Consider the following 144179-nt stretch of genomic DNA (forward strand, 5'->3'; position numbering starts at 1 on the left):
TAAACCATATACGGTGATACAATTGTTTATGACTTTCTCCCTGCTTTGCATTTCCTTTTCGAGAAAAGCTGATGTTAGAAGGCTTCTCATGTTTATGGGGAGAGAACCTACTGCTTTCTAGTGGTTCAGCAGCTGCTAGCAATGTGCAGTAAGCTCTTTTAATTGCAAATGTACCATTTTGTTGGATCAGAGGTGTTGAAAGAGATTAAAGGCCTGTCATGCAACTTTCTGTTGCCTTAAAATGTTTGCCCAATAGCTTCTGAAGAGTTGGGAAAGGAGGCCCATCTTTACTTGCCGTTTATAGCACTAAACTATGCATTTCTTTACTTGCTGTTTACAGCACAAAACTATGCATTTCTATTCAGAAGTATGTTCCATTACATTCACTGGGGCTTACACCCAGGGAAGTGTGCCCAGGATTGCAAGTCCTATTGCCCAGTCCTAACCAATTGTCCAGCACTGATGCAACTGCACTGCAGCCCCAAGAAAAGAAACAAGCATCTGTTTACTTTGAGGAGGCCTCTGTGACTAACCTGTTCCACCACAGGATGCAGCGTACACCTCGTTGGCATGGCTGCATCAGTGCTGGAAAGTTAGTGGAAAGCTAGTTAGGACTGGGCTGTTAATCACTTGTTTTGGTCTACATGTTCTTGGGAGTACACGTTACCTTGGGATGAAAGTGGGTTCTTGCCTTTGGTTTCCTTGGATCATTCGCTCAATGAGGCTGAGTAGTTGAAGGCATAAGTGAGCCTTTGCTTTCAAGTGGAGCTTTGCTTTAGTGAGGCTTTACTTCTAATGATAGTGAAATCACTAGATTTCAGCTAGTGAAATTTTTCATTTGCCTGACCTTTATCTTAATCCATCAATTGTATGTAAATACATTTATATAGTATTTAGCAAAACCATTCTTAGGGAAAAGAACATTTTGTTTTCTTCAGGTATTACATAGCAAAAGACAAATTCATGGAGAACAGTACTATCAACTGTTAGTACTGTGTATCAACTGTTATTAACTGTGGTGGCTAACTGCCACCTCCAGGTTCAGAGGCAATAGTTGCTGGGGCAATAATGGGAGAGGCCTATTGCTTTCAAGCTCTACATGTGAGCTCTCTGTAGGCATCTGGTTGGCCACTGTGATAAAAAGATACTGGACCAGATGGAGCTTTGGTGGGAGGGTTTTTCTTACGTTCTTGCTCATTGTTAGAAGGAAATACTTTTCATAATTTAGTTTCCATCCAGTTTGGAATGGTAGAATATAGAATATTCCCTGTAATTGTCATAGCAAAAAAAAAAAATCATTAAAAAAACCAAACAAGTTCAAGACCTATCAGTACAGCTGGAGATTCTGATTTATTGACTGACGTTAACTTGGCACTTTCAGTTCTTACTGGGCCTCTTAGTAGAAGGGAAACCTAAAGGTAAAGTATCTATATAACTTGGATACAGAGTGGAAGAAGAAGTCATGTGCGATGCCTTTTAAAGTGAAATTTGGTACTTGGGAAAAAGGGAGTTAGGTGTACTTTTGCCCTTCATGAGCCTCAGTTATTTGCTTGTTCTCAACCCCACGGATTAATTGGGGGAGATGTTTATTCTGTGGTTACTGCTTTAGTTGATAAATGCAGCTTACACAAAATGTAATTTACAAAATGAAAATCGGTTCCCCCTTGGTTTTATATCATGTTCATATGTTTAATGGACTCGCAATCAGATTGTGTGTACACTTTAAAAATATTTGCATTATCTTCAGTGCTCACCTTGTTAACTTGGTTTCTCTATCATTCCTACCTTCATACCACTGATAAAGGTGGCTGTTTTTTTCCTGAAACTTGCAATTGTGTTATATAGTACTACAAGGTGGAAAGAAGGGAGGATACTGATATAATACCGGTGAATGTCTGCAGCTGGAACTGCAGTTGCTGAATGTATTTATTACACTTACCTTCCACACATTCTTCAGAGTTCACAGCAACTTCGTTATGGGTCTAAGGCAGTGGTTCTCAAACTTTTAGCACCGGGACCCACTTTTTAGAATGAGAATCTGTTGGGACCCACAGGAAGTGATGTCATGACTGGAAGTGATATCATCAAGCAGGGAAATTTTTAACAATCCTAGGCTACAATCCTACCCACACTTACCCATGAGTAAGTCCCATTGACTATCATTGTTAAAAGCATATACAGAGTAGCTTGTGAAAAGCACAGATCTGTAACAATGCAGTCACATACCTTGGGAGCATTAAGTCTAACATACTAAAAATAAAATTTACAATGAAATGAATGGGGACCCACCTGAAATTGGTTTGCAACCCACCTAGTGGATCCCAACCCACGGTTTGAGAAACACTGGTCTAAGGCAGTGTCCCATTCAGAAGGTTTACAGACCTGTTCTGCTTAGTTTCAGCCACAGAAAATTTTCTGGCCATAAGCAAATTATTTCTGCACTTTCTTTCCCATAACAGCTCTCACATGTGAGACAGTGCTTGCCCTCTAGAACGTATGTTGACCTTTCTTTTGCCACCCTGAAAATATTTATTTTTTCATATTCCTCCACTGAATTGCAGGTTGAACTTGATGCGGCAGGTTCTCTGAAAAATCTGCTGAAGCTGTGCAAGCAATGGGGGGCAGAGATGTGAGAGACCATCTATGTTTGCTCCCCTTTTGGGCCTCCTTGGGAACGCAGAGCCTGCTTTCATGAGCCAGTAGCAGGAGAACTTGAGGTCTGGCTAGAAAAACCCATTAGACACGGCTGATGTTAAGAAGGTGGCTGCAGAAACATGATAGAATTCTTTTTCTTCCTCTAAGTTTCACCTAGTATAATCTTGAAGCCTTGCTGTAGGAATAGATCATGCCAACATTTTGCCAGATGGGCCGGACATTTGAAGACACCTTGATCTTTATTATGTGTAACAAGAAACGGTTTGCCCACCCAAATGGCAATCATCTCAGGCAGCAGATTGGTGGGGACCATCCATCATATTTGCCTCCACTGCTCCGCCTTCTCCTTCCACTCCCTGAATTAGAAAACGAAGAGGGGGTCAGAGAGGAAGTGTGGAAGGGAGGAGAGTGCTGAGCTAGAACATTGGAGAGAGTGAGAAGCAGAAGCTGGAACATCATTGGGTAAGAGGTGAGCAGCATTTGGTGTGCAGTCTCAGATGTTAGGAGATCTTGGTCTAACCTTGGCACCATCCCTCATTTTTAACCCCCAAATCATGCCTACTTAAGACAGTGTCAGATGCTTCATGAAAGCAGGGGGTCAAATGTAGAGTTACAGTATAAGGTTATAGCCCAGTCATAGCATCAGGTAATAATAGCTCCCGTCCCAGCTCTAGGAAAACATGGATCTTTGCCTGGTTAGAAAAATGCAGGGAGTGCTACTGTCATGGTGCACCACATTTAAACACCCAGCACCGACCATTTATATACAAAAGTTGTGATTATAGAGAGCAAAGGGATACTTTAGACACCTGTAAATAGCAGAGCAGTAGGCCAGTCATTCCAGTGGATTCTGAATGGACCCCATGATCTGTCCAATGTGGTCAGAGGGAACTCTCCATTCTAATATCTCCCCCAGCTTAGTGCAGTTTATCCTGCTTGGATAACACAGGCCTACAAAATTGAGGGTCAGAAAAGTTTTTCCCAAACTTTATGGTGGTTTGATATGAATTTGGGGTGCTGATTCCAAAAATGTCATCTGTTTTGCCCTATCACGTCTAGTTTTGGAGACATACTTATAGCTTCATTAGTGAATGGTTCAAGCAGCTTCCTCATGAGGAAGCCATGGCGTAGTCTTCCTCATGAGGAAGGTGCTTGAACCATTCACTAAAGAGGCTATACCATGTCTCCAAAACTAGATGTGATAGGGCAAAACGGATGCCATTTTTGGAATCGGCACCCCAAATATACCCAGGAATTGGTGTAATGTTTAAGGAAGCAAAATGTGTGTTAGCCTGTGTAATTAGACTTTCACTGGAGAATCATACTTCCAAACTAAAGGCAGGATCTTCCATTTTTTCTACTGCTGTCAACTGCAAGCTAGAAATGTATTCCATTCATACAGAATCCTTAAGATTCTCAACTTGGGTCATAAATCCATGGTTTTCATCTGGTTGCAGCATCCTATGATGACTCACCTGTGGTGTGAATGGGCTGTAACACTACAGATAGAGGTTTCAGAGGGAATATATTGCCCTGGTCCTAAAATAATTACACAGGGTATGTCAGTTTCTGGGGGTGCATATCAGTGTTCTGTTTTTGACTTTATAGTTCTAAATGATCTGTATCTGAAGGAATGCCTTCACCCAAAAGAGTGAAGGGTGCGTGTGTGCGCTCATCCCTGCCTATCTCTCCTCTGTCATCAGCATTTAGGAGATCTTGTAAGAGACTAGAGTTACAGACAACAGAAATGCCTGGACACAGTGTTAAAGCAAGACTATTCCTTTCCAAGTAGGCAAAACCCATGTAGCTTATCACTGACATTTAGAGTAAGGATTCTTCAGCTGTGTTGTGTTGATTATCACGATCTTGGTTTGTTCTCTGTGGACCTCTGTATTGTATTTTCTAACCTTGTGGCTATCACACAGAAAGATGCTTGAAAGGCTTCCAATTTTGCAAATTAAAATTCACAACAGCTACATTACTCCTCTCTTGTAGCCATGAGTGCACTCTTCTTTGCTACTTCCACAGCAGCTGCTTGCTGTGCTTGGTGAGACAAGGAATTTTCAGTTTAAATTTTAGAATTTAAACTGAAGCAGTTTGCCTCTTTATCAATCTCAATGAGTTATCATTAAGTAGTATGTGACACCATCAATAAATACAGTCAGCCCACATCTTAAAATAGTACAAAGTGATTCTGCGCACCATTTGACTTACGTACTCTGTTTATGTCCCAGAACAAACCTGAAATGAGGGAATGAAGCTGTGGTTCTCTCAGTCATCTCAGTTCCTTCATGTCTCTTATACTATGATTTCAGTTCTTAAAGGGACAGCATGTACTTGTTGGATTTAAGGGAGTTTCAACTATATATATATATTTTTTAGCATTACACGCTCACCTTGGAATGTAACCCTTGTGTAAAATGCAGGCTGACTATATGGCACTATAGAGCAGTGATTTTCAACCTTTTTCATCTCACGGCACACCGACAAGGCACTAAAATGGTCAAGGGACACCACCAGGTTTTTGACAATTGACAAGGCACACCATGCTGCCATTGGGGGCTCACATCTCCCATTGGCCCTATTAATAAATGACCTTCCCCCAAATTCCTGTGGCACACCTGTGGACCACTCGCAGCACACCAGTGTGCCACGGCACAGTGGTTGAAAATGGCTGCTATAGAGTAACTATCCAATCCTAACTGGACATGACACCAATGTTGTACAGATGCTCGCATGGCATCCCTCATATCCAAAGCCAATTCTGGCAATGCCACACTGACAGCGCACTAGCACAACAAGAGCCAAATGTTCAGTCTGTCCTGGCAATGCTGGTGCAGCCCTTCACAGTAAACCCTTAACACTGCCAGCCTGCATGGAAACACCAGCACAGCCTGTTATCCATAGAGCAGTACATCATCACTATGGGCATATCAACACCATGACATCAGCATGTCATTGGTGTGACATCCATGTGTCATTGCTCTGACACTGGCGCATCATATGTGAGACACTAGTGTGACACTGGTGTGATGTCTAAGGAGCCAGTCACTGCATCTAATCAGCCCAGGACTGGCAGCCAGAGAAGTACCACCAAGATGAACTGAGCTGGGGGCAGGGCAGAGACAATGAGTAGCCAATGCTAGGGGGCACCAGTAGGTATGGCAGTGGCAGGGAGAGGGCAAAACTGGGCAGGAAGAGTGAAATTGGGCAGGGAGGTGAAGGAGCAGGGTGAGGGAGGCTGCAGGTGGGGGTAGATTTGGCAGCAATGGATCCTACCCCTCAAAAGCCTCCAGCTCCCTTTTTTTCCTCCTAAGCCAAAGAGTTGGTGCTCAGCCAAAGAGACCCATTGCAGAGGAGAAAGCTTACAGAGGAGTAAGGGGATTTAAATCCCCTTTTCCTTCTAAAGTCTCCTGATTAGCCCCTTGCCATTGGATACAGCATGCTCATTTTCAGGGTGGCTGCACCAGTGGGTGGGGAGGGGAGCATAGGCTTGGAGTTGTCTAACATCACAATCCCATGCATTCAGAAGTATGCCCCACTGAACACCTTACTCCCAGGAAAATGTATATAGGATTATGTAGTCAGGGAGTAGCAGACTCTGTGTTGGTTAGGGATAGTCAGCTGGAAAAATGAATGTCATGGGCAGAGATAGAATGGAAAATAAATACGTAGAAAGTTAGAGAAGCACGTGTTTGTAGAGCACTTTAAAGATAAGGGCAACATTTATGCTGCAAGTGAATTAAGTCTCTACTCTTGATGCTCTTTCAAGTGGCCTCAGGGCAACAGTTTATGACACACTGCCTCTTAGAGCAGTGGTTCCCAAACCTTTTAGCACCGGGACCCACTTTTTAAAATGACACTCTGTCAGGACCCACTTAGCTTTATGAGCCTTTAAAAAAAGTGTTTCATTTTACCAACTGCTCAAGCCTCTGTTTTTATCCTTTTTACTATTGGAGGTGGGAACTGCCTTCTGGAGCAGCCCTACAAGCTGCTGCAGCCATTAGACTGCTGTTTGATTTATAAATGCCAAGGGGTGTGGCCATAATGGTGATTGGGCAGCAATGTCTGTGTCCCCGTCCCCCCCAGTAGACCCATAAATTGGGTCATTACTCACTGGTGGGTCCCAACACACCATTTGGGAAGCACTGTCCTAGAGGGTAGGCAAGTTTTCTACAGGTCTGGAGATGTCTGCAGACTTGGGTCAACATCCTTTCAGTCCAATGTGGCAAACACAAATTCATTTACCAAAACTTGTTAATAAGGAAAAGAAAAACTACAGGTGTTGCATTGCATTGCATGTCAGATTTGGCACAGTTGGTCAACCAACTTAATAGACTTTTCCAAATGGGTATTTTAAATGTAAACAAATATTACCTGTGACTTAGCCCAGGTGGCTTTGTAGTCTAGATGGCCCTGCCATTTCCTCACAAGTTGAGATATGCAAAAATTGCATATCTGAGATTAGATATGTAAAAAATATGGAGAGAAGGCATAGCTCAGCTCACTGGTGGAGCACACAGTGTGCATGCAGAAGATACCATCTGTAGTTATGAGGACTGTGAGTAGCAAAATTGGCCCTCTGCCTAAGAATGAACTGCAAGTTATCTCAGCAAACGCATGTTCCTAAATCCACATTTGCTGAGCTAAGATGAATCACGGGGAAAAACAGGGAATAGATGGGTGGTAAGAGGGACACTTATGGTGTTCTCCTGGGTTAATTTCCCTTCTGAAAAATTACTGGTAAGAAATTAGCTGGGTTTCTGGTTTCAGAACTTGGGGGGGGGGGAATGTGCAACACACACACACACTGCTGATATTTCCCTGCAAATGCCACATTATACTATGAGGGAAATGTGGGTTTAGGACCCCTGTGTTTTCTGCATAGTATGCAAGTCCTGCCACAAGATGCGAAAGAACCACTGTCAGTCAGAGCAGGTGCTACTAAGCTACATGGATCAAAAGTCTTGACTCAGCAGTATAAGGCAGCTTCCTATATTACACAAATCTTCATTAGACAATGATTTCCAATAAAAATGTCTGATGGGATGTCCCAATCTTCAGCAAATGCTACATCTGAACAAAGATGAACAGAGTAGGACAATGACTTCTTACATTCTACTACATGGATCTTCTGTATTGCAGCTTGATGTCTCTTTCTCTTTCTTTTCTTCTTATGCAAGAGCTTCACACTGCTGGCTTGTGTTCAAGTTGCGGTTAACAGAGACTCAGTGCTACTGCCTAGCCAAGTATCTCCCATTTTGTAGTTAGACATTTGATTTGACTTTGCAAAACTTCATCATGATGCATGCATCCTAATTGCTCATCAAAATCATTTTGAATTTTGACTCAGTCTTTCTGAATGCTTCCAGTCTCTTGCAATTTTGTGTTGACTTCCCACTTCAAAAATACTGAACAGCACTAGAGCTGAGCTGGCAGATATCTGCGGAATCCTCATGAGACTTCATGTGCTGTATGGGCTAAAAGTTTCAGTTGTGGACTGACGGGTCCTTGTCAATTCTGCCTCACTCCTGAAGCCACTAGGTAGCCTTAGACATACCACTGTGAACCTCAGCCCCAACTTGCAGTGGAGTGTGTGGGCTTTGAACACTCCCCAATTTTGAACACTCCAAAGTGCCATACTATTTTCAATATTATACGTCGCATCATTCTCATCAGATGGAAAAAAATGACAGTTAATGATTTTTCAAGTATGACTTTTAACTCATTTATGTGAGTACCCATTGAATAGCAGATCCATCTAGTCACAGCAGGAGCTGAGCAGAGGAACATACATACACTGGATGCACATCTGTTCACCTTCCAAACCTTCATGTGGATTCAGCCCACGAGGTCTTAAGGTTGAGCTACGCCAGTGCCAGAGTCCTTGAATTCTCAGGATAAACCACAAGTATCAAAAGCTGTTTATTAGGAAACAGAAGACTACAGACACACAAACTAGCATACAGAAAAATAAACCCAAAAATATTTATTCACTTCTACTGGAGCTGTTAACTGATTTAAAGGGAAAAAAGTAGTTAATCACATGCATTTTCATAAGTTACAATTTTATTTAGCAGCCCAGCCCTATGAATGTCTATTCAGAAATAAGTCTCACTGAATTCAGTGGGACTTACACCCAGAAAAATGTGTATAGCAGTGTTTCTCAAACTGTGGGTCAGGACTCACTAGGTGGGTCATGAGTCAATTTCAGGTGGGTCCCCATTCATTTCAAAATTTTATTTTTAATATATTAGGCTTAATGCTACCAAGGTATGTGTCTGCATTTGGAGAAATGTTACAGATCTGTACTTTTAATAGGCTACTATGTATATGCTTTTAACAATGATAGTAAGTGGAACTTACTCCTGAATAAGTGTGGGTAGGATTGCAGCCTAGGATTGTTAAACCTCTTCCTGTTGACGATGTCACTTCTGGTGGCTCCTGACAGATTCTCATTCTAAAAAGTGAGTCCCGGTGCTAAAAGCTTGAGAAGCACTGGTGTACAGGATTGCACCCTAGAATTGCTGTGAGTAAATATGTTTTTATTCTGATCTTCCTCCATGAAGCTCAGGATATCGTACCTAGTTTTCTGTGCCCACCCTCCCTTTTATTCTCACAGCAACCCTGGGAGGCAGGCTACAGTGAGAGTGATTGGCCTAAAATGACCCAGTGAACTCCCTGGCTGGGTGAGAATTTCAGCTCCTGTCTCCCAGCCCTAGTCTCACATTCTAACCCAGGGGTGTTAAACATAAGGCCCCGGGGGCTGGGAGCTTTTCATCCAGCCCGCAGGCTCTCAGCTGCTGAGCCATGCTGAGGAGTTACTGCTGAAAGGGCAGCCCACTTGAAAATTGAGCTCTCCCATATCTTGAATATGATCAAGATATGTATATTTTTTCTCTTCTGTCATTTGCAGCTAATGAGTTCCCAAGTGAGAAAAAGTGCTTATTTTTGGTCATGACCTGCTTAATGACATCACTTCCTGCTTAATGACATCACTTTCGGCCCTCAGCAGGCATCATGAATGCTTTTCGGTCCTCTGTATGAAATGAGTTTGACACCCCTGTTCTAACCACTACATCAGACTGGCATCAGTTGGATGAAATTTACTGCTTACTGAAATGTCATCAATCAGATTAAATTTATTGCCTTTATGTAAATTGCTAAAAGTGTGAAGAGCAAAATATAAGGCTCTTTGAAACAGTTACATTGCCAACTGAATCACCACCAAAACTGCTGGTCTCTAAGGACCACAGCTGCACTTAGACTCTCTCAAGAAATCAAAAAGGCAGCATCTCATCCATCCCAATTTGAACGGTGCACATAACATGTATGTACATGACTGTGTTGTGTAGGCGATTGCAAATTCTTGTGCCTAGAAGCATGTGCTTCTGTGCCTAGAAGCATGTGTGTAAACTGGGTCCTGGGTCCACAGAAGCATGTGCATGAGCATGGTTTGCCAGATTATTCATGTGCAGGATTATTCATGTGGTTTTATTTGGGGGGGGGGGGTTGTGCGCGCGTGTGAGACTGCAGAACCAGGTGTTTACTGCGGTGTGCGCCAGAGTTTACAGCGGGCTGCTGCAGTTGCACCGATGGCCCGCGTGTTTGCCTGTACAGTCCCGCAGCCGCGTGTGCCCGGAACGGAACGCGTGGCGGGTGTTTCGCAAAAGGTGTCCCTTGGCGCCTCCATGAGCTGCATGTTCGAGGCTGGGTGGAGCCGAACGTTTCTTAGCATGACCGGGCTGAGCTTGTGCCTCTTGGGAAAGGCATAGGAATGCTTGGGTCCTGTGCACACGTGTCCCCGGCGGTAAACAAATGTTGCCCCAGCACGTGCGTGCAGAGATCCAGAGTGGTGGGGGAGCGGGCGGGCGTGCATGGGGCTCCCTAGGAGTCTGGGGCGCGCGATCGGCTTGCCTCCTGGGTGTGTGCGAGTGTGCATGTCTCTGGGTGTGCGGTTGGCACACGCTCCCCGGCCCGTCCTCTCCCCGCCCGCCCTCCCGCCCGAGGGCTCTTGCACGGGCGTGTCAGGACTCGGGCTTGGGGCGCTGGCTCAGCGGTTGCTCGCTGCGCATGGAGAGCGCTTGCACCGCTCCCGTCCGGCCCCGGCGAGCAGCAGCCTGCGCAGCCAGCGTGCGCTCTCCTCGCCGCCACCCGAGCGCCAGCTGCCCCCGCGCGGTGGGGCGCCCGCGATGCACGGTGGGCCGGGCTGCGGGGGCCGCACGTGCCTGCGGGCCGCCGCCTGACCCCACCCTCGCCCCCTGGAGGAGGGCTGCGAAGCCCAGCCCAGCCCAGCCCAGCCCCGAGCTGCTGCTGCTGCAACTTCAGCCGGGTTGCTCGCAGGGGGCGGGGGGCGTCCAAAGTTGCGAGGGCAGGAGGGTGTGTGCGAAGGGAGGGGGATCCTTGCCTGCCAGACTCCCTCCCTCCTTCCCTCCCTCCCTCCGCCCCGCGCTCTCAAATGGGGGGCGAAGGACCTGTCCTCATGGCGTGCCGAGGAGATCCGGGGAGCCCAGAGCTGCCGCCGCCGCCGCACTCTCGACGCCTCTTTGCAAACCAGCTGCTCTGCTGCTGAAGGGAGCAGCGAGGGTGGGGAGGACAGAGGGCAGGCCCGAGGTGCTCGCCGCAGTTGGCGCTTGCAGATCTGGGGAGGCAGCTGTCAAAGAGCCCGGGACGCCACCAGCCCTCTCCAAGCCCAGGCGATCGATCCATGAGGTCCTCCAGGTGAGAGAAGCAGGCAGCAAAGCAGCCCCCTGCAGTCAAGGAGAGGCAACCCGCCCCGTCCAAGGATCACTCCAGCCACAGGAAAGCAAGAACCAACTGGAGGAGGCTCAGCCAAGATGGGGCCAAGTCTGCTTCTTTGCCTCTGCCCCCTGTTTCTGCTCAGTCTCTGGGCCCAAAGGTAAGACCTTTTCCTTCCCCCCCCCAGCTCCCCACAAACCCTCTCTTCCCCTCCTTGACTGGCTCTGGTTGGTGAGGCCTTTACTGCACAGCATCCATTGACCACCCTCCCCTCTCCATAGCTCAGCAGATGCACCACACTAAGGGGAGATTAATTACACACACCCCCTCTCATGCAGCCCCTCAAAACCCCCAAGGGCTTGGAAGGGATGTCACTTGGGAGCCGTTTCTATAATTACCACTCTCCCAGGAATGCAGTGTCGGAGCAGATTCGTCTCTCCTTTACCAGTGAGTGGTGGTTCCAAGTCATCAGGATTATTTCTCTTCCCCCCCCCCCGCCATGGTTCCCCCCAGCACATAATAATCCGGGTTGTCATCTCCCTCTACAGACCTATTCTCGCCCCATCCTTATAATGAAATTCTTGCCCAGGGGTATTTGCTTTGACATGAAAGCACTTGGGAAAGAGCTGTCGCTTTTTGAGTTAAGTGATGAATACCCGGAGTTAGGGATCTGGTTCTCTTTTCCTGGAAATGGGGTCTTATAAACTAGGTTTACAGCCCGCCCACCCCCCACGACTTTGCTCTGAGTGCTTAGACATAGTTCCCTTCTCAGAGCTGGGGACAGAACCTTTGCATCTCTGCTTCCAGACCCACAGTCACATTCCTGTGTGTACCACCTTCCAGATCCATTGATGAGTCTTGTCGTTTGCTTGGAATTTCGATATTCCCCTGAAATATTAACTTTGGCCTTATCCTACATAACCTTCTCTGCTGTGACTCATTTAGGAATGTCCTGCTTGGGTTCAACCCAGATTGTTTTCTATTACATGTTAAGAACCCTGCTCCTTTTGATTAGGTAATCCATTCTGGTGTGGAGAATCTTTCTTCAGCCCCAGGAGTCTGCATTCAAACTGGATCGAGCATTCGGTTTCATGCCAACCATCCAGTTTAACAAAGCTGTGTGAGACGGGCCTGCAGAGCCAAGTCCCCTTATCTGATTGTAATTTATGACACATATTTAGAGTGCTGGGAATGCATTGGAGACCTGCGTTCAAAGCCTCTTCTGCCATGAAGCTCACAGGGTGGCTTTGGGTCACTGTCCCAAATTGTTTTCGCTTTCAGTATAACTTTCCTTATAGTCTTGTAGTGATAACAAAATGAGAGAAGTTATTTTAATTTGCTTTGAGCCTTTGGGATTGGGAGCTCTCTCTCTCTGTGATAAATAAAACAAGACCCAACACTTGTGGCATTCGAACTAAAAGGGGGAACCCCAAATGGGTTTGGTGAAGTTATCTGCAGACAATATCAATCACAGAAAAGGAGGAACCTTTGATTTTGGAGCCCAATCCCATGCATGTCTGCTCAGAAGTAAGTCTCATTATAGTCACTGGGGCTGACTGCCAGTAAGTGTGGATAGGACTGCAGCCTTAGGGCACAATCCTAACCAGGTCTACTCAGAAGTAAGTCCTATTTTGTTCAATAGGGCTTACTCTCAGGAAAGTGTGCTTAGGATTGCATCCTTAGGACCCAGTCCTATCCAATTTGCCAGCCTTGGTGCAGCCACAATGCAGCCCCAGGGAACAGATGTTCCCAGACCTTAAGGAGGCCTCTGTGACTGCTGCCCCACCAGAAGATGCAGTTGAATGCCCCATTGCCACAGCTGCACCAGCACTGGAAAACTGGATAGGATTGGGCCCTTAGTCATTCATTTTTAGGACAAAAGGTAATACTCAGAGCACAGGGCTGACTATCTTCCCTGTTTATAGGAAGTCAGAGATATTGTGGGGGTCTTGAGGAGAAAGGGATTCTTGTCTTCTCTTTTGTATCTTTCTGACATTTGCAGCCCCTTCCTCCCATGACTTGTTATCTTTCATACAGGGGAAATTGTCTACCTTATATTGCTCAAGGAGTCGGTGGATTGGAAACATTTTGGGTTTGTTTGCTTTTTTGGCCAATAAAATGGGGGTAGAGGATAAATTTGTTAATGAATCAATGAAAGTGAATCAATCAGCATCCAGTTTGGGAAAGGCTTGGGGATGCTTGGATGAAAGGCATGTGCCGCGGCATGCAGAGGACTCTCATTAGGAAGAAACGCTGCGCTGTTCTGAGCCGCCTTGTTATGAAAGACGCACAATGTCTTAATCGTTTTCTTTAGAGGGCAGGTCCCTTCCTTGAGGGTTAGAACTCAGGCAGTGCCAAAGAGCAGGCGTGCCTCCCTTTGGAGAGGGGCCTGGTTGCTTTGGGGTTCAGAGTGAGCCTGAGGTTTGACGTGGACTCTGGCACTGGCTTCTGAGAGCCCTTGGGTCCCGTCCGCGCCTTTTGGGTAAATATGCAAAATGACTGTATCACCGTCTCCTGTATGTGGGTGCAAGGGATTAGTAATATCTTGGAATGGGTTTAGGGGGAAGTGAGAGTTTCCTAACCCCCTAAGCCATACATACCTCTGCAAAGAGTAGGAACTCTGCTGCCTCCAGAGAGTAAGGCAGTGGATCCCATATTTCCAGAAAGCTGGTGACTGTGTCAGATTTGAGATCTTGCTAGGAAAAACCAGTGCAAACACCTCACCCAGAGACTATGGTTAAGGCCACAGACTTGAGTAAGAAATGGGACATAATTTAATAGTGCAAGCCACTGTTTTTATAACTTATTCTGAAACTTTCATCTCCAAGCCCAGATGATGTGGATAGAAACCTTTATGATACAACAAGTTTCATCTTGGGGAGGGAGAATTGATACATGAGGCCCCCCTTCTTAACTACCTGATGCACACCCCACATTGGGTGAGTGGGAAGCACTTCAGCAGTATTATCAAATATGTCAGGGATAATGGATGGCCCAAAATATGCCTGACCTGAGCCCCTGATGTGATGCCCGGGAATTCCATACAATCAGTCTACCCTGTCTGGTTCATGAGAGAACATTCGTTTAGTTTTACCATTCATTTACCAAATGTCTGACTCAAGGCATTGGAGATTGAGCCACTTGTACAGCTCTTAGTATTACCAACTTTTTCTGGTAGTCCTCCTTCACCTTTACAGCTATGTGGAGACAAGCAGAAATTCAGCAAGGGAATTTTTTGCCTAACGTGGAGGTACCTTATAGGAAAGTATGCTGAATTTCTGCTTGCCACAGGGCCTCAGTTTTAAAGACAGAGAAAGTAGTATGACTATCCCTGCCAGTCATTACAGTCTATGGTCAATGACAATGATAAGGCTTGGAATTAAGAGTGTAGCAAGTCCACCTGCATTTCTAAAGACTGGGGCAAGTGTGGGGGAGAAGATGTTTCTTAAAGTGTTTGAGACTTTCTGAAAGGCACTAAAGCTTGTGTGCTAGGTAGTTGGATAAGATGCTCTCAAAGAAAGTTCTGATTTTGTTTTCGAATGATGCAGTATGTTTCTGTTCATTCTGAATCTGGAGGAAACTCACTATTTGGGAAATAGGTTGGATAAAGGCCACCTGACAGAATGGGAAATTCTTCTTTTGTATCTTGTCATTGTGGGCCACCATAATTCTTCTTATTAAATCTTTCCCTACAGCAAAACTTGTATGCTGAGTCCAGGGAAGGGTTAATAATATCGTTAACTCACCCCTTTTACTCAGTTTTGTTTTTAATAGTTCTGTTTCTGGGTTGGTTCCTTCTCTACCACCCTGCCCCCCCCCCCCCATAATTTATTACTGTAGAAGCTTGTATTAATTAAAGCAGCAACAACCACAGCCTGTGACCTGCGGGCCTTTCACCGTGAAATCGTGTTTCAACTCATTTAGTGCAATGGAGAGGAGAGGTGGAGGGTGCATCACAGGACAATCAGATCTGAAGACCAGAGGTGGTAAGCAACCCTCCTTGACCCTTCGTCAGTTCCCTCTTCGGCTCTTTTTGCTGGGACCCCTATTCCTTGTGCTTTTAGGTTAAGAGTGTGTGTGTGTGTGTGTGTGTGTGTGGTAGGGGGTGGGGATGGGATTAAGGAAGTCTTGCTTTTGTCAGTCAGAGGTTGATCTCCTTAGAGCAGTGATTTTCAACCTTTTTTGTCTCATGGCACGCTGACAAGGTACTAAAATTGTCAAGGCACACCATAAGTATTTTTGACAATTGACAAGGCACACTGTGCTGTTGGTGGGGTGTTCACATCCCCCAATGGCCCTACTAACAAATGACCCTCCCCCAAACTCCCATGGCACAGCTGCAGACCATTCATGGCACACCAGTGTGCCACAGCACAGTGGTTGAAAATGACTGCCCTAGAGGAATGGTAGGGATGTTATTGTATGTGGGTTATTTGGATGGCAGGATGTGGGTGGGGGAGGATATTCCTAGGCAATTCTACTTCAACTGGGATGGCACAGGAGACCTGCTTGCAAAATGAGACACTGTGAAAAAGCCTAGAATTATATCCACAGGCTGACAGATACTGTGTTTGCTTGTCACCACTGAAAGAGGAATGTTTAAGGCAGGGCAGACTAGAGGACTCCGTCTCAGAACTCATCCCAACCCTCACTTTATCACCATCACTTGTCACAGTTTACTAGAATAGATTGTGTTCAATAGACAAAACTGGAACAGTCTTCCTATTAATCTCATGTTTCAGCTGGGAAGGAGAGAAGAAGTCCTGGTGCATGTAAGCTGTGATGAATTTTCAGGTATCCATATGAAAGTGTGGTGAAATGTACTTGGGGTATCATCAGAAATATATAGAATAATATTAAGTCTCACTACCATGGTCTGTGAAGTTTTATGAGTAGAGCAGTCAGTGTGATGGAAATGTGTGGAAAGCAAGTATTTATGTATTCATGTGTGAGCATGAGGAGAGTGTGTGTGCCTGTATGCAAGCAGTCTTTGGCTGTGTTGCATGGGTGTGAATCACAAGAGTGGTGGGTAATGTGTTCTAAATCTATTATCATATAATTTTGCAAATGTAAAATTACTTTATGATCTCTGTTGTGTTTGGTCTTTCAGTAGCTACTATTATTACCGTACAGACAGGTTAGGGATCAGAGAGTTTAGTGATGCCCAAGGCCATTCCCTGGACTGTTGGCCAATACATGAACTCAGGTCTCCAGATTTCAATCCACTGGACTCACTGTGGGGCATTTTCCCACAGGAACTGCATTCATAGAGCAAAATAGTTCATTTTATGGAGTGATCCCTTCTGGGCTGTATTCTGCCCTGGTTTTTTCATAGTCTTATAGGATGGGTGACTTTTGAATCAGCTCCTGGAGCTTTCCCTTTAACAGCAACTTGATCTAGGAACATTTGCTGATAAAAACTTCACCAGCTGATTTCTGCAGCTCAAGCTGCTATTAAAGATACAAGAGTGGGCCATGGTCTTCCACTTTTGTGCTGATTGGTTAGTAATCTTGCAGTCAGATTAAAGTTATAGAACATATATTCAGGTCTGTAGGCAGTCGATGTGTTGTGTTTGTAATTCTATTGTCCATTCAGTGTGGTCAATAATGGAGATAATCTCCTTAATGTGATTTGGTGGGAGCTGATGAAGAACTATGGGGAGCTACAAGCAACCAGGTACAGTGACTTGAAGAGGTGTAATCTTCCTCCCTGTACTTTAGTGAGAGGTTATATGGCTGCACCTACTTGAGAAAAGCACTTACCTACATTGGGTCTAAGGATGTTTACATGTGTAAGGTCTGTTGATTTTAGGAAACCCTGCAGGTATGCTTGCAATTGCAGCCATAATGTGGATTGTTTACCATTTAACACCTATTAATAATCACCCTATCAGATTTTACAATCTGTATAATAAGAGGGTAGGGTTTTCTTCCCCTTAAATCCATGCTGCTGAGTGAAGTAGGGATTCTGATTTGCATTAGTGATTGCATTGAGCACAGAACCAGGGGATACTAGCTTTTCCCAATTAGTTAAACAAGGGTGTGATCTTGTATACATGGCGTCTGATGCCTGGTAATCAATTTCAACACTTTATCTGGGTGTGTTGGGGTGGCACAATGCAGTCTGCATTTCACTTTTTACAAGCCAGGAGGATGGAGCTTATTTTATGTGTGGTCCCTGGAGAAAAGCATGAAACCAGTCATTTACATTGGGAGGAGGGGTAACATGGCCTCAGGTCTCTTTCAGATGCAGTGGCTTGATTTATGTTGAGTCCTGATTGTATACCAACAGACTAGAAGAAAAATCTCCTAGGGGTCATAAACGTACATAACTGTTAAGCACCTAGAACTTACTCACCAAAAGGCATCACTTTTTTCTGAGCTGTGGGACCAATGTTGATATGATACCAAATAGACTAGCAGGCTTGAGGATACTTCACCAAGATCCTCAACATAATGATGGAAAATCAATTCAGGTTTGCAGAAGGAAGGCAATGGTGCAAACTTGTGCCCATTTTCTTTACCTAAGTTCAATTGCACTTAACGAACAAAGGGCGCAGTTCTAAAATGGGCATGGGCTGGTGCAAGTCCCTTATGCTGGTCCACCGATGTTGCAAATGTGCGTGAAGCACTTTTGCGCCACTGGGAGAAGAGAGGGGCTGACCCAAGTCCCACTGAGTTGGCACAGAAGGTGAGTCTGTGCCAGCTGAGCTAGGCTGGTCTGGGGGGTGTGGGAAGGTCCGGAGGAAGGTGTTTTGGGGCGGGTGGTGGGCAGGGCCAGGATCCAGCACTTATAACAGATCCTATCTCCATTTCTGGGCAGCTCTGGGTTGCTCAGATCTGCGCCATCTCCTGAGGTGGTGCAAATTCGAGTAGCCGATTGGGGCTGTTGCTGCTTTATCTGGAGTATGGGGAAGCGATTGCCCTTGCTCTGGCTGAGCCGGTTTTAACTGTAACCCTACCTTGGATGTGAGGCAGGCCCGTCAGCCTGCCTGTTCCAGGGCAGGTTAGGATTGGGCTGAAATAAGCATGGAAGGGATCCCCCCTTGTATAATGCCACTGTGATGAATGGAAAATTCTAATAAATAACCCCTTCCTAGAGAGAGTGCATAGATGCATTACAGGAAGACAAAACGTTTACTTGTTGACTTACAGCCAAGTAGTTCACAGTTAAAAAAAAATTGTTAGTAGTTTATTACATATGTGCTAATTAACTACTATGACAGAGAGCTTGATGGGGTGGAGTAGAGAGACATCATGCATGTCAGCCCCACGCACATTTTGAAACTACAGGTAGCTCTAAAATAGTTTTAACTCTCATAGGTGTCCTTGAGCAACCCTGGGCATTGAGGGGTACAGGGACAGGGCATTGTTTAGTACCCTTTTGTCTTACTTGGCCTCCAAAAAGTTCAGGGTGGAGTACGTGATTTACACAAATGCTTTTTATTTTCACAGCAGCCCAGTGAGGTAGGTCAGCCAGTGAACTTCATGACTGAGGGCAGATTTTCACCTGAGTCCTTCTACACTAGCCCTTTTCTCTGGAATTGACATCCTTTTTCACTCATGTATGGAACATCTACATAATGTCGTTTCCAAACAGCTGACTTCCAGCATTTTCTGCATTTCTTTCCCATGTTTTTCAGAACTTATTTAATGCTGTTAAGGTTTTTCATGGCTTTCTTTGCCTTTAAATTGAATATGTCTGCTGCAGCCCCTTTTTACCTCCAGTGATTTGGTGGTGGCTGCAGTTCCCTTGAATTGCCTCTCTGTGAATTGCCCATGTCAATTTCTGTTTCCCCCCAAAATGGTGAGTCTTTACTGATTTCCTCTCATTATTTTTCCTTTGCTTTTAAAATAATTAAAGAGCCATTTAGAGTTGTCAACTTATTACTGACCCTTGTTCTTTTGGGTTTAACAGCTAATCTGTAAACTTGGCATATGATGTTTGTCTCTGTACCATTTATATTTTGATTCCTGCAGATCAGGCTGCTATTAAAAGCCCAAAAAGAAGAAATTTTGTGGTCAGTTAGCAATCCTAAGGTATTTTCGTATGAATACAGTACCACTGATTTTCCAGTAAATGCAATATAAGGCCATTCCTTGTAAGGCTTTTGTGATTTTAATTTGGTGGGAGCTATTTTGTGAACCCAGTTTCTCATGGTATTGTGCTGAAGTGATGGAAGAAGCTGTATCTACTGAACCTCTATGGCCATTCACCTATTGAAGGAATTCTTTGGGAACCAGATGTTAGTATTTGCCAACTTCAGTAGAAGGCAAAGTCTTGTGTAGAAAGAGGATATGTATTTAGTGCAGCCCTTCCTACCACTGTAGTGCTACCTAAGGAGAAAGTCCACTCCCTCCCGTACAGCCATTAAATGAACAGAAGCCCTGTCCTTTGTTGAAACTGGCAGCTCTACCTTCAGCACTAATAGAATGATGGCAGGGTGTGGGAAAACTCTTCACAGGAATCTGGGATTATCACTCATGCTTATGCAACCCACACTCCCCATCTTGCTGTGTAACTGCCTCATGGTTAGAAATATATCACAGAATTTCCCAGGAAGCTGCCACATCTTCTATGCAGAACCTCCCTCCCTCCCTCCCTCCCTCCCTCTGTGTATGAGAGAGAGATTGAGAGAGGTTGTAGTCACACTACAGTATTCTTTAAATCTCCTTGTGACCTACCAAACTGAAGGAAAATCCACTATAGCTATGTATTGTGGCCTGCTCTGTGCTTAACAGTCAGTCTCCTATCTTCCTTACTTGCTATCTGGGGCAAGCAGCAAAAGCCGCAACTGGTTCACTTTTATCTTGGTGGGACACAAATTGTGTAGGCCTGCCCCAAAAGATGCTCTATAGTCAAATACAGAGTGGTGGGTATTACCTGATCAAGAGGAAATTTCTTGGTTTGGGGACAAGACCCGCTTACTGTCAGTGGATGGAGAACCTGTGATCTGACTGGAGAAGAGGACCCAGTACCTCATGCCTCCACCTTTGATTAAGAACTGTCACTAGTGAGTTACAACCATCTTCACATCTCCCCTCAAATTGAGTTATTAGAGGCACAAGAGTCCCAGTTTTCAAAACCGCCAAAGGGAGCACTTTGCTGTGTAATTAAAGCCTTCATGTCTATTAACCTGCATCTCTCTCTCTCTCTCTCCCTGGACTGGTTTCTTGCCGGGTTCTTTATGGACAAGGGAGGTTGTGGGAGTGCTGCAGATATTTTGACCCACGCTGAGCCGCTTCCTTTTACAGATAATAAAAGAAAGGATCAGAATCAAACAACAAAGCTGATTGCAGCACAGTGGATTGATTTATTTTATTTTTATTTATTTTAGAGATTTATATCCTGCCTTTCTATCCAATGAAGGACACTCAAGGTGGCTCACAATTAAAAACATAAAATATACATATATAAAAGACATTAAAAACAATAAAACACAATAAAAACCTGGATCCCAAATTAAAATCTGTTTAAAAAGCACCATGCCCCCTGGTGTCAGCATAAAAGGCCTCCCTAAATAAAAAGGTCTTAAGCCTCCACCGAAAGAACTCTAAAGAGGGAGCTGTTCTCAATTCCAGGGGGAGGGAGTTCCACAAATGGGGAGCCACCACCAAGAAGGCCCTCTTTCTTGCTGCCGTCCCCCTCACCTCTGCTAGTGGCGGCACAGTCAGAAAGGCCCCCTCTGATGACCTGTGAGGACATGTTGGGTTATATGGAAGGAGGCGATCCCTCAAATACCCTGGACCTGAGCTGTATAGGGCTTTAAAATTCAAAACTAGCACTTTGAATTCAGCCCGGAAACGAACTGGCAGCCAGTTGGAAGATGCCAGTTGATGGAAGAGTGAGGAGAATTATTTATAATAAAAAAACAAATATAGGCACATGTGTAAATGTATATGTCATGGTTAGAAGTGTGCTTTTTTGGTGACAAGAAAGTAAAAACACACCACACTGCTTTCTACACTTTCCTACTTGGGGGGGGGGAATGAAATATACAAAAAAATTAAAAATGTTTATGAACATCTCTAGTCATCATGGTAAATATCCAAGCTGCAGAAAATGTAGTTGTAGAGGTTGTGATGCAGCTGGCCTAGTTGCCTTTAAAAGACAATGGGATGGATTTATAGAGGAAATGGCAATCATAGGTTAGAAACCATGACAGCTATATGAAACCTCCGTATTTTAGATCTAAGACTATCTCTGGATGCTAGATGCAAGGGAATGGCAACAAGGTATAGGTTTCATGTTGTTTTGAGTGCTCCTTGAGTCTTCTGGTGGGCCACCATGAGATTCAGGAAGCTTGAACTAGATGGGCCCTCAGCCTGATCCAGCAGGGCTCTTGTATTCTTAGGTTGAGGAGACCATGAGGGAAAGCTGACATCGCACATATTGTGAATGCCCAAGACCGTGGGCATTTGGTGAATGTCTAAAAATTCAAAGATAGACTGTAGACCAGGGTCAGCTATTTAATGTTCATTGTGCAAATAGTATTCATTCTTAGTGAATGTTGGCAATGACCTTTAGGAGATTATCCGTGTTCACTTTCGATCCCTGATTCTTCCTACTTAACCAATGACAGAAGGGGATTTTCAACAGTCTCTAGGTTTTGGATGTTTGCTTTGCTGTCCAAGTATGATACATGAAAATTGAGAAAAGAACAGTTCTATCATTTTGGAGTAACCTCTCTCTGAAGCAGTCAGCAGAGCATATTTGTAAAGAGATCTGTGTAAGGTTTGGAATGGCAGGTTTTAGTGAGGTGCTTCAGTAGTGGCCTGCTGGGGTCAGGCAAAGTTTGTCTTTCCCCTAGGGCCAAACTAGATGTGGCTTTAAATATGTTGCTTGCCACTCTGACTTCTGTTAATTTTTATAGATATTGCCCTCCCCCAACCTGGATGGGGCCTGTTAACTCTTCCCCCTTGTGCAGATGTAAATTCCCCCCAGCTACTATCTGTTTAGGGGAGGAAGTATTCATTGGTGCCAGCACAGGCTGGGGGATTTTTGTTGGGGCTAAGATGTGAGGGGAAAGGGTTTAAACTCTCTTCCTTCACCCTTTGGCCCTGATCTGGATCATGTATGTACACATATGCCCACCACTGTAAAAAAAAGACCAAAGGGCCAGCAGTGTGTCAAAGGCAGCCACACACTTTCCTTGGAATAAGCCATATTGTATGCAGTGGAACTCATTTCTGAGTCGACATGCATAGGATTGCACTATAAATTATGTCATATACATTATGTCATAAGTTTTCTTGTGTCCTCGTCTAATGTGAAGCACAGCAACAGTTACAGACAGAAAAGGTCGGGTGGGGTAGACATGCACCAGAGGGATTAAAAAGTTTCCTTTCAGGGAGGTTGAGCAAATGGGTTTTTTCCTTCATGCTCAAGGCAATTGCCACATTTGAGACTGGGAAGGAATTTTCCTCTGGGTGAGACTGGCATTCTGTGCTATCTTCCATAGTAGTTTAGTGAGTACTGTTACTATGTAGCTCTCTGATGAGAGACTTTGAGCCCAAACCACATTTTTTATGAGGATGACACAAATGGTGTATCACAGTTAGACTGCTGGCCCATTTTCATAGGGAAAAACCTTTTCTTGAGAGAGCAATCTAATGTGGAAGTCATGAGGTGCAGAATCTTTTCCTGCCTGCTGATTCCCTATCTTGAAATTCCCGTTCCCTGAAAAGCCTCCCCCTGGTGCCTTTTCCCCTTATGGACTTCAAAATGTTGGGAAAAGTCACTGGCGTCGCTAGGAGAGTGCGGGAGGTGCGGACCGCACCAGGTGATGCACTGGGGGGGGTGACGCACCCTGGGGGAGCATGCACCAACATCACGGGTTAGGAGCTACCATGTCATGCCATACACCGTTGGATGCGGAAAGGCCAGCAGAGTGCAGTGCAAAAACAGAATTGAAATAGCTCCTTTCGTTCAAAAGTTATGGCCAAAAAACCTGAAGGAAAAATGCATGGAGCCCTATGGAAAGTGAAAGTGAGCTGTATCGCACGTTTACACGTGAGTAGGCACACTTGCCATAGTCCGTCGGAAAGGGCAGGCTGAGAGAAATCCAACGACACCAGAATGGTTCTGATCCAGTGAATGCAGCACCCCAAAAAAAGCCTGAGAAACTCCCCCCTCCCAGCTGTGTCTGAGTTCGAAATGAAGTGGCCATGTTTACTCATGAGTAGGCGGACTTGCCTTAGTGGAGGCAGGCTGAGAGGCTCTAAGGATGTCAGAATGGTCTTCATCCAATGAGTCCAGCACCCAAAAACACAGGAGAAGGCTGTTCCTCCCTCCCATCTGCCTCCCTCCCAATCTATGCAGCCCTATGGAAAGCAAAGCACCTGAATGGTCCTGATCTGATGGAGCTGCTCCAGAAGGCAGCCTCCCCCCCTAAAACGAACAAAAAAGAGGCTTGAATGGTAAGGGGAAAGTTTTCTATTTTGCACTTGCAAAGCCAGGAGGGTCTTTGTATTGATATGCCTGAAATAGAAGAACTTTAAATTGGGCACTGGGAGGGCTGGAAATCTCACTGATTCTTTTTGGGGGGGTGTTACTGCAGGCAGACTACAGAGTAAGCTCCATTGACCACTATGGGACTTACTTCAGAGTAGACATGCATAGGCTTGGGCTCACAGGCTGCAATCCTACCCACACTTTCCTGAGAGTAAGCCCCATTGGCCACTATGGGACTTACTTCAGAGTAGATTCACTTGGTGGAACAGGACTGGCTCCCCCTTATTTAATTATTTTATTTTAATTTAAGTATAATTATTTATTTTAATTTGCTTGATGATGTCACTTCTGGCGATGACATCACTTCCAATGGGTCCTTGACAGATTGTCGTTCTAAAAAGTGGGTCCCAATGCTAAAAGTTTGAGAACTGCTGCAATAAGTTGTTAGTAAGTTGACACAGGGTGCATTTGTGTGAGACTCTACAAGTTTTCAAAATCACTAAAATCAGAATTTGGAGGAATAATACCATCATGTTATATATCAATCAATGCATAATTTCATGCAGAATGCAATGAAACAAACCACATTGAAATATCTGTGTTATAACAAAAGGTACAGCCCAAAAACCGGTGGGGGCGGGGCAGTGGTACATCACCACGCCCACCTGGGGCATTGACCCGCCCACTACATGGGGTGACGCACAGGCCTCCCACATCTGGTGACGTGAATCCTAGTGACGCCACTGGGGAAAGTTGTGTTGAAAACCCTCTCCAGGGTGCAGTTTGCTATAGACAGTAAATGAACCAATGACCTGACTCAGCAACTTCATATAGGGGAGTCAAACAAGGTCCACAGGCCAGATCCAACCCATGGAAGCTCTTCATCTGGCCTATGGAAACTCTTCAGGATGTAGCTGCTGAGCTCTGCATGACCAAAGCTTGGAGGCCTCCAGTGCAGTTCCAATGTTTAGTGATACTTTGGAACCCATGATCTTGAGGAATCTTTCAAGATCTTGGGAGACCAAAGATGGTGGCCATCAGATTGTAGCAGAAGAAGAAAGACTGGGAGTCATAAAAGGAAGGAAGAGAGAGGTGGAGGCAGGAGGAGGGGAAGAAATGGAGAACAAGTGGGGAGATCCTGAGAGATCCTGAGGAAAATGGAAGAGAGAAATCACTTCCTGCTTCCAGGCACCATGAATGCTCTTTGGCCCTCTTTATGAAATAAGTTTGACATCTGATGTAGACAGTTATGTACATACATGAAGTGGAGGCGGGGAGGCTGTACCCTCTTAGGGGTTTCCAGATGAGGACCACATAGTGTATTTTACACATTTTAGCAAGCTGAAAAAAATCAATTTCATATAGGGCAGAGGCAAGTGATGCATGGCATACTGTCTGCCTGATCCATTGTGGAAACCTGGTTTGTTATGATTTGTTTATGCAGGTACAAAAACCACAATCATTTTATGGCACTGAAAAGTCAGTATGAGGAAACCTGATTTATTTTATTAGCATGGGTGAGGTTAACATTGAATAATTATGGTTTCAGGGTCTTAAAGCGTATGGCCCAGATGACTGAAAATGTGGGTTAGCGAGGCTGACACCACTCTGGCTATATTGAAAGGAGTGTAGTGAACAGAACTATGCTATGTTAAATGACCACATGGTTGGGGGAAAAAATATTTTAAGTAGCTGCAGACCAGATAAAATCTTATGGTGGGCCAAGATGTGGCCTCCAGGCCATAATTTGGAGACCCCTGCTCTACTTAGTCAAATGTATCCTACTGTGCTCTGTAGTTCTGCTTGTGGCATACTGTAACTTAGATGCTAGAATAGTCTGGGTGCTCAAAGTATTTTGAGTTTGATGCTGGAGATTGAACTCTCTGGCCTTTCTATCCCTTTCAGCCTTTGAAAAGGACCTGCCTTTTGAATCTTTAGAATAATGAATCAGCTTCAATCTGGTGTTGCAGACAGCATGGGCGATCTGTCAGTAGAAGTAGATTTTTGCACAAAGCTTGCTCTTCTCAGTCTTTGCCAGAGTATGCAGAAGGGTGCTGTAGAGGTATGTGGTATGTTTTCACTGCATGTGTACTTGTGAACCAGAGATTAGTGCTGTCAGCTTTGATTTTGCCAATTACAGTCTTGGGATGAAAGTAGGGACACCACAGTCTCCTATAGCAACTCTTTAGTGTATAGAATTTGGAACTAGGTGCTCCAGTGCAAGAATTATGGGTTTAGGTGACTCAACAGCCAGTATTTTGGTGCCTCTTAAAAAAAAAAAGTCACATTTTGGGATGTATTACCAGAAGCACTATATGTTGTAAGACACAACAATTGCTGTCTTGTCTCCATTGATCAGGTATTAGCAGAAAGATTCAGTTTAGGATTATTTCATTCTAAGAACTATGCACAGATGAGAGTAGTAGTGATAATGATCGAACCCAGCAGGATATATTCAAAGCACTATGGATACCTTTCTAGATCAAAAAAGAGATGAAGGAATATATGAATGGCTTTAAAGGAGAACATTTTTGTTATAAAGAGGAAAGCAGATGTATGCTTCATGGAGGACCACAAGGAAGTCAAAGAACGAAATTGAGTTCTGTTATAAGCAGGTGAACCTAAGTGACATTTTAAAATAACCAGATTTTTGATACAATCAGTTTTTCCTTTTAAAAAAAAAGGAGCTCAAAAAAGGTTCAGAGTATGGGACAATGTTTGCTAAAGAATCAGTAAGCTGTAAGACCCTTTCCAGAGGTGATGGTGCCAGTCTGTCTTCTATAGATGAAGTAGTAAAGGAAGGTAAAGGATGGTAACTTTAGAAAACAACAGATCCTATAAGTGAAAATTACAGTAACTACAGAGATCTAAAGGTATAGCCCAAATAGGACTACCTGAAAGTGATGTAAAGTCTATGCATCCCTTTTTGTTTTAACTTGGGGAGGGGGGTCTTCTGAACTTTGTCCTTCTAAATGTTACTGTTTCAAAAGTATAGGAACATGTATGGGTTTTGAGCATTGCCTCAAGATAAAAATATCCTTAGGCAAGAGAAAGGTTTGTTCAAAGAAAATAAATAGATAAGAAGAATGCTCCATTTGGCATTTTCTAATTTCTTAACCTAAAGAAATGTAGTAAACGGTATAGAAACTTCATCGCCAATATGGTATCATTTTAGCTCATGAAATACAATCAACTATTTATCTATATCTTCACCACTATCTGGAAAAATATTCCAACTCTTTGAACAATCAAGAAATGGAAGCAGTTATCAAGGGAGTTGACAGAGTTTCTTCGGCTGAAATCTCTTCCTTTTGCTATGCAGGTTTCATATTTAGCTTGAAAAGTAGTCATTGCAGTAGATATTGTCCATCACCTAGATTTTGGCATTTTCCTCAAAGTCTGTTGACTTTTTTTCTTCTTCTTTCTTTTGGAATGTGAGACTTGTTTAGAATTTCTGGTAGAATAAAATTCTAATTTACCAGAATTAATCTGGTAAAAATTAAAACAAATTTTTAATATGTTTTTATCTGTTTGTGAAATTATGTTTTAATCTGTTTTATATGTTGTTAGCCACCCTGGGTCCCTTTTTGGGAGAAGGGCGGGATAAAAATAAAGTTTTATTATTATTATTATTATTATTATTGTTATTATTATTATTATTATTATTAGCCTTGGGGACATGACAATGGCCTTACTGATCACCTGTCTCCTTCTCAGCTCTTTCTCCAATGAGATCCTTGGCCTGAAGCTGCCACTGGAACCTGTGCTCAATGCCAACACAGTTTGCTTGACCTTGCCCGGTCTGACCCGGCGACAACTGGAGGTTTGCGTGCGGAATCCTGACGTGACGGCATCTGCTATTCAAGGCATCCAGATTGCTATCCATGAGTGCCAGCACCAGTTCCGTGATCAGCGCTGGAACTGTTCTAGCTTGGAGACTAAGAACAAGATTCCCTATGAAAGCATCATCTTCAGCAGAGGTGAGAGACCCTCTTCTCTTCCTACTGAAGGCTCTATGAAGTCTCTGAGGAAGCAAACTTACAGCATTTAATGAGGCGCCAAACTTGCTAAAAATAATTTAAAGAAATTGCAACATTGGAATTTGATGAATATGAGCCCATTTCTTAAAGCTTTGAGGCAAGCTGATAGGAGATTAGAGATGCTGGCAAATTTTGTCAGGTTTGGATTTGGAAAAGACTTTCAGAGGTTTGTAAAGCTCACTTTAAAGGAAGGGTGAGCTTCTTAACCCTCCAGAATTCTTCTGCACTCAGAGAAATTGGCTGGATCTCTTCCTCTTTTCTTGTGTTTATTGGTCTGAGACAGTGATGGAATGATCAGCAATGGGATGGGGGAGGAGGAGTTTTTTCTCTTTCTCTTCTTCCCTCATTTCCATTGAGATGTCCCAAAGGAACATTGTGCATTTCTTCTTTAGAACCAACATATTTAGTAGCAGCATGCTGGAATGAACAAGAAGGGAGAGAGGAAGAAAATTTCTTCTCAGCCCTATATCACTGCTATAGGTTTTCAAAGGAAATGGGGGGGGGGGTAGAATCTAATACTGCTGCCCTAGATTGGTAAAGAAAGGGACTGTGTTGTTTTGGGGTTAGGAGCTGAGTGGGCATTTACCAAATCTCAAATTGAATAGGAAATTATTCAGTTTTTTTCTTGATTTTTTTTTTGGGGGGTGGGGGAGGATCTTCATCCAATTTAGAGATGAATCTGAAAAACTTCCTACCTGAGATACAGAGGCTTTAGCAGGTGCTTTATTGTGAAATTGAGGTGCTCGTCCTCTCTAGATTGAGTAGCATCCAGAGCTTTTGTGCGGTGATCTATCACTGGACGCTTCCTTCTTAGGAAGGAATGTTTCATGCACTCAAGAATCCCAGTGGTCCATATAGAACACACTGCTGGGTTTAAATTTAAAACTGCTAACAAAGCAAAAAGTGAATATTCAGGAATTCTTAACAGTTAAGGTAAAACTAATGTGTGAGTGATCCCACCTGTACTCTTCTCCTTAAGAACATAAGAAGTAGTATGTTGGATTTGGACAAGGTCTACCTAGTCCAGGATCCTTACAAGAATCACTACTTGCAGCAGTGCTTAGTAATACACTGGAAACCAGCTAGTGAGTCTCTACTTGTGCCAGTTTTAAGGAGCAGTGATTCTATCTATATCCAGTTAGCAAGTAGTCCTACATGGGGGAGGCAGATCACAAGAGTTTAAAGGTGTATAATATATTGCTTGTCTCATGGATTCTCTGGCATCAAAACATATCATAGGCTCTTTCCCAGCAACAAAGCAATCCAAGAGTTGCGTTGGGGAATGTTGCTTAGCAGAGGATAGTTATACGCAGACAAGGAAATGATGGTTATCAGTCTGAAAACCCTAAGGAAATCTTTCACAACTAATTGAATTAGACAATTTCCATACAAAGGCTTTCATTAACTAGTGGAACTTACTGCCACAGGATATGGTCCAGTACTCACAAACTTAAAATTAAAAGAGATGGGGTGTCTCTGTGAATGATAAAATATAAAGAGTGTTTGAGTCCTCTTGCATGTTTTTTTTCCAGCACTGCTGTTTTCTCTATACTTTTCCATGCATTTTTGGTATTAGAAGTATTTGCTAAACCTACTGCAAACAACTTTTCTTCATTACAAATTATTGCTTAGAGGTAACAGAAAATAAAACTGAAGTCTTGAACCTCCCATTTTGTAGCAAAGTGCTCAAGTGGGTGATGGTGACTCAACTCCAGAAGATTTTGGATGAAACTGATTATCTGAACCTTTTCAGTCTGGCTTCTGGCTGGGGTTTAGAAGGGAAACAGCTTTGGTCACCTTGCTATATGACCTTTACTGGAAATGGGACAGAAGGAGTGCATTCCTGTTGGTTTTGTTGGATGTCTCCATGACTTCCAGTACAATTGACCATAGTGTTCTCCAGGAATGCATGACCAGAATGGGACTTGAGGGCACAGCTTGGTCCTTCCTGGAGAGCAGATTCCAAAATGTGGTATTGGGGGATTCCTGCTTGATGCAATGGACTTTGGCTTATGAGGCCTGAAAGGGATCTGTTTTGTCCTTGTCTTACATGAAACTACTAGGGGAGGTAATTGGGGGGCAGATAACATAACTTTATGTCACCATTCTACCTTGTACTGAGGAAGATGGGAAGTCCTGAACCACTGCAGGCTGGACAGGCTGATGAGGATAAACAAGTTGCAATTAAATCTGGAGAAGATGGAAGTACTGTTAGTCATGAGACCTGCAACCTAGGGAATGGATTATTAATCTGTTCTAGATGGGGTTGCACTCCCCCTGAAGGATCAGGCTTGCAGTCTGGGGGTGTTCTTGGACTTGGCATTGTTTCTGGAGATCTAGGTGCTGGTTGTGGCCCATAATGCTTTTGTTCAGCTTAGACTGGTGCCAGCTATGCCCTGTCTAGGATCAGTAAGTCCTGGCTACACTTACCCATGCACTTTACAGTATTCCAGTATCAATGTGACATGTGGGACTGACTGTGAAGGCCATCTAGAAATTTCGGTTTGGCCAGAAAGTTTCTGTTTGAGTACTGACTGGTGCCAGAAAGTTTGAACGGGTCACTGTCTCTGGTTATATTGGCTACAATGGTTGACGTTCTGTTCTTGGGTCGAATTCAAGGTGCTAGTTACTAAAGTTCTAAATGGCTTAAGACCAAGGTACCAGAAGGACTGTGAACCAAATCCTATCCAACTTTCCAGCCATAGTGTAGCTGTGCCCATGGGATGTGTGCTGCATCCTGTGGAGGGAGGGTAGTCATGGAGGCCTCCATAAGGTAAGGGAATGTTTGTTTCCTTGACTCAGGGCTGCATTGCAGCTGCACCAGTGCTGGAAAGTTTGCTAGGATTGGGCTCTGTGTCTCCTGAGGATTGAGGAGACTTGTCCCTGAGATCAACAGGGCGGGACCTTCTTATAGATACTGCTATCATCTGAAGCTTGACTGGTGACAATACAGGAAACTGCCTTCTCCATGGTAGCATTCTGCATGTGGAACTCTCTGCCACTTGAGCTGAAATCGGCTTCCTCTCTGTTTGTATTCAGCAGCAACAGCTGAAGACCCGATTTAGACTGCAGTCCTATGCACACTGTTCTGGGAGTAAGTCCATTGAATTCAACACAACTTACTTCTGAGTCAACATGCTTAGCCTTGTGCTGTTAGTTTCTAGTGCATTTGGGGAATTAACTTAATTTTTGCTGCATTGTTTTTTGTTTAGTTTGGTTCTTTATTTATGTATTTAAAAGATTTATACCCTGCTTTTCCTAAAAAATAAGAAAAGTGGCTTAAAGTATTAAGTATTAAGTGGCTTAAAGTATTAAGTAAAATACATCGGAACAAAAACGTATAAAAATTTACATACTATTCATAAATTAAGACTGGAGAGTAAGAACAGACAAAAAGAAGCACAAGTCCTCGCTTAAAGTTATCGATAGGTTCTTGAAAATTGCAACTTTAAGCATAATTACTTCTACTGAAACAAATTTATCAAGCGTTACAAGAATTATGTTCCTACCATATATTTCTGGTCACAAAAACATCACCAACCTTCTGAATAAGACCTAAAAGACTTTTAATACTGAACATTGAAATAAATGTAAGTTTTCCAGGCCAAAGAAAACCCACACAGACATGGGGAAAATGTGCAAACTCCACACAGAAAGTGGCCCCAACTAGGAATCAATTTTTTTCCTTCATTTATTTTATAATGAAACAACTTTAAGTGAGAACTTGCTGTATTCATTCACATAGCATATAATTAATCTATGAAATTCCCTGCCACAAAATGTGGGGATGGCCACTAACTTAGATGTCTTTAAAGGAAAATTAGACCTCTTGGAGGATAAGTCTTATCAATAGCCACTAATCATGATGGCCATGTGCTGTCTTCCAGATTCAAAGGCAGTTTGCCTTTCAGGACAAGTGGCAGGGGAGCAACAATGGGAAAAGGGTATGGCCCTATTGCTTGGTTGTAAACGTCTCTGAGGTGTCTGACTGGCCACTGTGAAAAACAGGATGCTGGACTAGATGGGCCTTTGGCCTGATCCAGCAAGGCTTTCCTCATGTTCTCAACTCAGTGGGGAGTTGGTCTTCAGTTATTGTCTTCAGAAGCCTTTTCCCAGAAAGGCTGGGATTATCTTTTTGCTGTGTGTGCATGCTCAAGCGTGTGTGCACATGGGGAGAAGAGGATTACTGTTGTTGTAGCAAACCCCTTGTACTGTAGCTGTCAGCTGCCAATCCTGGGGAAAAGATACATTTCTGATACAGATTGATTCATCAACTCTCAAGGCATAAGGTTTATGGTTGCCAGTTTCAAACACATCTTTGCACACTGAACTAGATGAGATTATGGAGATCTATGATTGCATCTCCTGACTGTAATTGTAGGCAATTTTTTAAAATTACAATTTGCCCCTTTAGGATAAATTTACATGTCTATAAAATAGTCTATACAAATACTACCCCCTTTAATAGAGCAAATACCAGCTTTTGCTAGGAGGGGGGATTTTTATTGGAAAAGCAGTGTATAGGAAGGGTCTAAAACCCTACTGCCAAGGTTGTGATCAGACTCTGCCCTTCCCCTATGGTTGCAATATTTAAAGAGAGAAGATATCTAAATATGGCTGTCCATGTCATTCTGACATCTCATTTCGTTTGGCTCTTAGTTTTTTCTCTTAGCACAGGTCTATGCCATTCTAGTATTTGCATATTAGATGGTTTTGAAATGCAACTGAAGTTACTTTAAAGGAAAAAAAAAAAAACACTACATCTTCATTGATTGACCTGTTATTTTCTGTTAGGTTTCTTGTGCTTATCTACATTTTCATAATGATAGTCAAAAGGCCATCTGGGAAACAGTCCAGTGCTTAGTGTGTTTCATTCCACAATCCCAACCCTACGAAGAAAAAAACAAAAAAACAAAAACAAAAAGAGGAGACATCATGAGGGACTTCTATGCTTTTCTCACAACTGCTCTGTTTTGGGAGGAGGTCATCTCATCAAATCTGGCATGTGGTCTTCCTTCTTCGCACTAAGGGTGCTGTTCAAACACATCTGTAGTTATTGAGCCAAAGTGAATTTTCATATGTCCACATGGAATGAAGATGTGGGTCTTTCTAGACCAGGGGTGTTAAACATAAGGTCCGGGGGCCGGATGTGGCCTGGAGAAACTTTTTATCTGGCCCTCGGGCTCTCAGCTGCTGAGCAATGCTGAGGTCTCACTGTTGAAAGGTGGCCTGCATGATGATTGGGTTCCCCCATATCTTGAAATACGATCAAGACTTGTGCATCTTCTCTTCTTTCATTTGAAGCTAATGAGTTCCTATACAAGAACAGAGTGCTTATTTCTGCTTTTGACCTGTTTAATGACATCTCTTCCTGCCAAATGACATCATCACTTCCAGCCCTCAGAAGGCATCATGAATGATATTTGGCCCACTGTATGAAATGAGTTTGACACCTCTGGTCTAGACTGGGGTCTCCAAACTTTTTGGCCAGAGGGCCACATCAAATATCTGGCGTGGTGTTGAGGGCCGAAAAAAAATTTAAATATAAAATTTAAATAAATAGATGGAATTTAGAGGAGTGAATAAATGAATGAATGGGCTCATTCATTCAATCTCTCTGGCCCTCAGAACACCCTCCAGACACAATCAGAGCACAGTTCTGGTCATGTTCAGCTGAGTGGGCCACAGGCTTTCAGGCAGGAAAGAGGCTCGCTATGGGTCACATCTGGCCCCTGGGCCGGGGTTTGGAAACCCCTGGTCTAGACAGTAGAAAACTGTTAATTTTGAACTCCATGATACGGCCAGCGATACCTGCCAAGGTCTAAAGTTTCAAAAAAAAGCAAACTGAAATAAGATAACTGAGGGTCCAATCCTATGGATCTTACTGTCAGCAGTACATACTGGGTGTTACAAATGTGCTGTAAAGCATGTTCTTGTCACCTGGGGAGCAAGGAGCGCAGGTGCTAGACCATCACCAGTTGGCGCTGAGCGTCAGCTCAGGATGATGGCACGGAGCAGCCAGTGCTAAGTATTACCACCAGCCAGCGGAGCAGTTTTTCAGGGCAGGAGGAGGGCAGGGGAAGGTGGAACTTGGTGGGGAGAGGAAGATTGTGCCCAGGAGGGGGGGCGGAGATCGCGGAATCTGGGATAATCTTTCCTCTGCTGCCATATCCTGTACTCCCTCCGTTACTGGAAAGCCCAACATAGGCCTCTTGATTCTGCACCTGCTCAATAGTGTGTGCAGATCCAAGGTGACTCATTGTCACTGGCTGTGTTCTACCTGGGATAAGGAAGCAGATACTCCCTTACCCCAAGGAGACTCCAGCAGCTGCCTCGGTACCCACAGGATACTGTGGCAACCATTTCGGTGCTGCTTTTCCTCTTACTCTGGAGCAGATAGGATTGGGCTTCCTGATAGTTTATATTGACTCCAATTCTGGTTTAACTGTCACAGCTTCCCCCAAATTATTTTGGCGAACATCTGTTGATGAAGAGGTAGCCCTCTCTCACAACAGCCTTGCCCCCCCTCAATGCCCAGGTTTCCCTGCAGAATAGCATTGATCATTAGACCAGTTCAGGCCTACAGTCTGTCGTGTTTGTGACTCACTCTGTTATTACAACAGAGAACATCATACATTCTGCTTCTCCCACAGCACCTGGCACCACAGCCCCCTTGAACAATTCAGAGGCCGTTCTTGTCAGGGATCATGACTCTGCCTAGCTATGAAGCTTCTGCAGTGCATGTGTTCCCCTGAATAATGGAACAAGAATGGCAGCACCTCTTTATACCTATTAGAAAAACAAACAGCCCTATCTTCCATACTAGAGCTTGGACTTTGACAAGGGTGTGCGGAAAGGATGGCAAGGACATTCATGAGTCCCTTTTCACTTGCATTATTGCTGTTTCTGGGGAGGGGGGATGAACTATATCTTGCTTAGTCTCACTGGGGAATTCATTGTGCTTACAAGGATGGTTCTTAGTAACTTGAAGTGACAGATCCCTTGAATCTTTTATGCCGCTTCCCACTTCTGCCACCATCAGTTCAGCCGTGCGTGATTCTCATTTTAAATAATTTGTGGATCGCGCTTTTGAGGCGAAAACAGTTTCTTAAGTCTGAAACCTTCTCCTCTGATCCTGGCTCAGCTAGGCAGGATGAGTGAATTGGATGGACCCCAAAGTTCTGTGCCTAAGATCTAATTCAACAGAAGACCTGAAGAAGGTAGATGTGAAGCAACTTTATAGCATTGGAATAAAGAGGCAATCTGTGGTTTCATAGGAACCAAAAATTTGTGTCTTTTTGGGCCCAAGAAAATAAGGATGTATCTATATTAGTGTTTCTCAACCAGTGGTACAAGTAACACCAGTGGTGGTGTATGGTGGTACTTGTGAGACTCCTGGACACCTGCTACCCATTCGTGAGACCAGGAACATGACACAACAGACAGTGGTAGGAGGTTCCAAAGCATGCTTTTCCACACTCAAAGAAAGCCCTCCTGTTCACCCTGAGCCTCTTACTGGTGTTTGTCATGTTGCATCTGACTTCTCAGCCCAGAAGTAACTAGTAATGATGTCATGGTAATGATGTAACTGGTAATGATGGTAATGATGTCATTACCAGTTGCTTCCAGTGGTACTTCGTAAAGGTGAATCATGTGAAGTGGTACGGCGGAGGACAAACATTGAGAAACACTGATCTAGCTGTTTTTTTTGTGTGTTTTTTTTTTTACCAATCTTCTATGGAAAATCATACTGGAAGTTGGTGTGCTGTGCTTGGGATGTTGTGGAAGGATTGGGTGGTTTCCGACGCTCCTTCTGTTTTGCTACTGGGGTTTTCAGACCTACTAGTGCAACATGCAGAAGTGTGTCTTTTAAAGTCTCACGCTATCCCACTTCATTGCCTTTTTCTCCATCCCTTCTGGCTTGTTATGAAAGCTGTTTCCTTTTTTCCATTTGAAATCCTCTGTTGGGCTGGGGAGTTGTTTTGTGACTTTGCGTATGTGATTTGAAGTGGAGAAACGGTAGGTGGAGAAAGGTTTCAATGCTCCTTACCCGGTCACTTCTTCATTTTAAACTTTCTTTTTCTTTCCTTAAAATGGCACTGGGGACTGTTACATGCATTCACATGTGCCATTTGTTGGTTTTCTCTTTAAAGTGGGGAAAAGTGCAATGCCTATTGGAACTTTGATCCTGGATGCTATAATCAGCAAGGAGCCCATGTGGCATAACAGAGAAGTGACTGAATTCCCCCAGCCAGGACTATGGCAGCCTGGAGGGCTCTAGCAGCTCTAGAGACATACTAATGCTCAGTTCTAGCTCTTTCAACACAAGCCTCTTGGCAACTTGTTCTGTAACATGATGCTAAGGCTTCTTAACAGGACAGGAGAGTGACAGGGGCTTAGCTGGAACAGTGAAAGAATGTATTCTCAAGAAAGTAGGCACAGAGGTTGAGAAGATCAGCTGAAGTTATTCAGTCTACTCTCCTTTCCCCACCTACAGTTGCAGTTTATCTGCAGTTATTCAGCTGTGTGTGTAATGTACATTAAACATCACTTAAGGTATTGAGGTAGTAGATGATCCACCTTTTTCTTTCTTCCTTTTCCTCAACCAAAAGCGTTTATCTGAGTGGCAAATTCTTCTTCCTTTCAAATGCTTGTCCTTTTCTCATAACAAACTAACCCTTTTCAGCTCCTAGCTTTTGGTACTTGTTATGCATCAAAATGTCTTAATACTTATGACTGATCAAGGTGCTCAGCCAAGGTGCCTTCGAATTCTAAGGGAAGAACGCATTCAATATTTAGCTGATTCTTTGGGCTCTTGCCAGGGCCAATCAAACTTTGATAGTTATTACTCTACAGCAGTGGTTCTCAAACTCCAAGGGAGTTCGAGCCTTGCAGTAAGTCCTTGTGGGGGCGGGAGGGGAGGAAGCAACGCGATCCCCAGGATCGTGTTGCTAAGGGAGCTGCAGGGGCTTAGCTGGACTTACCAGTCCCTGCTGCAGCCTTCTGGGGGTGTGGGGAGCTCTGCGCAAGCATCTTCAAGACTCTCCATGTCTTCAAAAGTGCAGCGATTGCGCGCCACCTCTGCAAAACAGGAATCGCTGTGCTTTCGTTTTTGAAGACATGGGGAGCCCTGCAGATACTCATGCAGAGCTTCCCGCACCCTTGGGAGGCTGCAGGAGGCTCTGGTCAGCCAAGCCCCTGCAGCCCCCTTAGCGACGTGATCCTGGGGATTGTGTGGCTGCCTCCCCTCTGCCCCCTCACTGCCCCTTAAGGGGGCAGAGGCCAGGGCCTTCAGGCTGGGGCGACACCTCAGTTTGAAAAGCCCTGCTCTACAGAGTAGGATACTAGTTACTGTATCTGTGATGGAATTAGTTGTGAATTTCCTCTCTGAGAGCTAGTTTGCTGCCCACATCCCATAAATAGTGTTTTGTTTTTTTAATGACAAAAACAAAACCACAAAATACCACATTTTGGTGTTTAAGGTATTTTCCAGAAATTAAAATAGATTAAATTTCCAGTTAGAAATAATACAGTGGCTGCATCTGCTGACACTATATCACCTACCTGGTACACTTTTAAAGCATATTATAAAATTAATTTTAAAAAAAGAGATTTTAAAATAAAAACAGGTAACACCGCTTTCTGCCTTTTTCATTTTTTTTAGATCACAAAATTTGCAGAAAAATAAATAAAATCATATATATATACAGAGAGGGAGAGAGAGAGAGAGAGAGAGAGAGAGAGAGAGAGAGAGAGATTTTAACCGAAATAAAAGGGTAAGCATATTGGAGATGAGCTGCCTTTTTATATCACATAAAATTCCAAGGATGGGGAAAAGTGGTGATGAAGGCTGCAATCCTATCCACACTCACCTGGGAGTAAGTTCCATTGACTATAGTGGGACTTACTTCTAAGTAGACATGTAAAGGATTGGGCTGGAAGAATTTGTGAGATGCTGTACATGTATGTGCCATGTATCTGCCTTTCTCATGTGACATCTTTGTCAATGCAGTCAGGTGTGAGAGGGTGCTCTTTTAGGCTGCGATGTGAGGCTCCAGAATATGATTCTTTAGAAAGACGATCATTTAGTCAAGACTTGGTTTTCAGGCTCTTTAGGTCCTTTTGCAGACCTAGGAGGTTCCAGCGTCTGCTCAGCCTTGGATTCATGATGTAACAAGTTGCTATTACTTGGCCTCAGTTCCTCATCTGTAAAATGGGACTGTGGTGACCTGTGTCTCAGAATTGCTGAAAAACAACACAAAATTGCATGTTAGTGTTAAGTAAAAATGAGGAGTGTATGGTTAATGTCCTCTGGGAAATCCTGCTCAGAGGAGACTGTCTCATGTCTCCACAGTGCAGCCCCCTGCAGCTAGAATGAGCAAGGTCTCAGGGGCTGCTTTGGAAGACGGAGGCAGGCAAGTCACGATCTGCAGTAAAGAGCTGAAAGTCTGGCACACTGCCAGTCCCTGGCGGGTTCACCTGTAGTTTAATTAGGGAAAGAGGGAGGAGGGGCAGAAGAGAGGGAATGGGAGACATGTAGCAACTAGCTGGGTGCATCGCCTTCAGAGGAGTTGGGAAGGGGAAGCAGTAGGCAGCAACATGTGGGGCAAATCAGGCTCTCCCTGTGCCCCAGGAGAGAACTTTTCCTCTCTTTTGGACCTTGCTAAATGTCACATTGGTCACCTCTCTGCTAAGACACACCTTGACTAGGTTGGAGATTTGGAGAATCTCAGATCAGAGAGATGTCAAAAAATGGGTATTAACAATTGGTCTGGAAGACTAGAAAGTACAGCTCTTACCTGCATGCTTAAAATGTTGTTGCTGTATAATCACATGTAGGGGTAGGGGTTTGGGGAGGGTGTTTGTGTGTGTGCAAGATTTCTGCCAATGTAGCTCTGTATTCTTCTGTCTGTTTTGCTGTGAGTCTGGACCCTCCAGTAGAATCAGATTCGTCAGCATTTGGCAGAGAAAAGCAGGTGCTTTTGTTTCCCTTTAAATCAACAAGGGATTCAAAGTACTTCTTTTGCCTTCATGGTTTTCCTCAGAAAACAGACTTACAGGGCCCTCTACTGCCCACCATCCCCCAAAAGGCAGCTCTAGTCCATATTGCTGCTTAGCTGTTTGGTCAACTTACCTGTGCAGTGGGGATCTATGAGAACTGGGATGGTGGCAGTTACAATTCCAGTGTGACTGTAGAATAGTGCTTCCCGGGTAGCGAAAGGCTCGCTGCTAAATCCATTGGTAGAATATGATGTTGCAGCTACGTATTGGATTCATACTGGTGTAGTGTTTGTGTTGTACTGGCACCGATGACCAGAAAAGTGGACACCGTGCTTTGCTGACAAGGCACGATCTGTGCCAGGAACCAAAATGAATGAAGATGGCATGGAAGAATAGAACTTGGATAGAATCTTGTGCTCACTTACGGATCAGCGAGCAGCGCGCCTTCTCCCAATGATGGTGTCACATTATTCCAGCAAAAGAGGTGGCATCAGTGAATCACCCCCACTGAAGTAAAGGCAGAGGCCAAGATGACCAGCACTGATGTCCTACCCCTCCACACTGCAGGATAGAATTCTGACTGACTTGGGAGTTAGTCAAGCACACTTTCAGGAGTATATAAACCCCAGAAAGGGAACAGAGCTCGTACATCAAGATGTGTGGCTTGGAGCTATGTCATTGTCTCTCCATGTCTAGAAAATTATGGGCACACAGATGAGAATGTTTCTTCGAGGTGGGCTGTTTGCCTTGGACGTGACACAGATCCCTAGGACAGTGGTGGCAGGAAAAATAAAGAACTGGGGAAAGGCTTTCACATTATTTCCTTACAGCATCACTCTGTAGGTGTTGTTCCACCTACACGACTTTGTATTGAGTTGTGTAATCTGTTGTAAGCTCCTTTGAGAATCTCTTCGATCGAAAGGTGGGATATAATTTTTAAAAATAAATTCTGGTGATAGGAGATTTGGTGAAACCAAGCAGCCAAAGCTGCTAACAAAGAAAGAAGTTGAATTCTTTTTTTCTAAGAATCCTTCCAGGCTGACTGCTGCCGGAATCCAGGAACAGACATTCAGCATGGACTGCAAAGCCACAACTGCAACTGAGGCTTCAAAAACAAAGCACTCTACACAGGTAAGCAAAGGGGAAGATTCTTCAGGGAGGGGCAATTATGTCACACACAGTATGACCCCTGAATATCCTCTAGTATGGGCTAGTCCTCTCTGACACCCATGGCCACTGAATGTCTCCTTCTTTTGCAATATGGAGAAACTGCACGTTGGCTGCACAACTCTGCCTCCCTCAAAGAGTTTTATCAGTGTCTCTTCTACAGGGGAGTCAGGGCAAAGTAGACATTGTGTGCAGAGGAGCTTGCTTGGCCACCAACCCTTCAGTGTCGATAAGTTCCCACCATGCATTGGAGAAGGCCATGGGCGGTGAACACTGAACATTCTACTTATTAATGTGGCTAGCTGAATGTTCATTAACTCATTCTTGCAGGACAAGATCGAGGGAGTGGAACAAACAGTAACTGGAGAGAGACTTCCACTGCATCTCCCTAGATCAGGTAGGTGAGTATTGTCTCAATGACTATATTATCTTTTCCAACAGCTGAATCTCCAAATAGGACATCCAGGGGAAAGGTTTCAGCCCCCTTTCTTTTAACATGCATTTCCCAGACCCACATCAGAACGCAGTCATTGGACCTGTCTGTTGCAACTGCTACTCATTTTTAATGAGAGCTAGGATGGCGTGGTGGTTCTGGAGTTGAACTTAGACCTGGAAGATCCAGGTTCAAATCAGAGTTCTGCCATGAAGCTTCCTGGGTGACCTTGGACCAGTCACGATCTCTCAGTCTCACCTACCCCACACAGTTGTAATGAGGACAAAAGTGGGTGGGAGGAACTATGTACACCACCCTGGGCTCCTTGTAGGGAGTGTGTTATAAAAGTGAGAACAATAAATAAATTACTGACTTTGTTTTTTTCTTTTTACAGGGTGCTATCCAACACGTATGAAGGCAGGGAAGCCCCCTTCTCACCAGAGCCATTCAGATCACAAGCAGAGCTGGAGTAGTGACCATGGGAAACAGCTTGCCCTTATGTGGGGCTGTCACCTGTATTTTTCTCCCCAGGCTCCTGTGTCTCTCAGAAGTATACAGTGTTCCCTCTAAGCTGTGCAGTTGTGCAGCTTGAATCTGAGTTCCATGCAGCTCAGAGCTTGGCTTTCCTGGAAGTCCAGCAATGATGTATTCTCAGAGATGCTACCACACAGCCATGGAATGGGTCTGCACAATGGCACACACCCCTTAGAGGGAACACTGGAAGTGTATGACAGACAGGAATGTAACACAGGGCATAGCAATTTAGTGAAGGGGTAGGCTGCACCTGTTAATTTGCTGTCTGTCCTTTTACTTTCAGAGGCGTAGGAGCCCTGCACAAATAAAAAGGTTGACCAAGCCATATCTCTGTGATGCTGTCAGAACTTCACCAATAGTAAAATAAAAACAGTAACTGTTTTTCAGCCTTGTCTCTGTTCTGATGGTTCGCAGATCAGGAAGTACCCGCCACAACTGCTATAAACTTCAGATGTCCTCAGCTGCACAGTGGGAGGAGGGCAGTGCATTCTCCACCACAGCTTTACACCAGAGGTCTCTAGATTTTGTCCATGTCTCTCAACCACAAACAATGGTGGGATGGGATGGGGTCCTAACAGCTTAATGTCCTCCTGATTCTCTCTCCTGGCTACTGCTGTTGTGATAATAAGCCAAGCAGTATTGCTGCCATGTAATGGAGGGGGTGATTAATAACAAGGTGTGCTGGGGAAATAGCCAGCAGACACTGGCAATCAACCAAATTAACATGGGAGAGGCACATGGCTGGGTGGGATGAAGGAAACTGTGCAAACTGCAACACATCCTGGGGCATGAACGCATCATAAAGTTGCAGAAATGAAGCTACTGGTCCATATTCCAGCCACTCTGTTTGGTTCTCTTGCAAGCAGGTGTGACTTTTCCCAGGCTTTTCTTCTGCTACATGCAAGAAGAAACGAATGTGCTTCACTTGTGCTGTACTACTGAGTTACAGCTCCACATAGGGCCCCTTCAGTATTGGGATATATAGTGGGGATGTTTGGGTGTTGTTCATAGCTTGGCCCCATGAGTAGGGCATTGCTTTCTAAAGGAGTTGGGAGCTCTAGTGGGGTTGGGAACTCTAGTCCCATTTCCTGTACCTTTTCTGACTGACCTCTTTGTTGCTAGTAGGTTGCCCAAAAGATGGTTTTGGCTTGTGGAGGCCACAATTACATTTCCCAGGAATGGCGGATTTAGACTGTTATATAGTGGGTCCATGCGAATAAAGGAAGGCATAGAGATAACAGCTCAATACATTTATTCCATCTTCAGAACAGGACCTGGCAATGAATCTGACACAAGGCAAACACCCCTGGCTTTTATACCCTTTAGCTCCGCCCAGACTTCCCATGATTGGTGCAGTTGAAACATTAAACAGAGGGCCAATCGGATGGTAGGATTTCGATCCCTCACCCGATTGGCCAGCAATAAGTCTGAGCCAATCAGTTATGCAGGATTTTGATCCTGCATAACTTGCATACATAACACAGACCTATCTCTGCTGTTTCCTGTTGCAGTACTGCTTCCTACTGAGTTACCAGGAAGCTGATGGCATTGTCTGCAAGGTGCTTGCTCTTGTGATTGTTGTTTGACTATATGCCTTTCATCCCTGCACTCCCTTGCAAAATGCTTACGTCCTTCACACAGAAACCAATGCAAACACTGCATGCCATTATGTGCAGATGGTTTGTAGAATTATTGCAGTGGAACTTGACTGCTTCTCTTAAGGGGTTTGTCATTTTGGGGTACTATGTACTAGCCTCCTATTCATTGGGTTAGGAACTGACACTCCTTATTCATACCCATGGCTGAGAACACAACGGGCGCTGTGGGATGATTTGACAGCTTGCTTATGCATTGTGTGGGGGTAAGGAATGGTTTCTGTGTTGTCATCACGGCATCCTTATTATCAGCTCATATTAATTTGTGCCTCCCATGGATATTGTAGAGGCTTCGTCACTGTGCAGTATCGAGATGGATGGTGATGGCAAAGTTGCCAGGGGCGCTGTGGAAGTGGCTTGCCACATGGTTGCCTTCTATTTTGTTTCTATAGTATAGTTTTGCTTTTTGTTTTGCTGATGGGAGTGCACAGTTGTGATCCTGTGTTGTATCAGTGTGATGCTGACTGATGTAGCTGGGTCATACTGGCTAGCAGCATAGCAGGACCAGCCTGTTAATCTGTGTAATAATAGTCATAATTAGGCACGTTTAATTTTCTGCCTTCCCCAAAAGCTCCGAGCACATGAGGCCATATCATCAAAACTAGTAGGACTATGAAGTGTAACAAAACAATTCTAGTTACCAAATGCCAGTCCAGATAAAAAAAATATCTAGACAGTTTCAGAAGATGCTGTGTCTTGGCCCTTCAAGGAATCAACCTCCAGGGGACAAGAATTCCACTTCTGTGAATGTGGAACATACACCAAGGACACTCTTATACATGTTCTTTGTATTCAGTGTTGGTGTTTGGATGATATTATTGTCACTGGAATGCTCTTGATCACCCTTAGGACTCCCAGAATGACACCGGGAAGGAGGCAGTCTCTGTGTCAAATATCTTTGAAACTGTATCTGAAAAGGCTTATCTTTTAGGAAGATTGTTTAGAAGGTGTAGTCTCAGAGTCATTGAGTTGTATGACCAATAGTTGCAGAAAATAACACACAAATCGTGGAAGGAGAAAGAATGGAGGGCTTCTTTGCCAGGCTGAGAAGCTGCAGACCAGACTTGAGCCATCAGGAGATCTGTGATAACATCTCTTACTTTCTGTCCATAACCCCCACTCCGCTCTGTATATTTCCCTGTGGAGCCAACAGCAGCTTTGGATAGAAGGGGAGAGGGATTTAGGTTCAGAAAACTGCACGAGGAAAAGAGTTAAATTCTCCATTGTGGCAATCCTAAGTGAATCCCAACAACGTGCCCCCAATGGAAAACACCACTACTTCTGATAAATCTCTCAATATTGACCCTGAATTGCTTAGCAGAATATATTAGATGCAGTATCAATGTTGTGTAGCAGAATGTGCATCTTGTTTTACATGCGCACACACAAACAGAATGCCTCTCAATAAATATTTCCCATGAAGCTAATAAAGATCAACACCCTTCAGTTAAGTTTCCCAAAGTTTCAACATAAGTTATTTTCACCTCACCTTCCCTGAGCCAATGCAGAACCTCCTCCTGTACCTCCTTTGATATTCCTTTGTGGTTTTGGTAGGGTTTTTCTTTGTTTGTTTTAGTAACATCCCCTTTGATCATCTTTTGTACAGTACTGTCTGTAGCAGTTTCTAGTCTGAATAACTTGCTTGCTGAACACCTACCATCCTTCTGCAACTTGCTCTCTGCAGCTTCTTTCTGTGATACCCATTAGAATGACAAACCTGGTGAAATAGTAGAACGATGACATCATTCCTTGGGCCTCTGAGACTGAGAAGTCCCAGGCAGCTAAATATGTATTTATTTTCACCCTGCTGTCCCTGTGAGTGGTGATGCTTTGCATAGCTATCAGGCTTGCATTTAGAGGGTTGTCTCTTATTCTAGTTGACTAGAACACAATGTCCCTGATTTCAAAATTTGGCAGCTCAGTAGACTCAACAGGACAGACAGATACAGCTGCAGTGTGCCCTTTCTTTTGATCTAAATATTAGAGGGCCTAATTAGATCTTGTTCTGCATGTACAGCCCAGGTGCAGGTGGTAAACCTGCATCTGGGCTGTACATGCTACTGGAGGTTCACAGGTTTATCTAAGCCAGGGGTGTCAAACTCATTTCATACAGTGGGCCAAATATCATTCATGATGCCTTCTGAGGGCTGGAAGTGATGGTGTCACTTGGCAGGAAGTGATGTCATTAAACAGGTCAAAAGCAGAAATAAGCACTCTGTTCTTGTGTAGGAACTCATTAGCTTCAAATGAAAGAAGAGAAGATGCACAAATCTTGATCATATTTCAAGAAATGGGGGAGCCAATCATCATGCAGGCCACCTTTCAGCAGTGAGACCTCAGCATTGCTCAGCAGCTGAGAGCCCAAGGGCCAGATAATGTTTGACACCCCTGGTCTAAGTGAATTGATGTGTTACTCTTGCCCACCAGCTCCACAATTCTAACACAACCATCTCGGTGGCAGTAGCAATAATGTCTAAGGACTGGGGAGTGGGCATCTGACATCTGTTACTGGGTTTGTATTTCAGACATGCATTAATATACATGCATGGGGGAAATCTATTATGTGACTGAGGGTGCAATCCTAACCTCTTATGTCAGTGCTTTCCAGAGGTATGTTTTGGGGAGTCATGAATTACAGAGTGTAGAATAGCAATTGATATCAACCTGACTTAATGTTATGTAGAACTACAGGAAACCAAGAGGAAATGAACTTGATCTGGACTGTGGTGCAGGGGGAGGAGGGTCTTCTCCTTCTTTCCTGAAATAACTCTTCCTGAGGTGTTGTTTGCTATATTAGGGAAAACTTACATAAGAAGGAACGAAAGAAAGAAAAAGAACATGGAAGAATATGGATCTCCAATATCTCATCTAGTTGAATTTAATCACTATGGCCTAAAAGTACACTTGAGAGCTGTAAACCTATGATTTAAAACATGAGTCTGCCTCTTATATATGTAAGGTAAAGATGCAATTTGAAAGACCTAGGGGTATGATGGAAGGAGGTGCTGAATCATCTGCCCATTTTGCCCACTTGTCTCCTCAGAAGCTTTTCTTCCACATGTACTCTGATACTGGAAGTGGTCCTCTTTCATCAAAAAGCAACTGGGGGAAGGTGTTGCAGGAAGCAACTGGGGGAAGGTGTTGACACGGTCCCTCACCAAAGGCTACTGAAAAAACTCCACAGTCAGGGAATTAGAGGACAGGTTCTCTCGTGGATTGAGAACTGGTTGGAGGCCAGGAAGCAGAGAGTGGGTGTCAATGGGCAATTTTCACAATGGAGAGAGGTGAAAAGCGGTGTGCCCCAAGGATCTGTCCTGGGACCGGTGCTTTTCAACCTCTTCATAAATGACCTGGAGACAGGGTTGAGCAGTGAAGTGGCTAAGTTTGCAGACGACACCAAACTTTTCCGAGTGGTAAAGACCAGAAGTGATTGTGAGGAGCTCCAGAAGGATCTCTCCAGACTGGCAGAATGGGTAGCAAAATGGCAGATGCGCTTCAATGTCAGTAAGTGTAAAGTCATGCACATTGGGGCAAAAATCAAAACTTCACATATAGGCTGATGGGTTCTGAGCTGTCTGTGACAGATCAGGAGAGAGATCTTGGGGTGGTGGTGGACAGGTCGATGAAAGTGTCGACCCAATGTGCGGCGGCAGTGAAGAAGGCCAATTCTATGCTTGGGATCATTAGGAAGGGTATTGAGAACAAAACGGTTAGTATTATAATGCCGTTGTACAAATCGATGGTAAGGCCACACCTGGAGTATTGTGTCCAGTTCTGGTCGCCGCATCTCAAAAAAGACATAGTGGAAATGGAAAAGGTGCAAAAGAGAGCGACTAAGATGATTACGGGGCTGGGGCACCTTCCTTATGAGGAAAGGCTACGGCGTTTGGGCCTCTTCAGCCTAGAAAAGAGACGCTTGAGGGGGGACATGATTGAGACATACAAAATTATGCAGGGGATGGACAGAGTGGATAGGGAGATGCTCTTTACACTCTCACATAATACCAGAACCAGGGGACATCCACTAAAATTGAGTGTTGGGCGGGTTAGGACAGACAAAAGAAAATATTTCTTTACTCAGCGCGTGGTCGGTCTGTGGAACTCCTTGTCACAGGATGTGGTGCTGGCGTCTAGCCTAGACGCCTTTAAAAGGGGATTGGACGAGTTTCTGGAGGAAAAATCCATTATGGGGTACAAGCCATGATGTGTATGCGCAACCTCCTGATTTTAGGAATGGGTTAAGTCAGAATGCCAGATGTAGGGGAGAGCACCAGGATGAGGTCTCTTGTTATCTGGTGTGCTCCCTGGGGCATTTGGTGGGCCGCTGTGAGATACAGGAAGCTGGACTAGATGGGCCTATGGCCTGATCCAGTGGGGCTGTTCTTATGTTCTTATGTTCTAGGAAGAAAAGTCCCTTGGATGTTTTCATCTTATTTCACCCACCCCGTTTTATATGTGGATGGGACAACTTGCTGTTCCATGTAGTGTGGGCCTGTGTTGTTGGATGGGAGCAGAGCTGCCTATCTTTTCCCACTGAACAATTTTAGAAACATTGCTTTAAAAACTGGCATTTGATTTCTTCAAAACATCATTGAAATTGATGTCTTTAGGACAGAAAGAATAAATTAACGAGAATATCAGTTGATAATTATCAGTTGATAATTATGAAGGATAAGAAAGTGAGTTATGAATCCCTTTCCCAGGAGACAATATTAAGAGATGAATGGATTTGGATATGGGACAATATAGCTAGAAATATTATCACAGTTCCTTTAAGGGAGAGTTTCTTGAAATTGCAATATTGTTGGTATCTCACTTTTTTTTGCATTTGGGACATGTTCAGGGAGGAACCTTGCAACAAAATGTTGCAATATACACTTTAATTAATACAGTATTTATTAACAATAACAGCAATCTTCCTTGGACTCCATGGTAGTTCATGCTCTTCATGCTCCATGCGCTTCACCCCCATCCAGAGCAGCCCAGGCCAGTAGTTTAGGTGGCACAGATCTGAGTAGCCCCATTGAGGTGGCTGGGGAATTACTCAGGGTAAGGGGATAAATATCCCCTTACTCTGAGTTGCACTCCAGCCACCTCTTAAGCTGTACTGGATATGATGCAGGCCAGTTCACCTGTCTATTCCAGCACAAGTTAGGATTGGGCTTTTCGCTTCATTGGACTTTTATATTTAAGTAAGTCTGCTTTGGTTGTATTGTGTTAGATACGTATTGTATCATTATCTTCTTTTTTGTTCTGTTTTAAAAAAGAAAATTGGCATTTTTATAGGATTAGTACCTTCCTTGAAGATAGGGTGATGGGATGGTTATTGTTCCCTGGCATATGTGAACTGATTTAAGTGTATGGAAGGTAAGATTCCCAATCTTCTGTTGTTTCTTAGCTAAACTAAAACAATTGCTGTGTCCTAAGGTCAGTCAGACTTACCAGGTCAGATAACTTTCTTCTTGGTTGACTACTGTAATTCCAGTGTTATAAAGAAAAGCCACAGGGCCTGCATGCATAAACACACCCTTCTAATCTTATCCTATCTATCTGAGGAATACTTATACACTTCATAAACATATACACATAACGTTTCTTGTCATGGTATATCGTTGTCTTACACCTGTAATGTGACACTTTTCTTGGCAGCAGAAGTCTAAGAAGGGTTTGTCTTCTATCATTGATAAACTATGTTCTGGAAATTCCCCTCTGTGTGGTGAAACAATGCTGGGCTATGGTGACTGCAGCCTGCAGCTTCTTCTGTTGCCAGGGCTCGCGTGACTCCAGCGTATCTTGCACAGTATAAACAAAGCCCCAAACAGAAATGTGCACTAATTATAAGCTGGCAAGCTTTGCGATGGGTGAGACTTTAAAGTGCCTAAGAGTTCCCTTCCCACTCTCAACTCCCCTTTCAGATTGCTCGTAACTGTAGGGCCTGAAGGGATCTCAGAGGTCACTTCATGAAATCCTTCTGCCCTAAGCAAGTATCACCATGTCTGAATTGTTACTGAAGACTGGCTCCTGGAACCAGCCTGAGATCAAAACTGACAGTGTAATGTCAGAGCACCTTTCAATATTTTTCTTTCAGTCTTGTGCCGCACCTCACAATAAATGAGGTGTAGAAGCACGCATTCAGCTATGGTTGAGTTTAACCAGCATGTATGAAAGTAACTGTATTAGATGTGAGATGCCAAGTTCTGCTAAGCTTATTCACTGGTAGAGAATGGGAGTTAAGTGTTATCTCTTCAGAAGGCAAATATCCAGTGTTGATAGTACTATAGTATTACTGTGTTCAAGAAGAATTAATTCAACTTTGGAACAATTAAAAAAATAGAAACAAAGATAAGCCACCAGGGCTGTGAATTGCATATTTGCAAGAAGCACTGCTTCTCCCCATAAATCTTATTTGTTTGTGTGCATGCAAATGAATGTGAAATACAGTACATAGATGTATGCTTCCTTAGCCAGTGACATGAATCACTGAAAAGACACCTTCATGTACAGTTATAAACAGCTATGCACCCTGATCTAGGAGCTGTTCACTGAAATCTTGTGAGCAAATCCCAACTGTATTGGTCCTGCTAACATAGATGTGTCCTGGTAAGAGTGTGTCTTCTTCCGGTTTCCATGGTCACTCTCAAGCGGCTCTTTCACACACTTATCGAAGAAAACCCATCACAAGGCTTGGATAGCATAGGTTCTTGCAGTGAGGATTAAAGCATATGTCTGTGAGCTCAGCAGAGAGCATTAGAAGAACAGGCATTTTTGCTGCATGCTGCAGTCTTTTGTGCTTTACTAGTTATTGAAATCTTATGTGCTCTGATCACAAACATGATGCTCTGTACTTCAATGACAACTGCAGGGTACCCTGCAGAAAGATTTCTGCAGAAGGATTTCGCACACAGTGTGCTGCACAAGTGCAAGAAAGGCTTATATACTGTATCAGTGATGGTAGTGAGCTTTTCAGTGGTGACTGAGTGACATGGTTCATATCTTCTCTCTTGCAGGTTTCCGGGAAAGTGCTTTTGCTTATGCCATTGCAGCTGCAGGGGTGGTGCATGCTGTCTCCAATGCATGCTCCCTGGGCAAGCTGCAGGCCTGTGGCTGTGACCAGAAGCGCCGAGGGGATGAGGAAGCCTTTCGCTTCAAGCTGAATCGTCTTCAGTTGGAGGCCATGAATCGAGGCAAGGGAATGATGCATGGAGTGCATATGGAACATATGCCAGCTGAAGCCCCAGGCTTGCAAGACTCCTGGGAGTGGGGGGGCTGCAGCCCTGATGTGGACTATGGAGAGAAATTTTCCAAGGACTTCTTAGATTCCCGGGAGACCTACCGAGATATCCACTCCCGCATGAGGCTGCACAACAACCGTGTTGGTCGGCAGGTGAGTTGAAAGGGCAGGCAAGGGGCTGGATAAGAGGCAGGGCTTCTGATTGGTAAAATCCTCTAAATGTAGATGTCTGACCTGTGCAACTCATACAGTAGTCTCCTCTGACCCTACACAGTCCTGGTTGTAACTGCATTGTGAAACAGGGCCTGTATAATCACAGCCTGTGTTGCCACAGTCAGATTCAGTTGCCTGCACTTAAAACCTTATTCCTACAAATGCAGAAACTCAAACATTTTGTGTTATCCTCACAAAAAAATAACTCAAGATCAACCTTTATGGATCCACTTTCACATCTCTTAAGATTTCACGGTGTTGTGCATCACGCATCAAAGAACTGCAGGCATGATCTATTCTGAAGTCATTATGCTTGCTTTTCATGAAGTGGCTTCCAAATGCTGATGCCGCAATATGTATTCAGTCTTTAAAGGGCCACAATACTTTTTGTTATCTATGCAATACTTTTTTTTTTAATGTGGTATGAGAAGTAGGATTAGTCTCTCCAGTGCCACTCTTTTTTGAAGAAGAGCTCAATGAGGCCTGGGGAAAAAAGGAGTACAGTAGTTCTGGTTCATTCAGCCACATCATTCTATTGACATGCTTGTCTGCTAAAATATTGGACATTTGGAATGGCTGTCCAGAGTGTGCATTGGTTCAGGCCTCTGTACTCCTTCACAATTAATAGTTCTACAGGAAAGTCCTGTGAGAGTTACAATGACTAATTTATCATCACTTGCAACTAGAGAGTGGTTTTGTAATAACCACTGATGGATGAGAGGGACAAAAAATGACTATGAACATTTTTAGTGAAAGTGCAACTGGCACAAATTGCTCAGTCAGCCATGCTTGCAGATGAGTGTATGTCTCTGATGCACACATTTTTGGTAACATGTGAATAATGAACATTGTGTATTCATCCAAGTTGACATGAACACTTCACGCAGAATGTTCACTTTCTGTCTTGCCTCTCAATCTGGTTCCTAAAAAGAAACACTTTTAATAGATGTGTGTATCTAAATTTTGTAATCTGTAACACTGAAGAATCTAAAAGACCACCTGCAGTGACCTTGCGTGTGCCATAACGACTGCAGTCTTGTGCTGGCCAGTGTATTTTATTCATTGTGTTTGAAGTGCCTAGTTACCTGACTTGGCCAAAATATTTGTACAATTAATTGAACTTCCTTTCGAATTGTTATACTTAATGCTTAATGCAAAGTCAACATCAGTGAACACCAGTATTTACTGTATACATCCCCAGTGGCATAGTATGAACTGGGTCAAGAATATCTACTGTCCTGCTGTTCTTTAAGTAACTTCAGAGTGAAAGGATCTGCAAATGTGACTTATGGCACATTTGCGACAGTGCATGCAGGCAGTGAGCTGGCACACACTGCGTAGGATTGCACCCTTAGGGTCCAATCCTATCCAGGGCCGATATAACTGTAATGCAGGCCAGAGGTAAGGAACACATATTCCCTTACTTTGAGAAGGCTTCCACCACTGACCCCAGACTGCAGGATGCAGCAGACGCCCCATTGGCATGGTTGTACTACTGTTGGAAGGTTGGATAGGATTGGGCTCTTATACTTCTAACAGATTTACAGGGAGCTTTTTGCAGGCAGAGGAGACAACTATATTTTTACATTTATTTAAAGAATTTATACCCTGCCTTTCCCTTGCCAAAGCAAGTGTCCAAGGCAACTTACTAAATGTTCCCTTACTTGGAAAAGACCTGCAGTGCTGCCCCCCCCCCATGCAGTATGCAGTGTGCACTTCGGTGGTGTGGCTGCAACAGCAGGGTGGTTTAGATAGGATTATGTCATGTTGGCAACCGTCAGTCTCAAAAGACTATGGTATCGCGCTCTGAAAGGTGGTTCTAGAACAGCGTCTAGTGTGGCTGAAAAGACCAATTCGGGAGTGACAATCCTTTCCACACTGGGAGCAAGTGCAGTCTGTCCCTGGTCTGTCTCCCTGGCTATGGGCCTTCCTTCTTTGCCTCTTTGCCTCAGACTGTTGGCCAAGTGTCTCTTCAAACTGGGAAAGGCCATGCTGCACAGCCTGCCTCCAAGCGGGCCACTCAGAGGCCAGGGTTTCCCACTTGTTGAGGTCCATCCCTAAGGCCTTCAGATCCCTCTTGCAGATGTCCTTGTATCGCAGCTGTGGTCTACCTGTAGGGCGCTTTCCTTGCACGAGTTCTCCATTGAGGAGATCCTTTGGGATCCGGCCATCATCCATTCTCACGACTTGACCTAGGATTAGGCTGTGAATGTATTAAGATACATAGTGTCCTAATTACAAATAGCTTAGCAAGACCTATCAAACAGTTATAAATGGAGCTGTTTACAAACAGTGTTGATGATCAGGAAGCTAACAGCAACCAGTGGATGGGCTAAAGAGGAAACTACTCTTTAAAATGCTGCTGCTACTTTAGTAACCACACTGTGTCAGGTACTGTTAAGAAGATAGAAGTGATATGATTCCTGCCCTCAGGGAGCTTGCAACTATATAAGACAGATAAGACAACGATACAAGGAGAGGCCAGTGATTGGCAGTGACTGGCGGAAGAGTGGCCTGAAGCAACTATTGACAGAATATTGACAAGCAATAGTGACAGAATCAATTTGAACACTAGCTGCAGCAAGTTAAAAAACACTCAATTCAAATCGTGATTACCTGTTGATGTAATCATTTTAGACTTTGGTAGCCTTGGATTGGTTAGAGTAGGCTCCAGTATTTCAAAGCTTGAAGAGGAACATGAGTGTGGAAAGTGGACTATGAAATACAGGCCTGCACTGTATCAGTGATGGTGTGTCTTGCTTGATTTTTCATCTTTCGTGCTGTATGATGAAATGCTTCATGACAGCACTGCTGTATTCAGTTTTACAACACTTGGATTAATATGCACCTATGTACACCACTTTCAGGCAGTAGTCAAGTGTTGCATCATCATCTCAAGGACATTAGGAGTGAGCTAGGCTCAATTCAAACCAAGTCAATTTTGTTGTTGTTGTAAGTTGCATCATAGCAGCCTACATTCTTTCCCTGGCTCTTCTAAAGAGTTTTGCAATAAATAAATAAATAGTTTCTAATTGAGTGTTACAGACGGTTTCCGCTGTCCCCACAACACTATAAATGGTGGTGGCCCCCCTATTCTCCCTGGTGAACTCTGAGAGGGGATCGAACAGCTTGTTGCAGTCTTGAGGTCTAAGTGTGCCTCAGGGCAAATGTCCAACCCCTTGATTGAACAGCCCTCTCAAGTGTGTTCACAGGGGTTGTACTTTATGGGGCTGTAATGGCGGCACTTACCTTTGCTAGATCAGAGGGATGCGAAGATGAAAGGGGACCCAGAACCACCCATTAGCTGCACAACAAAGGGCCTCCGTTGAGTGAGGGCAACAATAAAGCATTCTGGGTGCATGAATGACTTAAAGGAAAACACTTAGCAGCTAGCTCTGGGTGCTGGACTCAGATTCCAGTTACTGTTTAGGTGCATTTACTTTTTGACTAGAAGGGGTAAATAAATTTAGTTTAGTCCAGGTCTTACAAAATTATGGATGCTTAAATTCCTTTCCATTCTCACATCCATTAACTGATTCACAGTTACAATAGCTGTTCAAGAACTCCCTCCTCCACTTCATTCATAAAGGAGGAAATTGTAAAATTAGCATGTAAAAGGCCCTTGCAGTGTTGATGTAGAGATCTAATCCAGGTTAATAACTGCTAATACAGGTTAAGCCTTCCCCCTGTAGACAAGCCTGTCCTAAGCCTGACCTAAACCTGACCTTCGTGTTCCTTGACAAGGAGAAAGCAGCCCTTAACTGTCTGCCTAATCCATCAGGGTCAGACCATTTTCACACTGCTCTGTATCTGTGCAATGGCCATTAAGGGGAACCATCGTTCCATGTAATCCATCGAGGGTAGTTCAAGAAGCAGTGCTTTTGAAATTTAGTGAGACAGAGCTATGCTAAATATTAGAAATGGTTGAACAAGCTGCTCAGGAGGATCATAGAATCTCCTGTTTACAAAAGAAAAAAATGAAGAAATTTTACAGCCATCTATGGGGATTTTTTTCCATACAGGATGTCCTTCCTCTGGAAGAGGTTGATAATCCACTGGGTTTTGAGACGTCCACAAATACGATTGCCAGTGAAGACCAGAAATTTAATTCTGAAAGGTGGTGGGGAAATACTCCAGCATACCGGCCACAGAGTGACAGTTTTTCCAAAAGCTACCAGCCACAAAAGCAGAGTGTCCTTCTTTCAAAATGGTGCTAGGCTGCAGTTAGACTGGGGCTGGCAAGGCAAGAAGGAAGGCAGTTAGATGGCTGTGAAAGCCCCACCAACTATTCGTTTTTGGTTATCATGTATTATCCGTAGTAGATATGGATATGGATCGGTAGTTGAAAACATAGATTTGAAATGACAGCAACTATATTAATTACAAACACTTTGCTAATATGAGGGGTACAATTTAGAGAAATGGGCTGCCAAGGGGTATGCAGGTCTCTTGTTGTCTTGTGTGCTCCCTGAGGCATTCGGTAGGCCACTGTGAGATACAGGAAGCTGGACTAGATGGGCCTTTGGCCTGATCCAGCGGGGCTCTTCTTATGTTCTTATGAAAAAAGGTTGGGAATCACTGCTCTAGAACATGTTGCTCAACCCTGCTCTCTGTCAATGACACATGCACTGACTAGCCCCTCTCTCTGCATTCAGAGTCTGAGCAGGTCAAGAATTATAGCCTAGGGAGTGACAAATTGCTATTGGTCGCAGAGAAATTCTGCTTAGGCACTGATTGGGAGAGTGGTTCTCACTTCATAACCACGTTCATCCTAAGCTCTTTCTTAGAGGAATGTCAGCGTGTACAACCTCTCCCTCCCAGAACAATTTTTTTCTTCAAGGAGTCTATGGGACCTCAAGGCAGGGATCTCAGGACTAGCCCTTTGGGACCTCGGGGCAGATCCAGCCATCAAGCAAGTTGAAAACTTTGCCTCAGGCAGTGGGTTGGGGGAGATGGCAAATTAGCAGTGGTGGGTGTCCCATACCCTGTTTCCTGCCTAGCAGGGTATGGGGCATCCACTCGGCCCCATCTTCCAGCCCCTTCTTCTTATCTCATACTAGAATGCAAAGAAGGATGGAAAGGTCTTATCCTACCTAATGAGTCCATCTCAGCTACTTTTTCTCTAATGGCTAGAGGTGTGTTTTTTTTTTTTTTTGGTGATTATGAAATAAAGACACAGAACACTGTTTTTTCACTTCTCATTTTTGTAAATAAAACAAATAAAAATCTTGCAAAAAAACAACTGGGAAATCTGTGAAAAGAAAAAAAAATAATGGGCTAGACTGGGGTGTGTGTGCATGGGTTATGACTGTGGCTGTATCTTCTGGCACTATATCACCTACATCATCTACCTCATACCCTTTTAAATGATTATAATTTATCATTATAATTTATTTAAAAAGTGCCCTTGGAATAAAAGCACATAACACAGTGGCAGGCCTCTCCAGCCCCACACCCCAGGGCAAAGGCCTGTGATGGCGCCCCCCCCACGGGATGTCGCTATTCCTCCACATGTAAATCCGCCCCCCACTTGTCTAGAGTGCACAGAGCCTTGCGTGACTCCAGGAAGCCTCCTGAAGCTTCCCCGAGGCTTTAAACTGTGCTTCAGGCAAACTGGAAGCACAGTTTCTGACTGGGTCGGGAGCCTCAGTGACACTTTCGCATGGTCCTAGAGGTGCGCGAGGCTTAGTGCCTGAGGCATTTGCCCCTTTAATTCAGTGGCAGGTCTGCCACTGACATAACACTGCCTTTGTACTTTTCCTCCTTGTGAAAAGAAACAAAATCTGCGAAAATGCTAAAAACGTTTAAGAACATCTCCACTAATGGCTGGCAGAGGGAATGCTTGGCACTGACCAGAGGAAGCAGCAGAGGCAGCAGCACTGGACTTGTTGGAAGGAGATAGGGGTTGGGGCAACTTCCCTCTCTCCTCTGACAAGTCCAGCATTGCCTGTTCTGGTGTCTGGTGAAGGCCACTAGTGGCGCCGCTGGGCTTGTTGAAGGAGGTAGCTCTCCTAATGCTCTCTCTGAGGGGGTCACCAGGGGGTACATGAGAGCTTGGGGGATGTATGCACAATATGGGGGTGGACAGTGAAATGGGGTGTGGTGGAAAGTTGACGGAAATTCAAGTGGTGGTTCAACACAGTCCATCTCTGTCTAAAGCGTTGGCTTTAGGGAGTGAAGAAACGAAGCTCTGGGGTATACAGCTCTACTCAAGGAGTCTGGAGTCTGTTGTGATACCTTTTCCCACGTTGTGGGTGTAGCACACCTTTGCAAAAATTGTGTCTTGCCGACAGAATTGTTATAGATTCCTTTGCAGAAAAAAGTCACTCCACCTTTTTTATTCACCACAGCTGCAACTCTATATATATACACTTACTTCTAAGTAAATTTCATTGAACTCTGTGGGATTTTCTTCTTCCATGTAAACGTGCGTGTGATTGTACTGCACAGCTGTTCTCTGAGATTAGTGTCCTTTGAACAATTATATTTAAAAGCACAGTGTAATGGACTGAAGGGAGGGAGAGGGGGTGAGGCAGAGGGCATGTCTTGCTTAGTTGCTATGCATGACCTTGGTTTTCCCTCCACAGTACACCGTAACAGTTTATGTTCAGCGTTCCAGCCCTGTCATATAGTCTGACCTAGGAAAGCGGCCTCTGGAACACTTCTCTCCAACCTTCTGCCTATTCTTAGGGGAGCTCCTGTCTGGGAAGCTCTGCTTTTGGCAGGATTAGACCCCTGTCTTCCAGCGCCCCTTCCAAGCAGGCAGCCCCCTTGGAGCACACAGGAAATGATTTGAAAACCACTAGGTGGGCTGCAAAGGGGATAATGGCTCCAGCCTATTAGTGCTCTGTAATTTGGTGCTAATTTCCTTTATTACAGTGTTCCCGCACTGCAGGGGATGGTGGTGCTTGCTTGCAGCATGTGTGGGGTGTGTGTGGCTGAACTTGCCATTGAATCTGTGGAAACAGCAGGGCTAGCTCTGGGTGAAAAAGTGGCATTGGCTAGTTCTGCAAGCCAGCAGTCTATGTCTGGCCCCTTTGCCTCTATGAGATGCACAAAGGAGCTTGGCTAATGCAGTTTTTTCTGCCACTGTGTCAGGTCAGGGTTGCGTCTCTGGCAGCTGGCGTGGGGAAGGCATTGGGGAAATGTGCAGCTGACAGGGCAGGAGCAACACCATTGAGAACATATTTGCCGCACTGGATCAGACCAAAGGACTGCCACTTGAATTTCCCCCCCAAAGTCTGCCACCTCCCCCATTCCAGTCCATCCCCACAAGCGCACTATTGTGCACTCAGGGCCCAATCCTGTCCAACTTTCCAGCATCAGTGCAGCTGCTATGCAGCCCCTAGGTGAGAGAACAAATGTTCCCTTACCTTGTGGAGGCCTCCATAACTACCCTCCCACCACAGGATGCAGTGCAAACCCCATTGGCATGGCTACACCAGGGAGGGAAAGTTGGATAGGATTGAACCCTCATTCTCCTGACAACAGTCCCCCCACAAGTGTTCTAACCTAATGACCCCATCATCAAGTCCAGTGCGCTCTCTCTCTCTCTCTCTCTCTCTCTACTATCCTTTGTGGATTTGTTTCATCAGTTTTTTAAAGCACTGATTTCCCAGGTTGTTGGGTATAAGGTGAAGGTCCCATACCCCTAAGATACATATATTGAAATAGCATTTTTTCCTGAGCTCTTGGTTCAGTACTATACATTGCTACTCAAAGCACAAGTGTTGTGTACAGAAAATATTCAAATATCTCTCTTGGATGCCCCATCCCATCACCCACACAATAATGCTAGGCAGCTTGGACAGCCGCTTATAAGTTGTATAGTTGTCACCAGGAGACTAGAAGCTATGTGTGATTGTTCCCTAATATGCATGTGATAGGATGAATCTGAATTAGCCACAGCAGGTAAACAAAAATGAGTAAACAAAACCATGACAATTATGCAGCTCACAGTGTGATAGAACAAATTATTAACAGTGTGGTGATGGACACCATCATGGCATTGACATGCAGAGAAGAACAATGAGAAATTATGAGATTTCCCAGGCTGGAGGCATTCACCTCTACCTTGGTTGGAATATGCCTGCCTGACGGTTGGGCAGTACAGCATGCTCCATGCTGTTCCATTACTGCTCCAGGGCCAGTACAGGTAAGAGGCAGGAGGAAAAAGCATTCTGCCTCCAGATAATAAAGGGACATGGGCTGGTCTGGGGGAGTGACATTAAAGCAATGAGTGGGCTGCTTGCCCTGCCGTTGAAGGTCTTTTGGTGGTGTGTGTAAACCAGTTGGTGTGCCATGTATTATGTGTTCAGGTGACTTGAAGAAGTCCTTTCTCTTCCCTTGATCTCCACATCAGCTTTTTCCTGCAAAAAATGTAGGAGAATTGTATTGGCAACCTTCAGTCTCGAAAGACTATGGTATCGCGCTCTGAAAGGTGGTTCTGGCACAGCGTCTAGTGTGGCTGAAAAGGCCAATCCGGGAGTGACAATCCCTTCCACACCGGGAGCAAGTGCAGTCTGTCCCTGGTCTGTCTCCCTGGCTATGGGCCTTCCTTCTTTGCCTCTTAGCCTCAGACTGTTGGCAAAGTGTCTCTTCAAACTGGGAAAGGCCATGCTGCACAGCCTGCCTCCAAGCGGGCCGCTCAGAGGCCAGGGTTTCCCACTTGTTGAGGTCCATCCCTAAGGCCTTCAGATCCCTCTTGAAGATGTCCTTGTATCGCAGCTGTGGTCTACCTGTAGGGCACTTTCCTTGCACGAGTTCTCCATAGAGGAGATCCTTTGGGATCCGGCCATCATCCATTCTCACGACATGACCAAGCCAACGCAGGCGTCTCTGTTTCAGCAGTGAATACATGCTAGGGATTCCAGCACGTTCCAGGACTGTGTTGTTTGGAACTTTGTCCTGCCAGGTGATGCCGAGGATGCGTCGGAGGCAGCGCATGTGGAAAGCGCTCAGTTTCCTCTCCTGTTGTGAGCGAAGAGTCCATGACTCGCTGCAGTACAGAAGTGTACTCAGGACGCAAGCTCTGTAGACCTGGATCTTGGTATGTTCCGTCAGCTTCTTGTTGGACCAGACTCTCTTTGTGAGTCTGGAAAACGTGGTAGCTGCTTTACCGATGCGCTTGTTTAGCTCGGTATCGAGAGAATGAGTGTCGGAGATCGTTGAGCCAAGGTACACAAAGTCATGGACAACCTCCAGTTCATGCTCAGAGATTGTAATGCAGGGAGGTGAGTCCACATCCTGAACCATGACCTGTGTTTTCTTCAGGCTGATTGTCAGTCCAAAATCTTGGCAGGCCTTGCTAAAACGATCCATGAGCTGCTGGAGATCTTTGGCAGAGTGGGTAGTGACAGCTGCATCGTCGGCAAAGAGGAAGTCACGCAGACATTTCAGCTGGACTTTGGATTTTGCTCTCAGTCTGGAGAGGTTGAAGAGCTTTCCGTCTGATCTGGTCCGGAGATAGATGCCTTCTGTTGCAGTTCCAAAGGCCTGCTTCAGCAGGACAGCGAAGAAAATCCCAAACAAGGTTGGTGCAAGAACACAGCCCTGCTTCACTCTGCTTCGGATGTCAAAAGGGTCTGATGTGGAGCCATCGAAGACAACAGTGCCCTTCATGTCCTTGTGGAAAGATCTGATGATGCTGAGGAGCCTGGGTGGACATCCAATCTTGGGGAGAATCTTGAAGAGGCCGTCTCTGCTGACCAGGTCGAAAGCCTTTGTGAGATCTATGAAGGCTATAAAGAGTGGCTGTCGTTGTTCCCTGCATTTCTCCTGCAGTTGTCTAAGGGAGAATACCATATCAGTGGTGGACCTGTTGGCTCGGAATCCACACTGCGATTCTGGATAGACGCTCTCTGCAAGTACCTGGAGCCTCTTTAGTACAACTCGGGCAAACAGCTTTCCTACAACGCTAAGGAGAGAGATGCCGCGGTAGTTGTTGCAGTCACCCCTGTCACCTTTGTTCTTGTACAGCGTGATGATGTTTGCATCCCTCATGTCTTGAGGTACTCCACCTTCTCCACTCCATATTGTAGGAGAATATCTATTCAGGAAACCCTCAAAGAATCCCTTAACATGCCATTTGATTCACACATTCTGAGCCAGCATTAATTTAATTCTGCCCAGTCCACAGGTGTATGTATTTGATCCCTTTTGCATATATGCAACATTTGGCAGAAATGGCTTAACCTAAAGCATGCTAGGTAGAGGCTTATTCCACTTATCTGAAAACACCCAATGCAAGAATTCACACCTTGCATTCCATAGTCCACCATTATGGTTGATGAACCCATGCTAGCTTGATTTGAACCCGTGTTAGCTTGGGCTCTTGCATATCAAAAATATTGTCAGCCCTGCCCCCAAGGAAAACTTTTGTCCTCTCCTCTCAATACACCTAGACCTTTTAAGGACACACACACACACACACACACACACACACACACACACACACACATATGTTGTTATTTCAAATGGAAGCCCCTCTGCTGCTGCACAAGGCAGCAAATCCTCTGCCATCTATTTAGCCCAGGGGCCTCCAAACCCCAGCCCGAGGGCTAGACATGGCTTGCTCAAGTTATCCAGCCTACAGCAAGTCTCTGGTCTCCTGCAAGCCTCTGGCCCTCTCAACCGAATGTGACCAGAGCTGTGCTCCAGTAAGATCTGGAGGTTGTTCTGAGGGCTGGGGAGACCATGTGCCTCCCCTCAGAATGCCTTCTAAAGCCCTAAAAACATCATGGCTTTCCTGAAAAACCAGAAGTGACTTTTTGGGCCATCTGAAGGCCTTGGCTTTCTGAGGCTTTCTAATGTATTTATTTAAATTTTATATTTAAAATTTAACTATTTTTCCGGCCCTCGACATCATGCCAGATATTTGATGTGGCCCTCTGGCCTAAAAGTTTAGAGACCCCTGATCTAGCCTGATGTCAAACTAGATGATACCTCATCTTGACCCGCCCGTGATCATCTATGAGATGGTCTAGACCAGGGGTGTCAAACTTGGTTCATACAAGGACCAAACAGCATTCATGGTGCCTGCTGCGGGCCAGAAGTGATGTCGTTAGGCAGGAAGTGATGTCATTAAACAACTCATAACCAAAAATAAGCACTTTTTCTCACTTAGGAACTCAGTAGCTGCAAATAACAGAAAAAAAAATACACAAATCTTGATCATATTTCAAGATGTGGAAGAGCCCAATTTTCATGTGGGCTGCCCTTACAGCAATAATACTTCAGCACTGCTCAACAGTTGAGAGCCTGAGGGCCGAATAAAAAGCTTCCACAGACCGGCCCCCGGGCCTTACATTTGACACCCCTGCTCTAGACTCACAGGCCAACAATATGACCAGATCTCTATCTAGTGATTTTTCTGGTCAGTCTTAATGTTTTACATCTTTTTCTAAACCTGAAATGAGAAATTGAACACATATGAACACTCAATACAGGCAATGGCCTGGTGGGCACAAACAGATCTTAAAGGGAGGGTGCATGAGCTGGGCTAATTCTGGGGGAACTACATTCAAGCAAGGTGCTGGCTGCTCTCTCCAGCATAGAAGGTAGATACTTTCTGCTTATCTCTTTGCTCAGCTATATGACTTTTTCAGAGTGTTCTTTTCACTGTCCTCCCTCTCTTCTCAACTTTCCTTTAACCCTATTTACTCCATTCACTTGCATAGTCCTACTTCTCCACACCTATCCTGCCTCTTCTCTCTATAGGCTGCTCCTGAGACCCTCCACAGATACTATCTTTCCCCTGTAACCCAAGATTACCCTCTCCAGTTCCCACCCTCTGTTTTTACATTCATTAAGGTGCTTCCTTAAGCCATGTCAGTTCACATGGGTTTTTCCCGACTGACCCTTAATGTTTCCTTGCCTTTAGACTGTAAGGCTGTAATCCTAACCAACTTTCCAGCTCTGACATAAAGGGCAATGCAGCTCCGAGGTAAGGGAATAAACATTGCCTTATCTGGAGGAAGCCTCCATGACTGCCCCCCAACTGCTGGATGCAGCACATGCCCCACTGGCACAGATATGCCAGTGCTGAGGAGTTGGTTAAGATTGCTCCCTAAGCCTGCAGGCAGGCCTGTATTAATAACAGCAATAATAATTTTTGGTCCAGACATATTTTAGCTGCTTCAGATCAGGTGAAGCGTAGACCACAGATGTGATGAAAGTTAGGGTTTGTGGACCACAAAATCAAAAGCTGCACTGCTTCTTATCGAACCAGAAATTTGAATCCCCAAATAAAAAAAGGAAACAAAATGCTGTGCTGTGGCCTTTGCTGATACAGTTGCCAAATCAGTACTGAATTCAAAAGTACAAAAATTACATTTGAGTGGTGATGGGGATTTTGCAGCATTATGCTATGTTGCAGCTTCAATGTTTGTTTTTTAAACATGGTGTCTTTTAGCTCTAGTTTTTTCCTGCAGAAAGCGTGAACATCTCAATCAGCTTTCACAGTTCTCTTTGCCTTTGTTGCAAACCTGATTACAGCAGACTCCAAAACAAAGAGATGTATGAGGGGAGAAGTGAAAATGTTTAAAGGCCAGCTTTAAAAAAAATAAATCTCAAGATGTTAATATTTTAGCGACATCTGAGGTGCTGACTCATGTTTTTGGAACAATAACTTTGTTCTTCATGCTTACTCTGCAAACAATAACCAAAGCTGCTTGCAGTTACATAATCCCTGTCCACACGTTGCTGCATGTAGCCATGTTCAACAGCTGCGCAAGTACAGCACTGCACAAACTTTCTGCCACACTCCCCTTACCATAAACACCGTAGCAATTGGGAACAGTTTGAATCTATTTGTGTTGGATCTTGGGAAGGGCAACTCACACTTATAACCCATGTGCATGAAGACCCTTCCCATTACAGGTGAGGGTGATTAACTTATTGAAATCCAGGGGTACATTAACAGAGTGACATTATCTTCCTTTGCCCATACCATTTTACATGCTGTTCTAGTTCTGAACTCAGGGATTATACTCACTGCAGGTTTGGAACCCACAGTGGAAGGCTCTACCTGACCTCCCAGATGTGACCAGAAGGGCCTTCCAATTACATCCAAGAGGCTGCCTGAGGTCCAGGAAGGCCTCTCTGGCTCTCAGAAAGCCTCTGGGATGAGACCAGAAGATGCTTCCAGTCATGTCTAGGAGGTCAGGTGAGGGTCCTGACCTGTGGATTCAGTTATCTGCAGGTTGGTGTTTGGCATTCACAGGGGTTCAAGGAACAGAACCCCCACAGGTGCTAAGGGCCGACTGTAGGTATTTGGAGTCAGACTCTGCTGCCTAAACAGCTGGGGAAGGGTTTGCAGTTCGATGGTCGAGCAGATGCTTTGCATACAGGAAGTCCCAGGTTCAATCACTTGGGTCTCCCAGTTGAATAGGCTGGGGAAACATCCCTTTAGGAAATCCTGGAGGGCTGCCACTGACCAGTGTAGGTTGCACTGAGTGAGAAGGAATCAGCACAAGGAAACTTCCTGCATGGCTGTCTCATGCCCAGCAATACAAGCAGGTCACTGGAGAGAACACCTCTGTGTTGCTGAACCAGTTGGCTCAGCTGGGTTAACCTGCATGTAGAGCAGCCTGCACAAGCAATATGAGTGCTGCCAGAGGATGACAAAATTAGCGTGTTCACTGGGAGCAAATTGCAAACCCAGTTAAAGAGTTCTGCTGTTGCCTGCCATGTTTCTGTGGCAGCAGTACAAGGTAAAGGGTGCTAATCATTGTCTGCTTGTGTCTCTGACAGGTGGTGATGGAGAACATGCGCAGGAAATGCAAGTGTCATGGCACCTCAGGGAGCTGCCAGCTGAAGACATGCTGGCAGGTGACACCTGAATTCCGGCTGGTCGGCTCTCTGCTTAAGGAGCGATTCTCTGGGGCCATGCTTATTCGACCCCATAACAGGAACACAGGGCAGATGGAGCTGGGTCATGCTCGCCAGCGGCGTCGGGCTGGCGTTGGCGACCTGGTATACTTTGAGAAATCACCCGACTTCTGTGAGAGGGAACCGGCCCTGGACTCCATGGGCACACAGGGGCGCCTATGCAACAAGACCAGTCCAGGCATGGACAACTGTGAAAGCCTATGCTGTGGGCGGGGACACAATATCTTGCGGCAGACACGGAGTGAGCGTTGCAACTGCAAGTTCCACTGGTGCTGCTTCGTCGCGTGCGAGGAGTGCCGGCTCACCGAGTGGGTCAGTGTCTGCAAGTGACTGTGGCCTTGCAGGACATGCTAGCGACTCTGCCATTATGACTTGGCAGCACTGCAGGATGGAGCACCATAGGGGGCATGGTTTGAACAACCTGGGACACGAGTGTTTCATGTCTCCTTGGCACTTCCACTCCTCCTTTCTGACGTGTGCATGAGCATTCGACTCCACAGGGTCTAGTTGTACAGGCAGTCATGTGTGGACTTGCACCTCAGAAACACAAAGAGCCTCACACCAGTGGGCTGACTGGAGCCTCCAACATTAGCTCTAGTCCCTTCTGATCTCTGACAGCTGTGGTTCAAAGGCCCGCGAGCCACTTGTTTACGTTCCTCCAGCAGAAGCTATTGCTGCCCCGCCTTCGGTAAAATATCATGATCTTCAGATCACACTCTGAGATCGTTCAGGTGACAGACAATTCTACCAAAATACTTGCTTTTTCTTCCTAACCTGGGTTTGACGCTGCCCCATTCCCATGTTAGATGAACTCAGGACCTTTGGGGCTTCTGTGAATACATTTGTTGTTCAGGGGAAAAAAGAAAAAACAATTAAAATGCAGTTTGTTTAAAGCAATTTTCTAACAAGGGATTGAAAGGTGTGAGTGTGGAGGTTCTCTGCCGATAGTGTCCCATAAAGGTGCCATAGACACGCAGGGCAGTCACTGTGGTTGGTAAGTTATTTTGTTATTGCGAGAATAAAATCGAATTGAAGATGCTGGTATGTGTCTGAGGTTGTAGTGCTGGAGATGTGAGATTTGTTGACTGAAATGTGGGATGTCTCCTTGTTTAGTACAGCATCCCATAGGAGCTCATGTGGGCACATTGGTTTATACAGAAGCTACAGCACAAGTCATAGGGAACAGTCTTGTTATGAAGCCTCTGGAGGGAAAGATACAAGCCTCCATCTACAGCTCAGCAGAGTCGAGCTCCTTCACAAGAGCTGGGAGACTATGCTCTGTTTGGGTGCTCTGTATGCAGGGTTGTGTGTTCAGGCGTCACAATGTGGAAGTTATATTCGTGATTCCAACAGACATGGATGCCGAGCTGATGTGGGCTGAGAGTTTGTTGTGACACTTATAAAAATTCTGAAGATTACTATTGCAGCTAGAAGATGTTTAGGATATTCATTAAATCAAGGCCACAGTGGTATTTCTGTAGTCCTGTCCCCAGATCTGCTTTATTTGGGATGGGGTGCAAGGGTGGCAAAGGAAGAATACCAGGAATCCCCTCTTAGGAAAAACCTGAGGGGAGCAATGCCACAGTGCAAAGGAAGGGTTGAGATTCTCATGTGTAAATGAGGCAGGAGAGAGAGCCTGGAATGGTCCACAATTACCCATTTCCAAGGCAGTCATAACTCAAGACTGACTCCATGCCCAATCTCGTCTGATCTTGGAAGCTAAGCAGGGTCAGACCTGGTTAGTACTTGGATGGGAGACCGCCTGGGAATACCGGGTGCTGTAGGCTTATACCAGAGTCTTTCGAGACTGAAGGTTGCCAACCACAGCCCTCCTGCCTGCTGATTAAGAATAAGACTCATCGGGAGTCCCTTTAAATGGGGAGGCTGGGGTCTCAAAACATGGACAGTGTGTGCATGGGATTTGGGCCTTGTGTGTAGTGGTAGTAAGAGTTAGCAAGTAGCTGCATCTGAAGCTGCACTAGCTGTGCCCTGCATGGACTGGGTGGTGATGAATCATCCTATTGGTATCTTGCGCTGTCTGATAAAACCCCACCCTGCCTATAATTTTGGCCTGGAGGCTGTGCAAAAGGAACACCAGACAGGAAGGAAAAAGAGGGCAGGGTGCGAAGGCCTCACCAGGGAGGAGTTCTCTGCAACCCTGTTTCATAAGGCTCCAGGGTGCTGCAGGTGGGTGGTGGGTGGTATCTTGGTGTCATCAGTGTCATCTGGAGCTGTCAGTTCCTTTTGGATTTGCAGTTTGCCAAACTCCGGGGGAGATGCCATCACATAAGAACATAAGAACAGCCCCACTGGATCAGGCCATAGGCCCATCTAGTCCAGCTTCCTGTATCTCACAGCAGCCCACCAAATGCCCCAGGGAGCACACCGTATATAACAAGAGACCTGCATCCTGGTGCCCTCCCTTGCATCTGGCATTCTGACATAACCCATTTCTAAAATCAGGAGGTTGCACATACACATCATGGCTTGTAACCCGTAATGGATTTTTCCTCCAGAAACTTGTCCAATCCCTTTTTAAAGGCATCCGGGCCAGATGCCATCACCACATCCTGCGGCAAGGAGTTCCACAGACGAACCACAAGCTGAGTAAAGAAATATTTTCTTTTGTCTGTCCTAACTCTCCCAATACTCAATTTTAGTAGATGTCCCCTGGTTCTGGTATTATGTGAGAGTGTAAAGAGCATCTCTCTATCCACTTTGTCCTTCTCATGCATAATTTCACCCAGAAGGCCTTTCTGTCTGCAGGAGGGCACATGGTGAGTTTCTCTACAACCTTTAGAAAGATGGGAGGGAAAACCCCTCCCACTCATTCCAGCACTGAAAGGATAACAAAACCCATGAGAAAGTGAGCTCAAGAGCAGAAATGACTATTGAAATGGGGTTTCCTAAGCAGTGACCTGGGAAATCCAGCCCTACTGTACTCAGCCTGCAGAAGAAATAGCACCAATGCAACAGGTATTCTTTTTTCTTTCTCTTGACAGAAGATCTGTGCATTTGAGAAGCTGTAATTCTACAGGTAAAACTCCACTGCATCTATGTGCTGAGGAAAGCTGTCCCTGTTGAATTTCTACCTGCCATGCAGGTATGACACTAAGGGCACAATCCTAACCCCTGATGTCAGTGCTTTCCAGCATTGATGTAAGGGCAATGCAGCTCTGCGGTAAGGGAACAAACTGAGGAGGACTCCATGAGTGATACCCAACTGCAGGATGTAGCACACGTCCCCATTGGCACTGCTATGCCAGTGCTGGAAAGCACTGACATAAGGGGTTAGGATTGTGCCCAGAGCCTCTGTCAAGAAGTAAAAAAGACCAACCTCAGCAATGGATTTTGCTTTCACCTTTGGGGACTCATTGCAATATTGCCAAGAAAGAGCACCTGCTTGTCCATCCTGCACCAGCCACAAGCTAGTGATGTTTCAAATGTTTCATGTTCTCTGTTTTAGAGGTTCCATAAAACATTTAGTGCAGCTGTTGCTTGACCTTTGTGACTAGGCATTCAGAAGCCCCCAGGCACAGAGCTCCTTGGGTTCCTTCTGCTCTCTGTTTTTGGATCAGTTGGAGCTATGTGAACGTATTTGTTGCAGATTTGGCCATAAAAGGATGCAGGGGCCTATAACTTCAGGACCCTTTTAGATCTGATAATATGAGGCCTGGTACTGTGAGGTCACCCCTGAGCATGGTGAGGTGATGGCAAGGGGAGAATCCTTGCAGAAGATACTGACCACTGTGAAACTTTTGGTCTTTGTTGTGTGTTTGATACGGAGTGAAACTCATGTCAGGTTCCCTTCTGGGGCTCTCTCTGATTTGGTCAAAGGAGTAAACCTATCCTGTTCAGGAACAACATGAAGCATTTTTGAGCCTGAGGTATCTCTCACCTGCAAGGATCTACATCCTCCAAAGTATCAACCCTTCTACATGTTGTTTGCCGTTTCCAAGCCACTGAAATGTGAGTATCAAGGAAGTCTTAGGAGATGAAATCTCTTTCATCCACTGCTGAAGCAAATGTACTGACTGCCGTACAAAAGGGCTGACCTGGCCCTGCTGCATTGGGTAGGATTGGGTAGTGGTGAGGCCTAATCTCTCCACCCTAACATACTTCATTCTGCCTGCTTCAGTTCTCATTGTTCTCTCGAAACCCTCCTTTTGCCTCCGTGCCCACAGCCACCTTGGATCCCGCAGTTCCATCAGCGTTCTCTGCACTCAGCCATTCTTCACAGGATGCAAGAAGGGGAAGTGTGTGTGTGTTTATGTGTGGAGGGGGAGAAGAAAGAATTATCCTTGCACATCAATCACACCTCAGCCCTTTGAACTTGATGTCTGTTCGCAAGCTCAAAGCAAGGGGGTTTGGCTGGGAGCCTATGATCTCCCTAGGCCACCGCAGAGACTAATGCACATTCCCAAAGCAACCCTGCCCCTGCTGTAGCTATTAATCCCGCTGCACTTATCCCTGCAACAGCTGCACAGGGCTCACCTGTCCAGCAAGGAACACACACCAAACTGCTTGATTTAATTGTGAGGAAGGGCAGTGTAGAGATCACATTAACCCCCCCCCCACATGGCTCTTGTGGTGTTCTCTCTGTCTCTCACACAACACACTCCAATGTTTTGCTATTTTTCTCAGCTTGACACACAATCAGTAACTCCACTTTTAAATAAATGAAAGCAAAAAATCAGAGATATAAAACTAAATCAGACTGCCTGCTTGTTCCTGCAGATATAAGCGAATTGTCTGCTTCATGGAAGTTCTATAACCTCTTTTGATCTGCAAGAAACAAAATATGCTGAGCTGGCGAAGATCTGAATTAGTAACTGAAATCCTCTTAGCAAGGAGAGTGCTCCCTATCTCCAGATTGTGCCAGGATCGCCTACGGGTTTGTGTATTCTAGGATGGCATCTGTTGGCAACCGTCAGTCTCGAAAGACTATGGTATCGCGCTCTGAAAGGTGGTTCTGGCACAGCGTCTAGTGTGGCTGAAAAGGCCAATTCGGGAGTAACAATCCCTTCCACACTGGGAGCAAGTGCAGTCTGTCCCTGGTCTGTCTCCCTGACTATGGGCCTTCCTTCTTTGCCTCTTAGCCTCAGACTGTTGGCCAAGTGTGTCTTCAAACTGGGAAAGGCCATGCTGCACAGCCTGCCTCCAAGCGGGCCGCTCAGAGGCCAGGGTTTCCCACCTATTGAGGTCTACTCCTAAGGCCTTCAGATCCCTCTTGCAGATGTCCTTGTATCGCAGCTGTGGTCTACCTGTAGGGCGCTTTCCTTGCACGAGTTCTCCATAGAGGAGATCCTTTGGGATCCGGCCATCATCCATTCTCACGACATGACCGAGCCAACGCAGGCGTCTCTGTTTCAGCAGTGAATACATGCTAGGGATTCCAGCTCGTTCCAGGACTGTGTTGTTTGGAACTTTGTCCTGCCAGGTGATGCCGAGAATGCGTCGGAGGCAGCGCATGTGGAAAGCGTTCAGTTTCCTCTCCTGTTGTGAGCGGAGAGTCCATGACTCGCTGCAGTACAGAAGTGTACTCAGGGCGCAAGCTCTGTAGACCTGGATCTTGGTATGTTCCGTCAGCTTCTTGTTGGACCAGACACTCTTTGTGAGTCTGGAAAACGTGGTAGCTGCTTTACCGATGCGCTTGTTTAGCTCGTTTAGTTTAGGATGGCATAATCTATTGGAAAGTGATCCATATGCTCTCTCCCTCCTTCCTAGGATCAAGCAAAAGATGGATTGAGAGCAATCAAAGCCTATCCTGGAGAGGGAACTACTGAGCTAGCCCACCCAAACTGTGGCAGTAGCGGAACCCAGCCACAGGGGTTTTCTAGACCTCCTAATCTCAGAAACATCATTAGGGTCATCTCCTTCAATGCCACCCCATCCTTCACAGGATTTTTTTGAATGGAACCATCCCTGGCAGAGTCTGATCCAATGTTGTCTTTAAATATCTCCAAAGATGTCGTTTCTGCCATTTCATTTACAGAATTACTTTCCCAAATATCTAACCAGTTATGCTGCAATCAGTGGGAGAAGCTGCACTTGTGGAAATTCTCCTCTCTACAGAATGATTAAATGTGGGATCTTGCCACTCTAGGGGGCAACTACAACATCTTGCTGCAAGGGATGTTTTGCACATGTCCAGTAACCACACCACCACTATTGCTAACCATTTGCCTGACGCAAGCTTCTGTGCTTTAGCATGTCACATAGAAATGAAACAAGTGCAGCTTTGCGTAGTCCTCGACTGTCAGAATTTTCTCTCTGTGCCCTTCCATTCTGTAGTTTCAAGCATGGTTGGAAAGCATATTTGGAACAGACTGCTCTGTTTTCTTCTAATAGGATTGTCTGCTCTGTAGTAGGCAGGCATTCAACAGGTGTATCATTCCTAACATGAAAATGCAATAGTGGAGAAAGTGTTGCCTACTGCAGTCTTGCCCATCACACAAAGCCTCACAAGTGCTTAATTTATCCAAAAGAGGTGATGAGTGAAAAGCCAGACTTCAGCCGGAGCTGCCTGACCTGAAAATCTTTGCTCCTTAATTCTAAATTGGTAGAAACAAGCTGCAATTACGTAGTGAAGGGAAGAGAACTCTGCATGTGCTCAGAAGCACTTTTGCTTTTATTCCTTCATCTGATTCAGGGCTGAGGCCTGACAGAAATTAAATGGGCAGCCCAATCCTAACCTGGGCTGGTGCAACCAGGTTGCACAGCCTACACCAGGGGTGCCCAAACCTCGGCCCTGGGGCCACTTGTGGCCCTTGAGGACTCCCAATCTGGCCCGCAGGGAGCCCCCAGCCTCCAATGAGTCTCTGGCCCTCCAGAGACTTGCTGGAACCCACGCTGGCCTCACACAACTACTCTCAGCGGGATGGCCAACAGTTCAACGAGGCTCCTCCTTGTTTCATGCTTACTGTTTCATGTCTGTGATACAGTAGTGGCAGCAAAAGGAAAGGCTGGCCTTGCTTTGTGCCAGGCCTTTTATAGGCCTTGAGCTATTGAAAGACATTTGTTCATTTGTATAAGTCCCATCTGTAATATATTCATTTATGCAAATTTATTCAAATTTTGAAATGTAAATTAATTCCCCCCCCCCCCCAGCCCCTGACTTAGTGTCAGAGAGATGATGTGGCCTTCCTGCCAAAAACTTTGGACACCCCTGGCCTTCACCATATCCAGGGCAGGAAAGGAGCGGGCTGAAGGTCTCCTCAGGGTATTTTCCCCCTTATCCAGGGTAATGCTCCTGCCTGCCTAATGGAACTACTTGGATCTGCGCCAGGTAAATTGCTGGTACAAGTCTGAGCAGCTCCATGTAGGGCATTCAGGCCTGGGTGGATAGGCTATGGCAAAGGTCTCCTCCAATGATCCCACCCCCCTTTTGGACCAGATCCCCCCTTACGCCTTCCCCCACCCCAAAATCCCCCACCCCTCCCCACCTCAATTCCGTGACCTCTGCTAGTAGCCAGCAATCTGGAAACTACATGTTTTACAGCAAGTCTGTGTGTTGCGGCCGGTGCAGTCACTTGGTCAGGCAGAGCCAGTGCTTAGGATTGCACTGTGTGAGTTGTTCCCCTTTCCCAAATGATGGCTGCCCTAAGCATCAGCAGAAGAGCCACCCCAGAAGGACAGGTGCTGGTGGTGTATCTGGTGAATCTATTTAAAGGCTTGGAAAATGAAACAATGACAAGACTAAGTTATCACTCTGAACTTTCCCTTGATCTACTTCAAACGTCCCATAATGCACTGGTGAATGTCACCTAGGAATGCACGCATACTCTCTTCTGACCTTGCACGTTGCAAACAAGACACTAAAGTCACGTCGACGCCAATAGTCTTGCGGCGCACGTGCCCATGTGTTTAATTTCATAATTTGTAAAGGGAATCAGTTAATCGTTGTCACATTATCTCCTTTTTAAGACATTGTGTTGGCTTGCCAAGGTTGAAAGTCCAAGTCTTGTTCACCCAGTTTTCCTGAACTCCAAATTCCTTTCCATTTCTGGAAAGTTCCAGCACAGATCAGCAAATATTTAGCCACGCTGGGATTTTCCCTTGGTGGATATCACTGTAGCTGCTGGAGGGAGGTAGTGAGCTGTGTGTGTGTGTGTGTGTGTGTGTGTGTGTGTGTGTGTGTGTGTGAGAGAGAGAGAGAGAGAGAGAGAGAGAGAGAGAGAGAGAGAGAATGAGTAAGGCTTTCGGTATTTCTTCCTTGCTCAGAACACCCATCAGAGCAGAGGCATTCCCCCAGGGGCACTGGCGATACACCGGGAACGCCCAGTCGCAGACAGATTCCGTTCTCGCTCGGAAGGAAACTTAAGCAAGGTGGGCCCGCAAGGGAAGAATCACGGCAGCATCCCAACCACCTCTTGCCAGAGTTAACAGACAGAACTGGCACGAAGGAAGGCTTCACTTCTCCCCTACACAACGTGGGAGGCACATGTTCTCCACAATGCCAGTGTTGCCAAATCAGCCTTTCCAAAAGCAGGGACATTTCCAAGCTTATAGAAAGGGCTCCCACTATTGTTCCACAAGACTTTGGTATTCTAGAATCTTCCCAGCTTGTGACTCCCTGTAGCTGCTTTGTATTATCCATCTATTTAAAAGATTTCTGTACCACGTCTCTGGTGTGGTTTACAACATAAAACAGAATAAAATACAGTAATAAAACATTTAAATAAAAGCTCTAAAAACAATTAAAATCATACAGGTGCAATTAAGAGCGTAAAAACGGCAACAAAAGACCATGTTAGATCCTGTTTAAAAAGTTCTAAGAGTTCTCTCTGTCCTCAAATGCCAAGTGGAATAGGTTTATAAACTGTGCTCCGGCATTTGGTTCTAAAGATGTGGTACCCCAACAGAATTATCCCCATCCTGCCTAGCTCAAATGTGTTTTGTGGTTCCGACTCAGCATTCTATGACTCTATAGCAGTGTGCATAGCTGGCCCATCTATGAGGCCAACTGAAATGGTCACCTCATGCAGATTGGTGGGGGGCCCCCACCTCTGTCTTCTCACTTACTTCCACTGCACCTCCTCCTCTTCCTACTTCCTGAATTGGAAAAAGAAGAGAGGGACAGAGAGAAAGAGGAAATGTGAAGGAAGGGGAGGAGAACGCTAAGCTAAGACAATGGAGAGTGGAAGGAGCAGAGGCTGGCACATCATTGGGTAAGGCAGCAGTGTTTGGAATGCCACCTCAGGCATCAGGAGGCTCTGGGCTGGCCCTGGCAGTGTAGAGAAATGGTAGCTGAGCATACAAGGAAGTGAGGCTTGCCACATAAAGTTGGTGATACCGCTGTCTACCACTTTACCCCTGAGATGCGGTGTTAGCCCTTGTACTCATGTCGCCATGTTTCATATGCTGTGTGGATAAGACAGAGGTCAAGAGAGGGGAAGACGATGCAACATCTCTGCAATACTTAAGCGGAGTTGCTGACTGACAGAGGCTTTACATGGAGTTTTATTTTCCAGCCTGCTGCAATATTCAACATTCCTAGAGGCCCACTTGGAATCTTTAGAATTGCTTTCAGTGGTCACCTGAGGATTGATGCTGATTTCTGGAGACCTCAGGCCAAGCCTGGAGGGTTGGCAACTTGTGACTTCTAGATTTCACTGATGAGGAAGGAGCCTGATAATGGTGGTGTCCACATACCCCATTTGCTTAGAAGTATCTTTCAGAAAGAGGTCACGGACATTCTTTCCTCCCTGCCACTTTTCTGGAATTTGCTTCCCTGCGGGGTGAGCCGATTTTAAATCAGCTTAAATCCTAATAAATCACTTTGATTAAAGATATTGACCTACCGCTTTTCAAGAGAAGTGTTTACAAAGCAGTTTATATAGCAAAAACAAAAAAATCATTCCCAACAGGTTTGGGGGATTTAAATTGCAAAATAAACAAACAAAACTTGCTGTTTTAAATTATTTATCTAAATCATTTCTTATTTTGAAATTCATATTTCCTAAGTAAGCATGGATGCTAGCTAGTTGCTATAACAAATAAAATATACTGATTTGTAACTAAATAAGCAAGCTTTATACAACTACATTTTTTTTTTTTTTTGCACTGTGGAATTATATCTTATTTAGACTGATTGCTTTTGACTCCCTCTGAACAACAAGGAATATTAAACAAGATCACTCATTTGAAGGCAAGTCCAGAACTTGCCAGACATTAGAACGAATAGTTACTAGGTAAAATGGCATTTATCCATGAGATGGAAAGTCCATGCTTTTTCATTGATAAAGTAATAAATATTTGAAATGGAATAAACTGCAGAACTCAGGTAGTTGGATGGCATAAAATAGGAGTACAAATAAAACAATAAATACAATGTCAGAATTTTGAAATAATGTTCAAAATTCCATTTAATGTGATCTGTGCTCTTACAGCTGACTACTTCCTCATGCTTGTGTGGCTGCATGGGATAGTAAAGTGCAAAAAAGCCCATGGGCTCACCCAGATCACCCACCTGGGCTCAGTGATATAATGACGGATGACATGTCCTGGATCCTTGCTCTTCTGTTGACTTGCTGGTTCCTAGGGAGTGTGATAGGAAACCCACAGTAATAAATGCACAGCATGGCAAATAGTGTCATTTATAATGCTTAATCATAAAAGTCATATTTTCTGCCCCACTCCCAGTTTTCTCTTTTACATAGAAAATCAAATTTTAATGCAAAGTGTTTGATGGTCAAGATTCTGTTTAAAGGGATGGTGTTTTGAGTTCAACATGTCTACTTTAATTATATTAAGTTTCTGTTTCAATCAGGTTATTTTAAAAAAGAGACATTAACTATAATTAACTTTTATGGTAAAGAACTCTGTTTGAAATAAAAATAATCCAACTTTAAAAATTATGTTTCAGTTATCCACTCTGTTACATCCAGGCTTTCCTACTATTTCCTTATGTATATGTGGTGCACCGGATGGCAAAGTACAAATGAACCTACAGTATCTAAAACATATATGGATAAATAGACTGCTGTTTAGACTGAATCAGTCTGTACCCTTTACCAAAACCAGGTTGAGAAATGAACTCCAGATTGAAGTTCAAAATTTAGTCGTGTCCCCGCCCCCCCATTGAAAAGGTTAGATGCACACCTCTGGGCATAATGCTTAATTAATAAAGAAATTGCTGTCTCCAGTTACTTAAACTCAGGTCGGGACAGAGGCAAATAAGGGAGATTCTGGTTCCAGGGATGGATACCAGCTCTTGATACAAACTCTGGGGGCTCATCAGCATATCCTGGTTGAATGAAGGGCTGGATTACCCTGGCTGGGTCTGGGTTTGGAATATCTACTTGCCTTTTTGTGAAACGGATCAGTCCACAGAAGTTTGCTAGCTGGTCAGAGTCATTTAGCACCTCAAGTGGGGCATCAAATGTATCATTCCTGTCTCCTATGCAGGGACATTGCTAGGGTTGGTGTCACCCAATGCAGTAACTCATGGTGTCACCCTGGCTCCAACCCTATTTCTGCCTTGACCCTGCCTCTGCTGTGAGCCTCATGGAACTTGTGATAAACCTCTGCCTGCCCGCTGTTCTTTGTCTTCTTGGCATTTTTTTCATGTTCTCGGGTGGGTGAGAAGTGGTGACTTGATCGAACGCTGAAACACTGCACGAGAATTTTATTTTCAATCATTTTGGTGTCATGACTGCTCTTACTTCTTTACCTGGCTGCTCAGTTAGTGCTTGGTGGGAGAAATGTTGCATCTAGCCAGCAAGTAGTTGTATCTTCTCCTCCTTGCACACAGAATTTCAAAAAGAGGAGGGGATAGGACAGAAAAGGATGTGTCGGGTAAGAGAGTGAAGCCCATAATGTTGAATTAGAGTTTCCCATCTTCTGTTTGGCAATGTCAACAGTACAAGAGGCCGGATGAACGAGAAGATGGGGTAGGAATGTATCACCCCAAAACTCACTCCCCCCAAATTGCCACTTGGCACAGCTTGCTTCAGGTTGCTGCATGTAAGGGAGGGTCCTTTAAGAGTCATGCTGTCTGAAGAAGACACTGGCATGAATCAAGCAATTGTCTGTCTGTTTTCATCCAGAGATACCAGTGCAGATGTCTTAATGTCTCATTTTGTGCATTCCTCCAGCCTTAGGGCCAAGGGCCAAACTAGACGAGACATTAATTAAATCTTAGATTGTGTTCTTGGAATTCTTTTTTTTAACTAACAGCCACCATGAGGGCCCCTAAACTGGATCACACCAGTGAAGGGATGGTATTAACACTTTCCCTTTGCACCATTTCCCTACTAAAAATCTCCCCCAGCTGCACAGTGCCCCCCCCCCCCAGCTTCTGCATTCTGTCACTAAAAGCCAGTTCTTTGCAACTGACTGATACCAAGCCCTGCCTAGCCAGGTTTCATTGGGAGTTCTCTGAACCTGACAGGGCAGTAAAGCCACTGTTTGTAGGGGATTGTCATGGAAACTAAGACTGAAGAAGGACAGGGTGTCAAAGTTACTGCCTCTGCCTGCTCTTGGTGATCAGCATACAGGAGATCAATGGACCGGGTGAGGTCTCTCCCTCTAATCCACGTTCTTATGTGGGCACCTGCAGCTGCCTGTGGTCGACTCTGTCCCTACTTCCATGGCTCTCGGGTGCTGGGGCTTTCCAGCTGTAGCTTAATTACAGCTCAAGGGATGGATGCTTGGCAGGGGCTGGACTGGGGGCTTCTTGGTTTGCATGGCACAGAGATCCTTACTGCTGTGTATCTATAAACAAGTGGGATCCTACTCAGATCTATGTAATCTAAGAGTTGCCAGGATTTGGGGAATCATTGAACAGGAACACAAGATCAAGCCTTGTATTAGCCATGGTGGAGCTCCCAGAACTGGGTTCAAACATCTGACTGCAATGTCTTCCATTGCCTGAATATGCTGCTTTTGGTTCTGTCACTGCCTGTCAGTAAATCAGTGGTTTTCAAACAGTGACTCAGAGGAACCTGGGCTTTGTCAGTGGCAAGATCAGTCACGCTAGTCATGTTCCCCTGACAACTTGCCCACCATAATTGATCTTCTCTTATGGTGTGTTCTCAGGAGCTTTTGCAGACCAATTAGTACAGGAAGGTTCTCTGCACCAGGTATGACCAATATATTTCACCTCTGGCTACCAGCTGCATATTGCGGGTAGGAGTATATGCATCTGGGAAACACTCACACAGCCCAGGTGTGATAGGTAAGTCTCATTGGTTGATGGGATCTCTTTGTGAATAAATGCCCATAGGACTGCATCAGTGATGAAAGACCCATTAAAAGTGAGGTATTCATCAAACATATCCTCTTGAACAGACTTCTCTGTATGTGTGAGATGGATCTCATCACCGATCGCATTATTTTCAGAGGTGCTGCACATTGCATTGTGTGGACATTCCTTCCAGTGCATGCACAATCTCTTGCCCCATGAAGAATTAATGTTCACCACCTTTTATTCTGAGTTGTTTTTGCTTCTAATTTTTGTTAAGAATTCCACATAGCAATTCTTCTCAAATGGTAGATGAGTTACTACTCATGAGCTGGTTGTCTACAAATAAGACATGTACGTGTCCAGTCTTAGCTGCAAGATTCTGAATGAGAAGCGCAGTTGTTGCAGTGTTTAGTCAATCAATTAATCAATTAGATCAGTGGTTCTCAAACATTCAACACCGGGACCCACTTTTTTAGAAAGTGAATCTGTCAGGACCCACCGGAAGTGATGTCATGACCGGAAGTGACACCTTCAAGTAGGAAGCTTTTTAACAATCCTAGGCTGCAATCCTACCCACACTTATACAGGAGTAAGTCCCATTGACTATCATTGTTAAAAGAATATATAGTAGAACCTCTTTAAGTTGACCACCCAAGGGACTGGAGGAATTGGTCAACATAGGGAGGTGGTCAACATACAGGAAAAAAGGCATTTAAATATTATCATGTTTAGCTCCCAGGACAACAAATGCAAGGGCAAGTTATTATTTGGATTGGATTTTAAAAAAGTTTTATTGCAAATATCAATGAGAATTGATCCTCTTGTGATGCTTACTATTTATATAATCTAAATCTATATCAAGAGACAGGGAATAAACAGCCCACAATCAGTGTTTAAAAAAAAATCCTGAAAATTCATAAGCTTAAAAAAAAATGTAAGTTAAAAAAAATACTTGGTTTCAAAGCAGAGAAGCAGACCAATGCTATCCCTTGCCAGCCCATAGCATGTAGCATGTTACATAGCCCCAACAGCTAAAAAACAACAACACTTTTTTACTTAGGCTGCCTGGCCTCCACTGGGTCTCCCCAGATTCACTAAATGCCAGAAGGTGTTTGATACAGTCCCTCACTAAAAGCTGTTGAGAAAACTCTACAGTCAGGGAATAAGAGGACAGGTCCTCTCATGGATTGGGAACTGGTTGAGGACCAGGAAACAGAGAGTGGGTGTCAATGGGCAATTGACAAAAAAAGTGGAGAGAGGTGGAAAGTGGAGTGCCTCAAGGATCTGTCCTGGGATTGGTGCTTTTCAACATCTTCATAAATGACCTGGAAACAGGGATAAGCAGGGCGGTGGACAAGTTTGTGCATGACAGTACACTTTTCTGAGTGGTGAAGATCAGAAGGGATTGTGAAGTGCTTCAGAAGGATATTTCCAAACCAGGAGAATAGGCACCAAAATAGCAGTTGTGTTTCAATGTAAGTGTAAAGTAATGCACTGGTGATGGGAACCAAAGTGAAAGGACAGTGGCTTCACTATGCACAAGCAGTATTGTGTTCAGTGAGCAACTTACAGAGGGTAAATTAATACTCTGTGCAATGGTCAAAGTGGTCAAGATACAACTTACGGAGGTGGTCAAGATAGAGAAATTGGTCTCCCATAGTGTATATGCAGTGTCTGTTCATGCTGTGAAAATTAGGTCAAGGAGGTGGTCATTATAGAGAGATGGTCAACTATGGAGGTTCTACTGTACATAGTAGTTTGTTAAAAGTACAGGTCTGTAACATTTTGCCAAATGCAGTAACATAACTGTGGTAGCATCAAGTCTAACATATTAAAAATAAAATATTGAAATGAATGGGGACCCACCTGAAATTGGCTCACGACCCACCTAGTGGTGCCCAACCCACAGTCTGAGAAACACTGCTTTATAGTATTTGAAATAGTATTTGTCATTTCTCATCTTGTGACTCCTGATAGGACATTAACAGTCTCCTTTCTGCAGGTAGGGAAAACTTTATTGGTGCTATGACCTATGATTCTGTCATTGGCAACCTTGATCCTTGGTGGCCTGTGTGCAGAATCCTTAGCATGGATTGCTTGTAGCATAACAGAGTAGAAAATGAGCCATGAACTGGGAAGTCACTGATTCAAATCTTGTTGTCTTGCCATTAACTGTAGGTGATTTGAGCCAAATCACTCAGCCTTTCATATGTTCTAGTCATTTATTTTGTTCAAGATATACACCACTTTTCTGGATAAAGCACGTTCAAAGTATCTTAAATCAGCCAGTAAAACAATAAAGTAGCGATAATGCCACATAAAATAGAAGCAGTTTAAGACAATAGCTTGGATTCCACCCTTAGGAGGAAGAGTGGGGGGGTCTCTGTCATTGGAAGATCTTCCCATGAACAGAAGAACAGTTGCATGCACACAATGGATTCTTCCTTCTGTGAGCCAAAGAGGTTCTTGAGTGAGCAGGACTCTCCTGTTCACAGAAGCAGCTCTTGATGCACCACTCCACCAAAGCATGAATCAAGCAACCATTCCACTCCACCAAAGGTTAGGATCCAAGCCATTATCAAAGAACTAACAAGTTTTGAAAAGTCTGCTGGAACAATATAATCTTCATTGCCCATCTAAAAATGGGCAGTGATGGGGCCAGGCAACATCCAAGGATAATAATACTGACCAACCTTTCAGGATGGTTATATGGCTTATGAGATAATATATGTGAAATTTTCTGAACACTCCAAAGTGATATGTAAATACTCAGAGCTATGGCAATCTTAGTTTCCTGGGCACTATGCTGTATTTCTGGGGAATATCCTGAAGGCAAGCACATGATGTGACAGAAAGGAAAGAGCCATGGCAAAGGAAAGATATTCAGGATTAGTGTGCAGTCTTCATGTCATGCTCATGTTGTGCTCTGGCACATGCCACATTGCCTCCAAAATGCAAAATCAATGATTTGACCCCCTTCAACTATTGTACGTGTGTATGCAAACTCGGCAAATGATGGCTAAATTGCATTGGCCAGAGAAGACCATCTGGTAATGCAGCAAGGGACAGGAGACCACAGGATGTGACATGTGTGTGATGTACCTGTATGATTAGTGAATAATTTGTTAGGTATGTAACAAACCACAGTGCTAATGGGGGAGGGGACCACATAAGATTGAATAATAAAAAGCTTAAAAATGATGAACAGGGAACTACCTTCTCATGTAAGCACTAAAGGGCAGCAAGACTGTCATATGGTGATCTTTAAAATTCACTGCAGCAGCTCTGAGTGCTGACCACAATCGTAACTGGGTTTAACTAAAGGGCTGGAGAAATCCTTTGGATGCTAACAATATTAACCTCTCTTAACCAATGACAAAAACTTAGAGCACACTTATTTAGGTTGATTGTTGCAGTGCGGTGCGGATTTGAGGTTTCCATAAAGCACATCTGACCTGCCCTGTTTGTGTTTTATGTACAGTATGTATTTATTAGTATATTTAGTGTGCTGGGCCTAGGGCAGATTAACAACAATTAATCAGGAGAAGTTCAACATCTGACCTACATTTGAAAAGTGTTGTCTGTGGCATGGTTGCATTATTAACACACTGAATATTTTATTGGGCTGAAGAAGAGCATGCTTTTTGTGGAAAAAAATACAAGTTATGTTGCAGGAAATCCCATGAATTGGGCACTTCACTTATTTTGTGTATCATTAGTTTCCCTTTTCTTAAAAACAAAAGTTTGCAGGGATTTTTCCACTTTTTCCAAGATTATGCTATGCACAACGTGAAAACACAGCCTCTATCATGTCCATAATAATCAGACTGACTGTGTCCAAGCACTTTGGGAGTGTACTTAATGGGAGACTTGTAATCCTGTACACACTTACCTGGCCCATTGAACTCTGTGGAATGGAGGCATGCCTAGGATTCAATACTGGTGTGGTGAAGTCTTCTGTTTCTGATTGGTCTGATCATAACGATAGATATTGTTGAGCTGATCAACAAAATAGATAAATCCCATTGAAAGGCAAGATAGCAAGAAGGAATAAAGTTAAAAAACAGATTCCTCCAGATAGAAAACAGTAACAGAATATGGGGGGAGGGGCATCCACAAACTGCCCTTTGGTAAACCGAATTGCCAACATTTTAACTGACTTCAACTCCTGGGTTTTTAATAGCAGTTTGATTTGCAGCTATTAGAAGTTGCTGATAATGGTGATCTCCATGCCATGAAAAAATCATCAGGTTATTCCTGCAAATCCAGAAGCTGGGATTTTCCCCCTGCCAGTTGGTAGCTCTACAAACAGCAGCTGGAAGCATCCTTTCAGGGACAGCGGATCAGTTTTTTTTCTCCCCTCGTGTTGTTTTTCTTGCTTGTTTCTTTTACAGCAAATCTAATCTAAGAGTGTGGAATAAACCAGTTTCTTGTTTTCTTTTGGGCCTGTGCAGTCTGAAGGCTTCAAGGAGTGACTCTAAAACAAACAAACAAAAAAATTAAGAGAGGTACGTGCTGACACATTGCTAGGGCTAGTCTATTTGCCTCAGAATAGCCCAGCAGTGCGTACTGGCAAAGGCTATGCTTCTGTTAAGGGAATGCAGGAAGGAGCCCCAAACCAAGTCGTATGTTCATCTTTAAGATGCAGCAGGAGCCCTTGCTGTTTTTTTTCAGTGTGGTCTCTTCTAGTTCAACACTAAAAAGGACAAATGGTAGTGAGTAAAGATTACAGTTAGATGTTGGGTCTGCTTAGCTCTACAGCAGTATGGGTCCTCTTCAGTAACATCTGGAACAGGTCAACAGGAAGATCTAAGCAAGCCTCTCCCTCTCAGCCCCCCTTCTGCAACATAAGGCCTAATACCTTATAGGAGGATTTCAGGACATGCTTGGACATTCAGGACATGTGACATGCTTTTGAACACCGAAAGTGCTATGCAAATGCTAAGTATGATTGGTTTGTGCAAAGGGCCCCAAGATTATGTATTTTGGCTTAAGCACATGCAAAATGTCTTGCAAGAGCAGATCAGGGTTGACCAAGGCCAACCTCTCTTGCCAAAATCCCAGCTATCAGCAGGCACTAGGTGACAGGACTGGCTCGTCCGATGCAGTTTACTTTGAGTGGTGGGGGAATGGAAGACTCCGTGTGCCCTTCCCCCTGAGTCTGCTGCCATTGGATGTAGCTGCCTCAATCCACATGGGTAGTACTAGTGGCATTCTGCTTCCTTATCCATTTACTCTTTTCTTGCATGATCTCTCCAATAAACAGGAAGTGCAGGACATGTTGGGAGCTGTCAGTGTGTCCTGCACTTCCTGTTTTGTGAAAAAAGATCTCATGAGAAGGAGTGGTGTGAGGAGGTCAGGGGCTGGATTCTTCTGTCCAGTTTTGGGGAATGCACATATGGCAGTGGTGGGTTGGGGGAGTGGCAGGCAGTGATTATGTTGCGCTGTCCCTGCTAGGTGATTCACTGGAAATTGACCTGTGGTCCACCATGGGACCATGATCTGCCTTCTGCCCACCCCTGCAATAGATCAGGCTGTGCCTGATCCAAAACATTGAACCAGAAGGAGAGAACAAACAAAACCAAGGTCAGACAGAAGTCAACATCCAGGCAAAGCTGACCAAGAACAGCAGGCCAAGGAAGAGTAGAATATAGAGCCAAAGGATCTCTAGCTCCTCTGATTTAGAGGCTGGAACAAAGCGAGAAAGGATACATCACCTTCAGCATAGATGAAACAGGAGAATAGGAAGTGGGTCTCGACAATTAGATATGTAGTGGTCCAAGGTCTCCTGTTCCTTGCTGATGCTGGTCCTTTCTTGATGTGGGCTTCAGGGCCCATGTTCAGTTCACGGTTGGTTCTGTATCTCTGCAGCTCAGGTGATGTTGAAGATGTGACATGAATGATGGGCACCCTGTGGCTGACAGGGACCAGCATTGCTAAATAATAGTGGGGAAATAACCCTTTGCAAATGTGCAGCTGGAGATCTACTAGGTCGTGAATCACTGCACTGTATGAAAAAGGAAACCAGGTAAGCTGCGTCACAAGCCAGATTCTGGGCAGTGATGAGAGGTGACACTGGAGCAGAACACCAAATTATTACCCCCTGCTGCAGTTCAGCTTCCTCTCAGAATAACCCAGGCTCCATCCCTGGCCTGGCTCAACCACCTATCTGTCCCAGTTAGGGTTGGTTTTCACCTGAGTTTGGGAGCTGAGGTGAGCTGCGGTTTGATGATCCAGCACATTCCCAGCTGCTGCTTGGGTGAGGCCAGATGCCCAAGAACGATGCCATGTCTAGCCGGGCTGCAAACAACCAAACTCCAGCAGGCCATAACTCTGTAATTACTTCAACATAGACAGTGGGGGTGGGTGGGGGGAGCGACTCAAACCTGTGTATATAAACACTGCTGTGCTATCTTCTCGTTGGCATCACCCTCAGGCTCAAAGAAAGCTCTAATTTCAGGGCTTAAGGATGGGGGTGGTTGTTTTTGAAAGGGCTGTGGCCGAGGGCTTTCATCTCAGCTGGCTGAGGAGGAGCACACGGATTCAGAACAGTGACTGGCAGCTGTGAGCCCTTCCCTTGGATGCAGGGGCAAGAGACAGTGCAGGCTCTGAGGGTGATTCGGAACCTTGTTCTTTTGGACTGGTGCCCCTGTTGCAATCTGTACTCTTACATAGCCTTGTAGCATACTGCCTATCATGACAACTGGTGAACTGTTCCATTCTGGGAAGCACAACTGGACCGCACTATCCTGGAAATGGATAGATCTGAGAAGGAGGGGCTGTACTTCAGTGGCAAAGCACCTGCTTCCCATTTGGAAGGTCCCATCTCTGAGTAGGGCTGGCAAAGACACTTGGAGTCAAGTTGGAAGGCTGCAGGATAAGAGAGCATAGGACGTTGCCTTATACTGAGTCAGACTACTGGTCTATCCAGTACAGCAGGGGTGTCCAAACCCCGGCCCTGGGGCCACATGACCCTCAAGGACTCCCAATGCGGCCCTCAGGGAGCCCCCAGTCTCCAATGAGCCTCTGGTCCTCCGGAGATTTGTTGGAGCCTGTGCTGGCCCGACACAACTGATCTCAGCGTGAGGGCAACTGTTTGACCTCTCGCGTGAGCTGTGGAATGAGGGCTCCCTCCACTGCTTGTTGTTTCACATCTGTGATGCAGCAGTGGCAGCAAAGGAAAGGCTGGCCTTGCTTTGTGCCAGGCCTTTTAGAGGCCTTGAGCTATTGCAAGACCTTCATTCATTCATATATGTTCATCTTTAATATATTCATTTATGTAAATCTATGTAAATGTATTCAAATTTTAAATGTAAATTAATTCCTTCCCCCCGGCCCCCCCGACACAGTGTCAGAGGGATGATGTGGCCCTCCTGCCAAAAACTTTGGACACCTCTGCAGTACAGTATTACCTTCACTGATTGGTAGTGCTCTCCAGGGTTTCAGACCAGAAGTCTTTCACAGCCCAATCTGGACATGCTGCCAGATAGAACTCAGGGCCTCCTGTGTGCAAAGTGAGTTGTCTTCCACTGAGCTACAGCCTAAGCAGGATGGACCAACAGTCTGACTCAGGATAAGGCAACTATATATATATTGAAGGACTTTAGAGGTCACTGCAGAAAACTTGTAGAGAGTGGGAGATTCCCCCCAAGTGATGTTTGATCCAAACCATTCTCTATCTAAAACTGCTCACCTGGGTCCCCAGCGTGATGCAGCCCCCTACCCCACTGCTGCCACATCCAACACAGCACATGCACACACACCCCTCCAAAAAAGCCCCTTATGTCCTCATCATGCTCCCTCTTTGCACAATTCTTTTCTCAAAACAGGAAGTGTGGAACTTCCTGTTTTCTTTAAAGGGACCACATGAAGAAGGAGCAAGGTGATGGGGTAAGGAAGCATTGCTTGCTTGCTTGGTTTAAAGTTTAAAGGGACCACACAAGGAAGAAATGCCTCCTGAGCAACTAACTTCACACCTTCCTCACACAGTCCCTTTAAATAAAACAGGAAGTTCTGCATTTCCTGTTTTTGAGGGGGGGGGGGGAACCATGCAGTATAACAGTGCAGATCAGTGCAGGTCTGCCCATGGCAAACTAGAGTGGGGTGACAGCAGACTTGGGTGAAGGGCACCTCAAAACTGCTGCTAACCCCACCATTTATTATAAGAAGCAGCATCCACTTCATGAATGGGCTGGCCCTGGTTTGTTCTAAATAAACCCTAACAACTGTCCATATGGTCTCTTATTATAAAGAGTATCTAGAAGGAAATTCTACTCTCCACTGGGTGGGGTACTCATTCCAATTAATGAATCACAACTTGCTCTATTTTGGGCACAGTCCTATCCAACTTTCCAGCACTAATACAGCCATGCCAATGGAGTGTATGCTGCATTCTGTGGTGGGGTGGGGCAGTCGTGGAGGCTCCTCAAGTTAATGGAATATTTGTTCTCTCACCTCAGGACTGCATTTCGGCTGCATTGGCACTGGAAAGTTGGAGAGGACTGGACCCTTCACTTTGATCCTGTTGCTTCTTATCCTTCACTCAGTGACCAGAACCAGGGGACGTCCATTAAAACTGAGCATTGGGAGAGTTAGGACAGACAAAAGAAAACATTTCTTTACCCATTGTGTAATGAGTCTGTGGAACTCCTTGCCACAGGAAGTAGTGATGGCATCTTGTCTACATGCCTTTAAGAGGGGATTGGGCAAATTTCTGGAGGAAAAGTCCATCACGGATTACAAGTCATGATAGGTATGTGCAAGCTCCTGGTTTTAGGGGTAGGCTACCTCAGAGTGCCAGAAGCAGGGGAGGGAACCAACACACAGGTTGTGTCTTGTTGTCTTGTGTGCTTTCTGAAGCATTTGGTGGGCCACTGTGAGATACAGGAAGCTGGACTAGATTGGTCTTTGGCCTGATCCAGTGGGGCTCATCTTATTATAAATATTTATCCTTCCTTTTATTCATGCAGCTTTTTAGGTTCTTGAAACATGACATTCTATGGCCTTTAAATGACTTCTTTCAAGAGCAACATGGCCAGTTGCCCCAGCCCTTCCTCCCTGACTCTTCCTTAAACATGGATGCTGAATCCAAGAAAGAAGGAAAAAAAAAACAGGCCTAAATGTGCCAATCAGATGAGCCCATAAATCTGTTGGTGGGTGGTGTGTTTTGCTAAAGTGTTTGCTAATCTCCCTGGAATTGTTTACAAATCATTGAGTCTCATTTTTAAATTTTGGTGGTTGTAATTGTGACTCACATGAGTCGATTGTATCAGATTCTTCCATGATTTCTGGTGCTTTGTGCAACATCTGATAGAACCTGTCTCAACAACCGTAATGGGTGAGCTTTACCAAAAGTATTATCTTGAAATATTTACTAGTATGTGAATTAGTGGGACCGCAGTGATGATGCAAGTGGGATTGCGGTGGGAGTTATGCGATTAGGGACATGATGAAGCTTATGCTGTTGGAAGTAGAACCAGGAGCCCATTCAGGGACCAATCCTATCCAACTTTTCATCTCCCATGCAGCCCAAGGTAAGAGAAGAAATGTTCCCTTACCATGAGGAGGCCTCTGTAACTGCTATCCTACCACAGGATACAGTGCATACCCTGTTGGCATGGTTTCATTGACACTGGAGAGTTGGATAGGATTGGGCCCTCAGTGTTGTACCCCAAAGCTGTTTCTCTTTGAGGATGGTGGCTGTTCAAAGTGTTCAGAGGTTCTGCTGTGTCAAAATCTTCAGCAAAACTCAACAAGTTGGTGTTTTTGAAAAATAAAATGGCGGGATAACAGAGACAGAGATCACCTTTCTGTTTGGCAAAGTGGGGAGCAGTTTTCCTCTTACCTCATTCTTGCTCCCCCCTCCCCAGAAACACCTATATCTTAGGAGCTGTTGCACCCACCGCCAGGCCTGCAATTAACGTGGCATCTTGTCTGTTCGCTCCTAAGTGTGCATAGCAATTACTTTTTGACTCAGCCAGCAATTATACTGAAGGATTAAAAGAATAGTGTGGGCACACAGATGTAATCAATTACCATAACAACCACTAGGGGGAGACAAGGGGTAGGAGTTTGGGTTGCGAATGAGAGCCTGAGCAGACAATACTCAAAATTGAATTCCTCTGTCACATGGGGAAAGAGCATGGACATATACATCTCCCCCACTCCTGGTGCATTGATAATAACACAGAGAGTGTACATCTGAACTGCCCATCTACAGTGGTTGAAATACTATTGGCTTGTGCATAGACTGGACAAACCATCCTCCACTCAATTAGGCCCCAGTGCAATGATGGAGGGGAGATATGCAAGGTCATGCTCCTCCCCCACCTGACAGAGGAAGCTTGGCATATCATCTGAACAGACTCTTACGGCGTAATCCTAACCAACTTTCCAGCACTGATGCAGCTGCAGTGCAGCCCCTTGGTAAGGGACCAAGCATTCCCTTACTTTGTGGAGGCCTCTGTGACTGCTCTCCAACTGCAGGATGCAACACATGCTCCATTGGCATGGCTATGCCAGTGCTGGAGAGTTGGGTAGGATTTGGGCCTTAGCCTTTTCTATAAAACATGTCATTGGGGCAGCTCTCTACACTGTGGGTCCAATCCTAACCAACTTCCCAGAGCTGATGTGGCCATGCCAACAGGGTGCACACTGCATTCTGTGGTGGTGGGGTAGTCACGGAGGTGTCCTCAAGGTTAGAGAACATTTGCTCTCTTACCTCGGGGGCTTCACTGTGGCTGTGGAGCTGGAAAGTGGGGATAGGATTGGGCCCTGTCGTTCACAACCTTTCGATTTCTGTTTTGGTATCCCAAAGCTGGTTGTGCAGATTCTGTGGTTTAGTACTGGTAGCCCAATTAATTCTCTTCTGTAGTTGGCTTGTTGGGAACAGGAGGCATGCTGTACGTTAAGTAGACAAGGTGTTCATAGCACAGAAATGAGCAAGCCTTGTTGAACAAGTAACTTTCAAAGTGCCTAGCAGGATCTATGGGAGGGGGAATCAAGTAGTACAAAATACTAAAAGCATCTTTATTTTCAGATGTCATTATCCATATATTTTCACTACCATTCACTGCTTTGCCACCTTCAAATATCATCATTTTCAGAACTTCATATTTCAGCATTTGTTTGTAAGATCTCCTTCTTTAGAGTGCATATTTTGTTATGATTTCTCATTCTGTGTGATAGAATTCAAGCTGGAAAGCAAACATGTTCTCTCTTGCAGGAAGGTGTTCAACCAAAAAGCTTCTTTTCCTTTGGCCTCCTCTTCCTCACCTCTGGTTTATTAGCCTTCATCCTTCAGGGTAGGTAGACATCTTAGAAAAACATTTGCACTGCCTGTATTTAATCTCTTTTAAGACATACAACTAAACTCCTTTTGTAACCTTCATCCTCAGTCACTAAGGACACATTTACACTACAAACATATATTCATTTTATACCAATACAAAATATCACTGTAATTGTCGTCTCTCCCCTCCAAGAATTCTGGAAGCTGTCGTTTAGTGCAGCGCTAAAACTGCTGTCGGAGAAGTCTAGCCCCACACCCAGGGCCTCTGAGAGGAATTTTATCAGGGGGTACAAAGTTTCTTTTGGGCCCCTTTGCAAAGGGGGAGGGGTGAAACAGAGCAGGGGAGGGTGGTGAAGGGCGAGCAGAATAGGGGCAGGGAGGGGCAAAACAGGGTGGGGGGAGGGTAGAGACAGCTGAAGAAGTCTTTGGAGCCCAGGTCTACCAACCCATGTGACATCAGTAGTGTCCCCAGCATCCCCAGTTGCGGTAGTGTGGCCAGCATCCCGTGCGGGCAACAAGTCTGAGTAGGTAGGAAAATGTCAGATCCCAGGAACTTTCTGGGCTCCCTCCTTTGGCTCCTGGGCCCCCCTTTTGACCCTGGGCCTGGGTTCAAATTACCCCCTTTACCCCCCTCTCCTAGGCCCTGCCCACACCTCACAAAGCTTCAAGTCCAAATGGTTCCTGGGAAGAAAGGAGGACGATTAGGTCCGGGGGAAGGCTTGAAATGCCAAATGCTGAAATGCCAAATGCTGCCTGCCATTGCCCAATGATGTTCTCCTCCCACTCTCAGGTGTTCCAGCTCAGCAGTGTCCTCACTTCCACATTTCCTCTTCCTCTCTGTCCTCCTCTTCCTTTTTCCAATTCAGAGAGTGGGAAGAGAAAGAGGAGCAGTGAGGTCAGATAGAGATGGGCGCCTCCTACAAATCTGCAGCCTGAAGCAACTCTTTCAGTCATGGATGGGCCGGCCCTGATTAGGTCAGTACTGTATAGGACTGTGCTCTAAACCAGTGGTTTTCAAACTGGTGGATCGCAACCCACCAGTTCGTGTAACAATGCCCGGTTCCCTTTAAGGGGTTCCCTTTAAGGGGCGGGGCCGGGGGCAGAGGCAGCAAAGCGATCCCCAGGATTGCACCCCTGCAGGGGAAGGGGGGACCCTGCAAGCGCTCCGCAGGGCTCCCTACACCCCCTGGACCCTGGGAGCACGTATGGTTAGTTGAAAAATAGGCCCCCCTTCCCCCACAGGGGCGCAATCCTGGGGAGCGGTTTGCTGCCTCTGCCCCTGCCAAAACTTACCCAGGAGTAAATCTCCCGGGAAGTTTGAGAAACGCTACTCTAAACTTTTGCATAGAGTCTTGCCTATTCAGAAGATGTGCAGGTTTGAGGAAACCTCAAGAATTTAGGAGCTCCAAAACTGGGGCAAAACGACAAAGAATGTTCCTCTGCATGTCCCTGTTAACTCTTTTGAATGGAGTTAATATATCTTGATTGATGCAAGTGTTTATGGAGACGCACAGGAGGAAGAGGAGGAGGAGTCCTTTTAAGTGTTATTTACGATTTAGTAGGTAGAAAGTTGCACTTGTGTTATGCACAGAGGATGACATGTAGATGCAATTATTATTATTATTTTATTAATTTATACCCTGCCTTTTTGCCCAATGGGCACACAAGGCGGCTAACAAACAATTTAAAAGTACAACATGAAAAACAATCATTAAAAACAATTTACCATAATTAAAAAATCTAAAAACAAAACAAACCCCGTGGATTTTCATATAAAAAGCAAGAACGCCAGTCAGCCTGTCAACAATTAAAAGCTTTTTGAAATAAAAAGGTCTTCAGTCCATGCCGAAACGTTAGCAACGAGGGAGCAGTTCTCAGTTCTAAGGGGAGGGTATTCCACAGTTCAGGGGCCACCACTGAGAAGGCCCTCTTCCTGGCCGCTGCCCCTCTCACATCTCTTAGTGGTGGCACAGTCAAAAGGGGCCCCCCAGATGATCTAAGAGCACGGGCCGGATAGTAGGGAAGGAGGCGGTCCCTCAAATACCCCGGACAGAGCCGTAAAGGGGTAAACAGCCGTAGATGCAACAGTGTCACATGCTCCCAGCAACCCATTCCTATTAGGCAGGGGACCGCTGTCCTGCACCAGAGTTTCCACCCAGCTCTCCAGGGCAACCCTACATAAACTGCATTGTAGTAGGCTAGTCCCAGTGTCATAGGAACTACTGAATGATGGTCACTAATCCAAATCAGAAGGGAAAGGCTGTAGTTGGTCTCATCAGGTGATTTCCTGAGATCACTGCCTGCTCAGGAACTTTGACATTGATTTGGGCAGGTTTCCAAAAGTTCTCCTTTAGCAGATAGAAGGAGATTCAGTCCTGATTGCCAGTTGTGTGTCTGTTTGGGGGAGGAATGTTGGGGGGTGGGGGGTGAGCAAATAGAGAGCGACAGCCTTTCTGCCGTTTCCCTTGTAATCATCGGTGGGTGACCCTGCCAAGGCAGCAGGAATGCCCTTTCTTCTCTTGCCATTTTGTGGCTAGTTAAATACAGGCTTGATCACTAGCACAGGCTGGCTTGAGCTGTGTGGATTTGCCAGGACTGAGTGTGCCTTACGCAGCTGGTTAAACAGCAGCAGCTGTGTCAGGCAGTGACATGTGGCATCCTCCTCACCACCACCCCAACCACACTCCCACACATCTGGCTGAGAGGCAATCCTATTGGAAAACCTGATAGGAAAAGCCCCCCTCCCCCCCCCCAAAAGCCAGTGAAGATCTCCACAAAAGGATGAAACAGGGAGATAGAAAGGGGTTCGGTATCATGTGTCCAAATCTCTTTCACAAATGGGACAAGAGTCAAGGCTCCTGCTTGCCTTCAGATGCATTCATTGCAAAACTTGCCGTGCGACACGCAGTCACACTTTGGCTTATGTGCTCTTTGACAACAGTATCGCTCACATGGCGAGCTTTTCTTTAAGCATCTGGTTCCTTGTCAGATGCTCTGGGGGTGTGAGGAGAAAAACAAGAAGCCAAGAAGTTCAAAGCAACGGCAAGATGGCTTTATGGCAAAATCTGGTCTGAGAAAAGCCAGAAGACTGGAGAAGAGTGTGATATTAGGGGACCAGGAGAAGCTGGAGGAGACTGAGCTAGTGCCTCCAGAACCAGAAGTCCCTGAGGCATCCTGTGCTGATGTAACCAGAATGTCCTTCCTCCTGGTCCCCTGAGAATCCCTCCTCAGTGGCAGGTAGTGGCCAATGCCAAATGTGCATATTTTTATATGTAGGAAAGCAGGTGAGTAGCAGCAGCTATTCTCCACCGTAGAATCTCTACCGACTCCACCGTAGAATTTCTGTGGGTTAAATTACCAGACTTGTGCAGCGATGTAATACTGGGGGCGTGCTATCGTCCTCCAGACCAGAAATCGGATGGGGACCTTGAAATGAGGAAACAGATCAGGGAGGTGAAAAGGAGGGACAGGGTTGTAATCATGGGGGACTTCAATTATCCTCATATTGACTGGGTCAATTTGTGTTCTGGTCACGATAAGGAAACCGGATTTCTTGACGTGCTAAATGACTGTGGCTTAGATCAGCTAGTCACGGAGCCCACCAGAGGACAGGTGACTCTGGATTTAATATTGTGCAGTACACAGGACCTGGTTAGAGATGTAAACGTTACTGAGCCATTGGGGAACAGTGATCATGCTGCGATCCGTTTTGACGTGCACGTTGGGGGAAGAATACCAGGCAAATCTCTAACAAAAACCCTTGACTTCCGACGGGCGGACTTCCCTCAAATGAGGAGGCTGGTTAGAAGGAGGTTGAAAGGGAGGGTAAAAAGAGTCCAATCTCTCCAGAGTGCATGGAGGCTGCTTAAAACAACAGTAATAGAGGCCCAGCAGAGGTGTATACCGCAAAGAAAGAAGGGTTCCACTAAATCCAGGAGGGTGCCCGCATGGCTAACCAGCCAAGTTAGAGAGGCTGTGAAGGGCAAGGAAGCTTCCTTCCATAAATGGAAGTCTTGCCCTAATGAGGAGAATAAAAAGGAACATAAACTGTGGCAAAAGAAATGTAAGAAGGTGATACTGGAGGCCAAGCGAGACTATGAGGAACGCATGGCCAGCAACATTAAGGGGAATAATAAAAGCTTCTTCAAATATGTTAGAAGCAGGAAACCCGCCAAAGAAGCGGTTGGCCCTCTGGATGGTGAGGGAGGGAAAGGGGAGATAAAAGGAGACTTAGAGATGGCAGAGAAATTAAATGAGTTCTTTGCATCTGTCTTCACGGCAGAAGACCTCGGGCAGATACCGCTGCCCGAACGGCCCCACCTGACCGAGGAGTTAAGTCAGATAGCGGTTAAAAGAGAAGATGTTTCAGACCTCATTGATAAATTAAAGATCAATAAGTCACCGGGCCCTGATGGCATCCACCCAAGAGTTATTAAGGAATTGAAGAATGAAGTTGCAGTCCTCTTGACTAAGGTATGCAACTTGTCCCTCAAAACGGCCATGGTGCCAGAAGATTGGAGGATAGCAAATGTCACGCCTATTTTTAAAAAGGGAAAGAGGGGGGACCCGGGAAACTATAGGCCGGTCAGCTTAACATCCATACCGGGTAAGATGGTGGAATGCCTCATCAAAGATAGGATCTCATAACACATAGACGAACAGGCCTTGCTGAGGGAGAGTCAGCATGGCTTCTGTAAGGGTAAGTCTTGCCTCACGAACCTTATAGAATTCTTTGAAAAGGTCAACAGGCATGTGGATGCGGGAGAACCCGTGGACATTATATATCTGGACTTTCAGAAGGCGTTTGACACGGTCCCTCACCAAAGGCTACTGAAAAAACTCCACAGTCAGGGAATTAGAGGACAGGTCCTCTTGTGGATTGAGAACTGGTTGGAGGCCAGGAAGCAGAGAGTGGGTGTCAATGGGCAATTTTCACAATGGAGAGAGGTGAAAAGCGATGTGCCCCAAGGATCTGTCCTGGGACCGGTGCTTTTCAACCTCTTCATAAATGACCTGGAGACAGGGTTGAGCAGTGAAGTGGCTAAGTTTGCAGATGACACCAAACTTTTCCAAGTGGTGAAGACCAGAAGTGATTGTGAGGAGCTCCAGAAGGATCTCTCCAGACTGGCAGAATGGGCAGCAAAATGGCAGATGCGCTTCAATGTCAGTAAGTGTAAAGTCATGCACATTGGGGCAAAAAATCAAAACTTTAGATATAGGCTGATGGGTTCTGAGCTGTCTGTGACAGATCAGGAGAGAGATCTTGGGGTGGTGGTGGACAGGTCGATGAAAGTGTCAACCCAATGTGCGGCGGCAGTGAAGAAGGCCAATTCTATGCTTGGGATCATTAGGAAGGGTATTGAGAACAAAACGGCTAGTATTATAATGCCGTTGTACAAATCTATGGTAAGGCCACACCTGGAGTATTGTGTCCAGTTCTGGTTGCCGCATCTCAAAAAAGACATAGTGGAAATGGAAAAGGTGCAAAAGAGAGCGACTAAGTTGATTACGGGGCTGGGGCACCTTCCTTATGAGGAAAGGCTACGGCGTTTGGGCCTCTTCAGCCTAGAAAAGAGATGCCTGAGGGGGGACATGATTGAGACATACAAAATTATGCAGGGAATGGACAGAGTGGATAGGGAGATGCTCTTTACACTCTCACATAATACCAGAACCAGGGGACATCCACTAAAATTGAGTGTTGGGCGGGTTAGGACAGACAAAAGAAAATATTTCTTTACTCAGCGTGTGGTTGGTCTGTGCAACTCCTTGCCACAGGATGTGGTGATGGCATATAGCCTAGACGCCTTTAAAAGGGGATTGGACAAGTTTCTGGAGGAAAAATCCATTATGGGGTACAAGCCATGATGTGTATGCGCAACCTCCTGATTTTAGAAATGGGCTATGTCAGAAGGCCAGATGCAAGGCAGGGCATGAGGATGAGGTCTCTTGTTATCTGGTGTGCTCCCTGGGGCATTTGGTGGGCCGCTGTGAGATACAGGAAGCTGGACTAGATGGGCCTATGGCCTGATCCAGTGGGGCTGTTCTTATGTTCTTATGTTCTCCTCCTTCCCTGATACCTTTCTATGCACCAAACCATCTTTTGACTCTACTGATAGAGGAGCTCTGGAAGTCTATACACTCCTATGTACAGGAGTGAGATCAGCAGTAGTATCACAGTTGTGGGGCTTCCACACATCCCATATGCACTGATGCAAAGTCCCCTCCCTTTGAACACAGGAAACTGCCCAGTCTGAATCAGACCTCTCGGTGAGGATAGTCTTCATGGATGGATGGTAGCTCTCCAGAGTCCTTTCATGCTCTGCCTGTTGATGTTGGGAATTCTGCATGCAAAGGTGCTCCTCCACTGGTCCACCCATTAACCAAATGAATCTTTACAAGTAGTGCCTGTGGGTATTCCTGGTGGCATCTGTCCTACTGCTCTGACAGGCAGAAATGCTCTTTTCTTCTGGAAGGGGAGGCATGTGGCCAAAACAAACATCTTAGGTGGCAACCCCTGGCTTGGTGGGGTCTTATAGCCCCATTTTAATTGCACTACTGTGAAAGATGAGAGGGCTGTGATCACGATCTGACACTTAGCAAGGTTAGGGTCAAACTGTGATACATGGGCTTTATCAGGAAGAGGAACTAAAAGGGTCCTTTTGTATCATAACATCAGCTGTAAGTGTGGGGTTAATCTAGCCTGAGACTGTAGCTTACAGCAAAGGGGAGAGGAATTAACACTTTCTCCTTGCACCATTGTATAAAGTATTGGCAACCTTCAGTCTCGAAAGACTATGGTATCGCGCTCTGAAAGGTGGTTCTGGCACAGCGTCTAGTGTGGCTGAAAAGGCCAATCCGGGAGTGACAATCCCTTCCACACCGGGAGCAAGTGCAGTCTGTCCCTGGCTATGGGCCTTCCTTCTTTGCCTCTTTGCCTCAGTCTGTTGGCAAAGTGTCTCTTCAAACTGGGAAAGGCCATGCTGCACAGCCTGCCTCCAAGCGGGCCGCTCAGAGGCCAGGGTTTCCCACTTGTTGAGGTCCATCCCTAAGGCCTTCAGATCCCTCTTGCAGATGTCCTTGTATCGCAGCTGTGGCAGTGAAAATCCACCATGAAATAGCTGTTTACCCCTGAAGTTGTTGTTAGTAGAAAAAAGCAAACTCTTTGCAGGAGTGCAATTGAGGAGGAGCAGATCTCCAGGTCTTCTCCTATGACGGGAGCATTCAGGTGCTGCCTTGAAACTTTTTTCAAAGAACATGAGCTGAGAAGAAGGGAAACGGAGAAATCTGCAAGGCCTCCCTTACCACTGTTTGGCACTGAAAGAAGGGTGAATGGGAATAAAAATATGGTAAACTTTACATTAAAATGAAGAAGATAGGGAGGGGGCATATACACATTAACCACCAAACCATGCAGTTGAATCCTCAGAGGCCTGTTCCAAAACTGTGTGTGTGTGTGTGGGGGGGGGGGGATCACATCTGGTCAACAGGTGTTTGCAACAAACTAAAACAAGAGTGCCCTCTGGAGGGTTCAGAGAGCAATGGCAGAGGCATAGACGTAAAAACCAGATCAAAACATTAAAGCAAAGGCTTGATTAAAAAGCAACAGTATCACCCTTCCTCAAATATTAATCCCTACAGGTATCTGATTTTCTATTCAACAACTTCCTCACCACCACCACCTCACCATCTGAGATTCATGAGGATGGGAGGGGGTCACAAGCAATTTATTAGCAGTGGGATACACTTTGCCTTGTGTGTAGTTGTGATCAAGTGCTGCAGATGCATAATGGAAAAGGGCTAGTATGAGGAAGTATCTGGCAAGCGGGAAGTGAACACACACAGTCACAGAGAGAGAGAGAGAGAGAGAGAGAGAGAGAGGTTCTGAGTTCGAACCATAGTTGCAACTCCTTCTCAACTTCTCTGCACTGAATTTGGCCCCCATTGTCAGAGCAAGCCCGATCTGCAAAAGGAGGAAAGGGAGTTCCTTCTCCCTGCCCCCCTCCCCAATTTTGGTAATGAAGTGCCTCTATCCAGAATGAGTCCAGGCTTTTTGAGGCCTGATTTTCCCTCACATGTTATCCATGCACATTTGCAAAAGGGTCAGGCAACACATCGAAACTTTACATTACTTTACATGTTACTTTACATTCTGCGACGGAAAAGGCCTTTGGCTTAGTGCTTTTGCATTATACATAATGAAATGTACATATATGTGTAAAAAGAGAACACCCATGGACAATGGTGTAGTTAAGGGGGTGCAGGGGGTAGCAGCTGCACCGAGCAACAAGCTTTAGGGGGGCAACAAGCTGAGGTTGACACTAGTGGCCAAAATTGTGAAAAACTTGGTATGTATGAATATTACCATCTTGTTATATATCATTGGAAAGGTAATTTAATGCAGAATGCAGTGAAACAAACCACATTAGAATATCCATTTTCTATCAAAAGTTATGGCCAATTAACCAGAAAACAAAAACACGACTGCCTTAAAGGAACAAAAAGTTGATTTCTTTAACTCAAAACTGACTGATTGTTCTGAGATCCAATGAGATGTTATTATGATATAGCATGGAACCAATAAGGCATTAATATGAGTCAGCTCTCATTTCCTTGTACCATAATACAACTACTGCTGCTAACTGGTAAAGAGGCACTTTTTCAAGTGGTACGCCTCCTATATTTAGCAGGGGGAGAATCACTGTCCCTTTTCACCCCAGCACAGTGTCGCTAATGAATAAGGGGCACACTTTTTATTTACTTACTTAATTAAATTTGATTTTGTCATGGGAGGGGGGGGGGGCTACAAAATCTTCTTTGATCCCAGGTAGTAGACAGATGCCTTAGCTATGCCACTGACCGAGGGGAGGTGGCAGATCAATTGGATGCTGAGCTACTGGGAGGAGGAGGCAGGTTTCTCCAAATTTGCACTTTTTAAAAAACCCAGGTGTGATGTCACTTCTGGTTGTGACATCACTTCCAGGGCATAATTTTGAGCCCTGCACCAGGCTACACGTTCATTAGCTATGCCACTGCCCATGGATTTTAATAGGGGGGAGGTCTACGTCTGTGTATTGGTGAGGGGAAAATTACTGCAAGGGGATACTGTGTTCACTGTCACAAAGATAAAATGCTGGTTAGCAGTCTTTGGCCAAGAATATATGGAGTCCCTGTCTTTCTCTGGGAGTGGCATGAGGTCTGCATAAAGATGAGGTCTGCAATAACAGTCTATTGCTGTCTGTTAGCATTAGTAGCATTATCTCACACTCTGGTCACAACACCATTTGGAATTTTTACAGAATGAATTATGAAGATGTAGTGGTGCCCCCCTCCCCTCTCCAACATCTGTGTTTAGGTTTATATTTAGTCTCCTTTCTTTAGCCTCATCTTGGTGATGTGTCACACATTCATACTCATGACTTGAATTTCAATTGATTTTGATCCTATAACTTGATTTTGATCATATAACTCTTGTGGCTCTCAGCTGAATAATGAACTTACTCTATCAAAAGGTGTGGCATTTATCTTAACCCATTTTTGCCCAGCCCACAGGTATACACATTTGGTCCCTGTTGCAACGTTGGGCAGAAATAGCTTAATTAAGGTGCCGTGAAGTAATGGGGAAACTCTGCTTGTGTCTTCCACAACAGCGAAGGTCCCAGCACATGTACCCACCACAGCCATATCTCTGAAGGAGGCAGGACAAACAAGAGGGCCTCACAACCTCAGTGAACAGGCAGTTTCACACAAGAACCTGGACCCAAACTGTTTAGGGCTTGCAAGGTGACAAGCAGCACTTCCAACTGCGTGACTATATTAAGAACAATCCTTTGTTCACAAAGAATGGAGCACACTAGTCATGTTCTTTGGGTGCCTGGGCAGCCTACTTATTGCTGTTGGCAACCTTCAGTCTCGAAAGACTATGGTATCGCGCTCTGAATGGTGGTTCTGGAACAGCGTCTAGTGTGGCTGAAAAGGCCAATTCGGGAGTGACAATCCCTTCCACACCGGGAGCAAGTGCAGTCTGTCCCTGGTCTGTCTCCCTGGCTATGGGCCTTCCTTCTTTGCCTCTTTGTCTCAGACTGTTGGCTAAGTGTCTCTTCAAACTGGGAAAGGCCATGCTGCACAACCTGCCTCCAAGCGGGCCGCTCAGAGGCCAGGGTTTCCCACCTGTTGAGGTCCACTCCTAAGGCCTTCAGATCCCTCTTGCAGATGTCCTTGTATCGCAGCTGTGGTCTACCTGTAGGGCGCTTTCCTTGCAGGAGTTCTCCATAGAGGAGATCCTTTGGGATCTAGCCATCATCCATTCTCACGACATGACCGAGCCAACGCAGGCGTCTCTGTTTCAGCAGTGCATACATGCTAGGGATTCCAGCACGTTCCAGGACTGTGTTGTTTGGAACTTTTGTCCTGCCAGGTGATCCTGAGAATGCGTCTGAGGCAGCGCATGTGGAAAGTGTTCGGTTTCCTCTCCTGTTGTGAGTGAAGAGTCCATGACTCGCTGCAGTACAGAAGTGTACTCAGGACGCAAGCTCTTGAAGTATTGTTTGGTGTGGATCTCTGTGTATACTTGTGTATGTGTACCTATTCTGTGAGTTCATCCCCAAGACTGTGCCCACTGCTCTTGGTTAAGTTTTTTTGAACAAACTGGAAATACTTCAAGCATTCAAATACAGTATGATTTTTTTCTCAGTTGTGGGCTAAACCCTGCCAATCCTTTTACGCAGAGCACATAGCCTCTGCCAGACCTGTATTCATTCTTGACTATAGCATGGCTCTGGAAACAGGCAGGGGGCCATCTCCCGCATTTGTGGTCAGATGCATCTCTGCCATCCTTCAAGACCACCATGGAGGCACCCCCTTTATACATGCTTACAGTGCTGAGCATTTCTGACCTACCGTGCACTTTTTATGCAAAAAAGTGCATGGTCAGCATTAATTTATATGCAAACTCATCTGCCTAGAGACCTCTGGGCGGAGGTCTGCAAACAGAATCCTGAACTAGATGGACTCTGAACTGGTTCAGCATGGGCAGTTCTTCAATCCTTCTGCATGCAGCATTTCTTTTCATTCAGGATTGTATGCTCATGCGTGCTTGCATGTCTTTGTGTTTTGCTGTATGGATATACATGCCTGGGTGTTTTTCCCCCTCCTTTTTTAGTGTGTCATTCATATCTCAAGGTCCAGCTCACTCTGCTGGAATCTTTAGCCTACGGGCCCTGTTCTAGATGAATACACTTGAAAGCATTTTTTCTCTCTTAGTTACTAAATTTCCCTGTGCGAAGAAAAGAATTGACTCACTTTATCTTCATTAGTGTCGGGGGGGGGGGAGGCCTCTTGGGGCTGCGTTTGCTTGGGCACTGCTCCTTCCCTTCCCTTTCTTGCGTAGTCCTTCCCTCCTGACTCATTGGCCTTTGGATATGAGCTGTGTGCCAGGAGGAGGCAACTTCCCTGCACTGACCTGCCCGCTCCTGCCCAAGAGAGGTCAAGTCAGCCCCTTTGAAGCTCAAAAGGCATTGCAGAGTTTTGGAGCACTCAGTTTCCAAACTGTTGGCTCATCTTTTCATACAGCCTGAAGCTTTCCTTGCAGCATAATATCACCAGGATGGTGTAAGTTCCACCTGCTGTGCATGCAGCCCATCGGCCTGTCCTTGCTGCAACAGGTTTCATAAATGCAACACTTCTTATTTTGCTCTAGGGAGCGAACAGTAGCCATGCATTTATACATGAGAGAGTAAAGGGGTGGCCCTCATGGCTCCTCTCAGAGATCCTAGCAACTGGACTAGGTTTGGATCTCTTTCAGCTGTGTTTAGATGGCAGCCCATTCGTCCTATAGAGCTCCAGGAGAGTTACTAAGGCTCAAGTCTGTTTTGATACATGAACCTTTTCCCCTTTTCAATCTGTTTCTAGGATGGCTCTGCCCACTCCCATTAAAGAGATGAACCACTATTCTCTGGAAAGGAATGCAGAGGCAGATCTCGGCCAGTCCTCATAGATTTTCATGGAGAAGTAAAATTTTGGAAACTCAAGGATGATTAATACTGAGCAGCAGGGCTGGACTGATTACAGGCTTGTGGGGCTAACTTTGTCTTTAATTAAAATCTGGAGGTCCAAGGGTGGCTGGGGGTGGTAGAGCCAATTTTCTGCTGAACCCTATGAGCCACACTCTGGAACAACTTGCATCTAGAAGTATCAATTTAGATCCGAGTTGCTACAGAGCAAGGGCTCAACAAAATTCTAAAACTAGTCAACAGAGCTGCATAAAGACCTGGTCAAAGGCCACTAAATTCAAGCTCATTTGTACAGGTGAGAAGCACCGAGGGCAAGAAAGAAATTATTAGGAGAAGGCCAGCCATGGCAGAGAATTCAATTTTTTTTAATTGTAGGTTTAAGGCCTGGCAAGTTGTGGCAGGTCTCCTAAGCACATTTTACAGCTGGGGAACACTGAGGCTTAGAAATGTACAACTTGTTTGTGAATCAGGCAAGGGAGTGTGCCCAGGGCTGCCGACTTTTGTTGTTGCTACTGCTATTGTTAAACAACTGTGAGTCAGGAACCCTGATAAACTAGTAGTCACTCAGAAATCTGTTGGTAGATCCAGATCTACCTTCTGCCTGCCCCTACTAGACTGGCAATAGCCCTGACTTGCTCAGAAGTACTGCTTGTTGTTTGTGCTTATTCATGTGAGTGCAGCGATATTAGCTCAGAACATTGTTGAGACGGCAGCTTCTGGCCATGTGTATTCCGTGATATGCCCTCTCTGCCCACACCATGAGTTGCCCCAAGAGTGAAGGCTTTGTATCCCTCTGTAGTGTTTATACCTTCTTAAGAGAAGAAAATAAATCACTTTAGTCTTCATTAGTACCAGAGAGAAAAATACCAAGAGAATCAATGGGTTCAACCAACCTCATCTATCTATGATGGCATCCTCTCAACTAGCACATAAGTTAGTGAGGATGCATTGTGAACAGCACAGGGAGTGTCAGCCCAATCCTATGGGCTTGTAGTGCTGGCGGAACAAGTGTTCCACGACTTCCAGTAGCGCACAAAGTAGTGTTCTGCTGTCTTTGTCTTTGTCTGCACAAAGTAGTGTTCTGGGCACCAGTTGGAAGGCCAAAGACTTCCTGTGCCTGTTGGGGGGATTGCTGTCTGTCTGCTGAGGCAGGTTAGACAGTAGGGGAGGTGGGACAGGGTGATGGGAGGGTGGAATGAGGCAGCAACAGTGTAGGGGATGAGTGGATCGGGTCTGGGAAGGAGACAGGCTTGGCAGCAGGGGCAGCCACCAAATCCTACTCCACTTCCTGGACCAATTTCCACTGAATAGGTTCACATGGGTCCACCTATGCCAACAAATTTGCTGGAATAGAACTGAATTGATTCCACTCCAATGTGGAGACTTATGCAGAGAAGACCTCTGCAACTGCTCCTCCATGGGATGCTACAATAGACATTTTGGAGTTGCTGCATCATTGGGGGGGTGGGGTGGGGCGGGGCGGGGCGGGGCGGGGGATATGTAGGATTGGCCTCTTTGATGCTCTGATTTATGGCTAGGTGGGTGGGCCTCTTAGGGACAAACTACACAGTGGAAAAATAGTGTATAGTATAGTGCCTGCCTACGATATTAAATAGTATATGCTGTATAGTGCCTGTTTCATTTTGTTTTTCTGCTGGGGGATTAATTTAGAGCCAGAAATACCCCATCCTATAGTTCTACAGCTCTGATCCAAATAACTACTCCCCCCCCCCCCCCCATGAAAACAAAAAAATCTGGTGATTTGATCACAGGCTGCTCACCTCACCTGTCACTTTGCCCTTATGTTTTCCTTGCACAGATGCAAATTCCAAGCTCAGGATGACCACTGGCCCTTCCTGGATGGATACAGAATCACAAAAGCCTTGAATGTAGGTCCTTGTTGGGTGTTCAAAGCTCAGGATAAGTGGCAAGAGTGGAAGCTGTGGCTTCCTGCATGCTTAGGTCATGAGTATCCTAGTAGACTGTGACTGCAATCCTAACCACACTTTCCTGAGAGTAAACCCATTGAACAAACTAGGACTTACTTCTGAGTAGACCTGTTTAGGCTTGTGCCCTGTGTTTATCCCTTCCAGCAGAACTGCCTGGATTTCTATGATGGCTTAACAGTTTAGAGAGCAGTCAACTGCTTATTTTCTCAAGGGCTGCTGGTTCAAGAGCCAGATGAGCCTCTTGAAGGTATGGATGCAAAGGAGGGTGGATTCTGTCTTATACCTTTAATTGTGATGGGCAGGGTGCGAAACACTGCAGGTGTTGAAATGTCTTTATCCATGTAAGTTTTAATGGCACATCCGCCTTTGCTTGTACGAGTAGTTACAAGTAGAGAGGCCAACCATTGTTTTGGTCCATTTCCATATTGTGTATGTCTGTTGTTGTTAAGTCCAGAAGCCACTGAAGGGAAGGTGCATGCAAGTCACGGAGCAGTCTCTAGTTCTGTGATTCTGTAACATGATGCAAATGTATGTAAGGCAGATGGTAAGGATAAGACAAGGGCCACCATCCTTTCTTTCCTGGCTGAACTCAGGCACCATTGACAATTTCATGAAGACAGGAAGCGCAGTGTTTTGTCACTTGAACTCAGCGATGGGGAAAGGGTCACTTGTGAAACCTCTTGGTGGTCATGCAGCTGCTAATGGCACAGAAGCCAGGCTATGAGAAATGATGGCAGCATTAACCTAATTGGTTGGCTTGCTTTAATTGTGATTACTATTTAAAACATTTATACCGCTTTTCAACAAAAAAAGGCAACAATGTGGTTTTCTTAGCAAAATAAAGGGGGGGGGGAATTTCCCTGTCCCCAAAGGGTTCACAGTCTGAAAAAGGATGCAGGAGTGACATCAGCAAACAGCTACTAGAGAAGACATAATGTTGGGGTTGGAGACATTTGCTCTCTCCTTTCTTAAATATAAGAGAGCTACCACTTTAAAAGGTGCTCCTTTGCCCAGTGAACAAGGGCTGATTCATTAATAGTCCTTGTAATGATTGTAAGTCAATGGAATTTAGGCAACTTTACAGGATTGCAACCAATGATCTGTTTCTGTGCAACTTAGGGCCCAATACTATTCAACTTTTCAGCACCAATCAGTTGCAATGCAGCCTGGAGATAAGGCAAGAAACAGCCCTTTATCTTGAAGAGGCCTCTGTGACTGCCCCTCCACTGCAGGATGCAGCACACAGCCTGTTGGCACAGCTGCATCAGCAAAGGAAATTTGGATAGGACTGGGCTCTTTGGGTCTAGGCAACCAAAGATGCAAGCAATGGCCTTATTTACTGTAGTGGTATTCAACTGAGGTCCAATCCTATCCAACTTTCTAGTGCCAATGCAGCTGCAATGCAACCCAGAGGTAAGAGGGATCTTCATGACTGCACCCTCCCCCAACACATAATGCACAGCCACATCAATGCTGGAAAGTTGGATGGGATTGGGCCCTTAGGCAACAATTCTATACTTACCTGGGAGTAAGACCCATTGAAATAAATTGGACTTACTTCTGAGTAGACATGCATAGGATTGCACTGTGGGTTTCTAAAGGCCAATCTGTAATTTGGTTCAGCTTTACTCCTTTCTAATAGTGGTTTTTCCTTCTGTTCCTATTTTCTTTACACTTGCCAGATGGTACCACAGAAAGGGGCTATTGCCTTGAAGAGGAGAGCTGTGGAAACATAGGCTGGAACTGTGCTATGAGCTGGATGACACTGGCCTCTTCTCTGGCTTGCAGTCTGGCAACACCACATTCACTTTATTGTCTGTTTAATGATTGCGTGAATTTGTGAAACTATCAATTAATTTTGAGTTTTAGGCTGCCACCTTTGGTGATGGCATTGAACACCACTTCATTTCACAGCTATAGACATATCCACATCGGAATTGTTTCCTATAAAAACATATGCTGCAAGAAACCAGTTCACATCTCCATTATCATAACATATTTTGCCTTTCTGTGTGCAATAATAACAATAGTCAGTATTTGCATAATGCTTTTGAGCATTCAAAACACTAAACATGTTTCCTTGTTGTAAATCTGACAACAGCTTAGCACAGTGGTTCCAAAACTTCTCCTTGGAAGTTTGGGAAGAATTGTTGTTGTGGGGTGGGGAGAAGGCAGCTTCATGGTCCCCAGGATCCCATCGCTGACAGGGACAGAGGGGGGTTACCTCCCTCTGTGCTGGCCTCTGGGGCATGCAGAGAGCCCCGCAGACATCTCTACAGGGCCCGCCAAGCCTTAGAAATGTTAAAAATACAGATTGGAAACTACTTCAGTTTTCATGATCAAAAACCGGAAGTGGTTTCCAGTCGGTATTTTCAACATTTCTAAGGCTCGGGGAGCCCTGCACCCCGAGAGGCTAGCACAGGGGGAGGCAAGTTGAAAACTCCCCTCTCAGCCCCTTAAGGAGCAAGTAACAAGTGCTTCCCAGACTAGTGGGTTGCAACCCACTGGTTCAGGAACCACTGGTTTACTGAGCCCAATCCTATCCAACTTTCCGGCACCAATGCAGCCACAATGCAACCCTGAGGTAAGGGAACAAACATGCCTTACCTTGAGGAGGCCTCCATAACTCCCCCCCCCTTGCAGGATGAGGCACATCCCCTAGTAGCAAGTCTGCATCAATACTGGAAAGTTGATTAGGATTCGGCCCTGAGTCCCAAGAGCAGCAACTGGTGAGAGGCCTTCTCAGAGGTGACCCCCATGTTATGGGACTCCCTTCCCCTTGAACTGTAGTTAGTGCCCTCCAACTTTATTTTCCCCCACCAGATGGTTTGGCTTTTTTGTCAGGCATTCTGGTTTTTAATAGGTTTATTTAACCTAGGTGGCCGTTCTCTCTCAGTTGTTTTATTGTAAACCATTCTGATTTTGGCTCTGAGAAGGGCATTATATTTAAAAAATAATAATAATAAACAAGAAGTGAGATCTGAAACAGGGACTTCCTGCTTCATAGCTCAATCTCTTAGGCACCACACCAGCTTCTTTATACATGGATAGGGAGCTGTGCCTCGTTGACAAGTATGGATTGAGTGGAAAGAGCCCTGTGATCAGTTGTACTCACATGATTGCAATATTCCTACTTATCACAGTCCAGGGCAATAACACCACAGGAAAGCAGCTTTGCAGGCATCTGCGTACATGTGTGTGTTAAGCGGGTAGGCTGTTAACTATTTATTTAGAGCTTCTGGAGTGTTTTGACTGATATCTGACCCCTAAAATACAACATAAAGCATTACCTTGTTTGAGTTTCATAGAGCACTTCTGGAAGATTTAATACATGCACTTCTGGCACAATCCTATCTGGCAGATGCACCAGCAGAGCATGTGCTCCACCAGTGCAGACTGTCGCAAATGTGCCATAAAGTATGTTGCAACAGTGGGCCAGTTTGCAGCACCAGTGAAAGGTCTGCGCTACCCCTTTGGCACCAGAGTAAGGAGCGGTGCCTGCTGGACCAAGTAAATGCTATGCCACACAGTGCAGGGGTAGGGGAAGGTCAGGAGAGGGCGAGGAGGGGTGGGACAGAGCAAGGGCAGGGGGCAACAGGAGTGGGGGAGGGTAGATGAGGCCTGAGAGGGGGCATGATCAGTGGCACCAGCCTATCCCCCTGCCCAGGCCTGATCCACTGACAGAGATCAACTCGGACTTGTGCCAGCTATTTTACTGGTGGGGGTCTGAGTAGTCCCATTGTGCTGGCTGGGGCTTTCCCTGGGCAAAGAGATGAATGTCTCCTTACCTCAAGGAGACCTCCAGCATGCAAAATTCCCCCGCAGGATGCAGATCAAACCGTGCTGGTGCTGCTGCTTTGGCGCAGGGGTATTTTTGCTGGGTCGGACTGCCCATTACTGTACTATATTCTAGATAAAGGTTAGGAAGGACTAGCCAAGACTAACATATTTTGGATCCACCAAAATCTTAGGGAGGAGGCAGCACACAATTTGGCCCTGGTCTCCTGGTAGCCCTCTCCCATCAGCTAGAAGAAATCTACCAGTCACTATGGCTTCTTCAATATAATGATCTAGTTGGCTGTTACCTGGATATTTGTTAAGCTTTGAAGAAGCCACTAAGAGCATTGCCTGTCTTCTTACTTTTTAATGTTTGTTTTTAATTGATGGTTCTCCCCAGCTACCATTTTTTCTTTCTTTAATCAGCCAGTTTGAATTCCATTCCATTGCAGATTTGCAATGGGGTTATGATGATGGTATATAATTAGCTAAAACCAGAGCCAGATGCCTTTACCAATGAATAGACAGATCATTGTCATTACAGATACCACCACTTGGTCAATAGATTTGCTTGTTCATCCATACAGATCTGATGCTCCATTGGTCTGGTTTAATAAGGCCCTTCCTTGCTGTGTTTCTATCGCCTGTTTTGGTCACAGTCTAGATTTAAACCAGCCTCATTCATGATCTTCTGGATCATTGACAATACGAGGCCTGCTTTATCTTTTAGGGCTTCGGACTGTTGACTGTCTGGCCTTCCTTCACGTGGTTTTGAACTGTAGCTTCCAGGGGCCCAATCATGATTTTGATCATGGTGAACGTAGCCAAACGATGATGTATTGGCTTCACGGCGTGCCCAGTCCCGGGTTTTTTCTAACAGGTGTTGTTGTATCTGTGTTAATGCTGATACAAGAATCTCTTTCGCATACACATCCAGAGACGCTTGGTTTTCAGGCCCTCTGCTTCCAGAGGGATAAGGCTTTGTGGGCCCACCTCCTCTGTCCTTTCCCAAGATTGGTGACTCAGTTTTCAAGGATGCAAACTGCATGCCCTGAGTTCGTTGGTTTCCCTGAGCCCCCGTTTTAAATGCTGCAAATCCTAGGTTTTGAGATCTATACGATTTATCTTCGAGGAGTTTAAACAAGCGTTTCACCATGGCTTCCAAAATCTCCATTGTCTTCTGGATGCCCACATTGTACAGGTTCTTCTTCACTGCACAAACAAAGTCCGAGTCTGTCATGAGGGCCCCTGTGATGTTGTGTAGGTTTTTCATAGAGGAGTCGATGAAGTCAGATACAATTTCCTTGGTGTGTCTCAAGAACACCTCTTTTAAAACTGCACAAGCAGGCTGAGCGTGCTTCCCTTTCTGGACTTTCATGGTCTTCAAGAATGACAGCATCATGTCTGAAGCAGCTTGATTTGCACATACCATCATCCCTTTGCTTATCGAAGTGAAGTCCTCATGCTTCTTTGCGGTGTCGGAATATCTCTCTGTCTCCTTGAAATTATTTTGGTTCGCTCTTTCACTTTGAAATGGGTCCTCGATCCTGACAGACCTTTCCTGAGGTGTCTTACTTGCTTCGACACCATCGGTTGACGGTGGCTTGGTCCCTCCACTATGGGGACTAATCGTCTGGCGGATACACTTTCCAGAGCTTTCCCATTTGTCCTTTATCTCTTTCCGCGTCATTTCAACAACTAAGGAGCAGAGTTTATGGGCATAGTAGGCGAGATCATCAGGGTTTTCTCTTTCATTGACTGAAGCACTGGGAGCAGTGTTGTTGTTGTTCTGGGATGCTTTATCAGGTCGGGGCGAATCAAATGAATTGGTTTTACGAGGAGTCCCCGAGGGAGTCAGTGCATGCTTGAATCCAACTGCGTATTTCTGAAGGTCATTGCTGAGCCAGCTAACAACATTGATGTCGTCTGAGGAACCTTGCTTGAAAAGGCAGACTGCTCCCTCAGTGTTCATATGATTGCATTGTTCATCGTCCTTGATTATGATGATCTCCTTCTCTTCTAGATTCCCCAAATCAACCTCATCAGCAGGGTTATGGCCAATATTCATTGAATGCCTGTCCTTTGGGTTCAGGTTGGAGACGTCAACAAAGCAGATTACTTTACGTTCTTGTTCTTTCTGTTCACTGGGGCTGTAGAGATTTACTTTGCACATGCCAGCCTGACTGCTTAGCCAGTCGATCTCCTGAGCCATTTTAGTTGGTTACGAGTGGCAATGTATCAAGAGCCGTACAGTGTTCTTTCAGCTGAGCAGCTTGGATGACCCGGCCAGACTTGGGATGTTGCCTCCTCTTAGTCTTCCATGCTCTTACCTGCCAATGGTTTTTTTTCACTTATGTGAACACATAGCAGCAGTGACTTCACAAAGCACCAGTATCCCCACCAACCAGCAATGAGGTGCCAATGTTTGAACAAGAAAGTGCCTAGGGGTCTTTGGTTGTTGTTGTGCCCACAGCTGTGGCGTGTCCTCCTCCGCTGAGCAGTTTTGGTGATCTTGGCAGACTCAAGATGTTACCTCTCAGCTTTCCATGCTCTTGTGCCAGCAAAGGACATTTTCACTGGTGTGGACATGTAGCAGCAGTGACATCACAAAGCATCAGAAGCACCCACCAACCAGTGAGCTGCCAGTGCCTCAGCAAGAGATGGCCTTGCCATTTTCTTCTCTGAACCCGACATAATTATCAGAAGGACTAAGGCAGCTCCTTTGAGCAGTCTGGGTGATGAGAATGGGAATAAGAGGCAGCAGGTGGACCGTTGAGCAGGTAAGAGAGGCAGACCAGGGCAGCCTCAGATGATGACTTACCTTGTTGGATTTGGGTTTACCTGGTACTGCTTTGGCTATTCTAACAAGAGATGGTTGTGTCTGCATGTTTGTTTGTTTCACTGTTCATGTATCTGAAATTCAAATTCAAACGTGACACTTATATTGGATAGGAAGCACATTCACTTTACAGCTGGTTCTCTTCCAGTTTCAGTTCTGCATTAGTAGTTTTCACAAGTGATGTAGCCCCAACTAACCTAAGTGCAGCCAGCACTGGTCTATTCACACAGCCACATTGGCAGCAGATTGTGAGGGCTCTGAGGGGGTGGTGGATTTGGATTTCATCTTTACTCTGCCACTCTCTACCTCCTGCCCCACCTGCCAATTCAAGTGTTACTGACCTGCTTTGCAGTCACCTGAGCACAAATCAGACCATTTCCCTCCTTTCCTTGCTCCTTGCACACTGCAGTGAAATCTGGAATTGTGAACTGTGGTTTCATTTATAAGGACAGTGCGAGAGTCTCCACACTTTTGGGTTTCACCACAGTGCACAGAGAGCATGTTAAGAGTTTTTTTTTCAAGTGCAGAAGCAGTGGACCCATGGCAGCATCAGGCAGTGTTCCAAGTCATGCCTCCCCAAACTAATGGAAACACATGCGCAACCAATTTTATGCATGCTTACTCAGAAGTAAGCCCCCCCCCCAGCTGAGGCAGTACTGAGCTGAATCTACTAACAATGTTTTCCACAGTTATATTCAACAATGCCAAAAATGCCTCTTCTGGGAGGAAGCCCAAAGATGTTCACTTGAGTGTTTTAAGGGTGCAGTCCTAAGGGGTAGAAAGTAAAGCACTTTTGCACCGACATAAGTGGGGTTAGGCTGGTGCACGGACTTGTACTGGCCTCCCTGTGCCAATGTGGACTCCAGGAAAAGGGTGAGTTGCGTTGGCCGAGCTCGGCTGACACAGGGGTCTGGGGAGGGTGGGGAGGAGGTGGGGGAGGTGTTCTGAGGTGGGGGGAGGGTGGGCAGCAGGCGGGACCATGGGCTGGGGGAGTGGGAGGTGGGGCCAGGCTGTTTGGATTTGTGCTATCTCTGGAGGTGGCACAGATCCAAGTCACCCCATAGGGGCTGCAGTGGCTCTCCCCGGGGTAAGGGGAAGCAATTCCCCTTGCCTTGGACTGAGCCATTAAGTGCCTGAAAATTGCAGTGGATACAGCACAAGCATGCTGGCCTGCTGGTTCCAACGCAAGTTAGGATTGTGCTGCACAGTGCGTTTTTCCACATTGGTGCTATTTTAGCCAAATCTTCCTGGTTGTCTTGGCTTATGTATTTTATTTTACTGACATCTGGCAACAAGATCACATCAGAAGTAATAGCAATACTTTATATACTGCTGATAAAGGTCTCACGTACCTTGTCTTCTTGTAATGCTTACAACCTCTCTGTAAGATAGGTCAGGTTTATTAAAACCCATATTGCAGATAAGGCAGGGGACTGTGAATAAAAGAGGCCATCTAGAGTGAATGGCACATTCAGATCAGTATAGTGTTGTATAGTGACATCATTTTGTTCACCACATGATTCCTGGTTGGGTGGGACCACTCTCCCACATATCCCTAAGTAAAGGATAGATCAGGAGTCAAGATAAACAGCAGCAACAAGCAAGTATGAACCAAAAAATGAAGTATTTTTGAAGGAAAATTTAATTTCCAGCAAAATTAGTTTCAACCCAAGAAGTGAAGTGTGTGTGTGTGTGTGTGTGTGTGTGTGTGTGTGTGAGAGAGAGAGAGAGAGAGAGAGAGAGAGAGAGAGAGAGAGAGGACTATTGTATAAACAGTGTATAATTTGAGGAGCCTTTCTTCTCTGATGCTTCTGGCGAGGATGCAAAAGTGTGACAAGATTCTGAGTTACACAGACCTTTCCTTCTGTCAAAATGAAGAGACAACTCAATTCTAACCAATGGAGCAAGGAATTGTAGCTGCAAATGGAACAGGTTTCTAATTGCATCAGATGATACATTTGATGAACAGGTCACTTTCTGAATCAATTCCTCATGTTTTCATATGTATCCAGGCACACTTCAGATAGAGCTGCAGTTCTGTTCTATCTCTTGCAAAGTTCAGTACATTGCAAACAGAACCAGTTGTTTTTATGCTGCAAAACTGATAGAGAAGGCAGAAGAGTCCATGTGGCTCCCGGTGGGGAAGCTCAGGTCGCCCCAGGGGCTATATATCCTCATGTTGGCAACCTTCAGTCTCGAAAGACTATGGTATCGTGCTCTAAATGGTGGTTCTGGAACAGCGTCTAGTGGCTATATAATAATAATAATAACTAGGTTTTTATATACTGCCTTTCTGGTCATCGGATTACTCCTCTTTTATTCAAGGCGGTTTACATAGGCAGGTATTTCTAAATCCCTCAAGGGGATTTTTACAAACATAGAGGTTCCCTCTTTCAAGAACCAACAACATTTCAGAATGGATCTTCCTGGTTTGGTCTCACTTCTGGCCTCCAGTTCTCCCAGGCAGGCTGACAAGCAGCTCCATCTCTCACATGGAGGGCAGTCAAGATGCTTCTTGCTCACACCAAGAGCAGGTGGAATCACTCAGCTGGGCTTGTCAGCTGCTTCAAGGTCTTGCCATTCTCAGCCATTCAGGGAGCTGCCAGTGTCCTCAAACTGGCGACCTTCTGATGTTATCTTCGGGCTAACAAAGGCTCTACCCTCTAGACCAGACCTCCTGCCTATATTCAATCTTCTAGTACTCTCTTGCACTTGGAGAGGCTGAGTTTTTGTATCTGGCTGGGATGAAACCACTGTGGGATAGGCAGTGGCGTAGCTAAGGGGGTGCGGGGGTAGCAGTCGCACCAGGCAACAAGCTTTAGGGGGGCAACAAGCTGAGCTTGACACTAGTGGCCAAAATTGTGAAAAAAATTGGTATGTATGAATAATACCATCATGTTATATATTATTGGAAAGGTAATTTAATGAAGAATGCAATGAAACAAACCGCATTGAAATATCTGTATTATATCAAAAGTTATGGCCAATTAACCAGAAAACAAAAACGCAACTGCCTTATGGAACCAAAGGTGGATTTATTTAACTCAAAACTGACCCATGAGACATTGTTCTGTGAGTCAATGAGATGTTGTTATGATACAGCATGGAACCAATACGGTGTTAATATGAGTCAGCTTTCATTTCCATGTATCATAATAATTACTCCTGCTAACTGGAAAAGAGGCACTTTTTCAAGTGGTGCTCCTCTTATATTTAGCAGGGCGAAGCATCCCTCTTCACCCCAGCACAGTGTCTCTAACCAATAAGGGGCACACTTTTTATTTATTTACTTAATTAAATTTGATTTTGTCATGGGGGGGGCTACAAAATCTTCTTTGATCCCAGGTAGCAGATAGATTCCTTGGCTATGCCACTGGCTGGGGGGAAGTAGCAGATCAAGTAGGTGATGAACTCCTGGGGGGGGAGGCAGGTTTCCCCCCAATTTTTGCTTTTAAAAAAGCCTGGGTGTGACGTCACTTCCGGTTGTGACATCATTTCCAGGGCATCATTTTGAGCTCTGCACCGGGCTACAGGTTCATTAACTACGCCACTGGGGATAGGCTAATATGACTTTACTGATCCTATCTTAAAGATTTTCAGCTCTTCACTGGCTCTTGGCAAATGGCCAAGTCAATGCTGCTGTCTTAAAATGTAGCATATAATAGGAATTTTGACCTTCGTCAGCTGGGAGGGGATGTTGTGAGTGGAGTGGCACTTAGTTTCTAGAATGGGAGGCTGCTGGGGCTCAAACACTCTTCTCTTCCCTGGCAGTACCATGTATGTTTAAGTGGTTGTGGTCATTCAGTATTTTCAGGTCATTCTGAAAATAAATCATTTTGGGGTGTAATTTGTGTGCCCTGAGGTGGCATTTCAGAGCTGATTCTTGACTTCAATTAAGCTCTTGGGGTAGGAAACCCAAATTCTTACTGCTGAAACTCCCTGGGTTGACCAGAGAGTCTGGGCAGTGGGCAGGCTCAGAAGGTGCACCTCCAAAGGTCACGCTCCACAGGCAACTGCAGGCAGAAACTGGAGGAGTCAGTCTTCCTCTTTATGGGATGGATCAGGTATTGCTAAAACGCCTTGAAGAGGCCTGCACTCAACCCCCACTGAGGCCACAGGTGTGTGGGTGAAGCAGGGGAGGGAGATCTCCCTCTGTCAGGAGAGGAGGCTTTGATGCGAGGGGGGGGAGGAGGCAGCTCAAGAATAGGAATGTCTTTCCCAGGGCCTGCAGTAGCTTTTTACACACAGCCTCCATCTCTTCCCCTGACATATTTTGCATTTCTCTCTCTATCTTATCTTGTTCTTGCCCTCTCTGTTCACTCCCTTGTTCCCAGCTGGCCTCTGTTTTCTGGTTCTCAGCCCTGGGCCTCAGCTGGTTCTCCACCTGCGTCCCTTCCAACCATCCTGCTGAAGGAGGAGATGGCAGGTCTCCTTGATAACAGGCAGACAAAACAAAGCCCTTTTGTGCAGTGATGAGTCAGGAATGGGTACCGGGAACATCCTGAACACAGCAGAGATGTATAGTTGGTGGATTTGGGTGTATGTAAATGCATGTGCCTGTATGTTTACAAGTGTATTGCTAAAATGCTGTCACTGTCACCCCTGGAACTGACAGACTGGCTGGGACTTGGAAGATTCAGTCAGTACTCAACTCTGCCCCAGTGAACTACAGTCTTTGTGCCTCAGTTTCCTTTCTATAAAATGGGAGTTGTGGGCTTCTCTTATGCAAACAGATGAAGGTGATCTCTTAAGAGTTGAACTGTTGCAAACTGATAGTGATCCCCAGAACAGACTTACAGCCCAATCCTATCCACACTTTCCTGGGAGTAAGCCCCATTGACTCTAATGAGACTTACTTCTGAGTAGACATGCATAGGATTGGGCTGTTAACTGTTCTGCGATTGCGCCACATTGCTCAACTCAGTTCTGAGGCAACCTGACTTCTGTTCGAAAGAGAATACGAGGCGAGGGATAGCCACACCCTGAAGTTACCATCAAAACAAAGGTTTTCTGCAGGCAAATCCCAGATTCATCTTCAGATCCACTTGGTGAAAAGTTATTTCTAAATTAGAGCAAAACAATATTTGAATAGAAGTCCAAAATGAGGGCAGGTGTTGGGTGATATAGCACTCCTACCCCCTTCCTTTCACATTTCTCTCTCTCCACTGTGTGTAATATTCCTTGTAATTACAGATTTCTCTTTTATCCCTTCTGTGTTCTGGCCAATATGTAGCAGTTATTTCCTGCCCACTGTTGGAAGGAGACACCTTGCTGTTGCTGCCAACACACACACACACACACACACACACACACACACACACACGTCTACTGCAGAGTCCTGCCACTTATTCCTACTTTGAAACTTACTGTACTTCATTTAAAAGATCTTGCTTATTGCATACCAAAATCTTGGAGTGGGTTGCAATACTTTAAAACAGTGTTTCTCAACCAGTCATATGGGTACCACCAGTGGTACTTGAGGTGGTGTCTGGTGGTACTCGCAGAATCCCTGTACACCTGTCACCTGGCAGCAAGATCAGCAACAAACAACGGTAAGAGGCTCAGCAAGCAGAGCTCCAAAGCATGCTTTTCCAAGCTCAAAAAAGCCCTCCAGTCCACCCTGAGTCTCTTACTGGTGTTTGTCGCATTGCATCTGGTCTCGCAACTCAGAAGTAACTGGCGATTAAGAGCCCAATCCTATGCATGTCTACTCAGAAGAAAGTCCCATTTGAGTCAATAGGGCTTACTCCCAGGAAAGTGTGGATAGGATTGGACTGTAAGTCATTACCAGTTACCTCCAGTGGTACTTCAAACAGTTGGACCATGTGAAGTGGTACAGTGGAGGATCATCCTGGAGAAACACTGATTTAAAACAAATGTACAAACAATGAAAAATGGAAGTAAAAAAAATCCTAGAGAAATGTAAAAGGTATATTAGAATGCTAGACTAAACAGATTTTCTTTCATTTACAAGACTTTAGTTAGAAATCTTCTGTAGGACTTATTCCCAGATAAATTTGCATAGGATTATAGCCTTAAAGTAACATGAGCTTCATGCTGTCTTTTGGGCAGCCCATGGGAAAGAAATAGATATTAACATATGCCCGTAGGCAAGTCTCTCAGTTTGCCTCCTGTTGAGCCTGAGGCTTCTGAGTACTCCTGCTGATGACATCACAACTCCTGCTATAGGAGACATTTGGGAGGTCCACTCCCCCTCAACTTCACCCTGATTGATGGGCCTAATCAAACTGTCTCTGAAGAGCAGTAAAACATTTTAACACTGGGACCCACCTAAAAAAGTTTCATTTTACCAGCTGCTCAAACCTCTGTGGCTGTAATGGTGATTGGGCAGCAATGCTATCCCTCCTAAAGCAGCAAGTTATTTAACCTTTGATGCAAGCAGCCTAGTCTACCCTTGTCAGTTTTGCAAACCACCAAAAATTGGGTTGTGACCCACTGGTGGACCATGGTCCCACAGTTTGGGAACCACTGCTCCAGTGAATTCTGCCTATCTTTCCTTATTATTAGCCAGTTTTCCAGTCCTGGTGGAAAAGTTCTAAAGTTTTTTTTAGTTCCAACCTGTAGATGATTGGGTTAGGGGCTACATATGCACTCACTCCCAAGCACAAGACCAGGACACAGGGAACTGGTAGTGAACTGCTGTGTCTAATAGAAGGGATTCACCAAAATCTGTTTTCAATAACTGTGTTTTCTACCAACTTCTTGTAGCTGAAGCACATATTTTTTGTGAATTAAAATTGGAGGTACACTGCACTTTTACACCTCCCAACCTCCTTTACATCTTTGTTTTTGAGTGTACAACAATAAGAGCCCTCCATTGGTTGGCAACCTTCAGTCCCAGGTGGTTTCCCATCCAAGTACTAACCAGGTGTGACTCTGCTTAGCTTCTGAAATCAGACAAGATCAGCCCTCCACCTTCAGAGGATTCCGCCTGTGTGTGTTTCTACATGAATCACTATTCAGGCTGAGAATTCTCAATAGGCAGGCATTCTACAGCTCTGCATGATCTGATGCAGAGGTCGTACAAAATTACCTGTTACTACAGGGGAGATGATTGGAAAGATGCAAGGCCAGAATAGTGAATGTGTTACACTTGCATTTATATCCTTCTCTTCTTTCAAGGGGTGGGATACATGGTTCTCCTCCTTAGTAGGTTTACCTGCCTGTTCAGGGTTCTATGTGATTGCAGCATGTTGATGTCTTTAGAATAGTCGTTGCCGTTAAAGTGTCCTGCTCTATCCCCTTTGGGTGCCCTACTGAATAACAGGACAAGTGCTGAAGTATCTGATTGCTTGTCAAGCTCTGTACATGTCTTTCTAGAGATCTAAAAAGGTTTTTCAGCAGCAGCTGCAACAGCAGTTATTACTGTAGAGTCAGCTGCAATCAAGAACTGTTTCTTGAATGCAGTTGCCCAAAATTTCTCTTCTGAATGTTAATGATGAGGGTGCAGCACCACCTGGTGGGCATACTGGCTTTCACAGACACACTAGTTTGAAGAGAGAGCTAGGTGTCACTCTAAGCTCTGGTAACATTGATGTGTTTGGAAATAGATGTAAAAGGGCTCATTAATGGATGACATGATAAATGAAGTTTTTGCTTTGCTTCATGCTGCTTGCTTGAATCATGTTAGTGCTATTTGCTCTGCTCTGAGCACACCTTTCAGCAGCACCTGCTTGTGGCACCCTGTGATTCAGATTACATAAGGGGATGCCATTTATATGGCATCATCCATGAACATGGTGCTCTATAAAGGATGAGTCCCTAGCCGGAGGGGCTCACAACCTATGTATCAACACAGGAAGGCAACAGAGGAAGGGGAGGGAAATGCAGGTAGGATAAATGTGGGGCTGACTATGTAGTTATTTCTGATGTACCTTCTTAAGTTTAGGGTCAAACTAAGTCATGATTCCAGATACATCATTAGCACTTCCATCTTTTTAAATATTAAAATAGCTGCCGCAGATGAGTCTATCCAGATTGGGGCTGTGGCATGCAGAGAGGGGTTATGGAACTCTCTCCTTGTGCTGTGCTCCCCATATAAACTGTCCCCATATCTCCTATTAAGCCTGAGAAGGGAAGTTTCCATAGGTACCAATGGGAGCCTCCCTCCTAGGTTAATAGCAGCTGGAGAGGGGTGAATTTGCATCATCTTCTATTTTAATGCTCAAAAAGAAAAAGAGAAAAAGTGCTGCTGGTACTCCTAGTGCCATGTCTGATTTGACCCTTAGTTACAGTTGGGTATGGGTGTAATTGGACTAGGAAGCTGTGCCACCTTTGGCAAGGGGATTGGACCAAATGACCTGTGGTCCTTTTCAATTCTGGGTTTAGTGAAATCATTCACATGCATGGTAACTTCAGTAACACTCACACTCTCCCAGGAACTTCACCATGCAGCGCTTGACTACCCTCTATATTGCTTTTGCTTCATGGCTCCTCCACCAAGGAAGGCTGAGAACAGGGGATTCTGTGAGTAGGTGATGGATCTCATTTTGCATGGAGTGCACAGTAGGGATAGGACCAGGGATTGGAAAGAAAGAGAAGAATAAAAACAGATTTCTTGGCACCTTCTCAAAGCTCTTTGGAGGAAGTCATGACAATTATAAATCAGTGTTAACTCCTGATTAAGTGCTTATTGGAGATGTCACTTCAGGCATCATGAAATGCTCCCCCTCTCCAGTCCCAAATCCTGAAGCCTGGCAGCCTCTTTACCATATTAGATGTTTTGATGCTGCCATGGTTGGATACCAGATTTGTGACATGTTCTTTGTTGTTACAGCATGTGAAAGAATTCCTAGAAATGGCTGATAGTGCAGCCAAAGGCACTGTCCTGAGAAGTTTCAGCATGCCTGCCAGCAAAGGGCCCCAAGAGCTGCTCTAGCAACAGAATGCACCTTGGTACTGCCAGAGGGGTGAGTCCAGCACCGTCTGACTCAAGTCGCATCACGAGTCTCCGACCCCTTTAACTTGACTTGAAAACGAATCCTAGTGGGTGGACTTTCCAAGTCACTCAGAGTGTTTTGGGGGCTCTAAACGACTCAAGTCCCAAGTCTTTTCCATTAAAAAGTCAGCAGCGGCTCTGAGGGGGAAAAAATGGAACTGCTTCCAAGGTGTCTGTATGGGAGTTCTCATTTGATACTCCCCTGCTATCCCCATCCCATCTGTAGACAAGGTGGGATGGACTGTGTGAGAGCGGTGACAGAAACAGCAAGTGGGTGGAAAGTTCACATGCAGCAGCTGGGTGACTTACCAGGACGACCCAATCCTTTGCAGCCTTACTCAGTAGTCCCATTGCAGCTGGTCATTCAATGAGCCTGCTGGAGCCATGCCATGAGTTTCTCCTGGATGGCTAGGAACCACCTCTCCCTGCCTTCTCCCCTCACTTTTCCAGGGAAAAAACCTTCATCCAATGATCATTGGTTCCCTTAGAGATGGCCAAGAGAGCCCACTCCCGCCTCCTGCTTGATGCAAAACCAAAACATTAACCCAGCAGTTCACAAACTCTCAGACAGTTTGAACTGCAGTAAGTGTGTGCTGGGGTAGGGGGAAGGCAGCAAGACAATCCACTGGATTGCGCTGCTTTGGAGGGGCGCAGGGGTTTCCTGCCACTTACCAGAGCCTGCAGCAGCCTCCCAGGGGGTGTGGGGAGCCCCCGTGCCAGCCTCCGCAGGGCTCCCTCCACTGCGGAAACTGAAAGTGGTCTCAATGGCTATTTTTACTGACTCTGCAGCATGGAGAGCCCTGCAGAGGCTGGCATGAGTGCTCCCTGCACCCCCAGGAGACTGCTGCAGGCTCTCGTAAGTGGCAGAAAGCCCCTGCAGCCCTCCAAAGTGGCGCAATCCAGCGGATTGGATCACTGCCTTCCTCCCTCCCTGCTCCTTAAGGGGGCAGAGGCCAGGGCTCTCTGGCTGGGGCACCACAATGCCCCAGTTTGAGAACCACTGCATTAACCCTTCCCTACTGCTTGCCCAGTCTGAATGATGACTCCACTAAGTCTTTCATGCCATAAAAAAGTAAGCAAGCACACCCAGATAGACTTGAGTCTGCATGTGTGGGGAATCAGTGCCGAGTCAATGGCCTCAAACTCGAGCCAGTGCCGGAGCCATTGACACACCTAGCTCAAAAGACATGAGTCAGCAAAGAACATATGTTTTTACAACTTGCACTCAAGGCACCTGACTCGAGTTCCCATCCCTGGAACTGGCTAGTTAGCCTTCTGGGGTCTGTTTACTGTGTGATCCTTGGAACACACAGCTCAGGCTTTGATAATGAATGTTTGTGATTGATGGGTGGTTGCATACATGTAGTGTGGCAAGGAGGAGGAGTCCTTAATCCCACCACTGACAAGGATAGGATTGTATTGATCCATCATGGCAGTGGGTACTGGGGTGGGGGTCACCTAAGTTTCTGGACTTCCTGGACAATCAGTGGAGCTTCACAGTCCGATAAGTTCTCACAAATCCACGTTTTTTGTTTACCGGTCAGTTGGAGAATAAACAATAAATAGCACCACAATTGGGCAAATAGAGCTACTGTCTTCAAATGAGTCAGCAGCTCCTTCAGGATATTCTATAATAAAACATGTGTATATAGTGGTTCCTTTGCTCCCCACACGAACAATGACTTTCGGCTCCCTTTTGCTTTGCCAAACTAATTCTTCCAACATTGCCCCTGCTCCATTCCTCCTAGGCAGGGATGCCTCTTCATAAAACTGCTTCCTTCTGGCTTAGTCCATCCCTGGTCTGGATTTCTATCCCTCCACCCAAAATGAGAGAGCCAGATCTGCTGTTTACTGTCTTCCACAAATCCCTTCTTTTGGACAAATGCATAGAAATGCTACTGGTTACAAAATAGACTGGAAGGCAGCCAAGGACATGGAGTGCTAAGTTAAGTGGCAGGCAAGGACAAGAGCTGGGCCAGGTCTGGTGCAGTGCTTGAGTGGAAAGGGGGGGGGGCCATGGGGATCATTCAGACATGCTGGATTCACCTTATGCTGCTCATAGAGGAATGTGTGAGTTTAGGGAACCTGGAGAATGGGCTGTATTCTTAGGAGCTTGCCCATAGAGTCTTCTTTTAAAAAATGGCTGAATTTGGAATTTGAAACTTTCAGTTTCACAGTCCATCCAGACTCTCCCCGCGATCAGGTTTTTGTCACTGCAGACAAATGCTGAAAGCATGGGCATGGCAAAGAGGGTATACCCTCAGAAGTGCATTAGTGAAAAAGCAGGGCTTCCCAGAGAGCTCTCCCTGGTGCCCCCTCCCCAACCACACATTCCCAGTACATGCAAGTCACTTCTGAACAGACCTGGAATCCGAAAGGGACTTACAGGGTTCCAGAAAACCTCAAGTGTTTCTGAGTGAAAGGAAGCCAGATGGTAGAGAAAGCATTTTGTCCAGAGTAAGCTTCTGTTGCTCTGCCTTTCTAAGAGCCTAGATCAGTGTTTCTCAAACTGTGGGTCAGGACCCACTAGGTGGGTTGCGAGCCAATTTCAGGTGGGTCCCCATTCATTTCAATATTTTATTTTTAATATATTAGACTTGATGCTATCATGGTATGTGACTGCATTTGGGGAAATGTTACAGATCTGTAATAAAAAGTTACTATGTATATTCTTCTAACTATGATAATAAATGGAACTTACTCCTGGGCAAGTGTGGGTAGGATTGCAGCCTAGGATAGTTAAAAATTTTCCTGCTTCATGATGTCACTTCCTGTCGTGACATCACTTCTGGTGGGTCATGACAGATTCTTGGTCTAAAAAGTGGGTCCCAGTGCTAAATGTGTGAGAACCACTGGCCTAGATGGTATACAAATATCTGTGTACCTCCCCACTTCATGCAAAGCTTTCTAAAAACATTAAATCCTTTTGGACCAGGTCTGTTCAGAAGTTCAGGAATGGGGTGGGAGGGGGCTTATCTGGCGGTGATGTTATTTTTGTTTTAATATATTTGTTATTAGGAGTATTTAAAAGATATATATCTATCATCTTGCAAAATAGTGTATGTCAGCAAAGATACTGGAGGAAGAGGTATTGCCATGGATGTAGTAAACATAACATTTATTTTCACATTTTTGTACTGCCATTCCGCAGAGGAGCTCCGGGTGGTGTACATGGTTCCTTCCCTCCTCTTGTCCTAACAACAATCCTGTGAGGTAGGTTAGGCTGAGAGATAGTGACTGGCCCGAGGTCACCCAGGAAACTTCACGGCTGAACAGGGATATGAACTTGGAACTCCTAGGTCACCAGAACCACTACACCATCCTGGCTCATACTCTTATGACTGTAAGGAAGCCACAATAATTATGAGTATAATGATCCCTTCAATGAATATAATTAACTTTGAAAAAGGAAGCAATTCAGGTTCCTAATTGTACTGTATTTCTTGTGCCAAAAAAACCCTTTAGCTTTACCAGTCATTAGGGGGCAGCACGAGTCCTCTAAGTTTGAAGGGGTGGAGCTGTTGGCAACCTTCAGTCTCAAGACTATGGTATCACGCTCTGAATGGTGGTTCTGGCACAGCGTCTAGTGTGGCTGAAAAGGCCGATTCGGGAGTGACAATCCCTTCCACACCGGGAGCAAGTGCAGTCTGTCCCTGGTCTGTCTCCCTGGCTATGGGCCTTCCTTCTTTGCCTCTTGGCCTCAGACTGTTGGCCAAGTGTCTCTTCAAGCTGGGAAAGGCCATGCTGCACAGCCTGCCTCCAAGCGGACCGCTCAGAGGCCAAGGTTTCCTTTCTGTTGAGGTTCATTCCTAAGGCTTTCAGATCCCTCTTGCAGATATCCTTGTAGCGCAGCTGTGGTCTACCCGTAGGGCGCTTTCCCTGCACAAGTTCTCCATAGAGGAGATCCTTTGGGATCTGACCATCGTCCATTCTCACGACATGACCAAGCCAACGCTGGCGTCTGTTTCAGCAGTGTATACACGCTGGGGATCCTAGCTCGTTCCAGGATTGTGTTGTTTGGAACTTTGTCCTTCCAGGTGATACCAATGATGCGTTGGAGGCAGTACATGTGGAAAGTGTTCAGTTTCTTCTCCGGTTGTGAGTCCATGGCTCACTGCAGTACAGAAGTGTACTCAAGATGCAAGCTCTGTAGACCTGGATCTTGGTATGTTCCGTCAGCTTCTTGTTGGACCAGACTCTCTTTGTGAGTCTGGAAAATGTGGTAGCTGCTTTACCGATGCATTTGTTTAGCTCGGTATCCAGAGAAAGAGTGTCGGAGATCATTGAGCCAAGTTACACAAAGTCATGGACAACCTCCAGCTCATGCGCAGAGATTGCAATGCAAGGAGGTGAGTCCACATCCTGAACCATGACCTGTGTTTTCTTCAGGCTGATTGTCAGTCCAAAGTCTTGGCAGGCCTTGCTAAAACAGTTCATGAGCTGCTGGAGATCTTTGGCAGAGTGGGCGGTGACAGCTGCATCATCGGCAAAGAGGAAGTCACGCAGACATTTCAGCTGGACTTTGGACTTTGCTCTCAGTCTGGAGAGGTTGAAGAGCTTTCCATCTGATCTGGTCCAGAGATAGATGCAGTTCCAAAGGCCTGCTTCAGCAGGACAACGAAGAAAATCCCAAACAAGGTCGGTGCGAGAACACAGCCCTGCTTCACACCGCTTCGGATGTCAAAGGGGTCTGATGTGGAGCCATCAAAGACTACAGTGCCCTTCATGTCCTCGTGGAAAGACCTGAGGATGCTGAGGAGCCTGGGTGGACATCCGATCTTGGGGAGAATCTTGAAGAGGCCATCCCTGCTGACCAGGTTGAAAGCCTTCGTGAGATCTATGAAGGCTATAAAGAGTAGCTATTGTTGTTCTCTGCATTTCTCCTGCAGCTATCTAAGGGAGAATACCATATCAGTGGTGGACCTGTTGTCTTGGAATCCACACTGCAATTCTGGATAGACGCTCTCTGCAAGTACCTGGAGCCTCTTTAGTGCAACTCGGAGAAACAGCTTTCCTACAACGCTAAGGAGAGAGATGCTGCAGTAGTTATTGCAGTCACCCTTGTCGCCTTTGTTCTTGTACAGCATGAAGATGTTTGCATCCTTCATGTCCTGTGGTACTCCACCTTCTCTCCAGCCGAGGCAGAGGATTTTATGCAGCTCAGTGGCGATGATCTCTTTGCAGCACTTTAGGACTTCAGCAGGGATGCTGTCTTTCCCAGGTGCCTTGATAGAGGTGCGGGAGTCCGAGGCCACGTGAAGTTCTGCTAGGGTTGGTTCACTGTCCTCCAACACAGGCAAGCACTCGATGTTGTTCAGTGCTTCCTTGGTTACTGCATTTTCTCAGGAATCCAGCTACAGCCTGGAAAAAGGAAGGCAGAGGATGAATATCAGCAACACAGTGCCTGGTGCAGGAAGGGAGACTTACAGGTATATCTGGAATCCTTGGTGCTTGGGCTGGGAATAGAGAAAGTGTGGTGGGGTAGCAGGCCAGGATCAGGCACTGTGAAGGCTGACAGGACTCCAGAATGTGATCAGGGAACTAGAGTGCCTGACACCAATGTTCTTCCTCCACACATCATATTAACAGTATTTTATACCATCAAAAGTTCACTGCATTGTGCTTGCTCAAATGCACAGATACATTGCACAATATGAATGGTGTGGATGTGGAACTCCATGGGAGACCTGATCTAGAAGTCAGTATAGGCTGTCTTGAGGAAAATGCATCATATAATTTGGCACCCTGGCAATAAAGGACCCCAAACAGAAAGCAGCACTTGAGAATTCAAGCTGTAGAGGAGTCAGTGAGGCACTATTTACATACCGTTTTTCAACCCAGTGTTCACAGAATGGTTCATCTACTAAGCTCTAGTGACTTTGTGGGGAAAGAGATTCGGGATAGGATGTTGAAGGGGACAGCAGGTTCCCCTCACTCAGGCCTTCCTGTGGCAATGCCCATCACCTGTTTGTAAAACACAGTTGTGTGGACGTGAGTGAGTCAGTCAAGGCTATTTTTAAAAAAAATAAAAAATAAACAACCACCACTGGTCATCGTAAGACCTGCTCAAGTTATGAAAGGAGACTTTGGACCAAACTAGAAAAGATGAGAAATGCATCAGTGCATTGCTGTCTTCTTGACCTAAAAAAACCAAACAAACCATCCAGGCAAGGTCTATGCTGGACTGGAACCACGGTGCAGGGGCTTAACCATCCTCCCATACAATTCTCCCGACAAAAGTCATCCCTCCAGCTGCTTTTTGTCCCATCCAATGCATGTGGGATGCATAGTTGGCTTTACATGTGCTGCAGAAGGAAAAGGAGTCACAAACGAGTTGCACATTTTGTGGATGAATAAGGAACTCCTTCTTTTGCATGAGGCACAGGAAGCACAGACAGAGGATGAAGGATTCACTCAGTGCATTCTCTATCCCTATAGTTTCCATGTCAGGTGCAAAGATGTTTCCTTGGCAGTTTAGGAGCTAGATAATCAGACCTATAGCCCAATCTTAACCAGGTTGCCCACAGTGTGATACAGCAATACAGAAACAGCTGTTGCCATATCCTGCACAAGGCAGCTGGAGGTCTCCTCAAGGTAAGAAAACATTTGTTCTCTTACCCTGTGTGGAGCCCTGGCAGCCTTTATGGGCCTACTTGGACCTGAGCCAGTTCAATTACTGGTGAAGGACTAAGTAGCCCTGTGTAGCCTCTGCACGGTTGCCCTGCCCCCTCCTGAGCCTGAACCACCACCCCCCTGCATCCTCTCCACCCCCAATTTGCCCTCTTCCTGACATCCCCTCACCCCCCCCCCCCACACACACACTTGGCAGGGAATTTACTGCCATCCACATGGCATGAAGGTGCCTCCACACCAGCACCTGTCTCTGCTTGGTCACTGTGATATGCTTTATGGCACTTTCACAATGGCCATTGCCAGGTAGTGTGCTGAAGACTGGCACTGTAGCTTTGGTGGATTGCGCTGTTAGGCAGGAATGTATCTGACCCTTAACATCATTAAGACCCCATTGTGAGTGATAATTTCCCTCACCCAGGGCTGGCCCATCCATGAGACCAACTGAAGTAATCACCTCAGGTAGCAGATTGGTGGGGAGGAGACACCCATCTCTGCCTGCCTACTTGCCTTCACTGCTTCGCCTTCTCCTCCCACTTTCTGGATTGGAAAAGAAGAGGGGAACAGAAAGGAAGAGGAAATGTGGAGGGGAGGAGAGTGCTGAGCTAGAGCATTGGTGAGTGGGAAGAACAGAGGCTGGCACATCATTGAGTAAATGGTTGGCAACCTTCAGTCTCGAAAGGTATAAGCCTACAGCACCTGGTATTCCCAGGCGGTCTCCCAACCAAGTACTATCCAGGCCTGACCCTACTTAGCTTCCGAGATCAGACGAGATTGGGCATCTGCAGGGTAAGGGTGGCAGCATTTTGCATGCCATCTCATGCATTGGGATGGCCCACCTGAGGGAAAGTGAGATAAAAGCCCATGGTAGTTTCCTTGCATCAGACAGGCCTGCCTCTCTGCTTCATGCTGGTTGCCACCCAGAGGAGCAGAATGAGTGCCTTTCTGTTCCCTCTGCTCTGCAAGCTGCTCTTGATATACACCAGTGGCCTCTAATATCAGTAGCCTCTGACTAGGGTCTGTAGTGGATTTGGCAGCTGCTTCTCTCTAGTCTGCAAGTATCAGCACAAAGACCAATGACACACAGGTGTTTGTTACAGGGAGTGTTCCCCCAGCAGGAGCCTTAGAAATGTTTAGCAGCAGTAGCAGTTGTGACTGTGGAAGGTTGAACCAGATCAAATGCTTGGCCAATCATTGGGTTTTTAAATTTAACAATATCAGCCATAGGTGTACCCCTCCCTTGCTCTCCCATTGTCTAGATATCTTGCGGCATCATTCTGTGCATGTCTACTCAGAAGTGAAACCCATAAGTTCAGTGGGACTTACTCCCAGGTAAGCATATACAGGCTTGCAACTAGGATAGCAAATAGCTACTCCCCAGCAGTAAGTGCAGTCCTGGCCTGCACAGGCAACAGAATAAGGTAGTAGAATGGACTGTATCACTGCAGAAGGAAGGAAGATGACATTGTTGAAGATCCAGTAGAGTTTTGTCTGTGTTTGTTTTTCTGTCTGCAAATAAAAAACCTACATAGCTGTGAATGGGCTGGGCTAGAATCTTTTTCTCTGGTTTATGTCTTTTTTTAAACCTAGAAGAGCATGCAAAAATGTTGTTACCCTGCAGCATGAAGTGGTACAGTCCCTTCTCCTATCTCAGGATTAACCATCTCATTCTGTTGCAAGGGTCCACCAGATCTGAGACCTGCCAGTAAGTGGTGAAGCTTTTGTAAATTGGAAGAGAGAGTCTCCCCTCCCCCTTTTAGGCTGTAAGTCTATTACAGATTTCTAACACAGGGATGTATGGGGAAGTGGGCTATTTTTGACTTACTTGCAAGACTGGCAAAAAGTGAAAATTTAAAGCAATGGCTGTCACTGTATTTATTTATAGAACTTTAATTGCACCTTCCACCTGTTGGTCTCAAAGCCATGTGCATACATAATATAGTCTAACACACATAAAGCAGCTGAAATCAATTAACAGTGTAATCTTAGGCATGTCAACTCAGAAGTCAGCCCCACTGAGTTTAGTAGGACTTACTTCCAGGTAAGTGCACATAGGATTGCAGTCTAAGGCTGAATTTTAGCTACAATGTTAAATATATCAACCCAGCAGAATTCAAAGAAATCATCTCTCCAAAAAGCAGAGCAGCAGCTTTTTATCCATTTCCAGAATGACATTGATAGGGAGTGGTAATTGATCACAGAAGGGCATTCCAGAGCATGAAGCCAACACTGGAAAAGCCTTGCTTTTTTGGGATCTAGCAGCCAGATAACATGCTGTTTGGAGCAGAGCCTCACCACTGACCTTAAACTTCAGGAAGAATGTGCTGTCTGAAACATGATTTTAAAAAAGGCACATCCTTTTAGTCATCTTACACAGCCATGTTTGCTTGGAAGTCGCTAGCAGTGAGTTCACATATGAAGAGAGAAACATGTTAACCCAGCCCTCTCACAGCTGTGTAGGGTTTTCTTTTTCTTTTTTAAATTTGCAGATGGGCTGAACAAACAAAACCAAACTGGACCATTCATCAATGAAATTTTCCTTCCTTATGCAGTAGTAAGTAAGACCATTAGCCCATGTAGCCTGCTGTCTGCTCTGACTTGTAATAAATTTTCAAGATCTTTTAGCAAAGGATGCCAGGGATTGAACCTCTGACTTGTACATGTAGAGTGTATGCTTTACCACTGAGCTATGGTTCCTTGAATCTAAGGACCCAGTCCTATCCAATTTTCCAGTGCTGGTGCAGTTGTGCCAATGGGGCATGCACTAGATCCTGTGATGGGGGGGGCAGCCACAGAGGCCTCCTCAGGGTATGGGAACATTTGTTTCTTACCTCAGGGCTGTATTGTGGCTGCACTAGTGCTGGAAAGTTGGATAGGATTGGGCCCTAAGACTATAATCCTGTGCACACTTACCTGGGCATCTGTCCCATTGAACTCTGTGGGACAGATTTCTCTGTCATCATGGGTAGGATAGGATTGGGTTGTGCATGTTTTCGAATAGTGGTCTTCAACCTTTTTTGTGCCACGACTCATATATATGTGTATTTTGGCAGAACTGCTAAGAACCTGAGCAGGACTGGGACACAATCTTGTGGTACCCACAGGAGTGCATCAGATGCCTCCCCTTTACCTGGGGGTGTTCTGGTCCAGTTGTCTGCAAACCTTTTCATTCCCATAAGTGGCCACAACCCCACAACTGAGGCTTCGTAATCCTATTGGGATCCTGACCCCAAGGCTGAGTGACGCTGTTTCAGAGGAATTGCAACAAAATAATGAACTGACATATATTTTGAGAGTTGGGGTTTTTGTCTTTGGACAATTTAGTGAAGGTTTCACTTTTCTGAAATAAAAGAACAAAGCAGTGTATTGGGCAATCTGGCAAGCTTCAGTTATTCCTTTCTTTGCATACAGTTAAGACCCACAAAGATAACACAGAGTTCCTCTAGTCTACCTGAGGCACAGGACATAAGTATTTGTCTTGTGGACCAATAATTTACATTGGTCCATCAAGACAGAATAACAAGAGGATCTGATAACCATTCTAAAGGCAAACAACATTTGTTGGATGTTTATTGTTCTCCCATCCCCAGAATTCTCCTCTGCTACCCTAGGCATTGAAGCTTCTCATGGGATTGCTGGTGGTGCCACCCCCTTTCTTGACAGAGGCCTGTGTTTGGAATAGCTACATGATGGCAAGGAAATCAACAAGTGATAAACATGCACTTGGCTTTCAAGGCTATGAGTTTCATCAAGGCTACTTGTAAAAACACAAAAGGGGCATTTCACAAGTTACACAGCAACAAACTAGGGTTTGCCACTGAGCGTGTATGCAATAGGGAGCTGCAGCCACTCCTGGCTTGCAGCTTTACCTGAATGATAAGAACATAATAAGAGCCCTGCTGAATCAGGCCAAAAAGATCCAACTAGTCCAGCTTCCTGTATCTCACATGAACCAGCAGATGCCTCAGGGAGTACTCAAAACACCTCCATCCTGTTCCCACTCTCTTGCATCTGGCATTCTGAGATAGCTACTAAAGATAGAGATAGTTACATCCTAAAGCCAGTAGGTTGCATATACCCATCATGGCTTGTAACCTGTAATAGATTTTTCCTCCAGATTCCAGAAATCTGTCCATCCCCTTTTAAAGGCATCTAGGTCAGATGCCATCACCACATCCTGTGGCAAGGAATCTGGGGGAAAAATCTATCACAGGTTACAAGTCATGATGGGTATATGCAGCGTACTGGCTTTAGAAGTAGGTTATCTCAAAATGCCAGATGCAAGAGAGTGGGAACAGAATGGAGGTGTCTTGTTGTCTTGAGTCCTCCCTGAGGCATCTTCTGGTTCATGTGAGATACAGTTCTGGTCGCCACATCTCAAAAAGGATTTCGTGGAGATGGAAAAGGTGCAGAAGAGAGCAAACAAAATGATTACTGGGCTGGGGCACCTTCCTCCCTGAAAAGCATTTGGGGCTTTTCAGTCTAGTGAGTGAGTGAGTTTGAGAACCTTTATTGGCATAAATTTTCAGTCTAGAAAAGAGGCGCCTGAGGGGGGACATGATTGAGACATACAAAATTATGCAGGGGATGGACAGAGTGGATAGAAAGATGCTCTTTTCCCTCTCACGTAACACCAGAACCAGGGGATATCCACTAAAGTTGAATATTGGGAGTGTTAGGACAGACAGAAGAAAATATTTCTTTACCCAGCATGTAATTAGTCTGCGGAACACTTTGCCACAGGAAGTAGTGATGGCATCTTGTCTGGATGCCTTTAAGAGGGGATTGGACAAATTTCTGGAGAAAAAGTTCATTACGGGTTACAAGTCAAATTAGGTATGTGCAAGCTCTTGGTTTTAGAGGCAGGCTGCTTCTGATTGCCAGATGCAGGGGAGGGCACCAGGATGCAGGTTGTGTCTGTTGTCTTGTGTGCTCCCTGGGACATTTGGTGGGCCACTGTGAGATACAGGAAGCTGTACTAGATGGGCCATTGGCCTGATCCAGCAGGGCTCTTCTTTTGTTCTTATGTTAAGGAAGGCCACAACTTAATTAAACACTGGGTAAAGAAATATTTTCTTTTGTGTGTTCTAACTTTCCTGACACTTAGTGTATACAATGCACTTTTTCAAATACATATTTATTGTACTAATACTTTGTGTTTTGCACTTAGAAGATCTTAGTTGTACACCTGAAATATGTGAGAGGAAATCTTGTTGTGGTGTTACAGAAAATATAGATTAAAAAACTATAATGGCTAAACTATAATATTCCTCAGAACATCATATTTTACTTGTATGGTTTAAATATTAGCATCACTTCATACCCTTGATTCAGATCTTTGTGCATAATTTTGTACTTGGGATGTGTAATTAGCTAATATCTTATGCATGTTCCCTTAGCTGTAAATCATGCTGATTTGCATGGAATATACTCCCAAGTACTTATGAACAGCTTTGTGGTCTTCATGATGGAAAATACCTGTGGGAGGGGAAAATTCCCATGCTCTGGATCAGGGCTGTCAAGCATAAGGCTCACAGTCCAGATGCAGCCCCCAGAAGCAATTTCTCCACCCCCCCCCCATTATAATTGGACTCTCCTTGCATGATAATTTGGCTCTCTCAGCTCTCTCATATCATGAAAATATGAACAAGATATACACATATTCTCTTCTGTCATTTGCAGCTAATGAGGTTCTATGTGAGAACAAAATGCTTATTTCTGGCCATCATCTGCTTAATGATGTCACTTCCTGCTTAATGACATCACTTCTGCAGCAGGCGCTATGAATGCTGTTTGGTCCACTATATGAAAAGGGTTTGCAGGGATGGGAACTCTAGTCAGGTGACTCAAGTCCGAGTCACAAAACATGTGTTATTCACTGACTTGTGCAGACTTGAGTCATCTGTGTCAGTGTCCCAGGCATTGACTCGAGTCTGAGGCCACTGACTCTGCACTTGGTCCCCACACATGCAGACTTGAGTCTGTCTGTGTCTGGTTGTGCTTGCTTACTTTTTCACGATATGAAAGACCTCGTGGAGACATCATTCAGACTGGGCCAGCAGCAGGGAAGTTCCAACCGGGGGGGGGGGGGAGTTAATCTTTTGCTTTTGCATCAAGCAGGAAGTGGGGAGGCAGGAGGGGGCTATCTTGTCCATCTCTGAAGGAACGGATGATCATTGGACAAGGTATGGGTGTTTTGATTAGTTTCCTTGGATAAGGTAGGACATGAGGAGGAGCCCAAGGGGTTCTTGCCTTAGAATTGGTTGAACAACCAGGGAGGGGGAAAAAGGAGGCTGGGAAGCCAGGGGGAGGCGGTTCGTAGTGATCACGTTTTCCAACTGCATGGCTTCTTTGCGCTCCACTCTTACTTGGGAGGAGGAAACCTCACTGAACAACAGGCACAAATGAGTCTACTTCTGAGTAGAGCTGCAAAGGATTGGGTCATACTGGTAAGCCTCCCAGCTGCTGCGCGTGACCCTCCTCCCTGCTTCTGTCCCCTCTCTCACGAAGTCCATCCCACTCCCTCTCGCCCTGGGATGGGGACAGCTGGGAGTATTAAAGGAGAACTCTGACATACATGCACACCCCAGCAGCAGCTCTGTTTTTTTTCCATGGAGCTGTGCCTGACACATTTATCAAAAAGACTCAAGTCTTTTGGAGTCGCCAAAATGCTCTGGGCAACTTGGAAAGTCCACCCATTAGGGCTCGTTTTTGAGTCAAATTATGGGGGGGGGGGAGAGACTCGTGACTCAACTGGAGTCAAGCCACACTGAACTTGCCCATCCCTGTGTATTTGACACTCCTGCTCTGGATTATTTGGGGCTGGCAAAGGTTAGGGGCTTGTTCAGAATGGAGTTTTCCTGGTGTGTCCAGAGCAGGGTAAGTAAACTCTAGTTACCCTTTAAACCTGCCAGGGAGGTTGGAGGGCTCTTCCATCCAAGGAAACCTTCCCTCCATATAAAAATATGTGAGATGAATAAGAAGGGTTTTGTTCTAGCCTTCTCCCTGACATGCTTGTGTTCTTTCTTTAGGAATTTTGGGTGAGTTGGGAGAGGCAGCGTTTCATCTTGAGAATCCAGAAGGGGTACAGTCTAGATAAGTGTTTCTCAAACTTTGAGGGAGCTTTACTCCATCAGTAAGTCTTTATGGGGGAAGGACTAGGGCAGCAACCCAATCCCCAGGATTGTGTCGCTAAGGGGGGACGAGGGGGGGTGCTTTCCACTTACTTCATGTAGCTAGGGTTGCAGCAGGCTGCATGAAGTGCGGGGAGCCCTGCGCAGCCCTCTGCAGTACTCCCTGAGGCTTGGAATCATCAGTAAAAGTGGGTGCAAAGCACCTCCTGAAAAACGGAAGTGCTTTTACTGATGATTCCAAGACATGGGGAGTGCTGTGAAGGGTTGTGCAGGGCTCCCTGCAGCCTGCGGCAGTCCTACCTACATAAAGTAAGTAGAAAGCACCCCCCCATCATAGGGACATGATGCTGGGGGTCGCCTCTCTGCCTCTCCCCTTCTCCTGCCCCTTAAAGGGACAGGGGAACCTTTACACAAACTGGTGAGTTGTGACCCACTAGTTTGAGAACCACTGGTCTGGATACAGACCAGTTTAACACCTCATCTGATGCTTGTGAGGACTAGGTTGAGAAGAACTGGCTGTCCTATGTGCAGTTAGGCAATTGCCTATGCATTGAATAATACCATATATGTAATACACATGCATTGTTTCCTGGCTCGGGATCATTCGTTGGTCATCCTGTGATTCCATGACCCCTCCTCATCCAAGGCTATCATATGCTCACCATACAGTATAAATCTCTTTGTTGTCTCTGTGGCTCACTTTATCAAAATATCTGAGCTGTTCCATCCTGTCTTTCTCAGCCATCAAAGACAGTTAACATATTTTTTTAACCTTGTCAGCTAGTTTAAACCAGTCCTGCTATTCTCATCCTTTACCCTACAGAGAGAGATTTTGAAGTGCATTTGCCTGAAGTGCTTGACTCAAGTGCCACCTCTCTGATCTATTTTGCAGGAACTCAGATCTTTGTCCATGGGGGTTTTCCCCCTTCACATCTAATGGTTGTATTGGTCATAAGAACAGGAGGTACAAAATAAGTAAATGTATATCTTTTATTAGATCAATAAAGTTGATATGGAAGTGTGTGCCTACCTCACTTTCACAGAACTGTTCATCAGATGGATTTCACAGAACTGTTCACTAGATAAAGAGTTCTGTGAAACTCATGATGTATGCTCCCACATCAACAACATAGATTTGTCTAATAAAAAGTAAATCAGTAAAATATCTCCTTTGTATTTTCATTCTTCTGATATATGCTTTTGTGTAATAATTCATAAATGCTATAATTTGGGGTTTCACAAGGTCTTCCTGAATTTGTTGATGGTTGGAAAAGCATATTAACATGTACCTGTTGATCTACTTATGATGTACTTACACCAGACGGATGAATAATCATGATCACTCCAGACCAGAGCTTCAATTAAAACTGTCAGGAAGCAGAAGCTGAGAGAGATGCATGGAGGCAGGCAAAAACTCACTCTAAGATTATGCCCCAGTGTTTAGTAAGTACCATCTTTCTTTTATAGAATGACCAGGTGCTGGGCAAGTATCCACCCCAGCTGCTATAGTTGTTGCATTGCATGGTGGGGAGAATACATCTGCATGTGGTACAAAGACAGATGTGGAGCTTGACAGGGAAGGCTTTTGTTCTCTCAGACCACAGTTCTAAAAACCACTATCAAATCCTTGTAGGCTGCCTCAGGGAATTGGGAGGTTCCTTGCACTACTTTGCAGTGGTTGTCCTCCTACCTATTGGTATACTTAGAAGACAGTAATGGGTTACTTCTGCTTGACCCCATGCAATTTGTCCTGTAGGATCTTGCAAGGGCTTGTTTTTGTCATTCATATGGTTTTGTGTTTAAATGAAGCTACTACCAGAGATTGTCCATCAGTTTGGAGTAGAGATTTTATCAGTATGCTGGTCACATTGGCCTCTTTTCCAACCAATTTACCTTTCTTATTACTTTGGCCATACAATGCCCCTTCTTAAATTCCTATATTAGCTTCCTGTCTGCTCCTGGATCTAGCATTAGCTCCTTGTCCTTCCCTTCTAAGCCCTCCAGAGCCTTGCCCCCCCCCTTATCTCTCCATTTGTGACCTGATACACCCCCTACTGTGACCTTTGCTCTTACAGCACCTCAGTCCTTAGTAGTTCAAAGGTCTCCTCCTTCAAACAACTCCATCCTTCTCTACTGCTTTCTTACGTGTATTTGCAGAGGGATTTGAAGGAAGAGAGGTGAAGGAATAAGTATATTCCTTCCTTCTCCACTGCCTTTCTATGCCTAGAAGTTAGACCAGTCTCCCAGAACACCTCCTTTGCAGCAGGAATACGTATTCACCTCATGGCCACTACTATTTATGCATTGGTTATCTTGTCCTGGCCAGTGCAAGATGTTCTATGCAGGCCAGCCCTTAAAGACTGTTGGAGGCTTCACCTTCTGTAGCTGATGACTGGGCCAAGTGTATTTATTTTGACTAATTTCTAGGGCTGGGCAGTTCAAGGAACTGGTTATAATTAACCCCCTACATGGTCTCGTTCCATCAGGTTTTTGACAATCGACAAGGCACACCATGCTGCCAGTGGGGGGCTCACATCCCCCTACTAATAAATGACCTTCCCCAAATTCCTGTGGCACACTTGTGAACCATTTGCAGCACACCATTGTTCCACAGCACAGTGGTTGAAAATTGGCTGGTCTAATATGTAAATATATAACTTTTTCACATCTTCCAAGGCTTTGTCCTCTCCTCATTGAATCCCACTCAGGGCCCCATCCTAGCCAACTTTTCAGCACTGATGTAGCTGTGCCAATGGGGTGTGTGCTGCATTCTGTAATGTGGAAACAGTCACAGAGGCCTCTTTGGGTTGCATTGCGACTGCATAGGCCCTGGATAGTTGGATAGGATTGGGCTTTTAGGGCCCAATCCTATCCAATATTCCAGGGCCAGTGTAGCTGTGCCAATGGGATGTGAACTGCATCCTATAGTGGGGAGACTGTCACAGATGCCTCAAGGATGGGAACATTTGTTCCCTTATCTTGGGTCTTGATTGTGGCTGCACCGGTGCTGGAAAGTTGGGTAGGATTGGGCCCTTATTCCTCTAATGTGCTCCCAAGGTCACCCTGGGAGTTTCATGGCTGCTGGGAAATTCAAACTTGGCTCTCCACAGCCAATGCTCTAACCAGGATAACACCCTGGTGTTAAAAACTGTCGTTTCAAAATTAAGGCTACTATCCTATCCACACTTTCCTGGGAGTAAGCTCCATTGACTATAATGGGATTTACTTCTGAGTAGATATGGGTAGGTTTGAGCTCTAAGCCTGGATGGGGGGGGGGGAATGGCTCAGGCTGCAATCCTATCCACACTTTCCTGGGAGTAAGCTCCATTGATTATAATGGGACTTGTTTCTGAGTAGAGAGGCATAGGATTGGGCTCTAAGACAGGGCCTCCTCTTTTGCATTGGAAGGTCTCAAGGTGAGTCCTTCTTCCCCTGTTGTTTCGAAACCCAGCCAGCCTGGTTGCTTCCAGCGCAGATCCCTCTCACCCCATAGCCAGCAGAGGAGGAAAGAGAAGAGGACCCGACGTGCACCTGGGGGTCGCTACCTCTTGGCGATTGGCGGAGGGCAAGGGGAGCTGCGGCTGGGGATTGGCTGCTCAGAGAGAGGCCGGGCGGGGCGGGGCGGGGCGGGGCAGGCTCGGTGCTGCAGCCAGTGCAGGGAGTGGAGCAGGCGTGCCCGGCTGTGCTGTGTTCGTGCGCCTCGCAGCAGTTGCTTGGGGGTTCTTGGCGAGCTCAGCGCCGGCGCAGCTGCTGCGCCCGGCCCCAGCCCATGGCCGGCGTGCGGGACGCCTCTGGGCAGGAGCTGTGAGGGGAAGCCCGTCCAGGAGAAGCCGCCGCCAGGATGGGTACGGTGCTGTCTCTGTCGCCCGGCGCGCCGGGGAAGGGCGGCGGGGTCCTGGCGGAGAAGGCGGCCGCGGGCAGGGCGCACGGCAAGGGCGAGAGCCGCCTGAAGCGGCCGGGCGTGCTCATCTCCGCCCTGACCTGGAAGCGCCTGGTGGCCGCGTCGGCCAAGAAGAAGAAGAACGCCAAGAAGGTGACGCCCAAGCCCGGCTCCGCGGGCGCGCCGGACCCGCTGGTGCAGCAGCGTAACCGCGAGAACGTGCGCAAGTCCCAGCCGGACGGGGCCAAGCAGGGGCCTCTGGCCGTGCCCGTGCCCACCGTGCCCGTCTCCGCCCAAGACGGCGGCAAGCAGCAGCAGCCACCGCCACCCCCGCCGCTGCCCAGCAGCCGGGCCCCCGCTGGCTCCCCGCGGAGGGTGATCGTGCAGGCGTCCACCGGGGAGCTGCTGCGCTGCCTGGGGGACTTCGTGTGCCGCCGCTGCTACCGCCTCAAGGAACTGAGCCCCGGCGAGCTCATCGGCTGGTTCCGCAGCGTGGACCGCTCGCTCCTGCTCCAGGGCTGGCAGGACCAGGGCTTCATCACGCCGGCCAACCTGGTCTTCGTGTACCTGCTGTGCCGCGAGGCGCTGCAGGGCGACCAGATCGGCAGCCCCGCGGAGCTCCAGGCCTCCTTCCTCACCTGCCTCTACCTGGCCTACTCCTACATGGGCAATGAGATCTCCTACCCGCTCAAGCCCTTCCTGGTCGAGGGCGACAAGGAGCGCTTCTGGGACCGCTGCCTCTCCATCATCCAGGGCCTGAGTGCCAAGATGCTGCAGATCAACTCCGACCCGCACTTCTTCACGCAGGTCTTCCAGGATCTCAAGAACGAAGGCGAGGGGGGCTCCACAAAGGACTCCGGCGCCAACAAGCACTGGACTATAAGCCTGGACCGCTAGGAGCGCCTGGAGGCTCCTTCCCAACCCTCCGCTTTTCTCAGATGCCTCTCATCTCTCCAAAAAGGCTTTGCTCCACTGGGATTCGTTCCTCTTGGAGGGATGGGGAGGAACAAGAGTGGGGAGCTGCTAGGGGCATATCCCTTCATCCCTCCCCCCACCATGCAGACAGCATTAATGGAGTTGATGCCCCCCTCTCCCAGAATGAGCCATTCATAATAGGGGAGGGGGCACCTGCTAAAGTCCATTCTTTCCACACTCAATCTTGTGGACCACACCCAGAATTGCTTCAACCCCTTCCCACTACTGCAGCACTGAGATAGTTTGGGAGTGGATGAGACAGGGGTGACTAGCCCCATGATATAGTGTATCTTTGGGCAATGGGCAAAACCAGGCCTCCTCTTTCTCTTATCTTATTCCAGCAAGATGCCACAGGCTGGATGCACTTCAGGCCCTGTGTCTGCATTGAGGAAGGGGTGGGGGCCTGTCTTTTCTTCTTCCACATGGGGAGAATTTCTAGGCTGTACTTATGGGTCAGCCTGAAGTGTTGTTTATTGACAAGGGTCTGTCTTGTGCAGGAAAAAAAAGCAGCTGCTGTGACCTCACCTGTGAAAGCCCCACCAGTGTTTCCATGGTTTGGGTGTCTCCTCTGCTACTGTGAATCACAGTAAAGCCTCTGGGACATTCCATCTTGCTTTCTTTTCCTGGTGAAACAATCCCTGCATGTATCTGTCCTTCCTACTGTTGGTGGCTCTGGCATAGTGGTTGTTCTACAAAGTGGCCGATGGTCTTATACAACTATCCACCACTGCATACCTCCATGATTTCTTTCCTTTTCATCCCAGTACATTGGGAAGGGAGGAACAGAAAGGTGTGTGTCCACTCCCATCACCAAAACAAAGTGCTGGGGAAGCAGTGCTGCTATCCTTCAGTGCCTCTTACCTGCCCCATTTTCTTCCCCTACCTTCCCATCCGAAGTAAAGGTTGGGAGCTGTCCAGGGTGCTGGACTCTTAGACCTACATACATTTGCACATTCTTGAAGCTGAAAACAAGCCGTCTCATGGTGTTTGAATGTAACAGAACAATGTCTGATTTTCAAGATGTTTGTGCCAATGTTGCTCAAATGTATGATAACATATTGTTTTATATTGTATATTTAAAAGAGATAAAATTAATGAGCCAATGCAGAACTTTGGAATCATTTAAAACTAAAGATGTTCATGGAAAATAATGCATAATGTGTTGTGATGGTGGAGGGGAGTGAAGAATGGCAGTTCATGTTGGGTTTATGGTCAGCATGGATGATGCATTAGACCTTGGCTGATGATTTCCTAAATGGCTGTGTTGGCAGGAGATCCCAGACTTGCTAATGGGATTTGATATTGAACTGCGATCCATCTTACTCCAGAGCCATTTTAGATGAGGACACACTCTGTTCTTGAGATCTGGCTCTCACACATCTCAGTAAAAAAAAAAAAAAACACAAAAAAACTTCCCTTCTTATTTGGAACACACAAATTGTACAGTTTAAATGTTTGCAAGTGTACAGAAAGATAAAGCAACAAATAGCTTGTCACTGGGCTTGTTTGTATGCGTACACAGAATCACAAAGGAAATTTTTCTGTTATCAAGATCTTTTGAAACAGATAATATAGAAAGGGAGGACAATTTGAATGTTTGAGTGTTTTTTGAGAGTTCCCAGAGCAAATCAGAACGTCTCCTCAGATGGGATACATGACAACTAGGTTGTCCATTGAAGTGCAGCTTACATTAATCTTGCATATATTAAGAACACATTGTTGGCTCATTGTGCTCTCCTTCCAGACATGAAGTCTGTTTACAGACTGACAGCCTTAATGCACAGTCTCCTGAAGAATGCTGATGGGCAACAGTCTGTGCTCTGCCATATAATCCTTTAATTGCATCATTTTAGGAGGGCAGGCTTGAATTCTTAAGTGCAGTCTTGCTCCCTCTATCTCTAGCACTACATTGTATGTTTTCTTGCATGTTAAAGCGCCAGGACTGTATAAATAACAATCTCATATTACAGTTTCTCCATCTTAATACAAGGAAGTCTGAATATGCACTGTCCAAGGTGCTGAATGCTATAGGCTTGTTCCCTTCACATAGTTTTGAACTAGGCAGAATTGGTTCCTTGTGAACCAACAGTACTGCTTCATTTATCTAGGTGCCCTGGCAGATGTCATAAAAAGCCTATTTGAGAGAGAGAATCTGTTTATGCAGTGTTATGGTGGCCAACTGATTGGAATGTATGGCTGTACTCCAGAAAACTAAAGTGCAAATTGGTTACTGTACAGCTCTGATGTGCAACTTGAACTATACCTTTATACAGTCTAACCAAATGGGCCAAGAATAAGTAAATATTGGTTTTGTATTTGAAATAGCACAGGGAGGGTTGGTGGTTCTGGATTGAATATGGAGTTTGGCGAAGCAAAGATTTGAACAATAGAAACTCTCCTTTGTCTTGTAATAGCAAGACAACATTATCTCCATATTTTTAATTTTAAAGGGTTCTTGATCCCAAAAGTGCAACATGTGTCTAAATAAGCTCAACCAATCAATTTTCTCCTTGAGGATGCACATGATGAGTTCCTAATGGAGTGTGTTGGTCCAACTTGACTAGTTAGCAAAACCTATTTTCTCCATACTGGGAAAGTTCATCAAATATTCAAAGCAGTGGCATATTCCTTTAGCTGTAAGACATTTTCTTACCCTGCAAGATTTGATGCTTAGATTTTTGACCTTCTGATACATGCTAATTCTTCAAAGGTTTAGTAGATATATAATGTAAACCATGTACCAGAAGCATTATCCAACTAACTACTATAACTATTGCTGCTTCATACTAAATCACAAACATTATGACTTGCACCATATCAACGCTGTGTGCACAATTTATAATCAACACAGACTCTCTACATAGATTCTTTATATACTATTTTCCCTCCATGATACTTGACATTTTAATAGCATTTCCCAGCTGCAGCTAGAATTGCAGCTCTTGCTTTGTTAATTCCACTTCTTAAGCTGAAAAAGGCAAGATAAAGGAATTGGGACCAGGGCAAAGCAGATAGAGCTAGAGTTCAGACTTTATGCATTAATAGAGTGAACTCATTATTTGGGGAGTGGTTGTAGGTCAATAGTAGAGCATGCAGAAGTTTGCAGTTTCAATCCCAGCCCCCCCCCCCCCAAGGAAGAACCCATCCTGAAAATCTGGTGAACCACTGCCAATCAATACAGACAATATGGAGCTAGTTGAACACAAGGCAACTTCATAGGTCATTTGTAGAAGGCAGCTTCATATGTCCGTATACATACCTATCCACTAATATCCTAATTAGTTTTTGCTTCTAGCAGAGCCATATTTCTCGAACTTGAGTTTGTTTTTTAACTGTAAAAGAAAATGGCTTCTGGACTATGGGGAAGGGTGGATTAAGAACTTCCATTTATTTACCCTACCTTTGAGAAGTGTAATTTTAGAAAATGCATCCTTCACCTCATATGTCCCCTAAACTTCAAACAGGTGGAGAAGCAGAACACTTAAGAGCTGCTGTTGTAATTAATTGTATTTATGTAAATTGTAATTAATTGTATATATGTCAAGGCATACATTTGCAAATAAGAGCAATAGTCTTGAAGAAAGAAAGTATACTTTGTTTTTAGATGGCGTCTGTATATGTGCCAGAAGAGGGGTTCCTTCCAGTAGGAGGAAGAAGAGGGAAGTGTTTTTTCCCCAAAATGGCACTTGTTGGCCATAGTGTTTATAAGTATTTAATTTTTTTCTGATTAAGCAGGGACACATTTCCAATCAAAAGGCTTTACACTAATTCATCGGTTAAGTTAATCTAATTGACTAAGTGCATATCTAAGCATGTGTAGGGTAAAGTATGACCCTCTGCAATCCATGGGACTTACCTTCAAAAAAAGTAGGTCGAGGCTTGCAGCCTAAAGCTGCAGATCTAACTAAAATGTTGCTCCTGTGGTTAGTCTGCTAGAGAAAAATAATTTGCATTCCCACTCATCCAGTCAAATAACCAGATTCTCAGAACGAATTTAAAAGAGCGCTTTGAAAATGTAGCTGGAGAAAATGCAGTTTCATCATTTTCCTGAAATAGTGGGGCATCCTTAATACTTACATTTCACATGTACTAGTGAAGTATATGCATACGAATGACACTTGATTAGGGCTTATGCAATTAATGGCTTGTTTTTCAGAAAAGTAAAGTTCATCATGCTAACCAATGAAGGAACTGAACAGAGTAGTTCATCATGTGTAGATGATTTCTATCTAAACCTATCTAGGATGGCTACTGTCTTGATCAGATCCCCTCATTGAATGAGACCTCTTATGATTGTCTCAAGTGATTGTGTGTTCACATAGGCCCTGCCTCTATGAGTATATACAATTCAACATTTTGAAAAATTTACTTGTTTAGAATGGTAAGATACTTTTTCTTTCGGGGGGGGGGGGGCTTCATCTACTTCTTTTCCCAATATCTAAACACCAGAAAAGGATATCTCAAAGTACATGGGAGAGTGGAGAAAAAGAGAGTAACGAATATTTCACTACTGTTGGTCCTAGCAAAGTTCTGCTATCCTAGATTGCACTACTGCTGCTTCCTTCAGTAAGATGGAAAGGCAATGTGTGGAATTGTTGCTGTCTAGGATGGCAGTAGGCCATCCTCTAATGAGCCCCATTGAGAACCTGGATCCCCAGTGATGCATTAGGGGATTGTGTGACTGCCTGTACCTACTAGTTATGGCATGGTGATTAAGGAGCTCCTGCCCTCCTCCTCCAAGATCTCTGCCATTTGAAAAATCAGAGGGAGTGGAGAGAGGAGCTACTCCAGGTTGACCATCTCCACTCTCTGTGCTTCTCTGTCCTCTGCCTTTTCAAGTGGCAGGGGAGGGAAGGGAAAGGACAAGAGAAGCAGAAAATCTGGGTAGCCTGGGATTGGAAGGGGGATGTGTGCAGCATGCTCTATGCTCCATGGAAGGGGGGGAAGTGGCACTAGCCCTCAGTCATTGGGGGCTTAGATGGCAGAACATTATGGGGAGCAGCTTCTGGGTCATGTGTTACTGGACCAGTCATATTACTAAATTCATTATTACTATGAATATATGAAACTGCCATTGTCTAAGTCAAATCATTGGTCCCATCTAACCAGCATGGTCTACTCGGACTGTTAGAAGCTCCCCAAGAATGTGGTGTTTAGATCTGCCACCTGCATTTTAAATGGTGCTTGGGGAAAAGAAAAAAAAAAACAACTGGTATTGGCTGAGTAGGTACCAAGTAGAATGGCTTAGGGCAGGGGTAAATAAGACCAGTGGGCCAGATACAGCCCACAGAAGCTTTTATCTGGTTCATGTGATAATTGGGGTCTCCCAGCACCACCATCAGCTGCTCTCAGCTGCTGAACTGCAAAGTGATGCCACAGCAGAATGAGCATTGCTGCAAGAGAGGCCTGTGTGATAATTGGGCTCTCCCATATCTTAAAAATATGATGATTTGTGTATTTTCTCTTCTGTCATCTGCAGCTAATGAGTTCCTACATGAGGAAAAAACATGCTCATTTCTGGTCATCATTTCCTTAATGACATCACTTCCAGCCCTCAACAGGCACCATGAATGCTATTTGACCCACTATATGAAATGAATTTGACACCCCTGGTTTACAGGCTTCAAAACTCTTTGCTTTAGAATGAGAAACATTAGGAATCTGTGATTCTGCTCAAAAAGAATGATAGCTGTTACTCCAAAAAATCATGTCCTGGAGGACTTGGCATTCTAGCATGCAGGAGACATGGGAGACCTTTGGTACAGCCCAGAGCAGCACTGAAGAAAGGGCCATTTTTCAGTGACAATTGTTCCCTGTAGCTGTAGCAGATTAACAGGTAGACAGCCCAGTCCTAAGCAATGCTACATCCAATACAGTTTACGAGCTGGCTGGAGGTCTCGTTGGGGTAAGGGGATATTTTTCCACTTTCCCCGTGTTGATCCCCAGCCCCCCCCCCCCCATAGCTGGTGTCAATCTAGGAAGCCTGGTGTAACACCAGGTGGGCCGGGAAGGGGGGTAGGATAATGCAGAAGGCCTGCCCCCTTCCTATGCCCAATCCATCCCATTCTGCCCTCCTCCACCCGAAAATGCCTCTCTCCATCTCTAAAACGACCTACTGCCAACCTCCACATGCCTCCACACCACCTGGCATGAACTTACTTGTGCTGGCCAACACAGGGTCAGGATGTGGTGCTGCAAATCAGGTGTCTTATAGCATGTTTCCAACATTATGAGCTGGTGCAGGGATGGCCACATTGCCTCACCACTGATTTAGGATTGCACTGTTAATTTCCTCCACAAGGGTTTGAATAACCTGGCCACAGAAGAGGTTGTACCTTCCATTAGAATCCCTCAGGACTAAGCTGAGGAACTAATTGCCCTGCATATGTAACTGGTAGCCCAATTATTCAGGGTGGGACAAATTGTTTGGGAGCAATTCAAGCAAAGTGATCATTTCATTTCGCCAAGAAACCCTCCAGACCACTTAGGCTGCCATATGGAGGAATGCACCTTTTCTGGGAAAAGCAACTCAGGAGCTGGTGGTAATGACAGTTTACTCTTAATGGGCAGTTTACTCTTTCAGACCAGATGTGTTGGATGCTAGAAGTGGAGTTTTGGATGCAGCTTACTCTTAGAGGTGAATCAATTCTGGTTGGAGAGTTGCACTGCCTGTTGCTGGACTTCTGCTGCTTGACCATTACTTCATAGTTCATGAATGTGTAAATAAGCAAATTCTCAGACTCCAGGCACATCCAGTGCTGACCCTGGAAATGGCTGTTCCAAACTTCTTATCAATTCAGAAGGGAGGCGCTCAGTTCGGTACCAGTACTCTCTTAATTAGTGGAATCTAGTGTGCAATAAAGCTTTTTATAGTCCTATAAAAGAACACTCAGTTCTCAAGTCTGCCCCCTTTGCAGGAAATGCAGGTTATGGTGTGCTGCTTTTTTGTGCTGGATTCCCATTCAACATTTCCCATGTGCCGGATTCTATGTTCACTCCAAGTACCCTCTGTTGGTTTCCACCTGGTTAGTGTTGCGAGGTGAGATGCAATGTCTTTATCTGTCACCACACCTTGGAGTGTGTAATGTATTGACCTGGTGCATTTCTCTGTTGCACTGCTCATCCTCACACTTGCCTTCACCACCACCTCCACCCCCCCACCCCCCGTTTACTGTGACATAAAGTTGTGTCCTGCTGGCTCTGCAGGTAAAAAAGGAGGGAGAGCAAAAGGGCTGGTAGAGGAATAAAGCAGGATATCAGCAGCCCTCTTTTTGAACCCAGATCAGTGATTGTGAAATGTTGTGCGGCCAAGGAGGTGGCAGCAGGACCTCTTTTGTGGAAGAGACCTGTCCCCCAGCCCATGGCTGTCTTCATATTGCCCAATTTTACCGACGAGAAGGATCACAGTTGTATCCCCCCATATACCTGAAAGAGCCACTCTGGCCTCTTTTGATGTTTAGAGACTTTTTACTGGTCCTCTTCTATCAACAAATGGGATTCTAAGTCCAAGGACAGACCTATGCATAAATAACTTG

The 144179-nt window shown here is 45.4% G+C and overlaps 2 protein-coding genes and 2 pseudogenes across 2 annotated transcripts; 2 read left to right on the forward strand and 2 right to left on the reverse strand.

The window, feature by feature from the left end:
* Positions 1-10728: 10728 nt before the first annotated feature.
* Positions 10729-64342, forward strand: WNT10A (Wnt family member 10A). The gene is made up of 5 exons (XM_066621188.1): positions 10729-11554; positions 20137-20176; positions 27566-27828; positions 49686-50062; positions 63875-64342. The coding sequence occupies exons 1-5, from the start codon at positions 10729-10731 to the stop codon at positions 64340-64342; spliced, it is 1974 nt and encodes a 657-aa protein (XP_066477285.1).
* A 42523-nt stretch (positions 64343-106865) lies between these two features.
* On the reverse strand, positions 106866-108440 carry LOC136636231 (A-kinase anchor protein 4 pseudogene; annotated as a pseudogene).
* A 16903-nt stretch (positions 108441-125343) lies between these two features.
* LOC136637731 (5S ribosomal RNA) lies at positions 125344-125463 on the reverse strand (annotated as a pseudogene).
* Positions 125464-135630: 10167 nt separating this feature from the next.
* On the forward strand, positions 135631-136566 carry CDK5R2 (cyclin dependent kinase 5 regulatory subunit 2). Its single transcript, XM_066609691.1, has one exon. The coding sequence runs from the start codon at positions 135631-135633 to the stop codon at positions 136564-136566; it is 936 nt and encodes a 311-aa protein (XP_066465788.1).
* Positions 136567-144179: the final 7613 nt, after the last annotated feature.

The sequence above is a fragment of the Tiliqua scincoides genome, chromosome 1 (assembly GCF_035046505.1).
Source record: "Tiliqua scincoides isolate rTilSci1 chromosome 1, rTilSci1.hap2, whole genome shotgun sequence".
NCBI classification, from domain to species: domain Eukaryota; kingdom Metazoa; phylum Chordata; class Lepidosauria; order Squamata; family Scincidae; genus Tiliqua; species Tiliqua scincoides.

Bases quoted from the DNA above. Each gene is read 5' to 3' on its own strand.
- WNT10A (XM_066621188.1), top strand. From the start codon at position 10,729: ATGGAGAGCGCTTGCACCGCTCCCGTCCGGCCCCGGCGAGCAGCAGCC. The intron at 20,177-27,565 runs GCAAAAGCCGCA...TCTCCTTCTCAG, and splicing joins CTTGCTATCTGGGGCAAGCA to CTCTTTCTCCAATGAGATCC. The intron at 27,829-49,685 runs GTGAGAGACCCT...TCTCTCTTGCAG, and splicing joins AAGCATCATCTTCAGCAGAG to GTTTCCGGGAAAGTGCTTTT.
- CDK5R2 (XM_066609691.1), top strand. From the start codon at position 135,631: ATGGGTACGGTGCTGTCTCTGTCGCCCGGCGCGCCGGGGAAGGGCGGC.